This window comes from Bos javanicus, chromosome 16 (genome assembly GCF_032452875.1).
Source record: "Bos javanicus breed banteng chromosome 16, ARS-OSU_banteng_1.0, whole genome shotgun sequence".
In the NCBI taxonomy this organism is placed as follows: Eukaryota; Metazoa; Chordata; class Mammalia; order Artiodactyla; family Bovidae; genus Bos; species Bos javanicus.
This window is the reverse complement of record NC_083883.1, coordinates 64,432,821-64,554,716: the sequence shown is the minus strand read 5'-3', so window position 1 is coordinate 64,554,716 and position 121,896 is coordinate 64,432,821. Positions and strand designations below refer to the sequence as shown.

The 121,896-nt window shown below is 44.5% G+C and overlaps 1 protein-coding gene across 4 annotated transcripts; it reads left to right on the top strand.

The window, feature by feature from the left end:
• The first annotated feature begins 23,013 nt into the window (after positions 1–23,013).
• On the top strand, positions 23,014–119,892 carry RGS8 (regulator of G protein signaling 8). Of its 4 annotated transcripts, XM_061383410.1 has the most exons (11): positions 23,014–23,172; positions 24,337–24,484; positions 43,120–43,236; positions 85,737–85,852; positions 87,008–87,080; positions 88,440–88,587; positions 88,991–89,119; positions 91,549–91,650; positions 92,888–92,952; positions 113,279–113,445; positions 114,893–119,892. In XM_061383410.1, exons 7-11 carry the CDS (start codon positions 89,094–89,096, stop codon positions 115,073–115,075), a joined length of 543 nt encoding a protein of 180 aa, XP_061239394.1. In that variant the 5' UTR covers positions 23,014–23,172; positions 24,337–24,484; positions 43,120–43,236; positions 85,737–85,852; positions 87,008–87,080; positions 88,440–88,587; positions 88,991–89,093; the 3' UTR covers positions 115,076–119,892. The 4 variants fall into 4 exon arrangements, with proteins under 4 accessions (XP_061239394.1, XP_061239396.1, XP_061239397.1 ...); XM_061383412.1 differs by lacking the exons at positions 23,014–23,172; positions 24,337–24,484 and adding an exon at positions 42,340–42,455; XM_061383413.1 differs by lacking the exons at positions 23,014–23,172; positions 24,337–24,484; positions 43,120–43,236 and adding an exon at positions 72,473–72,722.
• Positions 119,893–121,896: the final 2,004 nt, after the last annotated feature.

The following is a 121,896-nucleotide window of genomic DNA, read 5'->3' as shown; positions in this document are numbered from 1 at the left end:
TATGCAGGTCAGGAAGCCACAGTTAGAACTGGACATGGAACAACAGACTGGTTCCAAATAGGAAAAGGAGTACATCAAGGCTGTATATTGTCACCCTGCTTATTTAATTTCTATGCAGAGTACATCATGAGAAACACTGGACTGGAAGAAGCACAAGCTGGAATCAAGATTGCTGGGAGAAATATCAATAACCTCAGATATGCAGATGACACCACCCTTATGGAAGAAAGTGAAGAGGAACTAAAACGCCTTTTGATGAAAGTGAAAGTGGAGAGTGAAAAAGTTGGCTTAAAACTCAACATTCAGAAAACGAAGATCATGGCATCTGGTCCCATCGCTTCGTGGGAAATAGATGGAGAAACAGTGGAAACAGTGTCAGACTTTATTTTTTTGGGCTCCAAAATCACTGCAGATGGTGACTGCAGCCATGAAATTAAAAGACGCTTACTCCTTGGAAGGAAAGTTATGACCAACCTAGATAGCATATTCAAAAGCAGAGACATTATTTTGCCAACAAAGGTCTGTCTAGTCAAGGCTATGGTTTTTCCTGTGGTCATGTATGGATGTGAGAGTTGGACTGTGAAGAAGGCTGAGCACCGAAGAATTGATGCTTTTGAACTGTGGTGTTGGAGAAGACTCTTGAGAGTCCCTTGGACTGCAAGGAGATCCAACCAGTCCATCCTAAAGGAGATCAGTGCTTGGGTGTTCATTGGAAGGACTGATGCTGAAGCTGAAACTCCAGTACTTTGGCCACCTCATACGAAGAGTTGACTTCATTGGAAAAGACTCTTATGCTGGGAGGGATTGGGGGCAGGAGGAGAAGGGGACGACAGAGGATGAGATGGCTGGATGGCATCACTGACTCAATGGACGTGAGTCTGAGTGAACTCCGGGAGTTTGTGATGGACAGGGAGGCCTGGCGTGCTGCGATTCATGGGGTCGCAAAGAGTCGGACACGACTGAGTGACTGAACTGAACTCAATAAAGTAAGAATGTTATTATCCAGAAGATAAAACAGAGGGCTTAGGACACTTGCTCCACATACATAGTTTCCTGAGCTGGCAGACCTCCCAGAGAGTCTTGGTCCACAACCTTCCAAGCCATGTCACCTCCTCCTGTCCCAAGTTATGTAATAAGCCTGGTTAGGGATGCAAACAAGAAACTGTAATCAACTCAGAATGAGACAGGGGCCAAACACTGGTTCTCAGCCTTTTGCCCACTGAAATGCATGCCAGCTAAGATGCACACATGAGATGCATCCTTTGGGGCAGCATCAGCATTCTTCATAATTCCCCCCACCCCCCACCGCCACTCTTTTACTCCACACGTTTGCTCCAGGAAAGCATATTAGAATGCATATGAGTAAGAGTGACATTATTACAATTATGACATTGAATCAGAACTCATTATGAAGGTGATAAATCCTTGAACATTTTTGTACAAGGATGTAGTGGGTATAAATCTCAGGACACAAATAAAGCTATTCAAGAGAAATGACATTTCTTTTGTTTCTGTAAATTGACCTAATTTTGACTCTGGACACCTAGCTTCTTGGATTGACAGGAAATTTAACCTCTGTCATTCTGGTCTAACTTCTCTCACTTCCCATGAGCTGTGCCAAGATTCTCAGGTCTTATGCAGTGCCAACATATTGCACTGGACAAGTCTTTATACTGGTTCCACTGAGACTACGGCTGTCTTGAGCTTACAGCATCCCTTTGGCTCTTGGGGCCCTGACACTCATGAGGAATCTGGAGCTTCAAGTGACACAGCCTCCCAGCTTCTTCCAGCCGCACATGGCATTTTTCTCCAAGGTCTTAGATCTGTCTGTCTTCCCTCAACCCAGAGCTTTTTCTTTTTTCTTGGAGGGAAATCCCCTCCTAAGTTTGCCTCTGAGGCTTTTGGTTTCATTAAATTCTGTTCTCCTCAATGGGTTTTGCTCTTTGGGAGGAAAAAAAGGAAAGCTGGAAAATAAACTATCTTTTCCATTTCTTTCTTGTTACTAATCTCTTGCAAGGCAAGTAAGTGAGGATCGGCTTGAATTAGAAAGGGAAAACAGTAATTCAAAGAATTATTGGTCCTTGGGGTGGAATTTACCTGGAAACAGATACCCTTAATTTCTTTTCCTTATCCTCCTCCTCTCCCTTTCCTCTTTCTTCTTTACAGAATGTAAATAAGTTTGTTTTCAATTAGGAAAGATACCATTGAGCAAATGAAGAGTGAAGATGAGTACATTTTGTTTGCCGAAAACATTCTGGCAAATGTTTTTCAACCTTTTTTTTTTTTTTTTTAACCATGCATACGTTTAACAATATTCAAGAGATATTTACTGAGTTCTTACTTGTGAGCTTGGATAAGGAGGTTAGATTATATATGAAATATCAGCCCATTGGAGAGTTTGAAGGTCAGTCACCTAATCTTTATTAAGCTTTAAAGATCACACTGGCTGTCCTAAAGAGGGTGTTTTTTTGAGACATGAGACTACTATAGAGTCCAGATAGGAGATGATAATGCCTGGGGGAGGTTTGGAGTCTTGGAGGTGGAAAGATGAGTGGGATTCTGGGTCTGACTGGGAGGGTCAGTGGGCAGGAGCAGCTGGGGACTGGATGATTATTGATGATGATTTCTTCCTTTGGGACTTGAGCAGTTTTTTTGTGGGTGGTGCTATCTACAGAGATGGGAAAGACTAGGGGAGGGTGATGTCCTTCATTTCCTCGATCTCTCCCCTAGAAGAGCACTTCCTAACTTCTAGGACTGATTAGAGTCTTGACTAATAAATCTAGGGGTGAATCCTCATAACTCAATGGTCTGCAGGAAGAACATTCAAAACTTCTATTTAAACTTTTCTTCTTATCTTTTTAATGTACATTTCTGTGTATGTTTTACAGTGTACATATTAGTACAATGCTTTACATATATTTGCACATACGTACACAATTTATGGGCTTCCCAGGTGGCTCAGTGGTAAAGAATCCACCTGCCAATGCAGGAAACGCAAGAAGTGTGGGTTCGATCCCTTGGTCAAGAAGATCCTCTGAGAAGGAAATGGCAACCCACTTGAGTATTCTTGCCTGGAAAATTCCATGGACAGAGGCTCCTGGTGGGCTACAATCCACAAGGTCACAAAGAGTCAGACACGACTGAGTGACTGAGCATCAAAGCATACCATTTATAAATAAAAAAGAGTGACTGAATAAAGGAAAGAATAAATTGAGAGTTATGGCAAACAACTAGCTGTTCACCAAAATCTGTCCTTCTTTCCAGAAAATACAGTAGCTGGGAAGCTGCTGCCCAGCCAGAGGCAACTTTCCCAGACCCCTTGTAAGTGATGGATCTCAGTTCTCCCCAGTGGGAGGTAAGTAGAAGGGATATGCATCAGTTATGGGCCAAGGCTTCTGACATGTCTCCTTTGTACTCTTTCCCCACTGCTGGCTTAGATGCAGAAAATGGCCAGGTCCTGGGGATGTTGGAGGCCCAGGATGAAAGGAACCTGCATCTGTGATACAGTGCTGGGAGGGTAGGCACTCACTTACAAGGAACGTCCAGCTCAGGCTATTATTATACAACCAAGAAAGAAACTTTAGTGTATTTGAGCCCTCTTACATATTTGGGTCTCTTTGTTATTATAAGCATACAAGAAGTATGCTTAACATTTTTTTGAGCGGGGAACGCATATGCAAACTATTTGGAGGCCACTGGTTTAAGGACTGCTGCTGCTGCTGCTAAGTCGCTTCAGTCATGTCTGACTCTGTGCGACCCCATAGACAGCAGCCCACATTCCATAATTATAATGGAAATGAAGGACAGGCTCCCTTGTCCCTGGGATTCTCTAGGCAAGAACACTGGAGTGGGTTGCCATTTCCTTCTCCAATGCATGAAAGTGAAAAGTGAAAATGAAGTCGCTCAGTCGTGTCTGACTCTTAGCGACCCCATGGACTGCAGCCTACCAGTCTCCTCTGCCCATGGGATTTTCCAGGCAAGAGTACTGGAGTGGGTTGCCATTGCCTTCTCCGGTTTTAGGACTGCAACTTCTAAATTGCTTCAGTCGTGTCTGACTCTATGGGACTCCATAGACGGCAGCCCACCAGGCTCCCCCGTCCCTGGGATTCTCCAGGCAAGTACGCTGGAGTGGGTTGCCATTTCCTTCTCCAATGCATGAAAGTGAAAAGGGAAAGGGAAGTCGCAAGGTCGTGTCTGACTCTTTTCGACCCCATGGACTGCAGCCCACCAGGCTCCTCCATCCATGGGATTTTCCAGGCAAGAGTACTGGAATGGGTTGCCATTGTCTTCTCCGGTTTTAGGACTAGTTAAATGCTAATGAAATAGTCAGGGTTGTTTCATACTGTCAGATGCAGGAGATAGCAGCTCACCATTTCTAAGCCATCCCCTCACATAATCAGAAGTTCTAATTATCATGGAATGATTGTTAAGTCAGCTGAGTTTTATTTTTGAGGAACTGAAAGTAGTTTTTGAAGAACTGAAATTTTTAGGCAGACTCACAAACTCAGATTGACATTAATGACAAAAAGTGACTGGCCTTATTGGTGATTCAAGGATGGTGTTAGAAAATGTGGGACTTCCCTGGTGGTGCAGTGGATTAGAATCTGCCTGCCAAGGTAGGGGACATGGGTTTGATCCCTGGTCTGGGGAGATTCCACATGCCCCAGAGCAGCTAAGCCCACATCCACAACTACTGAGCCCCTGCCCTAGAGTCTGGGAGCTACAACTACTGAAGCCCACGTGCCTAGAGCCTGTGCTTCACAAGAGAAGCCACTGCAGTGAGAAGCCCATATACCACAACAAACAGTAGCCCCTCCACCCCGCCACTTTGACTCAACCGGAGAAAGCCTGAGCGCAGCAACAAAAACCCAGTGCAACCAAAAATTTAAAAAAATAGAAAATGTGGAAATAATGAACATTATAGGAAGAAACCAGTGAAATTCAGCAAGATGGGACACTTGTTTGGCACGGATTTTGCTAACCTTTGCAAACACTTTCACGTCCTCAGATTTTAGCTGAAATTGTCTTCTTTCAAGGCCCGTGGACTTGTAAGCCCCGAGTGTTTTCCACTTACCTTTGCAAATGGAAGAAGAGTTCTCTGCATCCCCACAGAATAATATACTGTTGTTACTGGGATTTAGTTGTAGCTTGCCTCCTCCCTGGGTTTTAGAGGGTGAGACTCAGAACGCCTTCCTTAGAGCATTTGGCATTGAGGAGGAATAGAATGATGCATCCAGGCAATATTCCTGGAAGCTGAGAGCCACAGATCATTGTTAAAGTTAGTGTGCAGATATACTGCCTGAGAATGTCACACCAGCAGCTTTTAAATCCTGCAACATGATGGATGTCTTAGTGTTATTCCTACTGCTCTCCAGAATTTATCAGCACAGAAGAAAAATGGGGAAAGGTTAAAACTCCCAGAGATTCGAAATTCTTTTTCCAACAGTGAGGAGTGAAGGCTTGAGTGTCAGTTATGAGTGAATCACCGGGCAGTGGGGAGGAGTGTCAAAACCAGCAGTGGGAACACCTGGACAAGTGATGGGCGGGTGAGGCGGTCAGAGGGCTCACATGGCAGATCATTGTTATTCTAACCTGCGAACCTTAACCAGTTGCCATTGAGGAAAAATGCATTGTTAATAATAGGGACACAAAATGCCACGGCCCTGTCACTGTGGAGGAATAAATGGTTCCAGGATTAAAAAGTGAGTTGCAGAAGTTTTGCTGCCGTGGAATTGGTCAAGGGCTGTGCACTTGGGAATCCAGGGGCAGCCAAAGTTGGGTTTGAGTCCGCCACCTTGCGTTTGGATGCCAGCTTCCTTCCTTTCCCCTTCCATCTCTCCTTTCTCCTAGTAAGGGAGCTAAGAATAAAAATGCTGGAACCTGCTGTTTTATTTTTCACTCGAGAAACTGATTAATAATGAGGGCTGCTGGGTTTAATCAATGGGTGTCTATTTCAGCTTAGAAAACACTATTTTGGGGAATGGAAAAAATACTAGCAATCACTCACCTTAAGGAGAGCTGCATTATATTGCAAATAGTAAAAGAAATAGACTTTGACCTTGGAGAAGCCTGGGCTGGGATACTTGTTTCCTCCAGCTGGTTAAGATATTTAATAGCTGAGTGATCTTGAGTGGTCCCTTCATTTCTCCTGAGCCTGAGTCCCTTCACTAGGAGATGGTGATAATATTACTCACCTCTTAAATGTGTTCTGAAATTTGAGCAAGAGGCTGATATGTTGGGTAAATGTTAACTCTGTTATCTACCTATCTCTTCTCCTTTCATCTTTTCAGAAGTAAGATAGAGGCGGCATTTGTTTACGGGTACTTGGGTTTTGAGCCCCTGCTCCTGGTTAAATTTCCTGCAGCATGTAGTCCATCAGGCTCCTCTGTCCATGGGATTCTCAAGGCAAGAATACTGGAGTGGGTTGCCGTGCCGTCCTCCAGGGGATCTTCCCGACGTAGATTTCCAACTCTTGTCTCTTATGTCTCCTGCATTCTCAGGTGGATTCCTTACCATGAGCTACCTGAGCAGCCCTGTTATTGTCCTACATAGTGCCTGACATGTAACAGCTACTTTTAATACCTTGCCAAATTTGTTCTATGTATCTTTCTATGTGTGTATATATATATATATATATATATATACATATATATGTATATATATTCTTTCTATGTATCTTTCTCTGTATATCTTTATATCTTTCTCTGTATATATATTTCTTATATATATTATTTATATATCATATATTTTTATATTGGGCTTCCCTGGTGGCTCAGCGGTTAAGAATCTGCCTGCAATGCAGGAGCCACAGGAGACCTGGGTTTGATCCCTGGGTCGGGAAGATCCCCTGGAGGAGGGCATGTCAACCCACTCCAGTATTATTGCCTGGAGAATCCCATGGACAGGCAATCCATAGGGTCGCAAAGAGTCAGACACGACTGAAATGACTTAGCACGCACATTATATATATTTTTTCCAAACCTCTTGACAGCAGGTTTCGGACACCATGCCCCTTTGTCCTTAAATACTCCAGCATATATTTTCTAAGACGAATATTCACCCCAGGATATTTGACAATGAATACTGTTATCTAATTACATATCTCATATTTTGCAAGTTGCTTTCATTTTTTTTTTAATAGTGATGCTTTTTTTTTTTTGGTCCAGAATTCAATACAGAGTTGTAAAGCTGGAATAGTTTTCTGGCCCTTTTTTAAATTTTCATGACATTGACATTTTTGAAGAATTTAGGCCAGTTATTTTTTAGAGGTCTTTCAAATTGGGTTTTGTCTGATGTTCCCTCATGACTAGAGTCAGATTATGCAATATTGGCAGGAATATTAAATAAATGGTTAATGTGTCATGAGCTAAATAGAAGACACAATCTGACATAGATTCTCTAAGTGTGAATTGTCAATCACTGGACAGTTTGAAGAATACTGGGCAAGGGTCAGTCCAGTGTGAAATCTAAAACCCAGTGTGGAAGCCAAAACCCAGTGTGAAATCAAGTTCTGCTATTAATCAGGTAATATTGAATTACAATAATAAAAATGATGATGGTGATAATAACTTTACTTGGCAATATACAAATTACCTTTACATTCATTGTCTCATTAATCCTTCAACAATCTCATGAGGTAAAAATGATTCAGAATTATGGATGAGGAAACTGAGGCTTGGGAAGATCAAGTTCCTTGCCCAAGGTCAGACAGGTAGAGAAGGGCAGAGGCAGAGGTCAAACCCAAAGTAAACTGACCCTAAATCATATACTGCTAAACCCACATGCTGGAGCAGAAGCCACATTGCTTGTTGAAAATTCATCTCTAAAAGAAGAGTGAGTTAAACAGAATGCGTAAGATAGTGCTTTCCAGCCTTGTGGCTTTCAAGAGCAATGAAAATGGTTTTAAAAATTGGGGAACAGACACAGGGCTTATAATACTTTATTCTTCCAAGTAAGAATATTAAAATATAAACCCAAATGTTATGTAATATCAGTACTGTTTGATAAAAAGGACATTTTAATATAAAAACATAGAAAAGCCATAATTTCAGAACAAAGAACATTCTTTGAAACGGGATATATTCGTTTTGTAACATAGTCAGTACCTCGTCATTAATTTCCCCAGTTCACTGGGACCTTGTGAAAGCTCTGCCCAGAACAGACCCCACGTGGGTCTGGCCTCTGGGGAGCACTATGCGATGCTCTCTTCTTGCTGTTTCGTCCAGTGGCTTTATTCTCCGTGGGCAGGGGCGGGAACAGGGCGCAGTGAGCTGGAGTAAGCCTGAAGCAGGGCGGAGACGCGGCATTCGGGAGAGTGGACGTTGTCAGCCCTCGAGATTTCCAGATTGCCTTCCTCCTTCCTCCATAGTTCCTTGCTCACTACTCCCTGCTGTATTTATTTCTCTTGTCCCCACCCCTGACCTCTGGATTCTCATTGTAGGGTATAAGCTCTAGAGCACACCGACTCAGTAGCTGTGGCACATGGGCTTAGTTGCCCCATGGCATGTGGGATCTCAGTTCCCTGACCAGGGTTTGAACCCGTGTCCCCTGCACTAGCGGGTAGATTCTTAACCACTGGACTGCCAGGGAAGTCCTCCTCCCCGCCCCATCTTTTTTTAAAAAAAACAAACAAACCAAAAAAAAAACCTCTTCCCAGTTATTTTCTTTTGCACCTCTGCTCCTTATCCCTCACTTTCAAGGAATAAGGTGACTGAATACAGCATCACCATTTGGGTAGTGTAGGCACAGAATGTCGCCTGTCTCGTGTCTGAGGGGTCAGGACAGACGGTCTTGAAGGAGGCTTCTGTCAGTTAAGCTTGTCCTGGCACAAAGCGCTTTGTTTCATATTTTATTTTTCATTTTATTATGTGTCTTTTATTAATATATTAAATAATCAAATCTTGAAATGGATTTAATAGCTCTTGTATGTCAAAGTAACTGTAAACAACATTTTATAATGTTGTATCAACTGTGATGTGACAGTAAAATAGCTTTGTCGGGGTTTCCCTGCAGTGGCTAAGACACCGTGCACCCAGAGCAAGCGGCCCACATTCGATCCCTGGGCGGGGAAGTAGATCCCACATGCTGAAACTAAGAGTTTGCATGCCACATGTGCCTCAACTAAGAACTGGTACAGCCAAAAAAATTTTTTTAAAGTAGCTTTGTCACAGGTGACAAAGTAGCAGCTACTACTACTACTATGAAAGTGTGATACCTACGATCATAATCAAAGGAAAAGCTAAATTTCACGTAAAGGTGAGTGAAAATCTAGATATCATTCTTTTCCATTCCGAGTTCATAGACTTCCTGAATTCTGTGCATGGATCCCTTGCTGGTTTGTGGACCTCGGATTAAAAGCCCTGGTTTAAGGTCTCTTCTCCCTGCCCACTTCCTCATCTTCCATTCATCTCTCAAGTTTATGATTCCTCAGATGTCTGTTAAGTGCTGACTGTGTACAGGGCAAGCAATGTTTTGTAATCTAGCTTTGACTCCCTTGGCCCAGAGTCCTTATTCTCACCAAAGTCACAAATCTCCCCTCAAATTCAAAGGACATTTTCCCATCTGCATTATCACGCCTTCTCTGTGTGCCCCCAGGGAACCAAGCCATTTTCTCCTTGGTACTTTCTCCTTCCTGGGCTTCTGCAGTATGCTTCTCTAGGGCTGTAACACAGTGGTTTACCCTCACACAGGGAGCTTTCCTTTTTTATAGAATTGTACCATTACTATTATTATTTTGGCTGCACTGGGTCTTTGTTACAGCCCTTGAGCTCTTTGTTGTGGTGCGTGGGCTTCTGTAGTTGCCGCACGCATGGCTTGGTTGCCCCTGGCACGTGGAATCTTAGTTTCCTGACCAGGGATCGAATCTGCATCCCCTGCATGGGAACATGAGTTCTTAACCACTGAACCGCCAGGGGAGTCCCTTAGGGAGATTCTTCAAAACGTCAGTCTGGGGCTCTGTTCTCTGGATATTCTGAGAAGGATGTGGGAGGGTCCAGACTACACAAATAATTCCATCGTTTTGTACCAATGGTTGAGAATCACTTCCAAGTGATTGAGGAGTGCTTAATGTATGTTTCACACCCACAGTCATGTCAATAATCATCATAAACACAGCTATCATTTTAGACAGGCATTTTTCTTTCTCCCACCAAGTCTCAAAGCACAGGTCTCAATTGTTTCTCGGCTTCATTTCCCTCCTTCAAAGTGAAAACAGAACTCCACCTCCTTCCACAAAGTGAGTTATGGATAAATGAGGCATTGTCTGCAAAATCTTTCTGGAATCAAACGTATTCTGTAAAAATAAAAATCATACTTTATTTTGGAAGCAGACTGGGAGAAGACAGAGATAGATGATAAATTCCAGGGGTGGCTTGTCTTTCCAAGCCAATTCACTGACAGTGGTAAATAATCACAATCATAAATATCATTATTGTATTAATAATAATAAACAATGCTAGTCTATGTGTGAGAATGTGGGACAGGCAGGAAGTGAACTTTTGCAGGTGTGAGGTTTGTGACTAGCAGACCTAGTGCAAGGTCATAGAATTTTAAAGACATACTGACTCACAGAGTTGGAAGGAACCTTTTGATCCTTCATCTCCATTCTTTATCTTGTGCTTTCGAGCTTGAATCCTTGTGAAAACAGCCAGTTGGGGGCATGTTATCATTTTCATGAGTCCCAGGTATATTTGCTTTTGTTGGCCTTTTGCTTCATAAAAAATATTTAAAATTGCATTTTGTGACTCCACTGAAATAAAGCCGACTATAGACCAGGCTGGATTCATTATCATATATTTATTATTATTACCTACATTTTTCTTGTGATTTTAAAAGAAATCACAATGAAAACATTTTTCAGGTTCCCAAAACAGTCATAGGCTTTAGGCACTTGCTTCCTGTACTTTAAAGAAGTCAGCCATGCTTCTGAAGAGGAGACTTTTTATCTTATGGAGCAGCCTATATATTCCATTTAAGGACAGTTTAACTTGATAGAAAGTTCTTTCTTATTTTGAACTAGAAGTTTGCTTTTTTTTTCCTTTAAAGACTTTTATTCTAGTTCTTTTCCCTAGAAATAGTCTATTCTTTCTTCCTCTTGTCCTAGGTACCAGAGCCTGGCTATTTGAAGTGTGGACCATAAACCAGGAGCACTGACATCACTTGGAGGCTGATTAGACATGCAGAATCTCAGGTTTCACCCTGTATAACTGAATCAGAATCTGCACTTTAAAAGCTCCTCAGATATTCACATTAAAATTGGAGAAATGCTAAACTGGCAAGAAAAATAATAACATGCATTTATTGAGTGCTGCTCTATGCCGGACTCTGTTTTAAGTGCTTTATGTGGATTGCTTAATCAATCCTTTCAATAACCTTATTTATTTTTCCCATTTTACATGTGGGAAGATTGAGGCACAGAGATGAGAGTGACTTGCTCTAGGTTTATCCATGAGGAAGTGGTATGCAGAAATTCAAATGGCACCTCCATGCTTTTTTTCCCAAAATTGAAATATAGTTGGTGTACAGTAATATTATATATGTTACAGGTGTGCAATATAGTGATGTGAAATTTTAATTATACTTAATTTATAGTTATTATAAAATATTGGCTATATTCCCTATGTTGTACAATATATCCTTGTAGCTTATTTATACCTAATTAGTTTGTACCTCTTATATGCTCTTTATCTCCGTGTTAGTTTGCCCATCCTTCTGTGCTTCTTTCAAGAATTTGTTGCTTCCTACCTCATGCCCAGATTGCCGGGCAGGAGCAATTTGTGTATACCACTTAACCCCACCTGCTTGCTACAGCTAATTGGAGCAGAGAACAATCCCTGATTCATTGCCAGCCAATCTATAGCTAGACTATAATTTATTATTTGGGTGGTCTGCTAAAAACCAGTAATTGATGAGCTGGGCTTTGTTAAAATTAAAAACATCTGCTCTGTGAAGACAGTGTCACAAGAATGAGAAAACAAGCCACAGACTGGAGGAAATACTTGCAAAAGACACATCTGGTAAAGGGTTGGCTTTTTTTTTTTTTAATGTAATGGATTTATTGAAACTTAAAACCCCATATGTTTACACTTAGGTGATTAAAAAATAGTGTCAATTTTCTCAGAAATATTCTTCTTTTGAACCAAGTAGGTAAGCTCATGTGTTTAAAAGGAAAAAGGCAGCATTTTTCATTACATTTCTTCCTGTTGGTAAAGGATTGTTTTCCAAAATACACAGAACTTTAAAACTCAAGGATAAGAGAACAAACAACTCAATTAAAAAATAGGCCAAATACATTAACAGATACATCATCAAAGAAGCTACACAAAGGGCAAGCCTACAAAAATATGCTTACAGCATATATCATCAGAGAAACATAAATTAAATACACCTGTTAGAATTGCCAAAATCTGGAAAACTGACACCACCAAACGCTGGTGAAGATGTGGTGCAACCGGAACTCTAATTCATTGCTGGTGGGAATGCAGTCCATGGAGTCGCAAGAGTTGGACATGACTTAGCGACTGAAGAAGAACAACAACAATGCCGAATGATTCAGCCACTTTGGGAAATAACCTATGGTTTCTTACAAAAGGAAGTGTACTCTTACCATATGATTCAGAAATCTTGCACCTTGGTGTAATCCAAAGGAGTTGAAAAACTTATGTTCATATAACAGTATGCACTTGGATGTTTATAGGAACTTTATTCATAATTGCCAAACCTTGGAGGCAACTGAGATGTCCTTCAGTAAGTGAATGAATAAATAACTATGTACTTCCAGACAATGGAGTATTACTCAGTGCTAAAAAGAAATGAGCTATCAGGCCATGAGGCTTCCCCAGCAGCTAAGCCATAAAGAATCTGCCTGCGGTACAGGAGATGAGGGTTCAGTCCCTGGATCAGGAAGATTCCCTGGAAAAGGAAATGGCAACCCACTCCAGTATTCTTGCCTGGAAAATCCCATGGACAAAGGAGTCAGGTGGAATACAATCCATGGGGTTGCAAAAGAGCTGGACATGACGACTAAACGACCACAATCAGGCCACGGAGACACAGAGGAAAGTTAAAAACATATTATTTAGTAAAAAAATAAATTCAACTGAAAGAGTTACATGCTTGGAATTATATAGTATGATTCCAGCTCTATGACATTTTGGAAAAGGCAAAACTAAGAATACCGTGAAAAGATCAGTGGTTGTCAGGGGTTGGAGGTTGGAGGGGAGAGATGAATAGGCAGAACACAGAGGATTTTTAGGGCAGGGAAAATACTCTGTGTGATGCTATAATGATGGATCCTTGTAATTATGGCATTTTTCAGAACCCATAGAATGCATGAAACCAAGAGTGAACTCTGATGGAAACTACAGACTTTGGGTGATTATGATGTGTCAATGTAGGCTCATCAATTGTAACAAATGTACGGCTCTGGTGAGGAATATTGATGATGAAAGAGGTTATGCCTGTGTAAGGGCAGGGGGCATATGGGGAGTCTCTGTACTTCCCTTTTAATTTTGCTGTGAACTTAAAACTGCTCTAAAAAATAGTCTTTTTTTTTTTTTTTTAAGTCAGACCACTGAGATTCTCACTCAGTGGTATTTAAATGAAGCCACTTGGAAAGAATTTGTTAGTTGTTAGAGGAAGAAGCAGATGGGGGCCAGATGAGTCATGTGAAAAGTGACTTTTCTATAAAAAGGCACTTGAGCTTCTGCTCCTGTAGTGTCTGGATCACTTGAAGTTCAAATCTACTCTCCCACCATTTTTCTAGGAGGCCCAAGCCTGTTATGGCGTCATCTCTTGAATTCCCAGGAGGCTTCTTAGGTCTGTACTAATCTCTTTTTACCTAAACTAGTTTGAATGAGTTACTGTTGTTCATTATCATAAAAGGGCTTCTCTGGTGGTTCAGTGGTAAAGAATCCACCTGCAATGCAGGAGACATGGGTTTGATCCCTGAGTCAGGAAGATCCCCTGGAGAAGGAAATGGCAATCCACTCCAGTATTCTTGCTGGGAAATCCCATGGACAGAGGAGCCTGGCAGGCAACAGTCCATGGGGTTGCAAAGAGTCAAACACAACTTAGTGACTAAACAACAGCAACAGTGACAACATTGTCATAAAAAACAGGTACAGTGATATGTATTCACATATCTGAAAATACCCGTGCATCTCCTGAGAGATCCCTCCATAAGAAAAAGACCCCCAGTTGAATCAGTTAATCTTTATGCCTGATGTCCACTCCCTCTCTTGGTCCTTCCTCTCTGGACCATACAGTTGAGGCCTTCAAAAATGGACTAATATGAAGACTGGAGTCGGAAGCTCCTTTTATGGAGAAATTTGAAGGGAAAAGAGTAAGTCAGCTAGCCTCAAAAGGTCTTCCTTAGCCCCTAGCAAGACTCTTCCCTGGAGTCTTAAAATTGGTTCTGTTTACAAGAGGGTCTTTAAAGGGGCTACAATTCAACTTGTTGAGAGCCAGGCTTTGTGCCAATGAGTAGGAGTAAGTCCTTTGAAGAAAAGGGGTGAGAATCAAGGGTGGAGAGAAAGTATAAGTCCAGAGAGAAGCGTTTGCTATGCCTGCTCTGGCTTGAAGGCATTTCAGAGGAGAAATCCTGGTGGAAGACTCTCCCCCAAACCTTGGAGAAGGAAAAAGTGTGCAAACTGGCAGGCGACTAGTTCGCAGCAGTAGAGACAGACCATGGTCTGTTTCCCCTCGTGGTTGTCGTGTTCAGGTCAGTACTAACTTTAGCCCTGCAGTCCTCAAATGGGGACAGTCCACTAGTGGATTAAATCCTCCTTAAATGACTGAGAAGCTTTTAGCCAGAGATCAGAAGAAAGGAAATGAAATTATTTCATCTATTCTCTGCCTAGTGTGTGATGATTTCCGGGGAAGCCGTTCTCCAGTGTTTTGCATAATAATAAAACTTTCTATTCATATAGCATTGATCCCCCAGGAGCTTGAAGTCCTCCATAAGTATTTTATCAGCTGCTCTCACCTGGGGTACCTGGGAAGGATGAAGGAAGAGAGGACAGCATTTGGCTTGTTTTTCTTTCCATGGTCACTCTTGGCTAAGACCGCAGGCCCTCTGAAGCAGAGCATGGGGGAAGCAAACTCAAGGACTCTCTCAGTGTATAAATAGATTCACAGAATTAGCCTTTCCCTGGCTTCATGCTGGGTGGGTGTCCAATTACCCACTACTGTGTAATTAATTATCCTTATTCCATCATTTATTTGCCTCCTTTCATTGTGGTAATTATCCTTGTTCTTGGTTAGGGAAGCTGGTGCACAGAGAGGCCCCGAAGAATGACTGCGTTCTTATGCCAGGCCATTGGCCATTCCAGAGCAAGCATTATCAAATGTTCAGCTACCGACCCATCTCTCCACCTTCTTCCTGCCAGTAGTGAGCAGGCACTGTTCCAGAGCCCAGGTGAACTGCGTTTGTCATGAAACAAGTCTGAAGATGAAAGACAGGTATCACTCAAGCTGGATGGCATGACCCCAGGGTGGTGGGCTGACCTTCAGACACACTGTCCTCAGACCCACAACCAATGTGATTCTCTTCAGATCAGGCTGCCTCTCTGGGACACAAACATTAAAAAAAAAAAGATCAGAAGGGTGTTTCAAATGGTGCTGGGACATAAATAGCTATTGCAAAAGAATGTTGTCTCAGTGATATGACGACTGAATCAGCACTGCATTGAATTAGCAGCAATCTGGTCTTCAGGGTAATAGAATGATGGTAAATGAACATCATTACATTTTTACCCCGTGTATGAGTTCTTCGGAAAAAGACAAACAGCTTCCAGGTGTCTTGCAGCAAGATTTAAACAACTGAGTCACTTTGCTTGGTGGAGGAACAAGTGGCAGCATAGAATCTCCTCATGATTCAGCGGCTGCCAACTTGGATTGTCCCCAGTTCCAACTTTAGCATCTTTCTTTAGTCACTCCGCTGCATAGTTCCCTCCTGTAGGTGCACAATAGGAGGAAATTCTCATGAAGGTGACCAAGCTGCCACTGTCCCGTCTGACCAAGCGTCCCCTGAGATAGCAGCCTACCCTTGCCAGGAAAGACAGTTCCTGAGAGGAACCACCTGCAGACATTCCAAGTCAGGGCCTTGAATTATTGGCCATCTCTGAGCACATCTTACTGATGTGCTGACTCCTTTGGTCACCAAGGAGACAAGGTAATCCCTCAAGAATGTCCTCAGGTGGCTCAGCCCAAACTCTGCCAGGAGGTGGGATGGAGCGGAGGGAGTGCTATTTGGAACTCTAGTCTCTATATTAACTGGATATTAGCTTGACCTGTGACATTAGGTGGGTTGGGACTCTCTGGGTCTTAGTTTTCTTATCTACGGGGATAATGACCTGGAACTGCTGGGGAGGGATTAGAGAGATTAAACTTACTGAAAAGCCTGGAATATGTGGCCTATTGTATTAGCATAAAGACACCCAAGGCCTTTGTGTTGACTGATAAAACTGAGAGCCTATATTTATCTACTGATGGTGGATTTCAGGGGACCATCAGTCCACTGAGGAATTCCCAAACAGATGAGTTTGGTGAAAGAACAGAATACTCCAATAAAAGAAAAAGCAAAGAACAGGATACGCCAAGGAAAAATTAATTAAAAATTAATTATAGTGACTGAAATAAAAATTTTATCTAGAAAACCTGCAGAAGGAATTCAGCCTAATATATAAACAATGGTTTACCAGTGGACCTAAGCATCTTCCCATTGATTATAAAGAAAGAAATATCCTCTGTAAAGTCAGGGATCTGAAACTATTGTTGATGTTAAGAGGGTAGGGTTATCATGACAAGTGCCAGAGAAGGGTGTTGGTCTGCACAGAGCTTGAAAATAGAAAATTTGGAAAGTGTTACTATGTCTTCATTGTTGTCTAGGAAAGAGGGCAGGCCATTCTAGTTGACTGGTCCCAGTTCTTTAGACAGAGTGGAAAGGGGGTAATTCATTAAGTTCTCATAGCCCAAGAAAAAGAGCCCTTAAACATACTCCATGTACTCTGTTGTAATTCTGTCTTTAAACAACTTGCTGATCTGTAATTTGTTTGTTAGTCGCTATTAATGAGAACCTACTGTGTACTGCGTACAGCCAACTCATTGGAAAAGCCCCTGATGCTGGGAAAGATTGAGGGTAGAAGGAGAAGAGGGCGTCAGAGGATGAGCTGGCTGGACGGCATCACTGATGCAATGGACATGAACTTGGGCGAGCTTCGGGAGATGGTGAGGGACGGGAGGCCTGGTGTGCTGCAGTCCCTGGTGCCACAAAGAGTTGGACACGACTCTGTGACTAAACAGCACGGTGTGCCTGGCCTCGTCTTCATAGACACACTTCACGGCACACTTCATGCGCACTTTCATACATGGCTACTCACAGCAACCTTTTGAGGTAAGTATCGAGAACCTTATTTTTAGAGAAGAAACAGACTAAGGATTCAGTTTGGTTCAGTTCAGTTCAGTTGCTCAATCTGACTGTTTGCGACCCTATGGACTGCAGCACACCAGGCTTCTCTGTTCATCACCAACTCCTGGAGCCTGTTCAAACTCATGTCCATTGAGTTGGTGATGCCATCCAACCATCTATCTCATCCTCTGTCGTCCCCTTCTCCTCCTGCCTTCAATCTTTCCCAGCATCAGGGTCTTTTCCAGTGAGTCAGTTCTTTGCATCAGGTGGCCAAAGTATTGGAGCTTCAGCTTCAGCATCAGTCCTTCCAATGAATATTCAGGGTTGATTTCCTTTAGGATTGTCTGGTTTGATCTCCTTGCAGTCCAAGGGACTCTCAAGAGTCTTCTCCAACACCACAGTTCAAAAGTATCAATTCTTTGGCACTCAGCTTTCTTTGTGGTTCAACTCTCATATCCATACATGACTAGTGGAAAAACTAAGAATGGAAAAACTAAAGACTAAGGGTGGTTAGGTCATTTCCTCAGTTACTCATCAGAAACGGTAGAGCTGTGATTTAATGCTGCTTGGACTAACTTTCAATGCCTTCTTTCTTTTCTGTATGCTGCTGCCTCTTGGAAAGAAACTGCTTGATGCTTCTGGTTGGTTCTAATCTTGTACCAGAGTTGTCTCCCTGGCTGGAAATGGCCACAGTTGGTGGGACTCAAGTCCCTCAAACTGGTTATTTCTGGGTGAACTTGTTATTGGGTTTGAATGGAGAGGATGGAAACAGATCAGACCTTGAACTGCAGTATTCTCATTCCAGTAATGTCTAAGCAGCCCTGACAAAAATAGGCTGTCACTTCTTCCCCTTATATTTTGGCACCGATTACCCTCTGGAAGGACTTGTGAAGACACAAAACATTCTCTGTGCGGCATCCTTAAATGGGAAGCGTGCTGAAATTTACTTTTTCCTCCACAGGAAAGCTCCAAATTAAATGGATACAAGTAGCTTGATATTATGGCTTTTGTTTTCACAGCTGCTGAAATAGCTCTGGCTTTCCTGGTTTGATTCATGATAACTTCGGCTGAAATTACATGTGTCTAAAGATAGGACTTGCAGGTCAGAGCTCCTGAGTGGATATTGTTCTTTGTTTCAATGGGATCTGCTCATTTTAGCTCAAAGCAGCCCTTGACCCACACATGAATATGAAAAGCCCATAGACATCCCTCAATATGGTTCGTTTTATCTGTATGATCTCGGCAATTCATATAGATTGTGTTTGCATTTAAGAGGGTATTTTAGCAATTAATATGAAGCACATGTGACCCCCTTTTAACTGGAAAGGTTCACAGTGAAGTGCCTATATTGCATATTTGCAGTGAGGGATGGGCTTCCCAGGTGGCGCTAGTGGTAAAGAATCCACTTGTCAGTGCAGGAGACCTAAGAGACGCGTTTGATCCCTGGGTTGGGAAGATGCCCTGGAGAAGGGAATGGCAGCTCATTCCCGTTTTCTTGCCTGGAAAATTTCAGGGACAGAGGAGCCTGGCAGGGTACATTCCACGGGGCCGCAAAGAGTCAGACGTGACTAAGGGACTGAGCATGCACAGTGAGGGACAGAAATGAACTGCTTCAGTGGTGGGTGATCAGAAAGGTGGTGGTGGTGGGAGGTGGCAGCAGAGAGAAACCAAGTTGTGAGATGGCCTGGATTTTCTTTCTTTCTTTTTTTTTAAGCTCAGGGAAGAATTCTGAAGGAGGCAATCTGTCTTCAGATATTCAGGGGACTCACTTGCCCTGGCCAGGAAGAAGTAGGCTTCCCCTCTTCTTGGACTCCAAGAACTTGCACTAAATCTTTAAGTTAGGATACGTGGAGAGTTTACTCTAAGGAACAACTCTAGGGCATTAATGTTGTTTGGAATGCTGGAGGGAGATACCTGCAGTAGAGGCGTGCCCCCTGTCACTGGGATGCAGTCAAGCCAGGGAAGCTATGGTTTGGATTCCAGCACTGGGTGAGAAGTTATACCCAATCACCATAAAATTCTCCAGGTACGAATACTGGAGTGGATTGCTATTTCCTTCTCCAGAAGAGTACTGGAGTGGGTTGCTATTTCCTATTCCAGGGGATCTTGCCGACCCAGGGATCGAACACACGACTCCTGTGTCTCTTGCACTGGCAAGCAGATTCTTTACCACCAAGCTACCTGGAAATCCCGGTTCATAGTTTGAGATACTAACATCAGTTACTCTTACTGGAATCAAATATGAGAAATCATTTGACAGTGTATGTTGGAAAAGAGTATTTATGCACTAAAACCTCACTAATTTGAAATAATTGAATGGGAAAGCCAGTTTGGTTGGTGAAGTTGATTATGAAATGCTTGTAAATAATAAAAGGCCATTTTACGGCTTTCAAGTCCATGGTTGTGGGGAATTATGTGTGCTGAAGTTGCTTGATCAAGGTCCTGCTTTAATGAATAGGGAATGATTTGTAATCAACATATCAGAGTACCAGACTCGCTGGCCTCTGCTTAGATTAGAATTAAATCGTTTGTAATTCAGAGTGTATGAAAACAGTTGGTCTCTTAAGTAAATAAAGAGGCCCCTCAGACTTTCATTTCAAGTATTTACTTGCTGTCAGCCTTTCCTTTTTTTCTGTTGATAGTGCTAAGGGAGGCTTCTGTTCAACGCCTGTCAAAATGTCACAATTAAAAAACAAACAAAAGTGCACTATGAATAAATGAGACTTTTTGCTATATTTTTGCCAGAAGGATTCTTGGTTTCTTAGGTTGAATAATAGGTTGCTCAAAACTCAGGGAAGGAAACTATCTGGGGAGCTACAGATATCTAGAAGGAGTGGCCAAAATTGGATTCAACATTTTTTCCCATTCATTGATTAAACTTTAATGTTCAAAAGATCATGTATAGTATGATTCTATGTACATGAAATGTCTAGAATAGGCAAATTCACAGAAATAAAGTAGATTAGTAGGGTGGGGGAGATTAGTGGGGTGGGAACTTTGGTGGGGAACAGAGAGTGACTGCTGATGGGTAAGGGATTTCTTTTTGAGGGGATGAAAATGTTCTAAAACCTGTTGTGGTGATGGTTACACAACTTTGTGAGTATACTAAAAACCATTGAGCACCAGAAGTAAATTGTGTGGTATGTGAGTTCTGTCTCAGTAATTATGGAACTGTGTTATGAGTCAAACACTGCTCTGGGCACTAGAAATAGAATATTAAGGAGACTAAGTCCCTGTCCTCATAGACCTTACATTCCAGTGGGAGAGTCAGGTAACAGGTGTGTGGGCAAACATGTAAAAACACAATTTTAGGATGAGATAGTATGCAGAAGGAAAATAAAGGATGAGGAAGCAGAGTGATGTGTGTGCACGCAAAAGTGAATGTGTGTGTGCCCACATCTGTGTGCATGTGTTATCGTGTACATATGTGTATGCATGTGTATATGTGTGCATTGTATATATGTGTGTGTGTATGTGTGTGTGTGCACACATCTCTGTTTTATTTTTTAAAATGATCATGGTAGTGAAACCAAGCAGGATCCTGTGGGACTTTCCAGGGACAGACTCCAGTTTACCCGTCTCTTTTTTTTATGATTTTATTTTTATTTATTTATTTTTGGCTGTGCTGGGTCTTCTCTGATGTGCAGGCTCTTCTCTAGTTGTGGTGCGCGGACGTCTCACTGCAGTGGCTTCTCTTGCTGGGCGCACAGGCTCTAGGGCACGCAGGCTTCAGCAGCTGCAGCAGGTGGGCTCCGTAGTTGTGGCTCACAGGCTCTGGAGCACATATTTAGTAGCTGTGGCTCATGGGCTTAGTTGCTCTGTGGCATGTGGGATCTTCCTGGACCAGGGCTTGAACACGTGTCTTCTGCATTGGCAGGTGGCTTCTTTACCAATGAGCCACCAGGGAAGCCCTTTATTATGATTACTTTTTTAATTGTTACTTTTTGGCCATGCTGTGAGACAAATGTGATCCTAGTTCCCTGACCAGGGATTGAACCCATGCCCCTTGCATTGAAAGCACAGAGTCTTAACCACTGGGTCGCTAGGGATGTCCCACATGTTCTCTATGTTTTAGATAGGATGAGTAGGAAGGATCTCTGTAGGTCCTTCCAGAATGAGCCATCCAGATGACTGGAGTAAGGACATCTCAGACAGTGCAGACCCTAAGGCAGGGATAGTTCTGGCCTGTGCAAAGAAGAAGAGAAACTGGGAGCATATAAGAAATAAAGTTGGAGAGGATGGCAGGGGTCAAGTCATGCAGGGTAATAGCCATGATAGTAATATCTGTGAATTATTTTAAGAGCTCAATCTTCGCGTTGATAATCAGTACTAACTTTGCATGCCTTTTTTGCAGTCCGTAAGTCCTTCTCACCGCCATTATCTAGTCTGATGCTCACAACAACAGGAGAAGTTGCAATTAGTCATCTCAGTCTAGAGATATGCAAAATGTTGGAAACTGTTCACAATTCTCCCTGCTCCTTGGGCCTGTGACCCCACTTCAGCACATGATGCGTGGCTGGGATTTCCTACTTCCTCAGTCCTTACATCAGCACTTGCTGTGCAACATGTAAGCCCTGTGAATGTTTATGGAATGGACTTCTTTGAGGTCACAAAGCGTGTGGACAAGCAACCCGCGACTTGGTCATCTCATTCCACACCCCATTCTGTTTGTGCTGACTCACACGGCCCATGTTGCTTTGCCCATCAAATCGCAGAAGATGAGGATGACAGAGTCCTCAGGGGTCACTGTCCCTGTAGGTTGACATTTATATGCTCTGCGACTTGTGGGAGTTTACGTAGTTCCCAGAACTCTGCTGAGAGGGTTGATCAGCCTCTCCTATAATTACACAATCCCACTTTAATGGAGGAGTAAGTTTTGATTAGCATATTCTATTAGATGACTGTAGCATAATTAATTTTTATCCACTGACTCTTACAGTTTCTGCTTTTCACCTCTGTCTTAGCATTCAGGCAAGCTCCCTCTTAGCAAATCCTACAGTCTCCAGCTTTCATTTACCTAACGAGGTGATTCAGAACATGAGTTCAAACACTGAAGCAAATTTAAATCCTGGCCTTGCTCTTAATGGATGTATGACGTTTGACAGTTAGTCATTCTGACCCCTAGTTTTTCCATTGGTAAAATGGAGATAATGATATTATTGATCTCATAGGACTGTTTCGAAAGTTTTAAGTGTTCAGAGCAGCGGCTGGAACAGAGTAAGCTTTCAGTAAATGTTAGCTATTGTTAGCTACTATGCTTATCCACCCCCCAACCCCCACCCCCACCCAAGACCACTCACTGTAGAATTATGGTTAAGGAGGCAAGATGTGAGATAATTGCTTGTCAGTGCTTCTCAGTACACAGAATTTCGGATGTTATCTTGGAAAGATAATTAGATGGTCAAAATACATCCTTGGATTGAAGCACAGCAGGTGCCCAGATGGAAACTAGGTTGATTAACTCCTGAGCATTCCACGCTGGGGTTAAGGGAGGGAGTGATTAGTGAGTCTACCCAAGTACACTCTTCCATGTGAGTCTCTATGGCTCTTAGGAAACTCTCCAATTGGAGGCTATTTTTACCAGGTGATGATAGAAATTGGGAGTTGGGGATTCAGGAGAACAGCACAGGCGGGGATAAAAAACCATTGATAAAAAGAGCCATTTGCCTCCCTTCTTGTTCCCTCTTTGAGATTCTGGATGAAGCTGCTCTTTCTGGTGTCTGCTGCTTTTCTGTTTCCTGTTCGCAGATTGTCACTGCTGCCAGGTAACTGCAAAGCCTTCTGGGGAGCGGCCTGCGCTTGGCTGCCCGCTGGCTGGGTGACTGGGAGGGAGGTGCAAGGAGGCAGAGGTCAAGGGTGACAGGAATGGAAGCGTCAGTGTCTGTATATATAAACCAGGGCTGCTGAGATAGCCTCTATGCTTATGGAAGAAGGGGAGGCCTGGAAACATGGAGATAACAAGGAAACACTCTCAGCACCTCCTTTTCCCATGCATATTAATCTCTGACACAAATAAAAAGCTAGTAAATATAAAATATTTTGGAAAAGGAATAAACAATATGACTTACTTTTTTCTTTTTCCTTTAAAAAGAAAACAAATGCCCCTGAACTCCAGAAAACGTGTGTGTATGGACATGACTGTTGGTGCCGTAACCACCTCCACCCAAACCACCTCAGTCTTCCTTCTCAGTACTCAAGGTCAGCTGCCGCAGTAGTTCTCACTGTCAGTGTTGAAAGTGAAAAGTGAAAATGTTAGTTGCTCAGTCATCTCCGACTCTTTGCTACCTCATGGACTGTAGCCCGCCAGGCTCCTCTGTCTGTGGGAATTCTCCAGGCAAGAATACTGCAGTGGGTAGCCATTCCCTTCTCCAGGGGCTCTTCCCAACCCAGGGATTGAACCCGGGTCTCCTGCCTTGCAGGCAGAGTCTTTACCACCTGAGCCTGCAAGGGAAGCCCCAGTGACTCTTACTGTCAGCATTAGGGGGAAGATAAATTGTTTTCCCAGGCTGTGCAGAGGCCCTTGGAAAGCCATCTCTCGGGTGCTTTTTCTCTCACATATTAAGTGCCGATTCTCCTCCTAAATGAATAACAACTTACACTAGAAAAAGAGCATAAAGTGAAGCTGAGTAGCAGCTGACTGTCCCCAGCGAATTTCACCGTTCATCGGTAAGCTGAGCATACGTGTGAGGGAATAATCCATTTTCACATGGGCAGTGGCTGTGAATGTCAGCTAAAAGAGACCCGGGAGATGATCCAGATGATTCCTTATTTCAGGGATGAGGAGAGAGCAGAGGTTAAGTGCTGATCAAGTTCAGGGATGAGACTCTAGATCAAACCTTTTGCAAAAGAGAGAGGATGTCACCATAACTCTCTGGCTTCCACATCTTTCAGAGTCCCCTATCATTAACCTTCAACCTTTTTCCCCACAGACTGCTTCTGAAATGATCTCCCCCGCCTTCCAAGGGATGTTACCACCTCTTCATTCTGTCCCTGCTGCCTGAATCGACCTGCCATCCATCGCTGAGCAGTTTCCCAGACTCATACTTGGTTTCAAGGTCCTTTGTTAGTTTTCTCCTGGTAAGTGATTGCATCATCTCTCTCTGTCAAGAAATGGTTCACTGACTCCAGCTGAAACAATTTGGTCTTGATTTCTTTATCGATTCCTTCCTCTCCTGAGTCCATATTTTATATTAACTGTTTTTAATGTTTCAAACAGGATCAACTGTCAAAAAGGTGCCCAGAGTACAGCTGGTTTGGCCTATGGAGATGAGAGAATCCATTATAGGAAATATTAGATTTTTTTTTTTTTTAACGGACCACCAAGTCATTGGCCTTGGAGAAACAATATTTTCATTTAAAATATCTGAGATGCTAAAATATGCTTAATTCTATTTTGTTTTAAAATACATGGTTTCTCGCATGCATGCATGCTTAGTCACTCCATCATGTCCGACTCTTTGCAACCCCATGGACTGTAGCCCACCAGGCTTCTCTGTCCATGAGATTTCCCAGGAGTTGGTTGTCATTTCCTCTTCCAGGGGATCTTCCCAACCCAGGGATTGAACTTGTGTCTCCTGCATTGGTAGGCAGATTCGTTACCACTGAGCCACCTGGGAAGACCACATATGTTTTCTTAAGGCATGGAAAAATAGCACATAGACTACTATTTATTGAGCACTTAGTATATGCCAGATCCTGAAGAGGTTGCTTTACATATGTCATGAAGTATTATCAACAATACTATTGGGAGAGTATCATTAACTCCATCTAACACAAGTGGAAACAAAGTTGCAGAGACTTTGTTTAAAGTCCTGCAGAAAGTGGGCTTTTCCTCACTGCAGCCTGTGGGCTTAGGTGGCCTCCATCAGCAAAACAGTTTTGGTTCCATTCTCACGTGATAGATGTGAATACAGTGTAATGAACTGACGTTCTACAAGCCTGGACCAAGCAACTGTCAGTTACCTGGTGCTGTGTAGCAGCACCCCCAGACTTGGTTACAGGAGCCTGTATTATCTCATAGCTTCTGTGACTCAGGAATCTGGGCACAGTTTAGTTGGGTTCTCTGGCTCGAGTCTCTGCAGACTGTTTTCAGGGCTTCATCTGGACTGTAGTCATCTCCAGGCTGGGCTGGGTTAGGATCTGCTTCTGAGCTCACTCAAGTGGTCATTTGGCAGGACTGAGTTCCTCACTGACTGCTGAACTGGCTTCAGTGCTTCTCTAGTTGTTGGCTAGGAATCACCTGTAGTGGGTGGAATCGTGGCTCCCAAAGACATCAGGTCTTAATCTCTGAAATATGTGTATGTTATCTTAAAATTAAAAAAAAAAAAATTGGGCTCCCTGGTGGCTCAGGTGGTAAAGAATCCGTCAGCAATGTGAGAGACCTGGGTTCGATCCCTGGGTCGGGAAGATCCCCTGGAGAAGGGAATGGCAACCCACTGCAGTATTCTTCCCTGAAGAATCCTATGGACAGAGGAGCCTGGCAAGCCACAGTCCATGGGGTGCCAAGAGTCAGACACGACTGAGTACCTAACACTTTGACTTTGACCTTAAAATTTAAAAAAAAATTGTGGTAAAGTACATAATATAAAATTTACCATATGATAAGTTTTTGTGAATGAGATTAAGACTTAAAAAAATTTATTTATTTATTTTTGACTGCCCTGGGTCTTGGTAGCTGAGTGAGGACTTTCTCTAATTGTGGCACATGGGGGCTACTCTCCGTTGCGGTGTGTGGGTCTGTCATTATTGCAGAGCTCAGGCTCTAGGTGCAGGGGCTCAGTAGTTGTGGCACATGGCTTAGCTGCCCTGTGGCATGTGGGATCTTCTCAGCCCAGGGACCAAACCCACGTCCCTTGCATTGGCAGGTGGATTCTTTACCTCTGTACCACCAGAGAAATCCCAGATTAAGATTTTTGAGATGAGGAGATTTTCCTGGAGATTTGAGATGAGGAGATTTTAAGGTGGTCCCTTAAAGCCATCAGCAGTATCCTTACGAAAGAGAGGCACAGGGTGACTCGACACAGGAAAGGAGGGGGCAGTGTGACCATAGAGCTGTTGATAGGAGTGATGCAGCCACAAGTCAAGGATGCTGGTAGCCACCAGGGCTGGAAGTGCCAAGGAAAGGATTCTCCCCTAGAGCCCCCAGAGGAAGCCACAGCTTTGCTGACACCTTGATTACAGTCAGTGAAACTCGTTTCAGTCTTCCAATCTCCAGAATGGAGTGAATACATTTCTGTTGTTTTAAGCCACCAAGTTTGTGCTCATCTGTTACAGCAGCCATAGGAACTGATATAACCCCTCAGTCTCTTGCCACATGGACCTCTCTGCAGGGCATCTCACAAAATGGTAGTTTGTTTCATCAGAATGAGCAAGCAGGAAGAGCCAGAGAGAGAGCATGAGCAAGATGGAAGTCACTTTTGTGGAACCTCATTTCAGAGGTGGCCCCCCTGGTGGCTCCGTTGATAAAGAACATGCCTGCCAATGCAGGAGACACAGGTTCAATTCCTAGGTCGGGAAGCCTCCCTAGAGAAGCAAATGACGACCAGTTCAACTGTTCTTGTCTGGAAAATTCCATGGACAGAGAAACCTGATGGGCTACAGTCCATGGGGTTGCAAGAGGCAGACACGACTGAGCACACAGGTGCCATTATCATCATCTCAGAGGCACATCCCATCACTTTTGCCCTATTTTATAAATTAGAAGGAAGTCACTGGATTCTGACCCCACTGCAGGGGAGGGGATTACACAAGGACATGGATACCAGGGGGCAGACCTCACTGGGCATCATCTTAGAAGCTTCCCACACAGCAACCATCATATTTGATGTGAGATAAGGGGAAACCAGAAAGCATCTCGAATTGCAGACAGGCCCCTGCTGAGGTTTTTCTATCTCTGGCCCTGGAGGGCCTTTGTTGGGAATGACTTTTTTTCCTATAGGATCCATTCTGATTCATTCACTTTGCTGGAAAAGTTCAAGCACATACTCTCTTCCCATCCTTTTTACGTCAACCTGAAATTTCACATCTTTCATGTAGACTGTCATGATCAAGTGGAAGCTTTATATAAATTCCTAATACCCTAAATAAGCACATGACTTTTATCTTCTCTGAGAGAGGGGAAAACAGGAGACACCCGCAGAGAGATTCCATCCAGGGCTGATGTATATGATTTATTTATAACTATTGAAGCGATGTTGTTGCTGGGTTTATACTGAAGTGAATAGATGGTTGCATTAAGCTCTGGTCATCTGGAAAGGGACATTCCACAAAACAGCGGAACTGATGGAGCTGCTTTCAGATCTCTCCCTCCCCCACCCCAGCCCCTGTGCATCGGCTCTATATTAGGTCCCACTGCTGCCCCAGGGCACTGTTGTCTGTGACTTAGCTTCACATCTCTTACTGGGTTGCAGTGCAGCATCCCAGGATTTCTTGGGTGCTTTGCAGACTGACTACATCCAAACTACCTGAGGAATTTGATTAAAATGCATATATCCACACCCAACCCAGTTCTGCTAAATCTGTGAAATCTGCTGTGGGACCTAGAAACCTATATTTTAAATAAGCTTCCCAGGTGATTCTTAGGCACAGTAAAGATGAGAATGCTAACATAAACCAGATTCCCTCCTCAAGCGGCTTTCCTAGCTATTTATGAATGCTACCTCTGCTTTATGATATTCATATTTTTTTTCAGTCACCTTTTAAAGTATTTGGAAATTCTTAACCCATTTATTTCCTAGTAAGTGGTCTTTTACCACTGGTGGTAGGCGTGATGATTTGGAGTGTTACATATGTAACACTGTAAAGTGTAATGGTGGTGTTTGTATCTTTAGAGTATTTTTTTTTTTATGGCAAATTGTATAGGTTTTACTTTTTGGTAACGATATAGATGATGATTACAGCCATGAAATTAAAAGACGCTTAGTCCTTGGAAGGAAAGTTATGACCAACCTAGATAGCATATTCAAAAGCAGAGACATTACTTTGCCAACAAATATCCGTCTAGTCAAGGCTATGGTTTTTCCAGTGGTCATGTATGGATGTGAGAGTTGAACTGTGAAGAAAGCTGAGTGCCGAAGAATTAATGCTTTTGAACTGTGGTGTTGGGGAAGACTATTGAGTTCCTTGGACTGCAAGGAGATCCAACCAGTCCATTCTAAAGGAGATTAGTCCTGGGTGTTCATTGGAGGGACTGATGCTAAAGCTGAAACTCCAGTACTTTGGCCACCTCATGCGAAGAGTTGACTCATTGGAAAAGACCCTGATGCTGGGAGGGACTGGGGGCAGGAGGAGAAGGGGACGACAGAGGATGAGATGGCTGGATGGCATCACTGACTCGATGGACATGAGTTTGAGTAAACTCCTGGAGTTGGTGATGGACAGGGAGGCCTGGTGTGCTGTGATTCATGGGGTTGCAAAGAGTCGGACATGACTGAGCTACTGAACTGAACTGAACTGAATGATAGAGTTTCTTTTCTTTGTAAGTTTGTTTCAGTGGAAAAGAAGGAGTTGGTTTAAAGAAAACATTAAATAAGTAATAGAACAGGTGCTATACAGATCTGGTGGGCTTCCGTGGTAGCTCAGCTGGTAAAGAATCTGCCTGCTATGTAGGAGACCCCAGTTCAATTCCTGGGTTGAGAAGATCCCCTGGAGAAGGGATAGGCTACCCACTCCAGTGTTCTTGGGCTTCCCTGGTGGCTCAGTCAGTAAAGAACTGGCTTGCAATGCAGGAGACCTGGGTTCAATCCCTGGGTTGGGAAGATCCCCTGGAGGAGGGCGTGACAGCCCACTCTAGTATTCTTGCCTAGAGAATCCCCATGGACAGAGGAGCCTGGCAGGCGACAGTCCATGGGGTTATAAAGAGTTGGACACGACTGAGCGACTAAACACAGCACAGCACATACAGATTTGGCAGAAATAATGACCAACATAATCAATCAAATGCCTGAAATCTGGGAAATCCTCTCTTTACCCAGAGGAAGGCTCTCTGTGGATTTCAGGTATCACTGTGGGAATTGGAGGGGGCATTTGGGGGCAGAAAGGACATTTGTAGGTCACTGCCCATTCTTTTGTGTGGGGCAGGCCATGGTGATCTGTATCAGTCATCAAGGTGATCAGAATAAATAGCTGAGACACACTTTCAGATGTGTCTCTTGTGAATAAAAAGAGCAGAGCGATAAATAATTGCAAACTAGTGCAATAAAGCTGTATAGAGCCATAAACGTCTTTAATATCAGGACTGGCTCTTGGCAAAATGCAGTGGAGATGAAGCCCCTCCCCCAGGTCCTTTGTCATTGTCAAAGCACCCGCCTCTCCTCCTTTCTTTCCTTTCCCCTTCCTTCTCTCCCTCCCTGTCCCCATCAAATTTGTGCTCGTTTCATTGTTTTTGGAGCTGCGTGTGACCCATGTTATTCCAAAGCATCGGTCTTCAAATCCTGTTGGATTGAAGCATTCTACCACAAAAATTAACTAATGGATACCTTTTCTTAATTTGGAAACAAACAAAAAACCCTTTCTTTTTAAACAATAAAGCAGAGACTTTACTTACAGATAAATATAATATGTCTATTGACATAGATACTTATAATATCTATGTCATATGATATATGTTAAAACAGTTTGATGTTTTTGAAAGCTTGATTTGTTGTACAATATATTCAATAAGTGTTTTTTCCCTATCTATTTGAACTTCCCTACCCATTTGAGATCTTAGGACTCTGTTGGCCTTATGGTAGCCACTAATCACATGGGGCTATTGAGTCCTTAATTCAATAGTTAAGGGCTAGTCTGAACTAAGACATGTTGTCAGCGTAAAATACATACTGAATTTCAACAACTTGGTGTAACAAAAGAGAATGTAAAATGTACGATTAATAATTTTAAAATATTGAGTATGTGTTAAAATTATAACATTTTGGCTATATTATATTAAAATGTATCATGCAAATTAATTTCACCTCTTTCTTTTTACCTTTTTTAATGTGGCCACTGAAAGTGAAAAAAAAATGAAAGTTGCTCAGTCATGTCCTACTCTTTGAGACCCCATGGACTATACAGTCCATGGAATTCTCCAGGCCAGAATACTGGAGTGGGTAGCCTTTCCCTTCTGCAGGGGATCTTCCCAACCCAGGGATCGAACCCAGGTCTCCTGCATTGCAGGTGGATTCTTTACCAACTGAGCTATCAGGGAAGCCCAATGTGGCCACTAGAAAATTTAAAATTGTGTACGTGGCTCATATTAGCATGTTAGTGAAGTGAGTGAAGTCGCTCCGTCGTGTCTGACTCTGCAACCCCATGGACTGTAGCCACACTTCTCTGTCCATGGGATTTTCCAGGCAAGAGTACTGGAGTGGGTTGCCATTTCCTTCCCCAGAGGATCTTTCCAACCCAGGGATCGAACCTGGGTCTCCCACATTGTAGGCAGATGCTTTACCATCTGAGCCACCAGGGAAATCCCTATTAGTGATTCACACATTTCCATGAACAGCATTGCCTTAGAAAATACTAAGTTCAACTTGCAATAAGCCCCGATCATTTATTGACTTGACACTGAGTGATCATAGGCTCTGAGCCTCACAACATCCTCTGAGTGCTGACAATACAAAGTTAAGTCTTTGTTTCCTAACTTGGGTATTTAGGTCAATTCCCTTATCTCCTTAGTTAATATTAGTAGATTCTATTACCGAGAGATCATCTTGGTCAAGCCTAATTCTTACAAAACCACACCTTATAATGAGACAACATTAAAATGCTCGAGAAATTATTTGGATCAACTACAAAGTCAGAGAAGAATGTAGGAATACCGGGTTATTGAAAACATGTTTGTGACAAGACCAAGATTCCTTCAATTATTTTCTCTGTGGCTTATAGACGAGCAAATTATGATCTTTTTAACTGGCAATAACACCTTCCTCTCAGGTGTGATGTCTGGACATCATAAAGCTTTTTCTGCCGCATGTATCATAAACCAGGCATTAAAAACAATAACCATAACTATTATGATTGAATTCTTCAGCTTCCTGTCAAATCAATACCCATCTATGAATGTAGAGAATCAGTTTATATATGTGGTGGTGGTATTATTTAGTTGATCAGTCATGTTTGATTCTTGTGACCCCATGGACTGAAATCCACCAGGCTCCTCTGTCCATGGGATTTCCCAGGCAAGAATACTGGAGTGGGTTGCTATTTCCTTCTCCAGGGAATTTTTCTGATTCAGGGATTGAACCCACATCCCCTGCATTGGCAGGTGGATTCTTTACCACTGAGCTACCTGGGAAGCCCAATTATATTGTGACTGATCTGCTTTTTGTTTACCCAAATCTGAAGCCAAAATAAATAATTTGGTATTCAGGCTGTCTTTTGTTCTAGCCATGCCATTAAATAGAATACTATTGGCTTCATGCATCTCTGTTAGTCTGTCAGTGTTGTGACTGCATATACTCCTAATTTTATTGGACAGTGTAGATCTGCCTTCATTACTTTCCTCCTTACCTTGACCCATGGCTGACCCTTGACATCATCCTTAGCAATATCTCCTTTGCTTCCTTAGTCTTCGAGCTGTCTCCAGCCTCCTGGTGCTTCAGTGTGGCCTCAGCTTAGAGAAATGGGTAAGACTCGCTCCAGTGCATTGTCCCAGTCCTGTCCTGATCCAGGCTTGCACCTGGACCCAAATCCCAGTCGTAGCCTAACCCCTATCTGCTGGTTGTATTTGTCTTATCCCACCAAAATTCCTTACACGTTTCATACCTGATGTCCTGTGTCAGCTAGCAAGTTTAAACAGTCAGCAAAACCAATGAAAAAAATAGCAGATGGATATTAAAAGGCAACAGCATAATTCTACAATCTTCACTGAATTCCCCCAGGTAATTCATTTCCTGGAATATTGAGCATGGTATATCATTTCTTACCCAACGCGCTTGGGACTGTCTGAAACACAAGACAAATAATCTTGCCACAAAACTGTGTTGAGATTTAATTAACAGAAAACACTATAAAACACCTGTTATCAGACACTGTGAGGAGTCACTGCCTATAACCACAGCATTTGTATATCTGATCATATTCTGTTGTTAAATCCATTTACCTCACTTACACCTTTGATGTTTAAATCCTTTTTCAGAGCAGACTATTAGAACCACGAGATGCACTTGCTTCTGAGTTTGGGTTTCCTATATGTCCCATATATTGGGTATTTTAAGTTCCTAGTTTGACCTTTCAACTTGGTTATATTAGGGCGTTGATGGCTTAACTTGGTAATTTCTGGGAATCCATAGTAACAACTGGCTGTCTAGCCAGGACTCCACCTGAGGTATGTGCTACAGGAAATCATCTTTGGAGTTGCCAGGGTGAGGAAACTGGTTCTTTTTGCTATAGCTGCCATCCCACTTTTATCGTCAAAGGCTCTTTTGTTTGTCAGGGATGTCTACTCAAGCAGCCTTTCTTTTTTTCTGTTACAGCACATCCATATTTGTCAATCACACTGTAGCATAATGTCTTCAACTTTGAAGAAATTGGGCTATACGATAACCTAGGAAATCCTGATAAATCTTATTCCATAAATCTTACTTGCTAGCTCTAACTAACCTCTATGAAACTATCTAACCCCTATGAAATCCCCATCCCCCAGGTTTCTTCAAAGATGGACTAACACTTTTCACACACCCCTGTTAATATCCTGGGAGTACAGTTGAGGAAAAATGCAGGTCAGTCACAAATGTCAGTTCTTTCTTTATTAGTCTTCTGGAGTTATCCTTGTTCATTCCCACTGCTAGTAATCTAGTCACATCCCTTCTCTGCTCATAAATGAGCCACTGCAATTATTTTCCAACTCGTCTTTCCGATTCACTGTCTCCCTTATGCAATTCATCCTCTGTGCTTTTCGTGCTTAGTAGTTCAATCATGTCCAACTCTTTATGACCGTTTGGACTGTAGTCTGCCAGCTCCTCTGTCCATGGGCTTCTCCAGGCAAGAATATTGCAGTGGGTTGCCATTTCCCTCCTCCACGGGATCTTCCCAACCCAGGGATTGAACTGAGTGTCTTGCATTGCAGGCAGATTCTTTATCCACTGAGCCATCAGGCATCCTCTGTACCGCAGCCTATTATTGAGCAATCTGCTTGAGTTGAAAGTGAGGCTCAGAGAGATTAGGTACCAATAACACGGTCCCATAGGCACCAAGTGGCAGAGATAAGACGTCTATTATACTGGTGTTTTCAAACTGGTCTGTAGAACCCTGGAAGTCTAAAGACATTCTCAAGTAGCTTTCAGTAAATTTGTGTTTGCATTTAAGCCACAATCTGTTAACCATGAGCATATGCTAGACCACCTGAGTGACCATCTGACGACTGAGGACTGGCATGCAGTTTCACTACCTGTGTTTGTGCTCATTGAGAACTTTACTCATTTACTACTTGCTGAGAACAAGTAGTAAACTTTAATTGGGATGGATTTTGGGGAAAAAAGGGCAGATTGAGGATTTTTTTCAGCAGTAATTTCAAGAATCTCGATCTGTACAAAGACTTTCCCATCTTTTCTAGCTCTAAGGTCATGGATCAGCTGTTCCGCTGATAGGTTTACCCTCTCTCTTTGGGGTGGGATGGGCACAGATGCGTGACACAAGGCTTGGGGAATAAGCAGAAGGAAATGACTTTATGGTATCAGGTCAACAAGAAATCAGGATGGAATCCAACTGCCAGTCAGTCAACCCACAAGCAACAAATTAGAGAAATTAAAAATACTAGCATGGAGTCAAATCTCTTAGATGAAGGATTACTGGGTTAGCACCTGTCTAAGATCTCCCGAGGCTACAAATATCTCTGAGTGGGTGTGAAGGAACTGCCAGCTTGCCAAAGGATTAGTGCCTGTGATTGGAAATGAAAGGACAATTAAAGATCCTTGAGAATTTTTCAAAGCAAGTCATGGGTGAGGACGGGAAGAGAGAATGCGGGACAGAGATTCTGCAGAAGACCTGCCCTGGTGGATTTTCCTGCAGCAGAGAGAAGTGAAGGTTTCTCTAACTCCTCTGTCTTTCAGTGCAATGCAGTAGTTTTCAAATGTGGGTCAGGGGATGGGTCACATCAGACTTGCTATAGTGCTGGTTAAAAATACAATTTTCTGGGACTGAATCAAAGTCTCAGAATTTCACAGAATGGGACTGGTTAGTTGTAGCATTCCAGAAAGTTTTAAAGCATGTTAAAACCCTGCTTAAGAAGGATAACCCGTTAACGGTCTACCCATTAGCCTGATTGATTTTCTTATGGACAGCAAGAGTGACGTGGGTTCTATCATGAGTCAGGGTTGAAGATAGTGGAGGACTGCTCACGTTAAGAAAAAGACGCTAAAAGAAAGGGTGGGGAACTATTTCAATCTCTTGGGCTTGCCCATTTTTTCCCTACTTCTAAGGCCTTTGCAGATGGTCCTCCCTATCTTTTCCAAACCTGACCCTTATATCCTGTTGGCTTTGCTTTCAAGCTCAGGAAACCTTTTTCTCCTTCAGCCCTTTTTGGGTGTGTTTGGATTTTGCCTAAACACGGTCTGCCACACCTGCCCTATGTTATTTTTAGGGTCTCCTTTGCCTACGTGCCCTGAGGAAGTGAGATACTCCGTAAATTCTTTCTTCTGATGAATATTTGATTGGCAGCCTTAAAATTTTTCTTTGTGTTTAAATTATAAACTCACTGCAAGCACAAGGCACCTTTCACCATCTTTTAAACTCCATGTCAATATGTGTTCTTGTAGAGCTATAATTGCCTATTATTTCATAGCTTTCCAAATTAATATTCATTAAACAAAAGCTGAAAATAGTGTTAAATCTATGTAAAATTTTTGATGTGCAAAATTTGCTTATCAGTATGTTAATGTTATTTTATCAGAGTTTGATTTCTGTGGTAAGGAAGGACATTATATTTCTTAAGAATGCTGCTTTTTGAAGCCATTCATATTATAGACTAATGCACATTTTCACAGAATAATGAATTATTATGTGACTGAGGGAGTTAACGAAATGTAAATGAGAAACAATTTCACCGTACTGTCTTTGGAGACACAATGTGATTTTTAAATAAAAATGGAAGCTTCCCACTTTTGCCGGTAATCAGAATTAACATAACGAGTGAAAGGGAGAGACCGGACAGAGGTGGAAGCAGAGCTGCCTTCTGATGTGGAAGAAATCTCTGTCAGGACCTCACCCACCCAGACCACTTTCCTTCCTCTCAAGGTATTCTGGGGTGAAGAGAGATGAAGTCATGACAAGCCAACATCTTTATCATCTGTGCAGACATAAACGCCCGAGGGAAAGAAAGTCTCCGATACAATTAGCCATTCCATGTAAAATTTTTTATCCTGGTAATACCTGAACCTTGACCTGAAAAAATCATGCAGCAAGCCTTGTAAAAGAGGCCACAGTGGCTTGTCTCATCCCATTCCCACTTGCCAGAGACAACCATCTTTCAGGGACTCTGTTTTTAGTGTTTTTGATAGTTACCTTTCTGTTTCTACATAATATACTGGCCCCGCTAATTTGTGATTGGTTATTTTAGGACACATCTATTGAGTACCCCCTATTAAGAAGGAATATTATACTGTTCTCTTCCTCTTCTAATTTTAATGCAATTATTGTTAGTTCTTTTGTTGGTTTGCTTTGTTGAATCTTCATAAAGATAATCCTTACATCTTTCCTTGTTCAGACAACTTTAGACACTATTTCCTGATACCCTGCCATATTAGATGAGGATTTTGGCACATCTATCCTTCTGCTTTTTCTTCCTCTTCTTTAGCTTTGTTAAGTTTCAGTGTTTGGATTTCACTGATACTCTTTGTATTGACCAGTGTTAACCCTTACATGAAACTTCTTTTACCTGTGCTTGCTAGGGTGAGTCTCTATTCTTCAGGATCTAAAGAGTTCAGATGGAAATGCTTTGGATTGTATTAATATTACGTATATAGTTAAATATATTGTCTTATGTACTTTGAAGTTATCCAGAGCATTTCCCCATATCTTTATATTATAAATTATCATCCTTCATGACTGAAGACTATTCTAATATATTAGAAATGCACTGAAGCCTTGACTTTGGTATTTAGCCAAACATGCTATTCACCTTTGGTTCAGGTTTATTCTCCGAAGCCCTGATATGTGTATGTCTGTATCAGTATCATTTCTGATGTCTGTGAGCTTGAGTGTGAGTAGTGATTGTGTAATCACTTATTTACCATCATAAAATATCAGCATAACAGTATCTGTAAAATGAACACATCATAGTATTCAGATTTGCTATTAATGTTGAAATACCAAGATATTGAAACATTCAAATAAAGGTAATTTTTAGTTTAGATGTAACTTGGAGTAAAAAATGTTTTTATGCATTTTACTCACTTAAATCTCTCAGTCAAACGAAGTGTAAACATATATTTTTGCAAGAGTAAAACTCTGGAAAAACTAACATGACTGTGAGAACTATAATTTTATATATAAAAACACTCCTAAGGAATTTCAAATAGCGAAAGAATGTCAGTGTTATAATAATGGGATATATTAGCTGAATTCCTTTAGAGAAAACTATATGCCTTCAGAAGCTACAAGTACTTATAACATTAAATAAATTAAAATACAAAGTGGAGAAATATAGAATATATGTCAGAATTCCCATTTTTATAGAATTATTTGGTATTCTAAGATTAGTACTATTCAACAAAATAGCCTGTAAGAACTGTATTTAGCTTTTTAGTATATATTTTTATTGGAGGATAATTGCTTTACAATGCTGTTCTGGCCTCCACTGTTTAGCACTGAGTTTTTAGTTGTTTAATTCCATTTAGGTCATGAGTTTCTCAAGTAAAGGTTCTATTTGGAAATTGCTCACATTTTATGAGGATGAATAAAAAGCAGAATGTCAATTTTATTGCCTTGAAATGTCAGGAAGAGAAAAACTTCAAATCATAAAAAACAGAATTCATCATAAATGATCTTCAATCCAATACTTATAATCTACTGTTCTACATACTCTCTCTATATTAACTCACTTAATATTCTCACTGATCCTGTGAAGTATGGGTATTATTAGCCCATTCTACAGATGAAGAAACTAAAGCTCTGAGAGATTAACTCATTTATCCAGGGTCACACAGCTAGGAAGTGGTAAAGCAGAACTCAGGCACTCTGACTTGAATTCATTCTCTTAACCAAAGTGTCATTTCTTAAATGAGAGATACCTGAAAATTGCTTAGATGGGGTTTCTGGCACATAGTAAGCATCCCATAAAAGTTAACTCTTACCATCAGTTGCCGGGATGGGATGGGAAATACTGGAGCAAGAGAGAGGGAAGAGCCAATGGGATAGTCGTCTTTTACTGTCTCAACCTCTAGAAGAAGGTACCTGGTCCCAGGGATCCAAGAAGCCAGCTTCAGCCAGGAGGGTCCAAGATAACGAACTCCTGTATTAGAAGACTCAGGCCTGGCTGTAGGGCCCCTGGAGTTCAAGGACCTGCTGCAATGCACAGACTGTTGTGGCTGGGCTCCTTCCCCAGATTTCTTCTCACTTTGTAAGGGTGACCATGCAGATGGCTGCAAGAGTTTCTTTAACATTGAGTGCATTACTTTCTGGCTTTGCTGGGAAGGATTGCAGCTGAATGGAAATTTCAGTGGAGGAGCACCTTAGCATTGGCCTTGGGGGTTGTCATAGACTTTGCTCTACCCCTAGGTGAAGATAGGGTTACTTCTGGTGAATACTGGTAAGCATTCTGCAGAGAAAGCTTTAAAATACAAAGCTATTTTCTTTAAAACAAAGGTTTAGAAACCTAAGGGTTTTTCTAGGATTGGCATTGAATGTACAGGCACAAATGAAATTCTTTCCTAAGGGCAATCCGTGCCAGCTTACTGCAATTAACAAAGAAGTACAAACTGCAAGCTACAGAGAAGCCACTGAGTAGGAGTCCCAGGCCCAGATGTTAAAGATTCAGAGAAAAGTCAAGCAGTGCTAATAGCAGTTGTGGAAGCTGAGACAGCTATTTCACTTGTGCCTGCTGCTGCCGCTAAGTCACTTCAGTCGTGTCCGACTCTGTGTGACCCTAGAGACAGCATCCCACCAGGCTCCTCTGTCCACAGGATTCTTTAGGCAAGAATGCTGGATTGGGTTGCCATTTCCTTCTCCTTACTTGTTCCTAAGTGTTCACAATTTATTAACTAGTTTCTCTGTTGTGCAACCTTTAAAAGGTGTGCAAATCTTAGTTATTCATGAATTGTTAACATTAACGTTCTATTAGTTTAGTGGGGTTGTGCGTTGTTTATTTTTCAAGCTCAGTTAATGTGTCTTTCTTTTGGCTGGGCCTAAGGAAAGCCTGGCTGATTGAGTCACATGATCTCAACCTTGGGCATCACTGTGTAGCCGAGGCTACCAGAGTTGTAGACAGACAGACTAGTTGAAAATACACTACTTCTAGAATCCCAAGAATACCAGCCATACAAGCTCAACCCTACAACATGGTGCTGTGTATCAGCAAGTTCATTTTTTTGTCCTTCTCCTGACTCCTAGGGTTCAGGGGCTCCCACAGCTACCCTGGCCCTTCTTACTGCTCCTCCTCATTTGAGGGGCTCTTGGATCCCAGACCCAGCATTTATCTGCATTCATATCACCATGTCCCCGCTTGTGTGTTCTTTCTCGGGACTCTGCCGGATGACTAGCTTATTTTGCTAGTTTTGAAGATGTGGGAAGATTTAGATGTTCTTCTTGGTCTAAGAAGTGTACAAAGAAGTGTTAAGACACATCTAGTCTGAGTCCAGAGAAGTTAGCAACAGCCCTGTAGGGGAGTGTAGTGAGCATCTGTTATGTTTTGGGTCTGTTTTAGTCATTAACTTCGGGACATATTTCTATAATACTTTTATTATTTTTTAAGATTTTTTTTTGAGGTGGACCATTTCAAAAGTCTTTATTGAATTTGTTATACTATCGCTTCTATTTTGTTTTGGGTTTGGGGCTGCAAGGCATATGGGATCTTAGCATCTTTACCAGGGATTGAACCTGTGCCCCCTGCACTGAAGGGTGAAGCCCCACCACTGGGCCACCGAGGAAGTCCTCTCTAATACTTAAAAAATTTAGACTTGTCAGTAGTTCTGAATATACAATGCAAAATTAATCTGAAATTGCATTATATGAAGGAATAATTTACATACATTTTAAAATTGCTCTCATGATATATTGGGTGGCATTACTATTGTGGCTGGCAGCCTCCAACATGGCCCCCAAGGATCCCAGCCTCCTGGTTTCCAGGAGACTTTGTGTCATCGCCTCTCATGATGAGGGACAGTCTGCGGGACCAGAAGAATCCAGCATAGTAGTGGTATGTCGCTTTTGACATTGGTAATAAAAGCTCACAGTTTTTGCCTTGGGCACTCTCTTACTCCTTTGCTCATATTCTCTCTTTCTGTCTCTGTCCCTCTTGCTCTCAGTGTCTCTTGAATCACTACTTTGGGGGAAGTCAGCTTCCTTGTCAGGAAGAAACTCAGGCAGCCAATGGAACCAAGCCCATGCAGTGAGAAACTGAGGCCTGAGGACCGACAACTGGACTGTGAATTTGCAGGAACCTGAGTCAGAACCATCCGCACTCCTGGATTCCTGAACCTCATGAAACCATGATGTGAAATCATACATATTGATTAAGTTTTGGAGCATGTAATTGGTTAAATTGTTCGCCCGAAATCATGCCCACTCAGAACCTCAGAATGTGACCTTATTTGAAAATAGACCCTTTGCAAATGTTGTTAGTTAAGATGAGGTCATACCAGGGTAGGATGAGTCATTAAGCCAGTGACTGGTGTCTTTATAAGCAGAGGAGAGGATATACAGAGATGCAAGCAAGAAGGCCGTGTGATGATGGAGGCAGTGTAGTCATTCTGTTGGATACTGAGTTTCTGAGCGGGGTTGGCAGGGGAGTGAGAATGATGCTGAAAAGTCAGGGTTAGTGCACCTCTGCAGAGAAGGCAATGGCACCCCACTCCAGTACTCTTGCCTGGAAAATCCCATGGACGGAGGAGCCTGGTGGGCTGCAGTCCATGGCGTCGAGAAGAGTCAGACATGACTGAGTGACTTCACTTTCACTTTTCACTTTCATGCATTGGAGAAGGAAATGGCAACCCACTCCAGTATTCTTGCCTGGAGAATCCCAGGGACAGAGGAGCCTAGTGGGCTGCCGTCTATGGGGTCGCACAGAGTCAGACACGACTGAAGCGACTTAGCAGCAGCAGTGTACCTCTGAGAGCCCCGAATGACCAGGTGAAGAACTTTGAATTTATTTAGTAGCTAGTGGGGTATCAGTGGATGATTTTTGAGCAGAGAAATGAGACATTATCCTTTCCATGGATAGTTTCATTTTAAGAGAAAACCTAAAGCTTTAAAAAGATTTATACTCTTACATAATAGGAATTTAAGGTCATAGAGCAGGTTAGTGAAGATATTTGTGAAAGAGCTTTCAACAGTCTCAAATCACACCATGTAGGTCCACTGCTTTCTTACGACTAGTCATTTTCCTGTATTAATCTGAGGTTAAATTCAGTCACTTTTCAAAAACCCATTTGCAACTTTTGGGATGCTAAAATAGAAATTATAAAGGCTCAAAGGGAGAAAAAGGAAAGAAAAAAAAAGTGAAAAAAGACTTTTTTCCTCTTCAAATCTCCTTTATCTTTTGGAAAAAATTTAAAATGCTGAATAAAATATTAAAGATAAATTTTTTATAACAATGATAAAACTATCAGATGATTTAAAAGAGAAACATCTGAGGAAGCAGAAATTGTATGAATAGCACAGAAACTAAGACCAATTATGCCTACTCTGATTGGAGCCTAGGGTAAGTGGAATAAATTAGATTGGAAAGAATGGGGGGTGGTATGGCCAAATTAGACAGCGAGATTAGAGGAAAAAGACAATTTTGTGAGCAATCCAGTTAGAGCATGTAGCATATTTTATATCCTTTGCTATTAACAGCAGTAGCTGTAAATTATAGAAACATATTGCATTAATATTGATTTCTCTGCTTTACATTTTTTCCTCTTTCCCCAATCTGTACAAATGAAAAAGAGCCTTTTCCTTTGGGTTTGAGAATTTCCAGAAGCTTTATATTTCTGGCTTCAAGGTATCCTATTTCTCCTACATCCACCTCAATTTTCTTCTTTTTGGTATCACTTATAAAAGTACATTTCCTTTTAATAAATGAATTATTAGAAAGGATCTAATTTTTAATTCTCTTGTCAGAGGAAATTTTCTCCGGTTTTGATTTCTGTGATAGAGGAAAAATGACCATAAGTGCTAATACTCTCTTTGCAGAAAGAAGGCTGCTCAGTGCTGTTCAGCTCCTGTCCTTGGGTGGAGAGGGCAGGAAAGGAAGCAAACAGAGAGAACAAAGGGCTGGGAATAATAATGAGACACTGGGACTGGTGGGAAATGAGGAGCTGCTGAGACACGGGAGACCTGGGTTGGGGGCCCATGTGGGGACATTGTAGTCACTGCTGGAGGCAGTTGGAGTGGGAAAGAATGATTTTTAAAAGTAATTTTAAGACAGTTTTGATTTGGGATAAGAGCTGTCAAACCTACCTCTGAATCTCTTGCACTTTCCCGTAACAACCTCTTGTTTTCATCTGATGCTCTTACAGTCAGATTTGTGAATGTGCCTGTGTCTTTCTAATTTGTCAATGGATTGGTCTCATTTCTCACCTGGATTCAGGTGAGAGGAGACTTCCTTAAGATGGCCTAGTTTTATTTGGGTCACTTTATTTTGATAAGTACACATACTATGGCAATTAAAACTGTAGAAAGACTTTCTGTAAAAGAGAGTTGTGATATTAGGTATCGAACCGTGTTTTTATTCTTTAGTTCCTCTCCTATTGTTCTAGGGTTCTGGATTCTGTGTTATTTAACATGTACTCATGAGCTCATCCTCTCAGCTGTCTCCACTGATTTTCTCCTTTCTGAGCAGTTTAGGTGATGTCTCCAGCCACTGAGGTATTATGGCCACCATCATGCCAAGGATGTCTGCTCAAGGCTCTCTTGCTGATATCCAACCAAGGTGTGGCTGACTTGGAAAATGTTGCTAATATTAAGTGAAGGCTTTGTCCCTATTCCCTTATGAAGATGTCTGTGATGTCTCTGAAGGGACCATGGTGCTGCCTGTCCTTGGTATCTCCAGCCTTTCCCATTCCAGATGCAGTTGCTGGTTGTCCACTGCACCAGCTGTTGAATCTGTTCTGCTCCCTTTAGGTTTTTACCCCAGTCCCCGCTCTCTAGGACTCAGATATGAGACCATGATTGTAGGAGAACCTGAGAACCCTGAGAAACAGAACCCTGGCCAGCCTCAAAAATGCTCCTTCAATACTGCTCTGTCCTGGGGTCAACTCTGCCTAAGCTTAGGACATATTCTGTCCCCCGTGGTGCTTTAGCCCCTCATGTGAAGCTTGTCACAGCTCTGGTCATGCTTAGACTTGTCTAAATCTCAGTATGCAGTTTAGTCCCTTATCCCAGCTTCATGGATGACAGTTTTCACAGTTTCTCTTCTCTCATTTGATGAAATGTTAATGAATATACTGTTAGGATAATAGGTTTCTGTCTCATCACTGATAAGATTTCCAGTTTTGAGACAGAGATGGTTTGTCTCTGTTATTTAAATTTCCACTTCTGTATTTGTTTATTTGTTCATTCAACATATATTTAATTAGCAATTACTATCCATCTAGGAATTGAGGAGCTACCAGCGATCAAGACAGACAACATTCCTCCCTTCCTGGAACTTTATTTCTCATGCGGGAAGCAGACAATAAAGAAGTCAAGCAGCAATGTAATTTGAGATCCTGGTAAGTTCTCAGAGGAAAATACAACAGGAAAGGAACTCAAGAGTAACAGTGGGAGGGACTTTCCTGGTGGCCCAGTGGTTGAGAATCTGCCTTGCAATGCAGGGGATGTGGGTTTGATCCCTGATCCGGGAACTAAGATCCCACATGTCACCGTGTGAGAACTGCTGAGCCTGAGCGCTCCTGGATGGAGCACATGTGTTGAAACTAAGAACTAACACAGCCAAATAAATAACTAAATAAAATCAGAAAAAGAGTAACAGTGGGTTGGGGGGCACTGTTTGAGATTGGGTGGTCCATCAGGGCAGATCTCTCTCTCAGAGCTGCTGAAACATGAGACTTTTAGTCCTTTTAATGGCTAAACATCCTTAATCTGGGGTATTGTCAGCGAAATGAGCTGGAGAGCTGATTTTGTCTGTGTGTTGAGGTCAGAGTTATCATTTTATTTTACCAATTTCAGTTCAAGTCATTGGCAGATAAAAGGAAGGAGATGCCTGTTCTAGGAGGAAAGATGAGCCCAATTCTTTTCCATAGGGAAGTTATTGATGTTTCCAGTAGCCTCTTCTACATCCACCTATTCTCTCCCCAAACAGCCTCAACTTTCTCCTTCAGTTGAGGCTGAATTTGAGCACAATTTTCACTTTCTTATAACAGGACATCATGTGGCCTTCATCTAACTATGTAGACACAACTAAATATATTTCTTCAAATAAAAAAATGCACTGGGCCTTTTCTCAGTGCTTGTATCATCTCCCTAATTCTGTGCAGATGAGTGTCCTGGCCAGAAAGCCAGTTATCGTAAAGTCACCCAGAGTGACTGAATAACAACAATAATGAACGTTGAGGCAGTCCGAGCATGGGTTGCAGAAGAATTTCCAGTCACAGGGCATTTCAGAAAGGAGGGAGTTTATCAAGAACAAAGAGCAGAGATAAAGTGGGCCCTGCAAGCGCAATGGGCGGACAACTCTTGAGAGTTGAGCATTTTTGTGAGTTAATAGCCAATTTTTATAGCCTCAAGACAAAGAAAATTCCTGGTGAAAGGTTGGCGTTAGGGGATTGGTCGAGGTGCTCTAGGGTGTTTACTGAGTGGGCATCTTTACTTAATCGGGAGTCAGGAAGCTTGTTTATCCAGGGCCTTTTGGCAACGGTTAGAAAGGGGCAGGATATAAAACCAACACACAGAAATCCCTCGCATTCCTATACACTAATAATGAGAAAATAGAAAGAGAAATTAAGGAAACAATTCCATTCACCATTGCAATGAAAAGAATAAAATACTTAGGAATATATCTACCTAAAGAAACTAAAGACCTATATATAGAAAACTATAAAACACTGGTGAAAGAAATCAAAGAGGACACTAATAGATGGAGAAATATACCATATTCATGGATTGGAAGAATCAATATAGTGAAAATGAGTATACTACCCAAAGCAATCTATAGATTCAATGCAATCCCTATCAAGCTACCAATGGTATTCTTCACAGAGCTAGAACAAATAATTTCACAATTTGTATGGAAATACAAAAAACCTCGAATAGCCAAAGCTATCTTGAGAAAGAAGAATGGAACTGGAGGAATCAACCTGCCTGACTTCAGGCTCTACTACAAAGCCACAGTCATCAAGACAGTATGGTACTGGCACAAAGACAGAAATATAGATCAATGGAACAAAATAGAAAGCCCAGAGATAAATCCATGCACATATGGACACCTTATCTTTGACAAAGGAGGCAAGAATATACAATGGATTAAAGACAATCTTTTTAACAAGTGGTGCTGGGAAAATTGGTCAACCACTTGTAAAAGAATGAAACTAGAACACTTTCTAATGCCATACACAAAAATAAACTCAAAATGGATTAAAGATCTAAATGTAAGACCAGAAACTATAAAACTCCTAGAGGAGAACATAGGCAAAACACTCTCCGACATACATCACAGCAGGATCCTCTATGACCCACCTCCCAGAATATTGGAAATAAAAGCAAAAATAAACAAATGGGACCTAATTAAACTTAAAAGCTTCTGCACAACAAAGGAAACTATAAGCAACGTGAAAAGACAGCCTTCAGAATGGGAGAAAATAATAGCAAATGAAGCAACTGACAAACAACTAATCTCAAAAATAACAAGCAACTCCTACAGCTCAATTCCAGAAAAATAAATGACCCAATCAAAAAATGGGCCAAAGAACTAAATAGACATTTCTCCAAAGAAGACATACAGATGGCTAACAAACACATGAAAAGATGCTCAACATCACTCATTATCAGAGAAATGCAATTCAAAACCACTATGATATACCATTTCATGCCAGTCAGAATGGCTGCGATCCAGAAGTCTACAAGCAATAAATGCTGGAGAGGGTGTGGAGAAAAGGGAACCCTCTTACACTGTTGGTGGGAATGCAAACTAGTACAGCCACTATGGAGAACAGTGTGGAGATTCCTTAAAAAACTGGAAATAGAACTGCCTTATGATTCAGCAATCCCACTGCTGGGCATACACACCAAGGAAACCAGAATTGAAAGAGACACATGTACCCCAATGTTCATCGCAGCACTGTTTATAATAGCCAGGACATGGAAGCAACCTAGATGTCCATCAGCACATGAATGGATAAGAAAGCTGTTGTACATATACACAATGGAGTATTACTCAGCCATTAAAAAGAATACATTTGAATCAGTTCTAATGAGGTGGTTGAAACTGGAGCCTATTATACAGAGTGAAGTAAGCCAGAAAGAAAAACACCAAATACAGTATACTAACGCATATACATGGAATTTAGAAAGATGGTAACAATAACCCTGTATACGAGACAGCAAAAGAGACACTGACGTATGGAACAGTCTTTTGGACTCTGTGGGAGAGGGAGAGGGTGGGATGATTTGGGAGAATGGCATTGAAATATGTATAATATCATATATGAAATGAGTTGCCAGTCCAAGTTCGATGCACGATACTTGGGGCTGGTGCACTGGGACGACCCAGAGGGATGGTATGGGGAGGGAGGAGGGAGGAGGGTTCAGGATGGGGAACACATGTATACCTGTGGCAGATTCATTTTGATATATGGCAAAACCAATACAATATTGTAAAGTTAAATAAAAAAAAAAAAAAAAGAAAGGGGCTCAGCCAGCTTCGGAGGTGACCTTGGTTCTGGGCTCCTCTTCTGCAGTCTTGGTGCAAGGCCTCGCGCCTGTGGCTTTGGAGCAGGACTCAACAATGAATACATTCTGGCTATTATTATTCTATTTCACTGTGGTAGACCCTAATATTGCCAGCCCATAGCCACTCCTGTCTTCCATGCAAAGAAAATCATGAATCTGTATGGCTCTCAGTCAACCAAGGGACTTGGCAAGTTGTCCCTCTCCCCACCCCTGGAAGATAGTTCATGTCTGTTCTCTGCCACAGGCTTTCAAATGTGGTCCCACACTGAGCAGCATCAGCATCATTTGGGAACTTACTATAAATGCAGAATTTCAGGCCCCACCACAGATCTATTGAATCAAAAGCTTAGGGTAGAGCCCAGCAGTCTGTTTTAACAAATCCTCTGAATGACTCCCATCTGGGCTAAAGCTTGAAAACCATTGATCTAAAGCAACTGTGTTAATCTTACTCCTCTTTCCTATAACTAGGTTGAGCATGGACATTTGACTTAATCTTGATCTCTAGGGCTAGAAATGAGATGGGGAGGGGAAGAGTACTAAAGTTTGCTTTACCAGTGTAAAAAGGTGCATGGGATTAACTGTCTTCCTTTTTATTTTTATTTTTTGACTGTTCCCTGTAGCATCTTAGTTCCCTGTGTGTGCGTGTTCAGTCGCTTCAGTCGTGTCCAACTCTGTGTGACCCTATGGACTACAGCCTGCCAGGCTCCTCTGTCCATGGGATTCTCCAGGCAAGAATACTGGAGTGGGTTGTCATACCCTTCTCCAGGGGATCTTTCCGACCCAGGGATCAAACCTGCATCTCTTAGCGTCTACCTGCATTGGCAAGCGGGTTCTTTACCACTATCACCACCTGAGAAGCCCCTGACCAGGGATCAAACCCATACCCTCTGCACTGGAAGCAGAGGCTTAACCACTGGACTTTCAGGGAAGTCACAATAACGGCCTTCTTCGAAGGAAGCTGCTGGTTGTGTGTGAGACACCTCGTCCTATTCCTGCCACTTTGAGACTGTGAGGAAGAGGTTTTCTAAGAGAGGCAGAGCAGAAGGATAGAAAGCACTGGGATCTATGTTGGTGCTGCTCAAGTGCTGCATTAGCCAACCTCCAGACATCCTTTTATGTGCTGTACTAAAATTATTGATATTTAAGTCATTTTCAGTTGGGTTTTTTCATTTATAGCTGAAAGAAAACTCACTGATATTCCCACATAACGGTTGTCTCTTATGTAAACCAATGCTCTTTAAATGTAGAAAGATTATGGTGCACTGAAAATGTGAGCTTTAATCACAGAAATTATTATTTTAGTTGTCTCTAAACCTATTTATATTTGTTTAGTTTTGTTGGTGGTGGAGTGGCAAAGCATATGCTGTTTTTTTTTCCCCCTTGCTTCTGAATGGTCCAAGAAGATGCCAAACACCTGGATGAAAAAACACTCAATTTCTCATATGCGTGAAATGATCTGGATGTTTGGCTTCTGAAAATGAAACATCTGGAGCAAGAAGCAGTGTTTTCACTTTTCAGCAATATTTTGGTATTATGTGGAAACTGTTACTAAGCAAAACCGGGAATAAAGAATTTACACAAGAAGTGGGACCACCCAAGAGCAACCCTGGCAAGCTATCCTGCCTATACAGCAGTTCATTCATTCATTTAAAATCATTCAAAAGAACTCAACATATGACACGGGCAGAGCATTGTGTGATACAGATGTAGTGAGGTCATGTGTTAAGAATGAAGTCGGGGACTTAAACACAGTCTTTTTATTCCAGGAACATTCAGTTAAGTGGTGAGCAACTGGTATCATAAAATACGTAAGCAGTGACATGGCAGAGATCGGTAAGACGTTCGTGGGGGTATGGAGAAGGGAACTGCCATTCATCCGTTTATTAAACATATCCATTGCGTGTTTGATGACACTAGATGCCGTTTCAGTTTTGCGGTGCAGTGATAAGCATGACAAGATATGTCCCCAACGTTCATGAAGTTATCGGTCTAATGGGAAAGATGTGACTGTATAAACACACAAGTAAACACACAATTATAAATTCAGATAAAGTGATGAAAGAGAAAGACTGCGTTAGAGAGAGAGTAAATGGGGTGATGTAAGTTATATACTTGGGGGGAGGGTCAGGAAAGGACTGTCTGAGGATATGACATTTAAACTGAGACCTGAAGGGTGAGTGGGAGAGAGCATGATTAAGTTTGGGAAGATGAGGGGGAGAAAAGGTTAGAAAAATCATCTTACAGGAAGTGGCACTAAAGCTGAGTCTCAGAAGTTCAAATTGGTGTGGTAGAAAATGTCTGTACTTGTTCATATAAAGAAGATTGTAAGGAATATACCCAAAATACTAACAAGATGTTGTCTGTGCATGATGGGATTATATACACTTTTAGTTTTCTTATTCTAGTTTCCTGTATTAACTATATTTTCCATGTGCTTTTTTTTCTAAAACAATAAGACATTACTTTAAAAAAGTAAGGACAACACTGTGAAGCAACTATACCACAATAAAAATGTTTTAAAAAGGTAAGAAAAGAGGGATAAATGGTTGTTTTCATACAGGCAATGGTGGGTGGAGATTGGGGCATATGTATCTGGTCGTGAGAAGTCGTATGGCCAGGCAACAGTCCGGAATATTTAAATGAGTGCTAGTCGCCAATAGCTTCTTACAACTATGACGTGGCAGCGAGGGTGGGAAGTGATATGGCACAGAGCACTAGGCAAGAGGTCAGATCAGGGAGGACTGTGTCATCAGGGAGCGTTTCAAGTCCATCCCTAGTCTCTGGGGGGAGTAAGGTGATCAGATCTGTGTTTTAGTGACCCCCTCCCTCCCCTGGTGACAGTGAGGAGATATGTGGGACATCGGCAGCCATCAAGGTGAGCAATGCCTGGCAGGGCGGGGAGGTGTTTTAAAGCCCCACATTCAATGGAACGACCTGAGGTTTATTCTTAGCTCTTCTCCATGGTTTGTTTTTTTTAATTTTAATGTTATTTATTTATTTTTTTCACACCAAAACCATTTTATATTGGGGTACAGTCGATTAACAATGTGATAGTTTCAGGTGAACAGTGAAGGGACTCAACTGTACAAAAACCTATTGTACAGCACATGGAACTCTGCTCAATGTTATGTGCCAGGCTGGCTGGGAGAGGGGTTTGGGGGACAACAGGTGTATGTATATCTCCATGGTTTGTTGATAAATCTGACAATTCTCATCCGTACAGATCAATGTGGCTGAGTTAACTGATGAAAACATTAACTTCAGATGATGAATTTGACCAGTCTGATGCCAAATAACTGGGTGGGAGCAAGTGTCTATTTCAGCTGTGTGTTTCCCTGAGGCACGGACCCAGTCTCCCTTTACCACGGTCTTCACCAGGGTTCCCATGTGGATCTCGCTGGGGCAGGAATACCTGTCCTTTCCCTACCTTAGTGAGAGATCAGCAAGAGGTAACGTCTGTAGAATGATTGATTTCCTCAGACACAAAACCCCCTGAAATATCAACTGTCATTGTTATTTGCTCTGATATCAGCTTTTTGTGCAGGTTTTAATTTTATCTGTTCGTTTCAACCAAATTTGAAGTCTCCATGACTACAATAGAAGAACAGAAGGAAAAGAATGCTTTTCTGTTGGAACATCCTAAATGGTATTGTTTCTTGTAAAATGTGAATATTTTAAAGGATGCCCACATTTTTAAAAGGTGTAAATGCTGTTCATATGGTGCTCCAAGCCAGGGACATTTTTATGTTCTAGCTGTGGGTGATACCTGAACACATTGAAAAGATGTATCAATAAGGATTCTAGAAACAGACAAAAAGATAGCAGGATTTTATAGTAGAATTCAGATGCAACAAGGTACATTTATTTATCTAGCTTCTAGGACAGGGTCTGGCTCTCTGAGACCTGAGTAATGTGATCAACTGTGGCCAGGAATTGCTGTCCAAGCGGTTTACATCCTGAATGCCTGAGTAAAAATTTCAGAAAAATTTGTCATGTTTTCATGGACTCTTCATGGGTGTATGGTTAAGTTTCCCATCATGATTATGACATGATGATGTCCTTGAAAAACGTTTTCAAGAGGCAATGAATGTATTTGAGGCTTTGCAATTAGATTTGAGTTCCAGCTCTTTCATTGACTATTTGTGTGACCTTGGACAAGTCCCTTAACATGCCAGACTCGTCTGTTTAGTGGGAGTAACAAAGCCCACCTTGAGGATTATTATAGGAGATAAGAATATAATATTTATAAAGTGCCTGGCATTGAATAAGCATTTAATTATTATCCTTACTGCTCTTAAACAGCAGAGAGTTGTGCTTTCAGCTACTCAAGAATTTTGATTTCTAAACCTAACACGGTTGAAAATCTCTGGGATGGGGGGAAGCAAAGGAGGAGAATAGGCATTGGCATGGTGAAAAGCCCACGTTAGGATTCTGATGCTCAGAGAGCTGAGATCCCAGGTCCTGGCAGCATCTGGGGATTTTGGGAATTTAGCCAACATACTCAATGGATGTGAGTCTGAGTGAACTCCGGGAGTTGCTGATGGACAGGGAGGCCTAGCGTGCTGCGATTCATGGGGTTGCAAAGAGTCGGACACGACTGAGCGACTGAACTGAACTGACTGACTGACGGGGCCAGTATACCCCTGACTGTTGAGGCAGAAGCCAAGTGCTTGGCACAGAGATTAGGGTGAAGCCAGGCTGCAGCATCACTTAGCTGGATGGTCCCAGAGCTCGAGGTGGGGTCAGTGCTGGCTGACCCTGGTCCCTGAGTAGCTGTCTTGATATTTTCACTGGTGTGTGTCCCCGGCCACTGCTCAGCCCTCCTTTCCTCCCTCCTGGGTCTTGTCCTAGTCGGGTGTTCTGCTTCCAGTCAGGTACCCAGCCTGTGTCCTATTTCATTTCTCAGCGTAAGGAGAGCAAACGACTGCAGATGTAAGGTATTTGCTAAAAAGGTGGGACCTGTGTTATTTTGAAAAAGACTCTCAGAAACTGGAAGAATGACATTTTGGTGGCAGAACGATAGGCAACAGGTTGATGTTTGGGTCGGGGGCTCTGTGGCGTTTGTGATTGGGATAAACCAGCAGGCACTAGCTACACATTCTGCTCAGAAGGCCTGCTGCTGCTGCTGCTGCTAAGTCGCTTCAGTCGTGTCCGACTCTGTGCGACCCCATAGACGGCAGCCCACCAGGCTCCCCGTCCCTGGGATTCTCCAGGCAAGAACACTGGAGTGGGTTGCCATTTCCTTCTCCAATGCATGAAAGTGAAAAGTCAAAGTGAAAGTGAAGTCGCTCAGTCATGTCTGACTCTTTGCGACCCCACGCACTGCAGCCCAGCAGGCTCCTCCATCCATGGGATTTTCCAGGCAAGAGTACTGGAGTGGGGTGCCATTGCCTTCTCCGTGAAGGCCAGTGCTCACCAAATGTAGTGTTTTTAATCACGTTCCTCTTACCTGGAGGAGGTGAATGATCAGGGGCGTGGCTCTGTGCAGGGGGCATTGGTTCATCACCTGTTCCTTTCCAGGCTGATGCAGTGATGTTACTTGCAGAGCAAGGTGCTTGTGTGATGCGCTACTGCCTCATCTGTCTGCTCAACTCAGGAGTCCCATACACGGGGGTGGCTGCCAGTGTCTTTGTACTTCACGCTTTGGGACCCACAGCTGTGGTTGTTCTAATGATGCCTCTGGCTTTTTTTTTTTTTTTTTTTATGTTTATCTTGGCTGTGCTGGGTCTTAGCTGCGGCATGCTGGATCTAGTTCCCTGACCAGGGATCAAACCCAGTCCCTCTGTGCTGGGATCTCAGAGTCTTAGGGCCTGGACCACCAGGGAAGTCCTGCCTTTGGCTTTTTGATGCCTGATGCTCTGTACTGACGTGAAGTGATGGGTCTGGAGAGGAGAGGCAGAGAGTACTCTATAAACGTGGAAAAACGCTATAATGGGAGGTTTATTTTCAGAGACTTTGTGGATTTCCGGACAATGTGGGAATAATGTTACCACTGCCTACATTTTTGGAACCATTTTCTGGTTTTCGAGCCCTGTGTTAAGCACTTTTCATGATGTACTGGGCACCTGTTGTTCTTGCTGGACCTGCATTCCTCCTGGTCTCTGGTTACAGCTTTTGATTTTCCTCTTGGGACCTACCCAGCTCCTGGAACAGGTACTCAAGGGGGCTCCTCTTCACTCCATTGGTGAAGCAGGGATTCCCTCCACAGGATTATGGGGGTGGCTGGACACAGGATGCCTGACACCACACAGGAGAGACTGATAGTTTATTAGTGACGTGGACTCACAGGCTGGGAGAGGAAGACAGCACAGGCCACACAGAGTCACACAGGGGCTGCACACAGGAAGAGACTGATCCAGCAGGGGCTGTGGGAGAAACACTTTATAGTATCAAGAGGATGAGGTACCCGCTGATTCCCATGTGAGGACGTGATCGGGTTGTTTGAATAATTCCATGAGCTGGCAGGGAACTGAAATCAGCAACTCAGGGATAGGCAGGAATTGCACTTGGTTTGTTTGATAAGGAGGGTCAGTCATTTGGATCAGTTCAGTTCAGTTCAGTCGCTCAGTTGTGTCCGACTCTTTGCGACCCCGTGGACTGAAGCACACCAGGCTTCTCTGTCCATCACCAACTCCCAGAGCTTGCTCAAACTCATGACCATCAAGTCAGTGATGCCATCCAACCATTTCATACTCTGTCATCCTCTTCTCCTCCTGCCTTCAATCTTTCCCAGCATCAGGGTCTTTTCCAATGAGTCAGTTCTTCGTATCAGGTGGCCAAAAGATTGGAGCTTCAGCTTCAGCGTCAGTCCTTCCAATGAATATTCAGGACTAATTTCCTTTAGGATGGACTGGTTGGATCTCCTTGTAGTCCAAGGGACTCTCAAGAGTCTTCTCCAACACCACAGTTCAAAAGAATCAATTCTTCAGTGCTCAGCTTTCTTTATAGTCCAACTCTCACATCCATACATGATTATCGGAAAAACCATAGCTTTGACTAGACAGACCTTTGTTGGCAAAGTAATGTCTCTGCTTTTTAATATGCTTGTCTAGGTTGGTCATAGCTTTCCTTCCAAGAAGCAAGCATCTTTTAATTTCATGGCTGCAGTCACCATCTGCAGTGATTTTGGAGTCCAAGAAAATAAAATCTGTCACTGTTTCCATTGTTTCTCCATCTATTTGCCATGGAGTGATGGGACCAGAATTTGCCATGGAGTGATGGGACCAGAGGCCATGGTCTTAGTTTTCTGAATGTTGAGTTTTAAGCCAGCTTTTTCATTCTCCTCTTTCACTTTCATCAAGAGGCTCTTTAGTTCCTCTTCACTTTCTGCCATAAGGGTGGTGTCATCTGCATATCTGAGGTTATTGATATTTCTCCCAGCAATCTTGATCCCAGCTTGTGCGTCATTCAGCCCGGCATTTCATATGATGTACTCTGCATATAAGTTAAATAAGCAGGGTGACAATATACAGCCTTGATGTACTCCTTTCCTGATTTGGAATCAGTCTGTTTTTCTATGTCCAGTTCTAACTGTTGCTTCCTGACCTGCATACAGATTTCTCAGGTGGCAGGTCAGGTGGTCTGGTATTCCTATCTCTTGAAGAATTCTCCACAGTTTGTTGTGATCCACACAGTCAAAGGCTTTGGCATAGTCAATAAAGCAGAAGTAAATGGTTTTTTTTGAACTCTCTCGCTTTCTAAATGATCCAACAGATGTTGGCAATTTGATCTCTGCTTCCTCTGCCTTTTCTAAAACCAGTTTGAACATCTGGAAGTTCAGGATTCACATACCATTGAAGCCTCTCTTGGAGAATTTTGAGCATTGCTTTGCTAGCATGTGAGATGAGTGCAATTGTGTGGTAGTTTGAGTATTCTTTGGCATTACGCTTCTTTAGGATTAGAACAAAAACTGGCCTTTTCCAGTCCTGTGGCCACTGCTGCTTTTTCCAAATTTGCTGGCATGTTGATTGCGGCACTTGCACAGAATCATCTTTTAGGATTTGAAATAGCTCAACTGGAATTCCATCGCCTCCACTAGCTTTGTTCGTAGTGATGCTTCCTAAGGCCCACTTGACTTCACATTCCAGGATGTCTGGCTCTAGGTGAGTGATCACACCATTGTGATTATCTGGGTCATGAAGATCTTTTTTGTATAGTTCTTCTGTGTATTCTTGCCACCTCTTCTTAATATCTTCTGCTTCTGTTAGGTCCATACCATTTCTGTCCTTTATTGTGCCCATCTTTGCCTGAAAAATCATTTGGCTAGGGGGCCCGATTTGCAGGAGCAGAAAGGGAGGAGAATTGTGGTTAGATCAGTCAAAGCCCTCCAATTTTCCCCAGATGTCAAGGCACATATAATATTGGGTCATAATTTTAATTTCTTTTCTTTTTTTTTTGCTGCACTGCATGGCATATGGGATCTTAGTTTCCTGACCAGGGATCAAGTCTGTGACCCCTGCATTAGAAGAATGGAGTCTTAACCACTGGATTGCCAGGGGAAATCCCTGGGTCTTAATTTTAGGCTTTATACCACACATGTAATTTCTGTGTCCTCCACCATTAACAAAGACAGGTGTGTGATCTGTCCTGGACCTATCAAGCTCTTTCTCTTGCAAATACAAAACCTGAGTTGAGTGAAACAAGGTGGGAACAGGGAATGGAGCTGATGAATCCCAACAGGGCTGCCCTAAGGACAGTGTTCGTTTCTGTAACCTGGAATCTTGGTGTTTCCCAGCCTTTTCTAGGACCTCAAGTGAAGCCGCTGTCGTGTCCAACTCTTTGCGACCCCATGGACTGTAGCCCACCAGGCTCCTCTGTCCATGGGATTCTCCAGGCAAGAACACTGGAGTGGGTTGCCATTTCCTGGACCTCAGTATCCAGTTTTTTCCCTTCACTCTGTGTGCAATCTTGTTGGACAAGCTGTCCAGAGTTGGAGTCTGTTGCTGTAGGTGTTTCATGCTGATTGGACACCATGACCACTAAGGGACACATAATTTTTGTTATCTCTATTTTAAAGAGGAGAAAACTGAGGCAAAGAAATGTGGAAGTTGCTTGAGCTCACAGAGCAATTAAGGGGCAGGGGTGAGATTTGAAAAAATAAGAATTAACTTGACAATACTTTGCAACTCAGTATCTTTTTCTTAAAGTCAGGGAATAGGTAGCTTGTCCCAAGTAGACAGGGGAAGGCCAGTGAGTATTATCCAGGGCCAAAGCCTGGTCATCCCATGGTATGTCATACAGTCTTTGGCCCTTTGGAGTAACTTGCCGTTCACCAGGAGCGAAGGAAATGCAGTCCTTGGATCCTAAAGGCGATCAGATGTGAGGTGCCACCTAGATGTGGAGACTGTAATTAGAGAGAGGAAAGGTCTTTGTCTTCAACTGGCTCAGATGGGTTTGAGCCAGGTGTACATTCTGACCCCAGTGGCAAGGGTGTGCATGTGTGTGTGTGTGTGTGTGTGTGTGTGCAGGTGCACTTGTACATATTCATAGTTCAGATTCTTGAATCTTTTCCTTCACTAAGCACTCGAGCCTGGTCTTTGGTGAGCAAAGAGAGAACAGCTGAGGAGGGCAAAATTGGTTCAAGTGGCAATGATGAGATCCTAGGTTTTTCCACTAAAACATAAGATCCATAAAATTAGGAAAGTGAGAGTAGACAATATCCTATAAGGAATAAAAAAAAAAACCCCCAACTTATACATAAAAGCACATGTGCAGAAGTAGGAAGAAAATCAGGAAAAAGAAGAGCCTCTCAAACCAAAGAAAGAAAGATGAGAAGGAGGGCGGTTAGGTCACTCTTCCTTTCTGGGTCACAGGATGCTGGCCGGCCGAGTGTTCCGCACAGGGGAGTCCTCTTTCCACTGTGCTCTGTTTGCAGAGAGCTGCTTTTAGGGGAGCTGTGCGTCAGCCAGCAGATGCTGGAAGCACCGTGTCCCCTTGGATGTTCAGAGGTCGTCACTTCAGGACATGCAGCTCTGGGCTGTGGGCTGAGAACCGCTGGTGGCCATGAGCCTTGTTCTCTGCCTGAGCCCCAGTTGACTCCCCAGAGTTGGCAGTCTGTGGTTCTTTCTTTTCTTTTTAATATTTATTTGGCTGTGCCAGGTCTTAGTTACAGCAGGTGGGATCTTTGATCTTTGATGTGGCAGGTGGGGTCTAGTTCCCTGACCAAGGATCGAACCTGGGCCCCCAGCACTGGGAACATGGAGTTTGAGCCACTGGACCACCAGGGAAGTCCCCAGTCTGTGATTCTTCAGCGTCTGAGTGCCCTGATGCAGAAGAACACAACGGGTCTCTGTCTGGAGCCAGTCTGGTGGTAGGAGAGATGGAGTTGTGCTAACACATGTGGAGCTAAAATTACCCTGCCCTTATTTCTGCAGCTGAAAGACACATACTGTGAAAGTCATGGGCATTATGCTGTCAGTCCATGGATGGCTTCAAGGCCCTTGTCTGAACCCTGATTTCATCCCAGGGTGGGGGAGCCCAGGCACGCCTCCGTGGAGACGGCAGCTCTTTGGCTCAGGGCTGACAGCTGACACGTCAGTCTCTCCTGCATGCCTCTCCTTGTAGGACACTGTGGGGCCCAGGCCAGGGTTTCCTTTCCACCACCTCCTGGGAGGTGGTGTGGGCAGAAACTCTGCAGTCAGGTTGCATTGTTTAGGGAAGAGGCTGGAGTGAAAACACACAAACGACAGAAATAAAGTGCTCAGTAAATTTAATGTGCTTGAATCAACCCCCAGTGACCCCCCACCCCTCGCCCCGGTCCATGGAAAAATTGTCTTCCATGAAACCCATCCCTGGTGCCAGAAGGACTGGGGATCCATGCTCCAAGCCATGTGGGGTTGTCATGTTCTTTTCTTGTTCTTACCAATACTTAGTTTTAGAATGGGATCTGAAACAAATTCTCACTGAGATGTAAATGACAGACAGTCTAAAGTGTTACCTCTGCAGGGGAATTTGGCTTTGGAAATAAAATACTCCCACATTAATTTTAAGAGTAGAGAAGGCATTTCTGGGGATATCAGGTTTTCCTACCTAGGTGGTTAATTACCTGCTCGATCTTGGTGTTCAAATCTCCACCTGCTCAGCTTAGCAGGTGGCATTGGTTAGCACCAGTTATAAAGAGGAATCAGAGTCTTTATAAGATGTACTTTTGAAAAGTTTCTCAGGGACCCTGGGGCACTGAATCTCCTGTCCTCTCTCCCTCCCTCGCTCCCAAAACTCTTCAGTTATAGGAGAAGCTATAAAGCAGGTGTCTGCTTTTCCCTTGCTAAGTGATGCTTTACAAGAGGCATTTCTGGGAAACTCACGCAGGAACTAGAAGGGTTTGCCAGTCCTCCTAGATACGACCTTTTTTAGAAGAGACTTCACTCTCTATATCTCTGGTCCTTTTATTTATATTGTCACTTGCTTGTTTACGATGCAAACATTGACTCTTACCTTAGTATTTATTCCATGAATACTAGGGGATAATTTCTAAGGCTTTGGCTTCAAGTCTATCCACATAAATGCAGAATGTCCTAAAGTAGACTTTTTTTTTTTTAATTGTGATACAAAGTACGAATATACCTAATATATATGTCGTTTCACATAACAACCCTTACTTCCACTACGTGTAAAAGATGTTGTTTGACCTCTGAACCGAGCTCAGTGGTTTCCTAGGTCACCTGCAGTGAGGAGGCACCTGGCTGGCACGTGTACAAGTGAGCCTCTGTGCTAGGTGCCTCGGACCTTGCTGCTGATCATGTCCGGGTAAGCCTGGGAAGAGGTGCCTTCTGAGAGTCCCTCGCTCATCCCTAACAGGGGGCTGCCGTCTCTCCCACAACAGACCACGGACAGCCAGGGTGCTTTCCCAGGAGTGGGGGCAGCGAGGATGGGTCTGGGATTCCCACCCAGCAAGTGACATGCACACACAATCACGTTACCAGTTCCTCTGGCCATCATGGAAACAGCAGCAAGCGGGTAGAAAGGAATATGTTTTCCTAGGAGAATCTGGGTGGAGGGCTAGTGTTATGGAGTCACAGTTTTGTCCCGCTTTGCGCGTGCGTCCACCATGGCTCCTGCCCCTCACTGCTTTCCCCACGTCGGCACACTTTTCTTCCCTGGATGACTGAGTTGGGGAAGGCTCCTGCCCACTGAAGGTTTCTCAGGTATCTCGGCGGTAAAGAACCTGCTGGCCAATGTGGGAGATGCAGGTTTGATCCCTGGGTCAGGAAGATGCCCTGGAGAAGGAAATGGCAACTCATTCCAGTATTTTTGCCTGGAAATTCCCCTAGACAGAGGGGCCTGTTGGGCTACAGTCCATAGGGTCGCTAAGACTCAGACATGACTTAGTGAATGAGCACGCATGCCTGTCCTTTGAGGGACAGTGTCACAGATTTCAGGCCTAGGAATGTGAACCAGAAGCAAGGCTGTGACTGTGATGGGCCTGCCAGGAAGCACCAGAACTGAGGACATGTGACACATCGAATGTTTGCTTCCTCAGTGATTAACTCATCAGTAAATTCAGACACGCCGTCTCAAGGGGAAACCTCTTCAACCCATTATTGTGAGCGCCCGTGTACCCTGGGAAGTGATTCCTCTGCTGTCTTCTACAGGCTGAAAAATGTGTGTTTTATGCAATCAGAGAAACAAAGAAAATTATAGTATAGTTCCTGGAGGAATCCCTATTTATCTGAGTCTCATTAGATCAAAAGCCATTTAGGGTCTGCTGATAATTTGGGTTAAAATCAGTGCTATTTAGGCTCATATTTAAAGCTGCGGTGAAATCTCAATTGTATGAACACCAAATGTGCATATACCCTTCCTGAGAAGATGGCAAGCTTCTTTAAGGCAGACCGTGTTTCTCACACTTTCTTTCTAACTCCTGCAAAACCAAGAGCTGTGTGCCACCGTTTGTTGCTGCTCAATAAATATTTGTTAAATGAATGATGCAGTTTGTGGCTTAACTCCTACAAATTTTAATCTCAAGCCTGCTTTTCTCAACACTTGGCCCACTCTCTGAACCCCGCCCTGACTTCCCAGTCAATGTGTGCTGAGGAAATGCAAACAAAACGTAATTAGGAAGGTAAATCTACTGCAAAGTGCACACACACAAACAAATGTAGGCCAAAGGCAAATTTAAATGGTTTTTCCAAATTGCCTGCGTTTATTATCCCTGACCCTGCGCTGGCCCAATTTTTACAGATAATCAGGTTAGAGCTGATATTGGTTCTGTATTTCCACTTCAGGACAGAGTGGGAAGGTGGAGGATGCTGTGATCATGGATCAGGAGAAAATAAAGTTAGAAAAACCCTGGAGTTGTGTGGAGTCAAAAGACACAAAAATGAAAGGGATAGCATTTTTCTTAGCTGAAGTCTATGCCAATTTATGTTTCGTCTTCCCCTCCACAAGCCCTAATTCTGTTTTCTGTCTTGTCGGGTTCTCTCAGGGTTGGGGCGTGGGGAGTGGTTGGCAGGTAGGGTTTGTGAGACCAGAGCAGTTTGTTATGACACTAGACTAGTGTCATCTCCTCTGGGGACGATAAAACTTCGCCAGCCTCCAGGGAGCAGTTCTGGTTTATGCCTTTGCTACCACCCAAGCATCTCTCACAGAAATTTGGGTTGTAGGACAAAGTGCCCCTCCCCCTTCAGAGGATGCTCTGCAGAGGTTGAAGCCTGGAGGGCAAGGTCAGGGCTCTGACTGGGAATTGGAGACTCAGTCTGGACCATTCAGAACCCCTCTATCTTGTCCAGCCTTGCAGAGGGCATGGCACTTGACAGGTACTGACAATGAATGAATGAACAGGTGAGTGCATGGATGAACTTGCTGGAAACAAGTGCTCCTGCCCTTTGTCCTGGACCTGCACATTCCGATGACCCGGTGCACTCCCATTTAGCACAGGTAACTTACTGGCCATGGACTTGCGCTTAGTGGACTGTGCTCTAATGTTAGCTGGCTGTCTATTTGGTGTAAATCAAGGGACAAAAGTTTTTAATCTCCTTCAAAGTATTGGGTCATCTCCCATTGATCCATTCCTTTAACCTGGTCTGAAATTCCTATCATGATTATCAAAGGGGTTAGGTAACAAAGCTGAAGAGTTGAATTTCTTTAGGAAGTCACTAGAAAACTGTAACATTTATTTATATAGGAAGACACAGATAATGTAAATATTTTACTTAGGATTGGACTTTTAACTCTCTCCCAGGTTAGCTGGTTGGTCCCTTTGCTAACAAGTACATGAAATATAAGGCAAAAGCTTTAAAAGCGGAAAAACCAGCAGTGATCAGGAAGGATGTAAGGACAGAGACAGCTCAAGGGTTTCAGCTCAAAGGTTGACTGGACTCTGAAGGGGAGACCTCTGCCTTTGCCTCTTTAGAAAGAGGGTCCTGCTTTCTGATTTTACCCAGACTTTACCCCCTCCTCAGCTGGAAGTCAAGATCCTTTGTAAGTAACATTCAATTTTCCAGGCTGCTAGACAGGAGGAATGCTTCTAAGAGTATTCTTGAGGTCAACCCTGTAATCTTAGCTCCTCTGAGGAGCAGTCACTCCCTCCCATGTAAGCGTTGCAGGAACCTCTTTTATGGTACACCCAGAGGGGCAAAAAGTTGCAGTTGTCGCAAGGGAAGATTGGAAGATGGCCCGAGAGAAGTGATAACTCAAATCTGCCTTTTCTTCTGACACCTGGGTGAAGTTTTCTAAATGCAGCTGTTATAATATTATAACATAACAGCTCAAAGACAACATAATTCTGCTCAAAGACACCCAATGTTTGTTTTTGTCAATCAGCTCGAACTCCCACTCTTCTACTCTATGCCTCTAATGTCAAACTTATTTGTCATCTTATTTGGGTTAGAGCAACAGATAGGGGGAAGAAGAGGCCTGAAAGTCATGTGGGATATATTTAATAGATTTTCAGGAAAATTGAGTACATGTACATGACAAATTTCTGATATTCACAATATTTATTAATTTGTTTATTAGAATGGGGAGGATTGGAAAGAATATTTGACTGGGACAGGGAAAACTTGAATATGAATCCCAGCTCTGCTGTATTACTCACAATAAATTCTTAGATAATTTCGTTTTCTTCTGATGTCTCAATTTCCTCAAAGTTATTTGCTTAACTTACTGGATTGTTGTGGTGATCAAAGAAGATGAGTGGAAAAGAGCCCTTTCAAGTGATAAAATTTCAATTCAAAGTACTTTCAAACACAAAATTACATCAGTTAACAAAAATTAGAGATTTCATTAATTTTTAGGTGAAGTGCTATTTCAGTTTTTTCGTACTTGATAAAATGAGAAATCGAATAAAAAGTATTCAGTCTTCCTGAGACACTTCTGGATCCAGGAATGCTGCTGTTTTATGGAGGCTGGTGGCTCAGATGGTAAAGAATCTGCCTCCAATGAAGAAGACATGGGTTTGACCCCTGGGTCGGGAAGATCCCCTGGAAAAAGGAATGGCTGCCCACTCCAGTATGCTTGCTTGGAGAATCCCATGGACAGAGGAGCCTGGTGGGCTACAGTTCATGTGGTTCTAAGGAGCTGGACATGACTGAGTGACCAAACGTACATACACACACGGAACTTAGAGGGTGAGAGAGGCATCTTGCATCTTCTGTAGGCAGACGTCACCTGAAGAGGGACCTCGGGTCTTGGCTAGAATATTGCCCGGGACTGGCACCTCTTTCTCTCAAAGGGGAAGCCGAAGAGTGATGCTCTTGGTTACATTTTAGGGCAGAAATGCTAAGGGGTCAGAGATTAGTGTGCTTATTAAAATACACAGGGACAAAGTGACGCGATGATTTGTAGAGTGTGTGTGGGGAGGGTGTTTTTGAGGGTCGGGTTGGGGTGAGCGGTTACACCTGCTTCCTTCCATTTTCCAGGGCAAATGACTTCAGCTGCTGCCCAGCAACAGCCGGTTCATCAAAGCCTTTGAGAACAGCTTTGAAAAATGTGTCAGCCAATAGGCGGGCAGGACCAGCCTGGCAGCTGAGGGACCCCCTCGCTGGAGCGGAGACTTGGGTAGGAGCAGATGGAGGCCTTCCTCCTCTTGGCTGGCTCTCAGGGCATGCAGGCACTCAGGGCTCAGAAGCTCAGACCAGGGCACATCCTTCCCCTTGGCCCACAGCTCCAGGAGGAGTTTCTCCTAAGCCCCTCTGCGGTTTCCTCGGTGGGTGTGAGGCGCCGGATCTTATCCAGGGCAGGCACCCTGCAAAGGTTTGCTCTCCCATTACATTTGCCTCGAGTCCTCTCACGTGTCATTAATCAAGCTGCTGAACCGAGCCGACTCTGCTGGAGCACGGCATTCATTATAGTCCTCAAGGGATTCATTTCTCTAGATTCCAGACCTCTTGGCTCTCGGAATAGAGATATCTGTGCTGCCAGGAAGGCCCCAAGTCTGCAGGCCACTCCGGGGACTTTCCCTGCGTCCCCATCCCCAGGTTCTGTGAATCCCCTTTCGATTCTCAGGGTCCTCGAAGCGAGGAATCTGGCTTTGGGAAGTGGCAGTGCAGGGAGAAGGGCCTCCCACAGGGATCTGTATGGGAGTTTCTGTGGACACAGCCGCATGGCAGGGATCTAGCCTTGTTTTGTAAAAGGTTTTTCGCTTTCCCTCTGGCAAGTGCTGGGACGACTCTGTCCTTTTCTTTTTCAGAACCGGTGCAACTTTGAACACTGGAAAAAGAGTCTGCTCAGTTAGCAGATTCACCCTCACCTAATAATACTGCTGATTCTTTACATCTACAAAAAGGAGATATCTTGGGGAAAGGTATATATGGCTTTAATTTTAGGGGGAAAATAATTACACATCAGGGAGGACTTAGGTTTCTTCTAGGACTTTATGGAAATATTTTTTGGCTTTCCAGAGAGAAGGGATCATTTGCTCTTCCAGGAAAATTCAAGGAGATTGTAATAATAATAATCACTTTATTAAGCATTTATGTCTGGCAGGCATTACTGCAAGTGTAACCACTTGTGAGAGCTGTTTTATAGATATAAAAACTGAGGCACAGGGACTTCTCTGGCTGTCCAGTGGCTAGGACTCCGTTCTCTCGATACAGGGGGCCCAGGTTCGATTCCTGGTCAGGGAACTAGATGCTGCATGCCACGACTAAGTCTTCTCATGCTGCAACAATGCTGCATGCTGCAAGACCCAGCACAGCCAAATAAATATTTAAAAACAAAAACAACTTAGGCACAGTAGGGTTAAGTCACCTGCCTAAACTCACACAGCTTTTAATTGGTGGAGCTGGGATGCAAACCAAAGCAGTCTGGCTCCAGAGTCTGCCCTCTTAACTCCTATAACAAACACAGTTAAACAAACAAACAGAAAACAAAGAAACAAACCATGTAATGAGCAGATGATGCAGCTCCTTATTCAAAGGCTATCCACCCATTTGTAGATTTTCATGGGTTTGGCTTCTTCTCCGTGATTTTATATTTTTCTCCTCTCTGTTGTCCAGCAGCCCCTGTTCCAGAGGGTGGCAGGGCAAAGGAGAGACAGGGAACTCAAATCCATCACTTTCAGTGATCATTAGTCATTCTAGCAAATGTCAAGTGAGAAAAACAATTGGTTAATTTGTGTCATCCTTTTCAGTAGTACCTCTAATTCCCTTAATTAGAGACAATAGCACGCTGAACTTTTTGGAAACCCTACCAGTTCTCAGGCCTTACTTTTCTATGATTTCATTTGGATCATTTTCATAAACAAGGTGGTGACCCACAGCAACGCTTTCTCAGTTACAAGGCTTCATCCATCAATTGAAAAAGGAATCATGTTTCAATATATCTATTTTTTGAGGGGCATTGGTGGGAGTGGGGGGTTACCAGTCTTAGCACATTAGACATACTTGCTGATTGTAAGACATCTTAGCTACAGACATGTTAAAATGTGAGCAAGAATGGGTTTTAGAATTGAGAAAATAGAGTATTTTATTTTTATTGTTCAACAAGGAATAAACCTTGTTAAGGTAGCATTTTGTAAAGGTTCTTCTTACGTGGTCTGCCCTCTCTGGGTATCAGAATTTTGATTACAGTTTTCAGCTGGAGTTCAGCCTGGTTCAGATATCTATTTTTAGCAATAGCTTAAGGGTTTTTTCTTTCTTTTTTTTTTTCATGACAAGAGGAGGATTACTTAAGAATAAGAGAACTGACTCATGGAAGGGGTCTGAGTTTCTCTCTTGTTAAGAAGGGGCTGGCTTCAGGGGTTGCCTTCCTAATGAGCTGGAAGTTAAGTGGAGAGTCTGATCTGAGGCAGAAGAGATGAAAACCTCAGAGAGGTGAGCCAGGTTTGAGATCAGGGAAAGCAAAGATTCAAATTCCAGAAATAAATTCAAATACCAAGAATGTGGTAGATTTGTCATAAAACAGCCCCATTCCTTAGCCTTTCCCTATACTCTTGCCTTTACGATGTGACTTTGCAGCCCTTCTCATCAAATGTGGTGTCTGTTTATAGTCTTGAGTCTCTTCTGGCCTTAGGACTCTTGGTTTGGCAAATAAAGTATGGCAGAGTAAGGTTGTACCAGTGCCAAGCTTGGGCTTCAGGAGGTCTTTGCACTTCTGGTCTTTTCCTTGGGACCTTACCTCTGCCAAGAAAAGCTTGGATAGCCACCTGGTTGATGAGCAACATGTGTCCTTCACCACAGCCAATAGACCTTCAAGTGCCAGGCATGCTGGTGAGACCATCCTAGACCAACCAGGCCCTGCTGACCCACCAGTTGACTTTGGATTCATGCGCCAGCCTAACCAAGATCAGCCAAGTCTGGCCCAAATCATCAGAACCAGCCAGATGACTCAGAGATCCATAATCAATAACCAATGGTGATTATTTTAAGTTGCTAAGATATTGAGTGGCTTGTTACACAGCAGTAACTAACTGATGACAAAGACCAAATACAGGATTGAAATTAGGGCATCAGACCTAAGGGTACTTAGAGTAACAGACACTAGGTTTGGAGCAACAGCTGATCAAAAACAAAAGATGGGCTCAGAGGGTCATTGTTGAGAACGGCCTTGCAATATATATGACTTAACTTCATAAACAGCAGGTAGATGCTTAAATTAGATAAGTTTTGATACAGGGACAGAGGCAGAGTAGGGAGAATGAAACCCAAGACAAGCAACCAAGATTGCTTTGTTTATAGAAGTATGCCTAACATTGGTATCCTTAGCATAATGCCTGATCCTAGCAAGTGCTAAATAAATAAAAATTGATTAAATTAATAAGTAAATCCTCTTTCTAGTAGAAATTTCACTTGTTCTTTCATTCATCCTTTCAATGGATTTTATATTAAGCACCATATATGGTCATCTCAGGCGAAGAGTTGACTCATTGGAAAAGACTCTGATGCTGGGAGGGATTGGGGGCAGGAAGAGAAGGGGAAGACAGAGGATGAGATGGCTGGATGGCATCACTGACTCAATGGAAGTGAGTCTGAGTGAACTCCGGGAGTTGGTGATGGACAGGGAGGCCTGGTGTGCTGCGATTCATGGGGTCGAGAAGAGTCGGACACGACTGAGCGACTGAACTGAACTGAATGGGTGTACATGCTCATAAGTGGGCAGATATATGGGCACGATCCTATAAGTTTTGAAATTCTATATCTACCACGTTATGTATGTAAACAATTTACTAAACATTCATCTTAAGCATGTGCTTATGTACATCAACCTGTAATGGGTTCTGATATTTACCTCCAAAAGGGCTGAGTGTGGACTGAAATGTCTCTTCTATTCAAGCTGTTGTTTTGTTGCTCAGTCATGTCTAATTATTTGTAATAATAATTACATGGGAGGAGCCCTCCAGGCTCCTCTGCCCATGGGATTTCCCAGGGAAGAATACTGGAGTGGGTTGCCATTTCCTTCTCCAGGGGATCTTCCCAACCCAGGAATTGAACCTGCATCTCCTGTACTGGCAGGTGGATTCCTTACCACCGAGCTACAGGGGAAGCCCCTCTGTTCAGGCTAGAACTCTCTTATTCTTTCTTTGACTTCTGCAAAGCCTATGGACCATATTTGGGTCCCAGGATACTCATGTCAGATATTAGTCTGGGATGTAACAAATGCTGTCTTAAATGGCTGTTCAAGAATGATTGTAGGTAGTTTTGCAGTTGCTCAAAATTCAGATAGGATTCCTGAGCTCCAAGAGCTGCACAGTGCTGAGTGAAATGAAATGTAGGAAAGTTTATTTGCCTTCAAAGTGGTCTGTAAAATGTGAATTGTGGCTAGTTATTGCATGTTTATTTTTGTGATGTTGCAAATGTATCTCACTGGGATCTACTGCAGTGATGGGAGGGGTTGGGACCTGCTCCTGGGCAGGTTTCCAGAGTGAATATGGAAAAGGACTAATCCCTTTAGCAAAGATAATGGATGCTGAAGACTTGATGCTTTTGAACTGTGGTGTTGGAGAAGACTCTTGAGAGTCCCTTGGACAGCAAGGAGATCAAGTCAATCCTAAAGGAAATCAGTCCTTGAATATTCATTGGAGGGACTGACGCTAACGCTGAAGCTCCAGTACTTTGGCCACCTGGTTTAAAGAGCCGACTCTTTGGAAAAGACCCTGATGCTGGAAAAGATAGAAGGATTGAAGGCAGGAAGAGAAGGAGATGACAGAGGATGAGACGGTTGGATGGCATCACCGACTCAATGGACATGAGTTTGAGCAAACTCTGGGAGATGGCGAAGAACAGGGAAGCCTGGTGTGCTGCAGTCCATGGGGTCTCAAAGAGTCAGACACGACTGAGTGACTGAACAACAACAACAACAACAATGAATGCTGAGGTAGCTCCTAGGTGTTCTTGTCAAACACCTTCTCTGATTATGGCCTTTTATTATTCTACTCTTTGTTTCATGTTGCAATGATGCAGCCCATCTGTAGGTTTCAAATACAACCCATTTATGCATGCATGTGTGTTCAGTTGCTCAGTTGTGTCCAACTCTTGTGACCTCATGGACTGTAGCATGCCAGGCTCCTCTGTCCATGGAATTTTTCAGGCAAGAATACTAGAACAGTTTGCCATTTCCTCATCCAGGGGATCTTCCCAACCAAGGGATTGAACCTGTGTCTCATGCATCTCCTGCATTGGCAGGCAGATTCTTTACCACTTGGAAAGCCCAATCCATCTTTGACTGTATCCAGTCAAAGGTACGGTTATCACTCACCACAAAAAATGAGAGAAAAAACTAATAATCCAGTGTGTGTATGCATGCGTGTGTACTTGTGTGTATACATGTGTATGTGTGTATATATTTCTTTATATCAGTTTCTAAGTACCTAAAAGTGGATTAAAAGTTTCCAATTGGGCTTTCATGGGAAGAATCCTTCATTCTAAGATGATGTCCTTCATACTTTTTTGGCAGTAAGATTATTTTTTAAAATAATGGTAATAGCAGATAACCACTTTTAATGTTCTTTGGAAAAATAAAGATTGATGATCCTATGGTTGCTGCCTGGGAATTTTATAAATTTACCAGGACCATGATTTACCCGTCTGGAAATCACTTAAAGGCTACACTAGGAAGTGTAAAAGATACAGAAGGATGACTCCTTGCTCTCTGTGCGAGTGTGCTAAGTCACCTCAGTCATGTCTGACTCGTTGCAACCCTATGGACTGTACCCCACCGGGTTCCTTTGAGGGATTCTCTAGGCAAGCATATTGGAGTAGGTTGCCATGCCCTCCTCCAGGGGATCTTCCCGACTCAGGGATTGAACCCACCGCTCTTTATGTCTCCTGCATTGGCAGGCGGGTTCTTTATCACTAGGGCCACGTGGGAAGCCCCTCCTTGCTCTCTAAGAGCAAGCAATCCCTGTGAGACAATTAGACATTTGGACAAAATATTGAATAGCTGGCAAGAAGTTAACTTCCAAAGCTACGCTCAGGGAATGGACTATGTCATGATAGGTGAGTAAATTAACATACTTATTATATTCAAGAAAAAAATTAACTGATCTGAGGTAAAAAAATGGTTGATGAAGGTTTCAGAAGAGACCAACACAAATCACCTTTGTCATAAAACCTGGGTTTCATTAGTGGCCAATGTCAGTTTTATTCATTAATATTAGAAATGAAGTTGGGATAGTAGATACATTAAAATTGGCTGATGTGCAAGGAAAGGAGCTGGAAATACCCAGAATGGGTTTGAAATCTGGGCTACTCCATGATGTATGAGTGAGCTTTTGCTGTGTAACGTAATATCCTAAAACTAAAGCAAAATGGCTTAAAACAAAAATCCTTTATTGGGTCATAATTACATGGGTCGGCTGGGCAATCCTTCAGGTTTGTGCAGGTTAGTCAACCTTGGTTGGGCTTGTTCATGTATCAAGTCAGCTGTGGGTTGGATGATGGCTGGATTATCTACTATGGATTATCTACTATCTACTATGACCTCACCTGACTGATAGTTGACTGGCTGTTGACTGGACCAGTAGTAGTGACTGGATCACATGTTTCTATTCATCCAGTAAGCTCTTCACATGAAGACCATAGGAATCCAAAGTAGCAAGAAAGAGCAAGCCCCAGTTTGCAAGTACGTTCGAAACCTCTATTGCATCCTATTTGTTCCATCCTCTAAGCAAAATCTTCCCAACTCATTTGCCTAGTGTATACTTCGATGTGCCCAAACATTTCTTCCCTCAGCGTTTGGCAGTGTGGCAGGGCCGTGGACCCCACTGTCTCCAGTGTTCCATATAAATTTATTTTTTACAACCAAAGTAAATATATTTATATCAAATAACCTAGAGAAATTAATCAGTGTAATACAATCATAGAAGAAATCCCTCGCAGGTTGGAGATGCTATTGGAACTTTGCAGAAAGGACACCCAAGAGAAAAGGGTTATATTTTGAATGCAAATGTGATTCATTGTTCTCATAAATTGCTATTCAATCATGCAAAATCTGAGATTCAGAAGGAAAAAAAATCTTGAGAAGGTTATGAACTCTTTTATCGATCTTTTTGCTAAATAGATCCATATTTTAAAAAATTTCATTGCAATGTAATTGACATGTAACACCAGCTTCAGATGCACAGCATAGTGATTCGATATTCGTATGAATTGTGAGTTGATGAGCACAGCTGCTGCTGCTGCTGCTAAGTCGCTGCAGTCGTGTCTGACTCTGTGCGACTCCATAGACGGCAGCCCACCAGGCTCCCCCATCCCTGGGATTCTCCAGGCAAGAACACTGGAGTGGGTTGCCATTTCCTTCTCCAAGGCATGAAAGTGAAAAGTGAAAGTGAAGTCTCTCAGTTGTGTTCAACTCTTCGAAACCCCATGGACTGCAGCCCACCAGGCTCCTCCATCCATGGGATTTTCCAGGCAAGAGTACTGAAGTGGGGTGCCATTGCCTTCTCTGGATTAGCACAGTAAGTCTAGTTTAAATCTATCACCACACATAGTCATAACATTTTTTTTCTTGTGAGTAGAATTTTTAAGGCTTATTCTCTTAGCAAGTTTCAAATATACAACACAGCATCATTAACTATTGTCACCATCAGTCAGTTCAGTTCGGTTGCTCAGTCGTGTCTGACTCTTTGTGACCCCATGGACTGTATGCAGAAGACAGGCTTCATTGTCCATCACTAGCTCCCAGAGCTTACTCAACCTCATGTCCATCGAGTCGGTGGACTCGGTGCATTTGATATACAAACAAATATCGAATCAGTATGTTGTAGGCTTGAAACTAGTGTTACATGTCAATTATATTGCAATGAAATTTTTAAAAATATGAATCTACTGTCACCATGGTGTATGGTATACATTCTATCCCCTGGCTTGTTTATATTATATCTAGAAGTTTGTACATTTTGACTCCCTTCACCCATTTCACTCAACCCCCCATCTGGTAATCACCAATCTATTCTCTGTATCTATGAGTTTGAAAGTGAAGTCACTCAGTCGTGTCCAACTTTTAGCGACCCCATGGACTGCAGCCTACCAGGCTCCTCCATCCATGGGATTTTCCAGGCAAGAGTACTGGAGTGGGGTGCCATTGCCTTCTCCGCTCCATATAAGATTACATGGTATTTATTCTTCTCCATCTGACTTGTTTCACTTAGCCTAATGCCTGTTGTTGCACTGCTGCTGATCTCTGATTTATCCATCCTCTTTCACCTAGTTGATGTTGTTTTTAAGTTGCTCAGTCGTGTCCACCTCTTTGCCACCCCGTGGACTATAGCCCACCAAGCTCCTCTATCCATGGGACTCTCCAGGCAGAAATAGTTCAGTCAGTTGCCATTTCCTTCTCCAGGGGATCCTTCTGACCAAGGGATGGAAACTGCATCTCCTGCCTTGGCAGCAGATTCTTTTTTCCTCCAGTCCTTCTCTACTCAGCATCTCCTCAAACCTGGATCTGATAATGCAAATGATTTGACCAACATTGCTTTGTTTAAACTTTTTTCTTTCTTTTTTTTTTTTTTACTATCGGTTTGCAATGCACACATTAATTTACATCCTCCTCTGCGGCCTCCTATCACACTCTACTTTCTACTCCAGCCTCCCTTGAAAGAGTGCTCACTGTTCCCCAACCCACTGGGGGCACCTCTAGACCCTTTGCCTTTGCCCAGGCTGTTCCACAGTCTTGGATTCTCCTCTCACTAAACTCCATGGGTCAAAATCCACCGGTCACCTTCAACATGCAGGTCAGATGAGGCTTCCTGGGAGAGGACCTGGTGGACTTGGTCTCTCCCTGCTCCAGCGTTTCTGTGTCACCCTTTGAAGTCCTTAGCCCCCTTATCTATGAGTTAGCATCACTTACTTAAAGCTCTCTTTCCTCTGGATCACCTGAGACATGACAAGGATGTCTCAGTCATGTTTGCAACCCCCATGACGCACAATCGGCGCCAAGGATTGTTGGCTGAATTGACCTGATTTTGTGAATTGGGGCAATGTCTGATGCTGCAGTGAACTGGTTGGTGATCATGACCGATCACAGTGGCACTGTCCTAACGAGAGCAGCTGTCCCCTGGGGGTCATCTGGGGCGGCGCTGGTCAGGGTGTGTGGAAGCCGGCCTGAAGGAAAGGAACTGGCTTGTAGCGGGAGGACGGGTTCCTGGAAACCCGTCGCAGTTCTTGGCCCCTATATCCCCCTCCCTGCCCTCCGGAGAAGGTCCTCATCTGAGATCTCTTTCCCTTCATTAGCTGTGCTCGTCGAGTCTCCCCAGCTGCACTTCCTCTGGTCTTTTCTGGCTTTGCTGTTTGTTTATTTGTTTCCCTGTCAGCCTCTTTCTCTGGCTGTGCTTGTAAATAGAGCCGATGACTGTCAGCTCCAGGGCCTGTGTGGTGAACCTGCTGCCCACGTGGGGGCGGCAGGTCTCGTAGACTCTAGAATCCGATGCCAACAGTTATTTATCCCTGATGCTCAGAAGCTGCTCCAGGCACTGGCCCAAGCTGTCCAAAAGGTTTTTCTCCTGATCATCCAAATGGAACTTTACAGACAGAAGCATCACATGACATGTTCTCTCTGTCCCCTCCCAGCCCTCTCTCTTGCTCCTTGTTCTTGCCACCACATCCCCATCACAGGTTGGGCAGCTGACCGAGGGGCACCCAGGCTGGCCTGTGGTGTGGAGTGGCAAATAACACGAAACGTTTCATGCATTACACTCTTCCCTGGCTGATTTTTAATCCTCATTGAGAAAGTTAGAACTGGGCTTCCTCTACTTTGCCCAGCCATTCCAAATTCCTAAAGCCAGAGCATCCTTGCTTGTTGGCTATGGCAGGAGAGACCTCTTTGAGGCTGAGCCTTTGTCTTTTGCGCCCATCCCGGTCTGTTTTTGAGCCGAGGCAGGTTCTCCTCTCTCTCCTGAGGCCAGCTACCCTGTTTCACCCGCTTCCCCGCTGTGCAACCCTGGGGGACCCCCTATGCCCCCACGTCCAACCTCAGACCCCTGTGGGCTCTGCTTCTCCCTGCCTTCTGCAGCGCATTGGCCCCTCGGAGGCAGCTGCCAGTGAGCTCGCTGTCAGCAGGAGAGCCTCATAGGCAGTGCCATCCTGCTTGAGTCTGCGGTCCTCCCCCGACTCTGCGTGGCAGCGCGCATCATCTGTCAGAGTGCCCCCTCCCCTCCCTCCGCTTCCCCACCCCCTTCCCCGGGCGCTCGCTGCCTTCCCAGTTCATGAGATGCAAAGCCCCGCAGGCGGGTGAGGAGCCAGCGGGAGCTGCATGTTACAGCCGCCCTGCTAGGGGCACCCCCACCCCACCCCCCGAGGTGAGGTGAGCCGCCCCTCGGCAGCCCTCTCCCATGTACCAGGAAGCGGCTGACTCGGTCACTCAGGGCTTCACCGAGCCATGCCCAGCTGGGACCAGCACCAGACAAACCTTCCCAGCTGCACTGCCCTCCACCAGACAGGTAAGAGAGAGCCGCTCTTCCAGCCGGGCGAGAGGGCCCCCGAACTGGCCCTCCCAGCCGGCCATCCTGAGCCATGAGTCTTGCTGGGAAGTGCAGGACACCCCAGGGCAGAAAAGGCGCTGTCTGCCTGTCATAACCCTACCCTCCCATTCTCTAACAGAGCTCCTTAGACAGACTGGGTTAAGCCGGTCACTCTTGCCAGGAGCAAGGGTGCAGGGACATGCCCATTCTTCCCGGACAGTGGGTGCTAAGCTGCCAATATCCTGTTTTTGTTCTTTCTCCTCCTCTGAAACCTCCTTTCTTGTCCAAGGGGACGCAATATCTCCCTGCAGATCCCTTCGGGGGCTCTGTGATTATGGTTGATTGCTGCCTAGACCGTGACACTTTCTGTTCGTTTCATTCATGTCTTCTTTCCTGTTGTGTTCAGCGGATCGCCGGCACAGCAGTCTGGCTGCCCACAGCATCTGTTCTGTTTCCAGACAGCGTGCAGGTCCCCTGTGCTGCTGGTGACTAACGCTGGTGACACATTCCGATGCAGGAGAACTCACAATCACAGTGGGTTCAAGGGAGATCAAAATACATCGGAGGTCACTGATCTTTTTGGGTTTTTTTTCAGCTTTATTGAGATGTAGTGACAGATAACATTGTAATATGTTTAAAGTGCCCAATGGGATGATTTGATACATGTATGCATTCTGAAAGGACTCCTACTGTCGAGTTAATTAACACATCCACTGGCAGGTCACCAACTTCTAGTTTCAAATATTTTCCCACATTTTTATTATTGCATATAATATTGGAAGAATATCATCAAGTTTTGTTCACATTCTGTATTGTTTTCTTAGACATAGTCTTAAAATGAGACTTGCTGGGATGGTGTGTGTTTTTTTTTTAAACTGATACAAGTGACATATAACATCATTTTGGTTTCAGGTTACAGTGTAATGATTTGATATATGTATGTATTATGAAAAGATCACCGCAATAAGTCCAGTTAACTTCCATCACCACACGTAGCTGCAATTGTCTTTTTTAGGAGAGGGCAGGTCACCAATTTCTAAGCAGTGAGTTGAGGACATAGTAAACACCTATAGGAGGGGATGCGTCCTTGGCATCAGCTTCTCAGAGCTGTCTAGAGGGGTGTGGAGGAGAGCGGCTTTTCTCTGTGCTAGAGTCATTCCATCTCAGTCTATTGTTTCACTCCATATTTAAAACCTGGCTGAAGGTCCTCATAGGTGTTTATCTTGGGATGCTTTCAAACTAATGAAATAGGAAGGAAAGCCTACTCCTCCTGCAACTTGGGTTATTTTTGGATTATTTGTTCCTACAGTTTTGGAAAATTCCAGGTTTTTTTGGGAAGATGCAGGAGGTGCTGGAAAGTGGGGGAGTGAGATAACGGTTATCACGAGAGCATCTAAGTGCTTGGGGGAAAGTTCAAAGCTCTAACTGGCAATGTGTTGTTATGCTGATGATGGCTTTTACTTTTAGTTTGGGAATGGTATCCCTGTGAGCACTCAATCAGTCTGGCAAACTGTTTTTATTAACCATTTGTTCTTTGCTCAGTCCTTAGAATAGGTGTCCTAGTAGAAGATTGATGGGAGAGGGGTGAATGGGGATTGGAGAGTGTTGGGTGGCCCCTAGTCCACAGTGGCCTGGCCGAGGTAAGCTGCTCCTGGAGACCCTGTTATTTTGGCATTAAAATTTTTTCTCACACAGTGCTTTATGCACAAAGGAATCTTAAAACTTTCTCATATTCTTTGTCCAGTTGAATTAGACTTTTGCTTGAAGCCAAGGTCTTTCTCCTATGGGTCAGTGAGCTTCAACCACAAGAGTCATTTCACAAATGCCAGGGACTCCCAAGGGATTGAGTAAGAGGTAGATGGTTGGCTGCACAAAATCCATCATATTATCATTTTAAAAATCCTCCAAATGTGGGTCTCAGGGATGGGTCAGCAGCAGCAGTACTGAATGTGATGCAATGTTGGAGAGAGTGGAAAAAGCCCTGGTGGTCCTGGGTTTGAGTCTCCCTAGGGTCATTAATCGAATTACCCTGTGTCCTTCACTCAGGGATCCTGTACAGCTTTGCTTTTATCATCTGTAAAATGGGTACAATATCAAGGGCCCAACTTACCTCCAAAAGTTTTTATGAGGATCAACTAAAAAATGATGATAGCTGCCAGTTATCAAGATGTGCTGGGCAACTTTACTAGGTATCTTCCTCACAAGATGCTGTTTAATCCTTCCAACTTCCCTAAAACTTAGTCTCCAGGAGCTTAAAAAACTTGATCAGTTAAAGAAGTGAAAGCAATTTTTAGGTTTTGGCGGTGCCATACAAACACAAGTTTTGTTGTGTATCACGACTTCATGGCTTAGGATATTTATCCTGCTAATCCTTTCCCAGGCTCTCCTATCCCATGTGTTTGCTCATTTCATTTCTGTCCAAATACTTATAGCTCCTGAGCCACTAGAAATGCTCCTTGCTTTTCCTCTGTCTTGAAAATTAGAATACTTTTCACTGTTCAAGAAGCATCAACATTCTCATCAGAACCTTTATCAGGCCTCTCTGTTTGGAATTTCCAAAAAACTTTTGAATCCTTCAATAAAAGGTCCTAAAAAGAAGAGGGTCTCAGAAAAGCTGAATGGCTTAAGGTAGATTCCTACCAGGGCCTTGTCTCTCAAGGAAAAGTGTCAGAATTTGCTCAGCGTCTTTGTGCATCAGAGTGCACCCACGCAGCCCTGGTCCCTCCTCCCGCCCGCAGTGCAGACATTCATGTGTGCCCGGCACAGGCCTGAAAGCAAAGCATTTCATTTTCCAGGGGGGTCTGTGAAGGTAGGAATAGATCCCAGCAGGAGAGCTGCCCCCAGTCTCCACACCACCATTTCCTGCCACTGTTGGTGTGGCCAGCCCCATGCCCTGGTCTGATGGCTGTGGAGCTTCTTTTTTGCATAAATCTGGCTAGCTGGCTGGACTGGACCCGTCAGGGAGGACGTAAAAGCCATTGGCTGAAGTCATTAAAAATGGAGGATTAGAAACACCTGATTTTACATTCAGAGGCGGGGGAGAGTGCTGAAGCTGCTTTCTGCCCACAGCTGTAGACCCTGATGGCAAATGGTAAAGCTTTTGTTACTGTCTATGAAGGGGAAGAGATTGATAACCAGCACCCTGGCACTGCGACATAGGAGGAGAGCCACACTCCTATTGTGACAGGGCCTCGTGCACTCACATCTCAGCCCCAGGGCCTTGAAAACTAGGTCCCACTGCTTCTCCATCTCCTGCCCTGCTGCCCCATCCTCTGTAGCCTCCCCTCTACCCCTGTGTGGTGTCGGACCTCTGTCTTCTATGACTCTGATGCTCTCAGTGTGACTTCGTGTTTTGATAAGGCTGAAGAATTTACAATCCATGTTTGCTTTAATATTACTGAATTCTTACAGTAGCTCAGGAAGTTGGCATTGCTTTAGTATTCTGATTTCACAGAGGAGACAGCAAGGTCTTAAGCCAAGATAACTCAGCCACGAAGAGGATAAGTTGGAGTTTGAACCCTTTTTACTGGACCTGATAGCTCATACCATTTCTGTAATTCCTTGCTGCCTCTTCCAGTCATCATCCTTGCTCCAAAGAGCCTCACTCACTCACCTGTTGTCTGGTTCAGTTAAGTTCAACAAACATTTATTGAGCATCTTCTTGGTGCCAGGCACTGGGCTAGGTGTTGGAGATGTAGAGAGGAAAAAGCTTTTACCTGTGTCGTCTGTATAGGTCATGAAATGGACCCATGCCTCCTGGTACATTGCTTGGTGCATAGGAGATACCTAAGGGTTAGTTGAATAAATGAATGAAAGAATGGATACAGTTTCCTGTCCTTGGTGAATTTAAGAGACTGGGTAGGAGACGAGAGTTGTAGGCACTTAATCATGCCGAGTGCTGAGGTAGAGAAGTATGTCCAGGAGCACAGAGTAGGACACTTGCAAAACCTGGCTGTGCAGAGGAGCCTGCTTGGAGGAAGTGGTCCTGAGTGCAGCCAGAAGGGTGAGGAGGCAGAACAAATTACAGAAACAAGGCCTAGAGACTTGGAACCATGATGTGTGCTCAAGACTGTGAGCACTTTGGAGTTACTAGAGCATGAAGCATCAGCCACTGGGCTGGTGGACAACTCTCAGGTAGGTGGGACCCAGCTCCTGAGGACTTTATGTGTCAGAATATTTAAGCTTGAACTTTATTCCGAGGCTTGGGCTTACAGGTTGTGAGGTGAAGGGACCATAATCATGTTTTACATAGGTGATTATGGCTGCAGACTGGAGTTGAATTTAAGGAGGTAGGTTGGATCACAGAGCCCGAGAACAAGAACCAGGAACTATGAGCCAGGAGGTGAACCAGAGCAATGGTAGTAAGGAAAGAGAGGAGGCAGGTGTAAAAACTGAAGGAGATTTAATCAGTATGGTTTGGTAACTGCTTGACTATAGGAGATGAAAGAAAAGGTGTCATCTCTAATTGCTTCCCTATTTTTGGCTCGAGTTACTCAGTGGATGTTGGTGCCAGAAGCTGAAACCAAAGATGGCAGAGAAAGCCAAGATTTGTAGGTATATGGGGGAAGGGTGGGCGAAAATGGGTCAGGAGAAGAAGTGGGTATGATGTACTCAATTTTTAGATAGATCTGGATATGTTGTGCCTGGGGAATATCTGAGAGGTATATTCAGCAACCATGGGCTATAAGAATGTTTACAATTGGGAAAAGGGCCAGAATTAGAGGAAAATATTTGGAAATGGTCAGTATATCTGTGTAGTTAGGAGTGCGGACAAGGATAAGATTGCCCAAGAAGCATTTAAGGAGAGGAGAACAGGAAGCCAAGGTTAGAAAGCAGGAGAATATCAATATTTATGCTTTGAGAAGAGGAGGAGCTAGCAAAGAAGACCAAGGGAAAGGGCAGTTAGGACAGTGTCAGGTAGAGGAGACTAAGGGAGTAGGAATGCTAGAAGTGACGGGTCACCGTGGTGGATGCAGTGAAGAGGTCCTTAAAGACAAGTGTCATTGGATGTCACAGGATGGGGGGGTCCCTGTTTCAGGGCAGTGGTGGGGATGGAAGCCAATTGTGAAGAACTGAGGATGGGATAGGAAGTGGGGAAATGGGAGATGCTGTCAGACAGCTTTGCTGACAAAGGGAGGAATACCCAAGGGGGATTTTTTTTTAATGAAAGAGTACTTTTATTTGTAAGTGTAATGGGGGAGAGAAAGAATAAAGATAGAAAGTTGATCAAGCAGGGAGGGTTAAGTGGGGAAGCAGGGCCTCGAGGAAGAATTTGCCCTGATAGACACACCTGCGAGGGGTGGATGTGCATAGACTTGCAGATGAGGAGACAGGAGAAGAGGTTGAGGTTATTTCGTACCTGAGGGCTTGATGATCATGATGAACCAGGAGATGAGGCTGTGGACATGTGAAGGATCACGTTCTAGAAGCCCTCTCTTCTCTGTGGACTTCCCAGGTGGCTCAGTAGTAAAGAATCTGCCTGCAATGTAGGAGATGTGGGTTCAAACCTTGGGTCAGGAAGATCTGCTGGACGAGGAAATGGCAACTCCCTTCAGTATTTTTGCCTGAAAAATTCCATGGACAGAGGAGCCTGGAGGGTTACAGGCCATGGGGCTACAAAGAGTCGGACATGACTGAGCGATGGAGAATGAGCACGCACACTCTTCCTTTCTCTCTGGCTTCCTGCCCTTTGACTGCCTTCTCAGGAGCCAGCTGGCCACTGGGAAGCTAACTTGTAAAAAGTGAGTTCACTGTGTAAGGCTCAGGTCACAATAGGGGCAGGGAAGGGTTGGGGATGTAAGCAAACAGGTCATCCTTTGCATCCTCGTCCAAGGGTGACTTGTGGCCCTGGATTCTGGATGTTTGGGCAGCTCAGAAATGGGAGGAAAGGAAGTAAGTAGCTGGATGCTGTTCTAATAGCTCTGTGCTGAGTCCTGACTATGGCTCTAAGAAATGTGACTTTGGGCAAAGTCTTTAAAGTTTAGGTTCTGTAGGTGATATCTGAGAGTCATACCCACTCTAAACCTCTATGAATTTTAGCACCTGCTCCCTAGGAGTCAAATAGTTTTTTGGTTTTTTTTTTTTTTTAAGTTGATTTATCCTTGGGGAGGAAAGCTTACAAAGGAAAATAAACAGGAAATCAATTTCTATTCAAATTGCATCTTTCATATTTTGATTTCCTTGCACTAACAGTTTACACATATGCTCTTTTTACTAAAGCATATCTTGTCACACTAAAAAAAAAAAATTAGGCATACTATCAAAAATAGACAAGTCAAGAAGACAGGACAACTCAGCTTTGATCCCCTTGCACTCACCACCCTGGGTGATTTTTAAGCAATTTCCAGATAGCATATCATTTCAATGTTAAATATTTCCAGGTGTATTTCTAAAGAGTGAGATTGCTTAAGGAAAAAAAAAAAACCCTCAGTATTGATATCACATTAACAATAATATCTAATCAGTGCTCCCCCTTCCCCCAATTGTCTCATAATATTTTTTTATGTCTTTAAATTCAAATCAGGGTTCAAGTTAAATTTCACACACTGTATTTGGTTGATGTGCTTCTTAAGGTTTTGTTTTGTTTTTTAACACTGATGGCCACTGTCTGAGAGTCCTGTAATTCCATAACAACTCCTGATTTCATGTCATTTCTCCCAGTGTAGGTCTGCCATTTAATTTTAGGAGCTCTAGGGAACCACTGCAGTTTAGACAACAAAGCCTCCGAAGATTCATTTTAAAATTCCTTCTAGACACGCTTAGAGGGAGAAGTATAAAAATAATGAATAAAGAAAAGAGGATAGAAAGAAGGAAAGGCTGGAGGGAGTCATAAGGAGACACACGAAGGCTCAAGGGGGACAAAAGATAAGGGCTTTTGTAGCCGGGACTTGAGTAACGCCCATCCACCAAGAAGCTTGAAAATCCTTGCAAATGTTTCATACTTTTTTTTTTTTTTTTTGCTGTTACCTGGCTTAGCAAGTGGCAAACATGAATCTTTAAACAATAACATTCTATCTATTTAGCGTGTTTTCCCAGACAGCTTAGCAAATAGCTGAGTGGGTCTCGTTGAAGTCATCCCCTATGTAAAGTGGGGAAGGGTAGGAGTTCTAATTCCCATTTTACAGATGATGAAACAATTGATACAGCTAATAATGGTGGCTCACAGTCACTTGCCGTTCATCAAACATTATGCTGAACTTGATGATGTTATCTAATTGGATCCTTTTAACAAGCTGATGACATTGGTATAAGGATCGTTATAATCTTTGTAGCAAACTGATGACATGATGAAAATAACACTCAGAGAGGGAGAATAACTTGCCCGCAGTTACAGATCTGGGGAAGGCAAGGAGCAGAGATGGAAATTCAGGGCTGTCAAACCCACTGTTCTTTTTTTCCAGGTCAGTCTACTCTCTACTAAGTCATCAATCTTGTTCTGCATAGACTTGCTCATTGGCAAAATTCCATTTAGAGAGTAGCACAGAGCATCACCAAATATAATAACAGGGTACAGTGTGCTGGAATTTGCAAAGCATTTTCCTTCCCACAGACTGTCTCATTTCTTTCTTATAACCACCTTGAAAAATAGGGCAGGTGTGTTAATTTGTGTTTTACAGATGAGGAAATTGAAATTCAAAGCTCTTGGTTATGTTAGTTGGTAATCATGCAGCTAGTGAGGGCAGTGAGTGTCACGGAGCTAGTTTGCAGCAGAGTGAGGATCAGAGGCTCTTTCTTCTGATTCCAGAGCCCGTGTTTCTCGGGTCCTCTTTGCAAACCTCCTGGGCCCACACCTTTAGCTGCTGACTTTTTTCCATGCCCCCTCTGATGTTCCTTGTGCAAAGTCGAGTAGGCTTATTACAAATTAAATATCAGGAAGCTCGAACTGATGAACAGGAAGGAAATGAGGCTGCTAATGCTCAGAGGAATGGAATCGAGATGCATTTTTTTTTTTAGCAGAATTTTGGGCCAACTGGCCTCTTTCTGTCCTTCCCTTCCCTGTGTCCTTCCAGTCTCCATGGAAACCCCAAATCAATGTGGCATATGTTGATTCATGTTTCTACTGTTACTAGGAAGCTACAAACTGGAAATTGCTTTTAAAAGATTTGTGGAAGAGCTTTAGCATGGTGACCAGAATTCAAATCTAATATCCAAATGACTGTTTTATTAAAAGCTTTTAATGTGGTCCTATCCTAGGTGGTATGTTGATGAAATCAGCACACAGGGGGCATTTGGCAATAAACCTCCGCTTCCACTATCGTGGCTTTTAAAAATATTATATTGCAGTCTTTAATTCCCTTTATCTTCAATGTAATTACATTTCTGTGGCCCGTGTGACAACGCCAGGTGTCCTTTTGCTCTTGATTAATTCCACTCTGCCCCGACCAGACAGTTGGGAACAATAGTTTGCAGATGCCGTACGTACCTGGACGGCTGCCCCTGGGCGTCATTAACGTTGGTCTGACTTCCATCTTGACCTGGAGACTGCAGAAGTCTGGTGTGTTTCTGCCATAAGGAATCCTCGGTGATTTTTCACATTTTCTCATGAACTGAAAATCAAATGCAGCTGACATTTATTAAACACCTGCTCCATACCAGGCAATGAAAATTGATGGCAGGGGGAACGAGTCAGAGACTCTGTCTTTGTGGCACACACAGTCATTTGGGAGGATCCGAAAACATAAATCACAAGGATAAACTACAGGCTGTGATGCGGGCTGTCAGAGAATCACAGCACAGCGGCGATGTCAGAATGGGGGGATTCCTCCCAACTGAGGGAGCTCTGGAAACGCTTTGGAAAGGCGAAGTTTTAGCTTGGAGATATTGGGTTTCAGGAAGGAACTGGGGGTTAAGAGACAGACCCAGAGTGGAGACATTCAAAGAGACTAGCTGAGGAATCAGGTGTGTGCTTGCATGCATGTGTGCACACATGCACATGCCTGAGTGTACAACGGGATGTGAGACTGGATAGGTAAGTGAGACCAGATTATTGGAATATCAGGCAGAATAGGGAGTTACAGTGGAGCCCGTTACACAGATGATCTGCTTTGTTGTTGGTTGTTGCTGTTCAATCGCTCAGTCGTGTCCCAGTCTTTTGCAACCCTGTGGACTCTAGCCCACCAGGCTCCCCTGTCCATGGGATTTTCCAGGCAAGAATACCAGAGTGGGTTGCCATTTCCTCCTCCAGGGGATCTTCCCGACCCAGGGATCAAACCCGTGTCTCCTGCACTGCAGGTGGATTCTTACCACTGAACCACCAGGGAAGATTTGCTTTATGGATCTATTCAGTAGGTTACTCTTGTGGTAGTGGAGTGTGCCAGAAGGTTTGTGGGGAATGGGGGTGATGAAATAGGGGCAGGAAGATCAGTTATTTAGGGGAGGTGAAAGGGCATGCATTGTGCTGGGTGCTGATAACCTCTGACATGGCAGCATCAATGGATGCGAGATGAGGAAATTCAGAAATAAATCAGAAGTACAATGACAAGGTTTAGAAATCAATTCAGCAAGAGGAATGGAGGGAAAGAAACCCCAGATACCTGCATTTATTACCTTGAGGGTCTGGAACACAGTGATGTCATGAATGCACACAGGAGCCCAGCAAGAATGGAGGACTTGGAGGGGAAGGTGGTTGTTTTGGAGACAGTTGAGAGTCTGCAGGGTCTGAGAGGGGTGGGGCTGTTTAGAAGACCTCTTGAAGTGCAGCATGGAGCTCAAGAGAGCTAGGACCAAAGTCCTGATTCTGGAGAGAAGCCGTGACCGGTGCTTGGGAGGATGGAGTTCCACAGAGGAGCAAGTGCAGAGAGGGATGATCATCGAGGTGCCCGGCAGCCAGAAGTGCCGAGAAGCCAGAGCAGGGCTTGCGGTGATTGCTTTCCCAGGAAAAACCATGAGTCGCAACCTGAGATGCTGTCCTATGCCTAGTTTTCAGCCAGCAGCTCAGGAGCTGTAAACAGAGAAGAATCCAGAGTTCTATGTCCCTGGACCAGAGTCCAAGTAGCAAGGACCTTTCTCATTAGCCCTCCAACCTGCTTGCCTTTTCCTATCTCTCTCCTTTGGAAAGAAAACCATGCCAGGATACATATCCCCTCAGTTCAACTTAATTTCCTGCCCCTAAATTCTTTATACACCTGCCTCTATAGGAAGGAAGATAAGAGTCCTCCCTTAAAAAATTATTTATTTGACTGCACTGGGTTTTGGTTGGGGCACGCGGGATCTTGGGGGCTTTTCAGGTGGTGCTAATGGTAAAAAATCCATCTGCCAATGCAGGAGACTCCAGAAATGTGGGTTGGTTCCCTGGGTCGGGAAGATCCCCTGGAGGAGGACATGGCAACCCACTCCATATTCTTACCTGGAAAATTCCATGGACAGAGGAATCTGGCGGGCTACAGTCCATGGGGTCGCCAGGAGTTGGACACGACTGAGTCCGCATACCCGAACCACTTGGGATCTTGAACCTGGACCTGCTACACTGGGCCACCAGGGAAATCCCTAGAGTCCTCCCTTGGGAGGGACCTGTCTGGTCTGTGCTGCTCAAACTGGGGTGCTGTGAGCTTACTCCTTGGTGTTTAAGAGAGTTTTCTTTTTACTCATGTTAGAGTCATGTCTACACACCCTCATCCCTCTGCTCTTTATATTCCTGTTCTTTCTTTTAAAACTTTATTAATTATGGTATTTCTCCTTAAATGTTTGGGTTGGCTTATTGACTTGCTGCAACTATATTAATTCTCTAAAAGCTAGTTGAAGATTCTGATGTCTGGTTAATATGGGTCAGCTTCCACTTGAGAGTTGGGCTCCCGTACAACACTCCCCTGCCTCCTCAGTGCCTTTAAATCCTGGATGCTGGACTGGGCAGTGTAAGACTTGGAGGAAGCCTCCAGCCCCCTGTGTTAGCACTAGTAAAGGGGTCCCACGCTGACCCTGCCTTTGTATTCAGGCAAAAGGTGGAATAGGCTAGAGGCACTGAGTTTGGTATCAGATACCCAGCTCTGTTGCTTATAAATGGCTTTTCTCTGTTTTCCCATCTGTAAAACAGATGGTAAAGACGTTGATCTTGTAAGTTTGTGTTAGTCACTCAGTCGTGTCCAACTCTTTGCAACCCCATGGGCTATGGCCCACCAGGATCCTCTGTCCATGGAATTCTCCAGGTAAGAATACTGGAGTGGGTTGCCATTCCCTTCTCCAGGGGATCTTCTGGACCCAGGGATGGAACCCAGGACTCCTGCATTAGGCAGATTCTTTACCGTCTGAGCCACCAGAGAAGCCTGTAAGTTTTTGGTGAGAGTTAAATAAGATAACAAAGTGCAATGTTTAGCACAGTGTCTGGCACATACTAGTCAGTTCAGTCACTCTTTCATGTCCGACTCTTTGTGACCCCATGGACTGCAGCACGCCAGGCTTCCCTGTCCATCACTAACTCCCGGAGCTTGCTCAGACTCGTGTCCATTGAGTCGCTGATGGCATCCAACAATCTCACCCTCTGTCGTCCCCTTCTCCTCCTGTCTTCAATCTTTCCCAGCATCAGGATCTTTTCCAGTGAATCAGTTCTTCTCATCAGGTGGCCAAAGTATTGGAGCTTCAGCTTTAGCATCAGTCCTTCCAATGAATATTCAGAACTGATTTCCTTTAGGATTGACTGTTTTGATCCCCTTGCAGTATGAAAGGAGTATGAACAGTATGAAAATGGCACATACCAAGTGCTCATTAAACATTAGCCCTGGATGAGGAATCTAGGGGTGGATCCAGCTTATAGTATAAACTTACCTTGGATTGCTGCTGCTGCTGCTAAGTCGCTTCAGTCGTGTCCAACTCTGTGCGACCCCATAGACGGCAGCGCACCAGGCTCCCCCGTCCTTGGGATTCTCCAGGCAAGAACACTGGAGTGGGTTGCCATTTCCTTCTCCAATGCATGAAAGTGAAAAGTGAAAGTGAAGTCACTTGAGTTGTGTCCAACTCTTAGCGACCCCATGGACTGCAGCCTACCAGGCTCCTCGTCCATGGGATTTTCCAGGCAAGAGTACTGGAGTGGGGTGCCATTGCCTTCTCTGTACCTTGGATTAGGGAAGCGCTTATCGCTGGGCTTTTATTCACTGGTTTATCTGTGTGCCTGTTTCTAATGGTACAGTTCACCAGGAAAATGCCCAGAAGTGAACGATTCTCTTTATGCTTTAATTCGAAACCCCAGTTTGCCTTGGGGTTCAGGACAGGAATTCGGAGGGATAGAAAACGCTCGTTTGCATCTCCTTTTATAACACGAAGTTCCCTTTACCTAACAGAGGGGCACTGTGGACATTTTCAGAGAGAGACTATGAGTCACTGTGGAGGCAGCATCAGAATTTTTATTTCATCCTATCATCAGTGTGGTTGCGGCAGAGTCATTGCACTGCGAGGGTCCAGGCTATGCACCAATAGATCTGCCAGGAAAGACTGCGTTCTGGCGTGACGTAGTAGAAAAAGCTCTGCTCTAAAAGTCATAAGGAAGCAAGTTCTGGTCCTTGAAGTGCCGCTGATGCGTGGTGTCACTTTGAAAAAGGCAGGTCACCTTTTCTACCCTCAGTTCTCTGATCTGTGTCACAGGGATGATAATACTGTCTCTTGACTGTGGCAAGGGGTTGTTGAGTGACAACACATGACAATGCTTTCTAACATTGGGAATGGGTCAACAAAGAGAGTCTGGTATCTTTAGAATAAAAGCATCACTTTCCATAGCGATATCTGCTGATATCTCCAGCCAGTGCTGCTTTCTGGGTTTCAGGAATGATTTGCAGCAAAGTCTAGGTGCATTGGGAGCTAGTTCCTGGGTGGGAGCAGGAGGCGGTGCCTTAGAGACCTGGAGTGGAATGAGGAGAAAGAAGGTAAGTAAGCTTTATCCCAGGGCAGCGGTTTGTAAACTTTAGCATGCATTGAAATCACCCGCAAGGCCGGCCCCATCCCCAGAGTCTCCAATTCTGTAGGTCTGGGGGTGGGGCCTAAGACTTTACATTTCGAACACATTCCCAGGTGATGCTGACACTGCTGGTCCAGGGACCGCGCTCGGAGAATTACTGTACTAGGGCAAGCAGGAAGAGAGAATCCTCCTTGTGGAACTGAACCGGGCAGTGTGAAGATCCATGTGGGTAAGGCGATTTGAAAGAAAAAAAAAAAAGACGGTAGAAGATAGAAAAATAGAGATAGTGTGCGGATTGGGCAGAACAAAGGGAAAAGTCTCATTCCGTGACAAATGCAAGTCGGGAGAAGTTGCTAGGTGATGGATGAGCGACAGGGGTGAATTTCCAGTGTAGGGAAACCCAGGTGAGAGGCAAGAGCATCGATTTGGAAATGTACAAGTCTGGGGAGGTGGAGATTTCTCATCAAGAAGTGAGGAGTGGTGTGGTTGGTTCTGGGGGCTGGGATGGGTTGGGGGGGACCAACGCCCCTGTGGGGTAAGAGGGGCAGCTGAGCTGTGGCAGAGGGGGATAATTTCAGCTCTGTGTGGTGTGGCTTGGCAGTGTGGCACAATAGAAATTGGGAGAAAGGGGGTGGAATTTAGATGTGTGACCTGCCCCATAGCTTTCTTGCTCTCTGCATTTATCACATCACATCACACCCAGCAAGACAGCCCCCCTCCTCCTGGTTCATTAGGAGATTTGATTCGGCTTGGCTCCTGCTGTCAGCAGCTGTCTGGGGGCAAAATCTTTATGCTCTCTGCTCCCTAAGCAGCAACCAGCCTTCAGCCAGCAGCAGAGCTCATTAGAAGACGCCCCCCGCCCCCCACCCAAACCCTTGATTTTCAGCTCACTGGTGGCGGGAAAGAGTTAATACCTCCAGCTTTGCTGCCCCCCTGGGCAGCCTCTGGGTGCTGAGGGAGGCAGCTCTGGGCTGTGGGAACTTCTCCCTGAGCTGCTGAGCTGCAGCCAGAGGAGCAGTGAAGCAGGTTAGTGAGGCTGAAGACGGAGATGCAGGAGGAGTGCCAGGCGAGCTCCGCTCAGGGGCACCTCCTGCATCCTGCCAATGAGGATGGGCGTGCAGCCTGTACCCGGGAGCTGAGCCGCCGCCCGCTGGGTGTAGGCTGCTTCAGTATTTACCGAATGTGACAAGCGGAGAGAAGAGCTTTCAGCGGGGCCGCTTGCTGCCCGGCTCAAGTGGTGGGAGGTGTGTTGTGCATGCAGGCATGTGGATATGTGTGTGTGTGTGTGTGTGTGCGTGCGCAAGTGTGCCTCCGTGTTCATGCACACATGCCCTTCACCCGCCAAGGATTTGACTGCTAAGAGAAAGATCTACTCTTTCCCCAGAGCTCCTTACCCGCAGCCTCTCTGACCATCCCGTTGGCAAAGACGCGCAGGCCATGAGGACTGGTCAAAGACAGTGAGTATCGCTTGGGTTACTCTCTTTCCTCTCTGGGGTGCCCGTGTGGGCTGATTGCATTATCCATATTTAATTAACCTGCCTCTCCATGCATATTGATTGCCTTCTTCCCGCTGAGGCTGTTAGTTCCTCTTCCCTCTTTATAAATCTTTGCTCTTCGCTTTTAACCTTTTTTTTTTTCTTTCCCCTTGAGTATCCTCACTTTCTAATGTGTCTCAGCCTGTCTGCCCCAGAGTCACCTGTAACTCGATGCCCACTTATTAGGGCACATGGACTATGGTACCATCATACCTTTGACCTTCCTGGGCTCTGGGTAACCCCAAACTCTTCTACAAATCGAGGGCCAAGTAGGGTAAGAGCCCCTAGGTGCTGGGATGAATGAGAAACGTGGGGTCAGGGTATCCTGCAAACTCTTACATACTTGACTAAGCTGATATAAGGGGCAGTGGAGGGGTTTAAAGGGCAATAGTGGCCAGTGTTGGATGCGGAAGAGAGAGAGGCAGACATCTGAGCAGCCCTGGGATGCCGGCATGGATGGTGGTGGGACCGAAGAGCCACAGGGCAGGGACAAAGGCCAGGTGATACCGCCCAGATGACCTTGCCTGCTGTGAGTGTGGGTGGTAGTACCTGATTCTGCTCGGCCCCAAGCTAATAAAGGCTCCTGGCCTGGGGGTCCCCCTCCTCTGGGGCTCTAACCCACAAGTCCATGAAAATGAGGCTAAGATACCGCAAGTAATGATTCCTGGTGACGCTTTTGGCTGTGAAGGACTTTGATTTCCTGACTTCTGCGCATGCAGGTATACGCACTGTTAGGGCAAAGATTGAGGAAATGTCCCTGCCAGGAACACAGCCCTAGCTCAGTCCCCTGCACACAAAGTCTAATTCTTTTCCCCCCCAGTTTTAAGAAAGCAGTCTTTTAATTTGATTAATTATAGTAGTATGAGAGAAGGTTTTTTGTTTTTTTTTTTTTAAAGTATTGGTGAAATGTTCCCGGTGATATCAAAATAATTTAAACTGCGTAGATCTTGCTGGGGCCGTATCTATCTAAATTAGGTTTCTTTGAAAATAGATTCTATGTTTGGTGTCAGGGTTCCCAGGGGAACCCTTAATGGATAGGCTGCTCTCCTCACGTGTTTCTTCCTATCAGTTTCGTCTGTGGGAACAAAGGGTTTGACGCCCTGAGAGTGGGACCCCACAGGAGAGAGAGGGGATCAAGTCAATCAGGCCTCTACCTGGAGACCCACGTTTCCCTGATGCGCTTCCTGCTTCAGGTCAGGCACAGGCCAGTCCCCGAACTGTGGAAGGTCAGGCAGTCTCCATCTAGGATGGGGAGAGTGACTTGCATATTCAATTCTTCAGCCTGTGCCTGTGATCCCTGCAAAGGAGCAAACCTGAGTGGTGACAGCGCCTGACGAGCCTCCCTTGGAGTTCTTCCAACCTTCCTCCCGCTCACGCCCTCCCCGGGCTCCGGCACTCCCACCTCCGGGACAGGTCCCCTTGGAGGGAGGTGAGAAACAGCCAATTAAAGGATTCTGGAGCAAGCGCTGACCCCTCCTCCCCCACCCAGGGCTGGCTGGTCACTTGGGCCCCACTCAAGTAAGACATAGGGAACAGTCATTTTGGGCTTGCGATGCTGTGCCTTCCTCCCCAGGGAGGGGCTCGCGTCCCACTTTACGTTGATGGTCAGTAGCCGGGGAAGCAGGGACTCCTGACCAACAGGCAACAATGTGAATCCACCCAACACCTGATCCTCGTGCACCCTGGTTGGTCACCCTTGGTCAGGACCAGCAGACGTTTGTGGGGGACAGGGGTGTGTGGGGAGGTATTTCCTTGGCAGATGGTCACTTGCTAGGACTTGCAGTACAGTCAGAGAGGGGGGCCCTCTCTTACAGCAGATTCTTTGATTTTAGGTGAGAGGACGTGAAAGGGTAAATCCCTGAGCCCTGCAGTCTTATCTCCCGCCCTGTCATCCCTGCACATCAGCCAGAGGGTTAACCATAAGTGGGCGCCCGTATGGCCGCTTTACTGATGCCACGCAGGTAACTGATGCTAACATGTTTTCTCATCTTTCTTTCCTCTTTTTCCACCTTCCCACCTACCCTGCTGTCTGAGCCAGCCCCAAACCTTCTAATCCTGTGGGTGGATCACTGGCCTCCATCCCCCAGGCCTCCTGTGTGGACTGTGCTGTGTTTGCCTGGATGCTTCTTGCAGAGTTGGGGCCTTGCAAGCAGAACCTGCCTTAGCACCAAGCCCTGCCCTATGGGATGGGACTCAGAGGGTGGGACTGTGCGTGAGCTTGTATTGAACCTTTTAGGGGTCTCTCTGTGTTACTAGGATAGAGAAGAAAGATGAGGGCAAGTCCTTTGTTTTTAAAGTAGCCTTAACCTTTGACTCTTGCTTTTGCTCCTGTTATTTCAGACCTAATGAAAAGGTTAAGTCTCAGTTAGACAAGATAGAAAGTCAGAACTATTTTGCCCCAAAGGATATTTTATGGAAGATTTTTGCAAACTATTTGGAAGACTCACTGTTGTCTTGGTAACAAGCAGCACCCTTTACACTGGCCCCTGCTAAACCTTGTTAGATGGCTTGCATGGATTTGCCACTTATTGAAGTCCTCTTAATTGCTCTTTTGGGGGCATCGACCTGACTATTCACTGACTGATGTTTCTGAGGCACCGAGGAATGAGCCAACTCACTCTGAGTTGGTTCTGGCCTGTGGTGCAGCCTGGGCAGGACCTGCACTTGAATTCATGGAATGTGATGATTCAAGGGCCCTTAATCAGTTGCTCCAATAGCCTGGTGCTGGGACACCCTGTGATTTGTAAGAGCAAGTGGACATGACATGCTCACTGTTGAGGGAGAGAGAATGGCTGTAGCCAGTGTTTTGAAATGCAAGGAAATCGATGACTGCACAGTGAGCCTGGCTGAGATGAGAGCTGGGGGCACAGGATATGCAGGAGAGGAGATATTTCTGGGGCCTTGGATGTTCTGGCCTTAAAAGGCTCCTCGGAGATAGGCTGTGCATGTGTTGTCCACCCCCGCCGAAGGTAATACCATCCCCGTAGACGTTTGCTGGATGAGATTTCTGTGAACAATGACCGGGGTCAGAGATGAAAACCCATTTGAAGTAAAAGAGCTTGAATTGGATCTCACATCTCTGCCCAGGTCCAGGATTTGTGAAAATGAGGAAGGGAAACCAGGATGGAAGAAGTTCCTTTTAACAAGGAGAATAATGTCTTCTTGGACTATTTCCAGGCCAAATTGTCACCAGCGTGTACATGGCGGTCCCCTTTTATCAGCTACTTTTAAGTCCTGCTCATCCCAAACTCCTCCCTCTTACCTTTGCCCTCCATCCAAGGAGTGATCATGGTTAGAGGTCAGGGGTCAATGAACTTAATCTATCAGGAACCAGGGAGTAAATATTGTCAACTTCATGGGCCATACAGTCCATCCTCAACCACCCAACTGTGCCCTTATGTTCGAAAACAGCTTCAGACCATATATAAACAAGCAGGGTGTTTCCAATAAATAAGATTCCAATAAAATTTTATTTACACAAACAGGTATCTCTCAGGGCTGTAATTTTCCAATCTCACTGAAAGGTCAAAGGGGGCTAATATTGAGAGTCTGAAAGAGATATTAGCTTCATTTCTCTTGGATGCTGTCACAACAAGTAACTGCAAAGTGTCTGGTCCTTAAGAAAACAAAAAATATGAGAAATTTAAGCACGCATGTTAAAATTTTAAATGTGTTGATTGAGATTAGCCAAAATACAAATAAGTGTATGAGAGCTTAGTTAAGTGAAATTGCTAACAGAGGGTACCCTGGTTCTTAGCTGCTGATTGTACCCACTGCTTCTGCTTCCCACCTGCAGGCATCAGTCCTCTGGTCTGTCACCATTCATGTCTATCCTCAGCTTTGTGGGATGAATGGGAAGGACCTGAGGTAGAATTGACCTGCCCTGAAGGTCCCTACTTTGTGCTCTGAGATCCTGTGACAGGCATCACTGTGTCACTCGAGCATCTCTCTCTCTCCGTGTGGCTATCACTGGGGCTCTGCAGTCAGGAGTTATCGCTGCTGCTGCTACTTTGCCCTCCTAGAGGGAGAGCAAAATGTGGATTGTTACTTCGCCATCACTGTATTTCCTTTCCCCACAGAGAATCCTAATTTAGAAATTCTTCCAAGCTAATGACCTTCATTGACTTACCATCAACTTGCATGTCAGCTTTAAAAAGCGTTAAGCCTCTAGGGCTAGGGGACCTATTACTATTCCGGTCGTCAAGATAGGGAGTGAATACTGCCCTTGATCCTCTTGGTGTTTCTCCTCTCGCTCATGAAATCTTCAGGGGCCACCTGGGGAAGGATGGGAGCGGGGCGGGGCTGGCCTCTGCCACAGCAGCTCCCCTTTGGGGGCTGACAGTTATTTTCATGACAGTTCCCCATCTTTCTGCCCTTGTGTTTGTTGCAGGAACAAAGGGATGAGGACTCGACTGGGATGCCTGTCTCACAAGTCTGACTCTTGTAGCGATTTCACAGCCATTCTTCCCGACAAACCCAACCGTGCTCTAAAGTGAGTTATACGGCCACACTGCATCCCCGGAATGTCGGCCATGGGATGCTCACGCTGGGACTATACAACCCCTTCTTCTCTGGTAGATGGCTGAAGAGATGAGCCGAGTGACAATAACTTCCAGTCTCTTGGTGGCTTCTTTTCTATCTTTGAACGCAAGTGAAAGAATGTTATCTTCCTTTTCAAAGCATATGGCTTCAGAATAGGGATCCTCCTTTTTCTCCTAAGAAAGCCATATTAAGCACCACTCTTATAAAGCTGCAGTGAAGAATACTTCTTTGTTCTACTTAATTGTCAACCTGAGCTTCTCAGTTTGGAAACACTCAAATCTACTCTTAAAAATCTGCTTAGGTTGAGATGATCTGGTTTCAGTGCCTATTCTCTGTGCAGGCACTGTCTTAAATGACGTCACAAACGGTACCTCATTTAACCCTCATGGGGTGCTGTGATGGGTGCCTTCAACCCCATTAAAGAGGCGAGGAAACAAAGCTGGCAGTAAGAGATGGAGTCAGGAACTCAGCCTCACTTTTGTTTCCAAGTCCAGCTTCTTTCCGTTGTGATTGTGATATGTTAATTAACTAATTTATTAAGGAGAGGTATAGTTGGCTTGGTGGCTCAGATGGTAAAGAATCCACCTGCAATGCAGGTTTTGATCCCTGGGCCGTTAAGATCCCTTGGAGAAGGAAATGGCAGCCCACTCCAGTATGCTTGCCTGAAGAATTCTATGGACAGAGGATTGTAGGGGAGGGGGTCACAAAGAGTCAGACATGACTGAGCAACTAACACTTTAACTTTCATAGTTGGCTTACAACGGCATCTGTTTTCTTATTTTTTAAATTTTGCTTTTAATTTATTTTGGCTGCCCTGTGCAGCTTATGGGATCTTAGTTTCCCTTCCAGGGATTGAACCTGGGCTCTTGGGAATGAGAACACTGAGTCCTAACTGCTGGGTTGCCAGGGAATTCCCCTACAGTGGCATCTTTAGAGGATATACTTTCTTAGTTTTGCTTTTTAGACTGAAAGCCAACTTATTAAACTTACGGAATCCCAATTCTGAGATTCTTCTATCAGCTACTTAAGAATGTGTACATTTCTAGCAACAGGATTGCAGGAGTCCAAACGTGGTCTTCACTTGCCCTCCATTGCTTTGATTTGTTCTCATGAGCAAATCTCAGTGGTGGCTGAAGGAGAGGAGGTCATTGCAGAAAGATTCAAGACAGATGTTTCTTCTTTCCTAGGAGACTATCCACAGAAGAAGCTACAAGGTGGGCAGATTCCTTTGATGTGCTTCTCTCCCATAAGTGTAAGTAAAATTCAGGCTTTATCATGTCTCAGCAAATCATTCATTTTGTAAAAGATGAACCCACCATGATCCAGGTACTGTGCCTGGTGTTCCAGACAGCTCCAGCCTGCACCCTCAGAGAGCCTGAGTATAGACAAGAAAACATAATTTAAATGCTCTGGGAAGAGGGCCCTTATTTTCTGTTTTCTGAGCTGAAAATTTGGTCCCAAGAAGCCTTCATGTCTCAGCAACTTTAGCAAGAAAGAATTTGATTTAGAGAGTTGGAGTGATGGGTTCTTTGGGAATGAAAGTCTAGATTCCATGCAGATCTTGCTTTATAAAATTAAATGACCTCCCCCCAAGTCACTGGAGAGCCTGGGGTTACTCATCAGTCAAAAGAATATTTTGTGCATTTTGTTATTGACTTGGGTTGGCAGAGTTTTGAGTTTTCTTATCCCTCCTTATTTGGGGGGTTTACTATCCCAGCTGTATTATACCCTCAACTTGCCATAAGTTTTATTAGTACACACTTCTGGTATCTTTCCTCTTCTGTTGCCCCCTTGCCTCATCTCATATGCCTTCTGCTTGCCACAAAGACAGAAAGAGTTGTGCATTTTCATAGGAAGGGCATTTTGATGGGAGCCGGACTTTTCAGCTCTTGCTTTTTTTCTCATCGTAAGCAAGTCCAAGTTCACTGGGCTTCACGACCTAGTGGCATGAAAAACATGGAAGTAGGAAAGCAGAGGTAAAGAAGATGGAAGGGTCTTTTGAGGAGAAAGGAAGGTTTTACACAGGCATTCAGTGCTCCCTGTAAATTTGTCTTGTTGGTATTAGGAATCCTGATTGATCTGGGAGCAGGAGGGAAGCTTTTGGCATGGAGTGTGGAACATGATTTTGCACTGCGAAGTGAAGGGCATTGGCTGGTATATCCTTGTTTTCTGGATTCTGACCCAGCTCGGCTACCAGATAGTTGATGGCCTTGATGGGGTTGCTCCGTCTTTAGAAAATGTCTTTAAAAGTGACTTCGCTTTCATCTAGAGGAGCAGTTCCTTCTAACCATATCCTTGGTCCTAATACTAATTAACAACTGCTTTTGAATAGTTCTTAAAGTGAAATGCAAAATTTAAGAATAAGCACATATTGTAACGAGTAATTTTGTGAGACAAATAGTCATTTTAGTGTTCTATGGATTACAGTTAGGAAGGAAAATAAAGCAGAGGAGATACAGCAAGTATAACATATGGCTGTAACACCAAACAGCAAACTTCTGTGGTGAATTTGCCAAAGCAATGGCGTATGCGCGATAATACTTAGGATTTGACAGCAATGGTCGTTTTTTTATGCGGCAATTCTGACTTATTTTCTGGAGTGACATTAGGCGGCTAAACAAGTGTCACTATCAATTTACTCCTTCTTTTCTGGCTGGATTTGACTCAAGGTCATCTTGAAGTTTGGTTTCTATTTCAGCCTCATGACTGACTCAGTTTAAGTCCCTGAGGCTGTTTCCTCATTCTTAAATCGGGATGGAAATACCTGTGTGCCACCTGTCACCCAGGTGTGAGAATCTTCACGAGAGGTCACCTTTAGATGATTTTGGGGTTCTCTATGCAAAGGTGTTTTGTGAGAATATGGTGGAATTTTTTTAAGAATGGAATTTTAAAAGAATTTTTCTCAAATGAGAAATAAATGTGCCTTGAGAATAAGACTGCAAATTTTGCTGCCGATGATTAATGAGAAGCCTTTACAGACAAAGTTTATGGTACTAAAGCTAGTGGATGGATGCTTAGGGTATATTTGGATTTCTTTAATGGTAAGACCCAGAGATTGAGAGGTTTAATTTTATTTGTTTGATTCAATGACTTTTAGAGCTAAAGACACTTGGTTCTGCTTCTGTCACAGGTACTTTGGGTTTCCAGGAATGAAATAACAATTTTCTGAGAGGGAGATTCCACTAAAGGGTTACAAGCTGACACCAGATTGCCTCTTTGTAAAAAAAAAAAAAAAAGGTACAGAAATAGGCTTTTTGAACTTTGAAGTTCTGTGATCTTTCTTGGAATCTGATGTTCATTTTTATTTATTTATTTTTTACTACGGAAATAAAAAGCCGATGGAGTGAATGTCTTTGAGAAGCAAGGGACTTTCATTTAGGGGCTTCTGGCAGAATTTCAAGGTTTTAACACTTGAAAACTTACTCCCCGTGAATCTGTGGAGGGTCAGAGACCAGCCTACCTCCAAGAGCGTTGGCAACTTTCTAAAAGTCTAATTAATTTGGGTTAGTATTATGACTCAATTAGGCCTGATTAAGCTTTTCCAAAGGGATTACATGTGTGCTGGTCTCTTAGGAGGGACAGCAGTTGATCAGAGGTGCACAGGAATTTAAACAACAAAATGTCCTAAAAAGAAAAGAGAATGATTGAATGACTGGGCTCCAGGAACACTTGTGTTGGTCTAGAACACACTGGCTGGTAATTCTCCAGGCAGCTGTCCTCCCTGCATATTCTATTTCAGAAAACTCAGATAATTGTTCTTGTTCCCATTCTCAGTCGACAGAGCATCTCTGCCATCTTGCCCTGCCTGGATGTTTTCATTCTCTCCAAAAGGTGAACCGAGTCCTCATTATGGACAAAATCTATGCTAAGTTGCTGATGGGCAGGGGGCTGCAAGATGAACCAGACTGTCCTTCCCTGGTGGAGAATGCAGCCTTCTGAGAAAACAGACATGCCTACAGACAATAAAGATACAGGCAGTGTGCTAAGACTCGGGGGGGTGGGGGGTGTTCAAGATTTCACATAGGATCTTGGCATCCAGTGTTTCTCTTAAATGCTACCTAATCTGTGTTAGAGGTCCTTACGAATCCAGAGCAGAAGGGCTGCTTTTGGTTTAGAACAGCGGTCCCCAACCTTTTTGGCACCAGGGACTAGTTTCATGGAAGACAATTTTTCCATAGACTGGAGTGAAGGGATGGGTGGAGGGGTTGTTTTGGGGATGATCCAAGTACAGTACATTTACTGCATTTTATTTCTATTGTTATTACATCAGCTCCACCTCAGATCATCAGGCATTAGATCCCAGAGGTTGGGCACCCCTGGTTTAGAGATTTGTTCCATTTAATGGGGAGCATGTTTCTGCTTGGAGAAGGCAATGGCACCCCACTCCAGTACTTCTGCCTGGAAAATCCCATGGATGGAGGAGCCTGGTGGGCTGCAGTCCATGGGGTCGCTAAGAGTCGGACACGACTGAGCGACTTCACTTTCACTTTTCACTTTCATGCATTGGAGAAGGAAATGGCAACCCACTGCAGTGTTCTTGCCTGGAGAATCCCAGGGACGGGGGATCCTGGTGGGCTGCCATCTATGGGGTCGCACAGAGTCGGACATGACCGAAGCGACTTAGCAGCAGCAGCAGCAGCAGCAGCAGCAGTGTGTTTCTGCTCACACTAACTGGTAGTCAGACCTCTCAATTTTGACCCAGCTCTACTGCTAAATAGCTGGATGGCCTTGATGGAATCCTTCATTCTCTTGGAAAATCTGTTTCCTCATCTCTACAGTGAAGGCTCTGGACTCAAGAGGGCTGGATTGAGCTCTGCCCTGTTGTTCTAGGAGGCTGTCTACAGCAACCACCAGGATTGGCAATCACTCATCACCTACGGCAGGTGGTTTGAGTCAGCACTGCCTGCAGGGTTATATAAAAGTGCTTTAGAGGTGAAATGGCTTGAGCAAGCAGATAAGAGGCGAGGCCACCTGTGTTATGAAGCCTTCTCTCCTTGGCAGGATCCCACTGGACAGGGATGCACCTCATGGGTTGAAATCTCAGGCAAAAAAGAACTCTACTAAATCTTAAACAGTAGAATAAAAAAAGCCAGGACACAAATACTTGAAGCAGTTTTATTTCCAATTACATTTGCTTACAAATGTAGTACAGAGCTGAAGAAGAACCCGTGGCGGTCTAGGAGATAACTATTTGCTAAGTGCTCTTTTTTTTTTAACCAACAAATGAAAAATGAAATTGAAATTGCTGATGGCTTCATTAGATAGAGAGGGATTTCTAATGTGCGTTAATTTGGCATCTTTTTCCTGTTCAACCAGTGACAATTAGACTTGGTGCCTGTGAGTGTGCACGTAGTCTGTCCCTGGGGGGGTGTGTGCATGCGCCCACCTCTGCAGTTCAGACCTGGGATGAAGCCTCCCGGCTTGTGGGAAATCTTCTCTGACAGGTTGCTAGAGAGTACAGAATTGTGTGTCTTCTGCTTTTATTCCTCATGAGGTTCAGACATATGCTTGTTATTTGTCCAGCTTTTAGTAGGACATTCAGTCCTTAACTCTGAATTGATTCTCTCTCCTTCCCTCTGTCCCTCCCTCCTTTTTTTTTTTTTTGACATAAAAGTTGAAATTCATTCCAGTTTTAAGGTGAAGGTGGAGACCGTGTTCCTTTCCCCTCCTCTCACTTCTTGCAGCCTGATCCCCAACCTGGATGACAGAGCTCCCCATCCTGGGTCTCCGTTTGGTCCTTGTCTGTGTTTCATTGATTGCAGAGCATGAAGGGTCCAGACTGACCTGTCCCCACCAGGCCCAGGGAAAGCTGGGTTCATGGAACAGTATAATTGAAAGCTCTTTTACATTTGCAGAGTTAGTCTTCATCTCTGAGCAAAGGAGATCAGTAAAGAAGCTTTTAGTTTAATGAAAAAATTAGCCCCTTTGGGATAATGATTGAGATACAGAAAAATAATGATGTGACCTGGTCACATGGCACCCGAGCAGAAAACCCCAAACAAGCAGACAGTAAAATTATCAGCTCATGAAATTCCACACTCGTTCGTCCAAGTGGCCTTTAGCTCTAGAATGTACAGTTTAATAATCAGATTTCCATTTGTCACACAGGCCTCCCCTCATTCCTCTCCAAGCCCTAAGGTTCTAGAATAGTATTACTCAAAGTTGGATCCATGGAAGGCTGCATCAGCAGCGGATGATTCAATGGGAGCTTGTGAGAAAGGCAAATTCATGGGGCTTGGCTCATACCTCCTGAATCAGAATCTCTGCAAGTGCGGGCCCGTAATCTGTTTTTTCTCTATACGGGTGTGTGCTCAGTCATGTCCAACTCTTTGCAACTTGGTGGGATTATAGCCCACCAGGATCCCCTGTCCATGGAATTCTCCAGGAAAGAATGCTGGAGTGGGTTTCCATTTCCTTCTTCAGGGGATCTTCCCGACCCAGAGATGGAACCCACATCTCTTGCATCTCCTGCACTGGCAGGCGGATTCTTTACCACTGCTCTCAAATACAAGTAGGGAAAACTATGAACCTGGAACATCTTGGTGGGGCAGGTGGTTAGTGCTTTCCAAGAGAGACACTAAAGACTGGACTTCAGTTCTCCAAGATTCTCAGGCAACACATCCATTTAATGGGGCAGCGTCTATGTGTTGCAGAGTCCTCATATATAGCAGACATGGTAGAGGGTCTTCACAGTAAATAAATACGGCAGGCGTACTTTCTGGATAAAGTGAGGATAAAGGTTAGAAAGAGATACTCTAACTAGAGGTGGATGGAAAAGAAACTTCTCTTCCTCTTTACTACCCTCTCTGTTATCATTGTTAAGTCATTAAGCTGTGTCCAACTCTTTTCCGACCCCATGGGCTGTAGCCCGCCAAACTCCTCTGTACACGGGATTTCCTAGGCAAGAATACTGGAGTGAGTCGCCCTTTCCTTCTGCAGGGGATCTTCCCAACCCAGGGATCGAACCCATGTCTCCTGCATTGGCAGGTGTTTTCCTTACTGCTGAGCCACCAGGGAAGCCTGCCACCCTCTCTACATTGCTATAATTTTTACTTTCACCCACCCGGGGGGTATGGGTACATTCAGCCTTTATAGAAGAACTGCCAGGAATACATAAGGCAGCTATTAAAAGCTCACTGGAAAAGGTTTGAATGAAAGCAATTGGACACTCATTCTGTTGCTTACCAGCTGTGACCTTTGGTAAATTATGTAACCTCTATAAACCTCGCTTTCTTCATCTATGAAAGGGGAATGCTTAGACTTACCTTGTAGAGTTATGAAAGTGAAAGTGAAGTCGCTCAGCCGTGTCTGACTCTTTGCGACCCCATGGACTGTAGCCTACCAGGCTCCTCCCTCCATTGGATGGCGAGAATTAAATGTGATTGTGAAATGCTATGCATGATGACTGGTGCATAGTGAGGCTCCATGAAGGATAACTATTATTATTTTTGTTATAACCCAACATTAAATTCACTGAGAACAAATGCCTTTTATGACTCCTATATGCTAGAGATGGTGTAAGCTCCTTGATCCCATAGGCAGTTTGAGGTTGAACTCGGTGGGTGGGATGTGGGTCATGTTAGTTTCACCAGTGGGCTTATTTAGATTTCATAATACCTCCCTCCACTTGCCACATGAGGTTTTGACATCCTTTCCTCATAGCGTCCCAATTTCCTCTCAATGTATGTGAGAGAATCTACCTGGATATGTAGTCTTTTCTTTTTTTAAATTTAAATAACATTTATTAACAAAAGTATTGATTTTATTTTTAATTTTATTGGAGTATAATTGATTTACAATATTGTGTTAGTTTCTGGCATACAGTAAAGTGAGTCAGTAATACATATGCATATATCTATCCTTTTTTTAGATTCTTTTCCCGTATAGACTGTTGCAGAGTATTGAGTAGATTTCCCTGTGCCACACAGTGGGTCCTTATTAATTATCTCTTTTATGTATAGTAGCATGTATATCAATCTCAGTCTCGCAATTTATCCCTCCCCTCCTTAGCCCCTGGTAACCATCTGTTTGTTTCCTACTTCTGTGACTCTATTTCTGTTTTGTTCATAAATTCATTTGTATCCTTTTTAAAGATTTCATATATAATTGATATTATGTGATTTGTCTTTGACTTACTTCACTCAGTATGACAATCTTTAGGTCCATCCATGTTCCTGCAAATGGCATTATTTTGTTCTATTTTATGGTTGAGTAGTATTTATTGTATATATGTACCACATCTTCTTCAGCGGGAGGTAGTTTTTAAAAGCCCAGCAGGTAAATCTGCTATGTTCCCTCTTTGAGAGTCCTTGCAGAATTGTTATATCAAACCAGCCAGACAAGCATTCCCAAACACTTAATTTTTGAAATCTTTTAAGCTGTGGGCTGTGTACATGGGATTTGACAATATTTCTCTTGTCTTTACAGTTATTTGTGGATGCTAAACTTTCACTCTATTTGGGGCACATCTCCTTTTTCACATATTTAATAAAAAATATTCCTTGCTAATTTCTTATAATAGTTGCAGATACAGGTTCTATCATGTTCTGTTACTTGACCAAGTTTCTGCTTGACAAAATAAGAAGGAACACTGGACTAGAAGTGTTAAGACCCAGGCTCTCCTTTCTCTTCAGACCACATCCTAGGAATGAGGAACTGTGCAACCCAGGGCCTCACCGGTTCCTAGTGTTCAGTGTAGGGCTGGATCGTAGTATCTCCCACGTCCTTCCTGACTCAAAGATTCTAGCAACTAAGTCCTGCTACTTCATAATCTAACATCTTCCTGTATATACACTAACAAAGTAGAGATCATTGAAGAAAATTACGTTAATCACAAGACTGAAGTACAATTAGCATAGTAATTGCTTGCCAATAAATGTCAAGAACCGGAAATAGTTTGTTCTCTAAATAATCTTCCTACCTAAATCTTCTTAGCCAAAGTTATTTGCTTTAAAACCTTCATTCTGTAGATAACATAAAAGGAAGGCTTTGATCCTGGTGCTATTCTCATCACAAATTTCAAATTAGTAAGCTTGGCTCTGAATCACAGAGGTTTTGATTTGCCGTTAATGTATGTAGCCTAGATTTTATAAATGTATATTCCTCTCTTCTCCTGTCTGACCTTGGACCCATGCGCCAGCTTATTTTTCCCAATTGGTCAGGGATGCAAGAGGACTCTGGTCTTTGAGACTACTACACTTTAGCAAACAGAAAGCTAAAAAAAAAAAATAAATAAATCATTCTTGTGATCTTGTATTTTTCCAAGCCTGGGGACTGAGTTAGGCTGCAGCCCACCCCCACTGCCGGCTAAATCAGGACTCCTGGACCTTGAACTGTTACCTAAGCCCCCCTCCCCGCCGCACCAGCTGCACTGATCATTCATAGTGACCCAGTTTCTTTTCTTATGTAAGCACCCTGCATCAAAGAACTAGAGGGAGGGTGCCGGCAGCAGGCAGCGTGTGCGGCCACGGGTGTGTTCTTGGAGATGCTGTGCATGCTCGGGAGGACGTCAAAATTCTGTCCCATGTTCCAGGAATTCTGGTCACCAGCTTTTCCGTTCCTGCGACTCGATAGACACTACTTTCAGACATGTCTGATGTCTTTAGAGCCTTGACTTCTTAGAGGGTTGTACAGAGAAAACCCAGTATGAAATGAAAAAGCAAAAAGGCGGATCCTCCTGTTTCTCTCTCATTTTCCTCAACTGTTTCTCACCCATCATCTTTAAGTTACCAGGGTCGTTTTTCAGTGTTAGGCATTTTTTTTTAATTGGAGGATAATCACTTTACAATGTTGTGTTGGTTTTTGCCGTGCAACAATGTGAATCAGCCATGAGTATACATCAGGCATGTTATGTTCTGTCTAATGAGTCCTTAAGGCAGCAAAGTACGGGAATAATGGTCACAAACATGTATGGAGCAATCACTGTTTTGGTGTCAGACTCTGCATGCTCTTTACATGCATTAAGAGTTTCACGGGGAAGGTACTATTAGCATCTGCATTTCACGGAGGAGAGAACTGAGCCTCAGAGAGGTCTAGTGTCTTGCTCAAGGTCACACTTAACTAGTGTGTGTCGAGCCAGAACACAGTCCCAGGCAGAATAGTTCAGGACTCAGAAGTCACTCTTTCTGGCTGCCTGGAATCTGTGGGTGTGGTGAAGGGGGGACTCTATTTCTCTGGGTACTGGGGAGGGAACTGGGTCTAGGATGCCCCAGGGAGGGGTGGGTAAGGAGGGGTGGATGTATATGGCTGGGCGGGGGTGGGGGGAGGGCAGAGGAAGCACAGCTAATAAAGCAGGTCACTCTCAGAAGCCAGTGGAGGCTATGAGCCTTTCAGAGATGAAGCAGCATCTTGCATTTTAACCAACTGCAGTTTATGGACAAGTGGAAGGGAAGGAGAGGGTCCTGGTAGAAAGAAGGGGAAAGATGGAAGGAGGATCGAAAAGGGATGGAAGACAGAAGAGAAGGGGAAAAGGCAGGGAAAGATGTTGAGGAATCAGGCAGAGGACCAGACAAAAGACTTGCTGGGAGGAGGTGGGAGGTGATAGAAGGGGGAGGAAAAGATGCAGATGAAAAGAAGAAACACTGCTGTAGTCCCATAAGCTTCCTCAGCTAGGTCACAGGATCAGGAAAGGTGGGCCAGGTCGGGACCAGTGGTCTGTACACAGCAGGGAAGGGGAGGGGCTCCTGCAGTCATGGGGGTGGGAGGCTTCCACCTGCATCTCAGGGTCCTTTTTGCAGGATGAAACTTCTCTTTGCACAGTGACCCTCCTCCCTGCCTTGCTCAGAGGCGGCCCTGGGAATGTAAAAGGAGGGGGCGATAGGCTGCGCTGAGAGGGGAGGGGAAGGAAAGGAGGAGGGCTGCGATCCCCAGGGTGGGGGCAGGCGTCTTTCAAAGACACTTTTCGGGTCATCTTTGCTACAGTGCTGCTGTTTGGGTCCAGACCCTCCCAGGCCTTTCTCCCTTCCTTCCCCATCTCTCACTGAGCTCTTCCCTTGGAATGCGAGGCAATTTTAAGTACCATATTTTGCTTCGGTTCCCCTCCCACATCCTCTGAAGCCTCTGAAATGCAAGCAAACACATCTCGGATCAAGGTCACCTGGAAGGATGCACTCTACAAGGTCACTCAGCTGTGCTGTGTGATGGTGTCCTGGGGCCGGGGTGCGGGAGTGTGTCTGTCTGCTCTGTGAGGTACCCCTGCATCCTGGGAGGGACACTCAGGGCGGATATCAGAGCTGTGGAAAAGAAACAAGCCTGATTCTAGGTTATGGCTGGTGCCTGGTAGCCTCTGTGGACCACACAGAGATGGTGGTGGCCGATGTTGTCTTGCTGGAGAATCCCTGGCTCTGTGGGCCAAATGTTGCCTTTGCCCTGGTGGAGCGTACTTTCATCATACCGTCCAATGTGGGGTTATTGTTCATCCTGCCTTTGGAGGAAGTGATAACGTGGGACCCACCAATGGTCACGAGCGGACAACAGGCAGAGTGGGCTCCGAAGTCATGTAGATGTGTGTGTAAATCCACCTTCCACCCCTCACAGGCCAAATGACCACAGTCATTTCACTTGAACTCTCCAAGATGAGAAGACCTGGGCTTCGAGATGTTAAGGTGTTTTTCCAAGGTCTCACAGGATTCGAACCCAGGCTGTCTGACCCCACAGCCTCTGGCTTAATAACGGGCTTGGTGTAGAGGTTATGTGAGTTGATAACTGGACTGCACACCATAGAACTTGCCCTGGGGTAAGTTCTGGATGTGTGATGGTGAGGAGGAGGAGGATGGAAAGCCATCGACTGAGAGCTGTGTGTGATGCAGGCTGGTGATTGTGATGGAAGCCCAGGGTGGAGCACTAACCCTACCTGGGAGAGTTCATGAGATCGACCACCCTCACTTACAGACCAGGGTGCTGAGGCTAGGTCAGGTTGAATGTGCTAATTACCAGTGGCCTGCCTGTGACCTGAACTGGTACTCTAGCTGAGACTGCAGTGCTCCCACCCTAGGTGGGATGGGCGGACTCACCGGGCTGCCTGACAATCTGAGTATGAGCCCACCATGCATTTTACTCCAAATCCCCCTCCCCACACAGTCTGAGCTGCTGTAACTCCATTGGATTCTCCTGCCAAAGCGCATCCCTCTCTCCATGTTGTTCTCATCTCTCATACCCTTCCGCCTCCCTTGGTGACTTTTTTCATCTTCTCTCCACCTCATCTGTTGTCTTCATTACTGGAAATGTCGTCACCAGCATGTTCTCCAGACCGCCTTGGCTTGCACTGCAGTGGCTCTCCTCTCTAGTCGTCACTGGCGCAGGCAGGCATCCCTTGAGACCATCATGCAGAGCTGGGGACTGGACCACCAGCCGCAGAAGAATGCTGGCTCTGCAGTTTGGCCTCCTCGCCACTTGCTAACCATGAGACCTTCAGCAAGTTATTTAACTTCTCTAAGCTTCATCTTCCTCTGCTGTGAAATGAAGAAACTCTCAGGACCTATGCTGTTGATTTGCTAGAAGCAGCAAATGCCATGAGGCGCACAAAGCATTTGGTGCTGTGTCTGGCCCAAAATGCGTGCCCAGTACAAATTGGCAGGGAAAAAGAAATGCAAAAAGGCAAAATGGTTGTCTGAGGAGGCCTTACAAATAGCTGTGAAAAGAAGAGAAGTGAAAAGCAAAGGAGAAAAGGAAAAATATACCCATTTGAATGCAGAGTTCCAAAGAAAAGCAAGGAGAGATAAGAAAGCCTTCCTCAGTGCATAGAAATAGAGGAAAATGACAGAATGGGAAAGACTAGAGATCTCTTCAAGAAAATTAGAGATACCAAGGGAACATTTCATGCAAAGATGGGCACAATAAAGGACAGAAATGGTATGGACCTAACAGAAGCAGAAGATAGTAAGAGGTGGCAAGAATACACAGAAGAACTATACAAAAAAGATCTTCACAACCCAGATAATCACGATGGTGTGATCACTCACCTAGAGCCAGAACATCCTGGAAGGCAAAGTCAAGTGGGCCTTAGGAAACATCACTATGAACAAAGCTAGTGGAGATGATGGAATTCCAGTTGAGCTATTCCAAATCCTAAAAGATGATGCTATAAAAGTGCTGCACTCAATATGTCAGCAAATTTGGAAAAAGCAGCAGTGGCCACAGGACTGGAAAAGGTCAGTTTTCATTCCAGTCCCAAAGAAAGGCAATGCCAAAGAATGCTCAAACTATGGTACAGTTGCCCTCATCTCACACACTAGCAAAGTAATGCTCAAAATTCTCCAAGCCAGGCTTCAACAATACATGAACTGTGAACTTCCAGATGTTCAAGCTGGTTTTAGAAAAGGCAGAGGAACCAGAGATCAAATTGCCAACATCTGTTGGATCATCGAAAAAGCAAGAGAGTTTCAGAAAAACATCTGTTTCTGCTTTATTGACTATGCCAAAGCCTTTGACTGTGTGGACCACAACAAACTGTGGAAAACTCTTAAAGAGATGGGAATACCAGACCACCTGACCTGCCTCTTGAGAAATCTGTATGCAGGTCAGGAAGCAACAGTTAGAACTGGACATGGAACAACAGACTGGTTCCAAATAGGGAAAGGAGTATGTCAAGGCTGTATATTGTCACCCTGCTTATTTAACTTCTATGCAGAGTACATCATGAGGAACGCTGGGCTGGAGGAAGCACGAGCTGGAATCAAGATTGCCAGGAGAAATATCAGTAACCTCAGATATGCAGATGACACCACCCTTATGGCAGAAAGCGAAGAACTAAAGAGCCTCTTAATGAAAAGGAAAGAGGAGAGTGAAAAAGTTAGCTTAAAACTCAATATTCAGAAAATCATGATCATGATCATTCAGAAAAATTTGGATCATGGCATCTGGTCCCATCACTTCATGGGAAATAGATGGGGAAACAGTGGAAACAGTGACAGACTTTATTTTGGGGGCTCCAAAATCACTGCAGATGGTGACTGCAGCCATGAAATTAAAAGATGCTTGCTCCTTGGAAGAAAAGCTATGACAAACCTAGACAGCATATTAAAAAGCAGAGACATTACTTTGCCAACAAAGATCCGTCTAGTCAAAGCTATGGTTTTTCCAGTAGTCATGTATAGATGTGAGAGTTGGATTATAAAGAAGGCTGAGCACCAAAGAATTGATGCTTTTGAACTGTGGTGTTGGAGAAGACTCTTGAGAGTCCCTTGGACTGCAAGGAGATCCAATCAGTCCATCTTAAAGGAAATCAGTCCCGAATATTCATTGGAAGGACTGATGCTGAAGCTGAAGCTCCAATACTTTGGCCACCTGATGGGAAGAACTGACTCATTGGAAAAGACCTTGATGCTGGGAAAGATTGAAGGCAAAAGGTGAAGGAGATGACAGAGTATGAGATGGTTGGATGGCATCACCGACTTGATGGACATGAGTCTGGGTAAACTCTGGGTGTTGGTGATGACAGGGAGGCCTGGTGTGCTGTAGTCCACAGGGTTGCAAAGAGTCAGACATGGCAGAGTGACTGAACTGAACTGAATTCACTGAGGTGTTATTTTAAAAATTCCTCCTCTAACTTCAAAAAAGTTTTTTTTTCTTTTTAACCTTCTGCTTAGCCTCTTCCTTTTTAAGTGTCCCAACTCCTCATTCCTTTCTGCTCTCCAGGTTCCAGCCTGGAGCTGATGCTCCTGTCCTTGAATGATGGGCACACCCCAAAACTAAAAGGTCTTAATCTTTTCCTGGTGCATCATAACCTTTTCCAGGAACTGAGATCTATGTCTTCACAGTGGTTTGCCTATTTCCTACCAGATTCCTACTCTTTTTTCCAAAGTAGCTGTTCTAAACTCTTTCTACTCTCATCGGTATTCCCACTTCAGCACACACTGCACTTGTAATTATTCAATTGATTATTTTGTTATTTGTTTACTTATTTATTTTTGGCTACCCTGGGTCTTGGTTGCTCTGAGCGGGGGCTACTCTTCATTGCAGTGCCCTGGCTTCTCATTGCAATGGCTTTTCTTGTTGGAGAACTTGGCCTCTAGAGTGTGGGCTTCAGTGGTTGCAGCGCACAGGCGTAGTTGCTCCAAGGCATGTGGAATTTTCCAGGACCAGGAATCGAACTCATGTTCCCTGCATTGGCGGGCAGACTCTCAACCACTGGACCACCAGGGAAGGCCCTGAATTAATTATTTTAAATGATTGCTTAGTCTCTGTTACACTAGACTAACTTGGAGTTCTGTGAGGTTGTGACCTTATCTGATTTGATTCTACCGTATCTCCAAAATCTAGTGCGTGGAGGAAGACCACCTGCAGGGCTTTCACCCCCAAATTAAGAAGAATATCAAGGCTGTTCAAATTGATGCATCTCAAATATGTCCCTCCCTGAACTGTTTGTCTTCTTCGACCCCTGCCCCTCTTTCTCTACTTTTGACTCTTAGGAAGTCAAGTTCTTCTACTTCTTGATCTTTCTCCTTCTCTAGAATTTGCCTTTACCAGATACTATGCTTTTCCCCTTTAACTGTTCTCTTCCCTTGCTCTTCTTTTCCTTCTGCCTGCAAACACATCGGGAAAGATCCTGCTTTGGAGCCATATGGACGGTAGGGAAACTTGGCTGTTCTTACCAACTGTGTGACTGGGAAGTTTATCTGACTTCCGTACGTTTTAATGTGGAAAATGGAGTGGGTCATTTGTGCTATCTATGGGTCAGCACTGCTGTGAAAGTACAATGAGCTGCTGTGTGTGAAATCTCTAGCCCAAAGCATGGTGTGGAGTAAATACATAAAACTCTCTGCCGCAGACCCTAGATAAATAAGTAAGAAACTTATCTTCAGTTCGTACCACTTTTCCAGCTAACATCAGATAGGACCTCCTTCTGTATCCTGCGCCCAAACTACAGACTTCCCTGCATCCACACACAGTTTTTCTTCTTTATCTCTATCCTAACATGGCCTTTCTCCTGCCTTCCTGGAGACAACATTTTATCAATTAAACACTTTCTTTTAAAAAAATTATTTATTTAGATTGCATCAGATCTTAGTTGCAGTGCATGGGATCTTCATTGCGATATGCAGGCGTCTCCTTAGTTGCGGCATGTGGAATCTTAGTTCCCTGACCAGGGGTTGAACCCATGTCTCCTGCACTGGAAGATAGATTCTTAAATACTGGGCCACCAGGGAAGTCCCCTCAATTAAACTCTTTCTTTTCGTTAGCTTCAATTCCTCCTGCTCAACAAGTATTTTCTGGCCAGATCAACATTTAATCATACCCAAGGCTATCTTGGAGAAGGAAATGGCAGCCCACTCCAGTATTCTTGCCTGGGAAATCCCATGGACAGAGGAGCCTGGAGGGCTCCAGTCTACGGGGGTCTCAAGAGTCAAACATGACTTAGCTACTAAACCACCACCGAGGCTATCTTACCAAAACCCCAACAGACAGACAGACAGACAGACACACACACCCCAGAGCTCTTTCCTGACTTCCGGTTTCTCTCCAGCTATGCCCTCTGATCTCTCTGCTCCCTTTCTTGGAAGAGGCATCTAAATTCATTGTTTCAACTTCCTCCCCTCTCACTCACCCCTGTACTTAACCACAGTATGACTAGGGCTCTCATCACACCACAGTCACCCTTCCTGCCAATGGTTGCTGAATCTTGCTGCTGAGTCTAACAACCACTGCTTCTCAGACCGTATCTAGCTTGATCTCTGGGCAGCACTGGACATGGTGGCTGCCTTCCCTCTGAAATGTTGACTCCCCAGGCCTTTGAAGGGCTGTGTCATCCTTCTGTTACCAAGTGCAAGTTTGCTCTGCACATCACGACAGGAAAATGAACCCGAGAGTCGGGGGTTGAGGCAAGGAAGAGACGTTAGCTGGAGAGCTGGCTGACAGAGAAGATGGCAGTCTAGCACTTCAAAATGACCATCTTATAATTGGGGGGGATTGATCTGGAAGCCAGGCTCTTTTACAGAGCAGAGATGGGGGAGGTGAGGAAGCAGAGCAAAAAGTCCATTAATCTTGCAAACATCTCCCAGAAATGCAAGCCTCAGGCAGGGGATGTGTTAATTTCTTCCTTCCTGCCATCCACAGGTGGAGGAGGTTCTGAACAAATGCATTTTAAACAATCAGGCAGAAGGGCAGGATTCTCCGAGGCAGACCATTCTGTAGGGTTATAATAATAAAAGCAACAAAAAGCAAGTCAAAGAAACAGTTCCAATGTGGGGTCAGAACTGGCTTCTTTGCAGCACTTCTCTCTCTGGCTCTTTCACAGGCCTCTTGATGTGTGTGTATCTTCTATGCTATGCTATGCTATGCTAAGTCGCTTCAGTCGTGTCCGACTCTGTGTGACCCCATAGACGGCAGCCCACCAGGCTCCCCCGTCCCTGGGATTCTCCAGGCAAAAATACTGGAGTGGGTTGCCATTTCCTTCTCCAGTGCATGAAAAGAGAAAAGTGAAACTGAAGTCGCTCAGTCGTGTCCGACTCTTCTCAACCCCATGGACTGCAACCTACCAGGCTCCTCCGTCCATGGGATTTTCCAGGCAAGAGTACTGGAGTGGGGTGCCATTGCCTTCTCCAGTGTATCTTCTAAGTAGGTTCAATAATTTTATCATTATTAGTAGTAAACATTAGTCTTAACTATTTCTGGTTACTCTAACGACGTTTCTTAACTGTAGGCCTCTGCTTGTGTGACTCGCCTTTCCTGCCAGTCTCTTCTCCCTCTTCCCCTCCTGCTTTCACTTAACTTCCTTCTAAGCTTCACATCTCAGCCTAGAAGCTTCTTCCTCCTGCAAGACTTCCCTCTTCTCCTCAGCTCTGGCACAGGCACCCTTCCTGGGTACTTTCACAACAACCTACGCTTTCCCTATCATATCACTTATCATCTATACCATAATTACCATAATTATGTTATCTTGGCTCAAATTGCTCTTTTACTGCAAGTTTTGTGAGTGCTTAACTGTGCTTATGTTTTCTGCCCAGGCTCCTAGCAGAATGCCTGGGTCGAATAACGGGTGCAAGAATAAATGAATGAATGGGTAGAGATGGCGTTACTGCTGTATTAGATTGGAAGTTCACCTATCTTATATTTTTTAACGCTGCGTGTTATTACTTGTGTGAACTCAGTCTAGCCACTTTCTCTAAGCATCCATTTCCTCATCAATAAAGTGGAGAGAAGTAAAGCAATGATCCTGAGAATACTTTGCAAGTATTATCTCCTTTAATCCACACAAAGACCCAGCAAAGCTGAGCTCTGATGCAAGGAGATAAGGTCTGTACCTTGGGTAGTATGAGGCCAGAAAGTTTCCCTGGGAGGGCGATTCTCACTGATACCATTGAGGAAGGCGGAGAGGTAATTTTCTTTATCTCTGCTCGCTCACAAGCACCTGTTCTTGCTTGATGAGAAGCAAAACAAAATCTAACAGGAGCCACAAACTTTTCAATTCGAAGAATTTATCCTCTTCTGGTTTAAAAACAATAGGCTCTTGAGAGAGTAGCGTGGACATATATACACTGCTGCTGCTAAGTCACTTCAGTCGTGTCCCCATAGACGGCAGCCCACCAGGCTCCCCCGTCCCTGGGATTCTCCAGTCAAGAACACTGGAGTGGGTTGCCGTTTCCTTCTACCAGATGTAAAATAGCCAGAAGGAACGGGCTGTCTAGCACTGGGAACTTGGTGCTCTGTGAGGGCCTAGAAGGGGGGGGGGGTGGGAAGGAGGTTCGGGAGGGAGGGGACTTAGTTATACATATAGCTGATTCTCTTCAGTGTATAGTAGCAACTAACACAACATTGTAAAACAATTAGACTCCAATTAAAAAGAAGAGAAAAAACCCAGGCCCTTCCTAGTCACTCTTCTGAGTCTCTTCACCTTTGCTCCTTTAGATCATTGCAGTGTTTTAGGGTCCCCCCAACTTTTTCCTTCCATACCCTGACCACAGTGGGAAGGCACAAGGACAGGGCCTCTGGCCTGCGTCCTCCCCACGCCATGGACAGGGTCCCTGGCTCTGGTCACATGTGGACTGATCTCTGCTCCGAGGTCGCTTTGCTGGAGCAGACCCCCACCGCCCACCCCTCGCCTCTCACAGGCACTGAGTGCCCTCAGAGGCTCCCACGGCAGCAGGTGGGTATGGAAACCTGTTGAACGCCTCTTTGAGACCTTTGAGGAGACAAGACATGGCAAAGAGAGCACCCACAAGGGATATCATGGACAGGAATTTTATGATTCGTTCTCTAACGTATCCCAAGACTTTGAATAGTACTTTGTACATAAGCAGTTTTTTTAAAAAGTTGTTGAGTCGAATGAATGATTTTTAGACTCTCTTTCTGCCTAATCATTGCCAGGCCACTGTTTCACACGTACATTGATCCTCAGTTTATCTCGCATTTCTATTCCCTCCTCTCAGGGTTTTGAACCCAAGGCAGGTATAAGGGTGCGTGGAGCCCTGAGCGGCCTCTTATATGGATCTAAACTGTGAGTTACTTTCCTCCTGCCTGGCACAGCAACAGTTTTATTTCCATCCTGCCTGATGCAAAACAACCTTATATCATGTTCTACTTTCTCCAGTCTCCTTGTCTTACTGTTAAGGTGACCGTGTGTCCTGGTTTTTGGCTATGGTGGTCATGGTGTATGCCCGTTCTTCCTGTGTAATTAACAGAAGTGGTCCCCTTCACTCTCAGAAATGTCCTGGCTAGGGTGATAAACGTCATGGCCAACCCTACCTTTGTTTAACACTTTAAGCTCAGGCCCCCAAACTTAGATTTCTTTGTGATTTAAGGTTTAGGTTTGAGAGTTTCATCGAAACCCTTTTCTCTCCCAAGTTCCTGGCTCTTAAAATGAAAAGTTTGGGTTTTTATAACTACGGTTCTAATGCGGGCAATAAGATGTCTATTTTGAAATAGACGTTTTAATTAGAAATAAAAATGTTTCAGGAAATTAAAACAAACATTTAAAATGTCACCCACGTGGGTGGTGCCGCCGGTCCATGGAATGAAGCTGGGCAGTGGCCAGTCCTGGTATGTGTTCGTGGACCTAGGCTGCTCAGGGGAGTCCACAGGTACCAGTGGGGGAAGCGGGTGTGAAATGAACTGGGAGATTTCAAGTGGTATGTGTGTATATATACACTACTATGTATAAAATTGGACTTCTCTGGTGGCTCAGGGATAAAGAATCTGCCTGCCAGTGCAGGAGAGTAGGAGATGTGGGTTTGATCCCTGAGTTAGAAAGATCCCCTGGAGAAGGCAGGGGCAACCCACTCCAGTAATCTTGAATCTGGGAAATCACATGGACAGAGGATCCTAGTGGCTACAGTCTGTGGGGTCATAGAGTTTGACACAAGTTAGTGACTAAACAACAACATGTATAAGATAGATGACTAATGAGAACAGACTGTAGACCACTGAAACTTGTACTCAGTGCTCTGTGGTGACCTAAATGGGAAGAAAATCCAAGGAAGAGGGGATATATGGATATGTGCGGCTGATTCATTTTGCTGAACAGCAGAAACGAACACAGCATTGTAAAGCCAACTATAATAAAGAAATTATAATACTATATACTATATATAATACTATATAATAAAAAATCCAATTGAAAAAACAACTAAAAACTGAAAAAAAAGAGTGAATAAAAACTTGTTGACATATTGTCCTTCTAGTAAATTTTAGAAAAGAAATGACACATTCTAGCCAGAATCATTTTTTACAAAATGCAGTCTCTCCTTTGTTTTCAGTTGAATCTGCCCTTTCTCTGGGGACAGTTGGTAGAAAGTGATAGGTCTTATTTGATTTAAGGAGTGTGTGTTAAGGGTTAGGATACTTTATAAAAACTCTTTTAAGATGAAAACATCAGCCGAATGCATAGGCTAATGTTTCTTTTTCCAAATCTGTGTGATAACCCTACCCATCTTATTCTGATCAGAAGCTCCATTTGGCAATATGCGTGACATTAATTAAGAAAAATGAAAGGATATGTTAATCATTAAATCATTTGGTAGAAAAGTTATAATTGATCTTAATTAAAACATATCATTTGATAGGCAAGCTTTTTAAAAATAAAGGATCCATGTAATTAATCATTAAGGTATGGGACCTCAAAAGTTTGTAAAAAGAGGCTGAGCATCCCTTCCATATAATAGGATGGTTTTACTGACTTCATGGCAGTGGGGTGTTTACTTTCAGACATTTTTCTGATATTAGTAGAGGATTTGCCCTGAGACGTTCACACACCCTGACCCACCCAATGTGTCTTGTGACAGATTGTTTTTTTTCAGGTTGGTTGACTTGGATTGGGTGAGAACGAATTCCATATATTACTTTGGCCTCATTAGAAACACAGGCTCACCAGTAGACCCAGGGGATAGCTAACTCTGTGTTACGGGACAGGCAGTGACCACTGAGGGCTGATCCTCTAATGAGGAGCACGGCCCACCTCTGAGGTGCCTGTGTGTTTAAGAGAAGAGAATCTTCAAGAGGCTGTGGAGGAGGATCAATGGGGGCTGGACAGTGGCCTAGCTAGGGCCACTCTTGCATTCTGACCACCTTTCTTTCTTTCTTCTGCAGTTCTTGAACTGAAGCCTCTCCCTATTTCTCTTCCTTTCCACACCCCTCCACATCCACAGATGGAGTGGCTGCCTTCCGCGCCTTCCTGAAGACGGAGTTCAGTGAAGAGAACCTGGAGTTCTGGTTGGCCTGTGAGGAGTTCAAGAAGACCAGGTCAACCGCCAAACTGGTCTCCAAGGCCCATAGAATCTTTGAGGAGTTTGTGGATGTGCAGGCTCCGCGGGAGGTGCGTTGGCGGTGGGGTCTTGTCAGACCTCCATCCATAGCCCTCTCTCTTTGAAGGGGTTTGAGCCAGGTTTGACGGGGACTTTCTTCTGAACTGAGCCTCACTGCTCTGATGGCTCTTGATGAAAAAAGGGATCACTTTTAAGGTGCGGAGCCCAGGGATTCTATAAAAAGGAGCTCTATTAGGAGTATTTTAGCTGTCTGTCAGTTCAATATGTGCCAGCAGGAACTGTGTTTCTATAGGGATTCTGCAAGATAGATGCCAATAAATCCATGTTAGTTTTCCTAAAGGAAGGCAGCATGGCTTGATGGAACGAGCATGTACTTTGGAATCTTGTTGCAACATTAGCTCCACCACTTACTTGCTGTGTGATCTTGGTCAACTTACCATGTTTCTCTGAATCACATTTTCCCCAGTGTAAAAGGGTATAATATCACCTCCCTTTCAAGACTACTGTGAGTATTAGGGGTCCAACACCTAGCCAATATTTGCCATTGCTTATTAATGAGTGATTACATTCACTTATATTATTTTATGGTATTTCATTTATTATAATTACTTATAATGGTAATATGAATTTCTATGTACTGCTATTCTGAGTTATAAAACAGGGTTTTACCTGGGAGGGTTTTATAGAAGAAAAATATTTGCTCTCTATGAATTTAGATGCGTTATGTATGTAGAACTCTTCAATTATGCTTTGACTTGGGACTCAGGAGGTCTTTGGCCAATGGCCAGGATACAGCAGGCTTCTTATAAATGTTGGTTGGATGAGAGATGTACATTCTTAACATAGTCTTTCTCCCCAGGGCGTTTGTTTCCTTAGTAGCTGAGAAAGGACAAACGGTCAAGTTTACTTTAGGGAACCCACATTAATGCTAGTCTCTGGTTTAACTCTTGGCCTGACATTGGGAAGACCTCTGGATTGAGGGTTGAGTAATTTGGGCTTTTTTACCTTGACTGTTACTAACTTTCCATAGTACATTAGACCAGCTTTTTTTCTTTTTTTAAGATTACGCACTAAATTTTAATAGCAACAGGGAATAAAAATGGGGGAGTGAGTGGGAAAGGAGAGTGTTCAGTCACTCAGTTGTGTGTGACTCTTTGTGACCCCATGGACTGTAGTTATCCCACCAGGCTCCTCTGCCAGTGGAATTTTCCAGGCAAGAATACTGGAGTGGGCTGCCATGTCCTACTCCATAGACCAGCTTTTTGATAACTCATTTCTTCAGTATCTTTATAAATTGGAATGAAGCATATCTGGTCTTTAGACCTTACAGGACTCTTCCTGGGATCCAAAGGGATGACTTTCATGAAAGCAGTTTGAAAAGTATGAATAAGCTTAATGTATTTAAGATGCTGTCATGAATAATTATTAAGTAGGACCAACTGCCAGGTGCCTTGGCCCTTGAGGGCCTGTGATGATGTTCTCTGCTTGTGTCTCCAGGTAAACATAGACTTCCAGACCCGAGAAGCCACGAGGAAGAACATGCAAGAGCCATCCCTGACTTGTTTTGACCAAGCCCAGGGCAAAGTACACAGTCTCATGGAGAAAGACTCTTACCCCCGGTTCCTGAGGTCCAAAATGTACTTAGATTTGCTGTCCCAAAGCCAGAGGCGGCTCAGTTAGAACTCAGATGGGGACTCTTGGAGATCACTGGCTTCCCCTTCCCCTTGCTGCCAAGACCATATTCTAATGTGACATGTCATAGGTGTTCAAAAGCAGTGGCGATTAGGTTGGAAGGCCAGGAGTGAGGAACGGATGAAGAGCCATCCCAAAGTCTGATCAGCCACCGGAGCTCGGACTCTGTCCTGCCCCCTTTACCCGTGTTTGTGTCTTGGTTAGTGGTAGTACTTTGTCACCCTTCTCTGGGTTGGCAACTTGCTCTTCATAAGGCCTTGGGTCATCTCCACCAAGAAGGGAGATTTGCTGTGCTGGGCTAATCTGTAAATAATGCAAAGGCAATTTCCACCACTTCCACACGCTCCTCATTTAGGATTCCTGACTCTTTGAACTTGTCCTAGACCCCTGTGAAGAAGGGCTGGAAGACTCAGGATCACATTTGTGATTTGCTGTCATAATGTAATGGCCAGTCCTGGGTGCTGAGACCTCAGTGTTATCTGGGGTTTTCCGCACTGTCACTGACAGGTGGCCTCTGAGGAAAGGGACAAACTCCATGAAGTTGGCTATTTCTTCCATTTCCATAGGACCAGTATGAAAGGCCGTGATCACTGCCCATCCCAACCTAGGAAATTCACAAGACTCCTATACACTTGCAAATCCAGGAAGGATCTTGGGAGACGTCCTTCATCACTTCTGATATAGAGCTGCTATTGAGAAATAGACAGCTTGCCAAGTCTTCCTCAGTTCTACCAAGAAGTTTTCCAGAAGTTGAATGAGCAGGGAATGTAGCACCAGTAGACTTTTGGGCAGCGGGGCACCATATAACCTCTCTGTTGCTTAATGTACACTCTGTCCTCACCTCCCTGTGGCATCACACATCACTGACCCCGTAGAATGATGGACGGCTTGGTAAAGGGAGGTGAATTCCCCTAGCATGGACAGCTCTCGTGTGCCTAATACTTTCCCTGTCTCTCCCTCTTCCCCCCTCCATGCAGGTCATGTAATTCTGATGGGGGAGAATGGGAACTTAGGCTGTCACTCTCTTTCCAGCTTGCTTCCTGGGAGTATGCTTTCTTAGAAAGGTCCCGCTCATGAGGGCCATCTTGGCTGATCAGCCGCTTCCTTCTTGATGTTTTGGGATTGAAAATGGAAGCGAAAGTGAAGCTGAGAAGATGACTGTGAACATCTGGTTTATGGAGAACCTTCCTTCAAGGTGACTTCATGGTACCCTGGCGCTGCTCTTGGAAGTACATCAGGAAACTCTTCCTTGGATGGTGAGTGAGATGCAGGAAACCTTTTTCTGGCTGCCCAGGAAGAAGCTGACTTTGGCCCAAGACTGTGGTGCCAGGGAGATGGAGCCTCAGCAGAGAGACCAGAAAGTGGAAGAGGAGCCTGGGAGGTGCTGGTCTCCTGGTAGACTGAATCAGAGAGAACGGGCTGGAGGTCACTCGGGGTGATTGACAGCCGATGGATTTGGATTCAGTGCAGAGTTCCAAAGCTTTCAGCTGGACTAAATGAAGCCACACAGGTGTGGGTTCTGCAGCACAGGTGACTGAGGCCTTGGTGGAAGCTGTCTCGTCCTGGGGGAAGGATGGGCCTCTTTAAATGTGAAGGTATTCCACGTTTGCATTCTCGTCCAGCAGCTTCATGAATCTCTTCCTTCCTCGGCTACAGCTACAACAGGCCAAGAAGGCTCTTGAGTCCCACTGGCTGTTAGGGTCCGCTGCCCTGCTGTGTATCTATGAGCATTTGTGAATGAGAGTTGATGTGTCTGTATAAACCATCAAGGAGAGAGAGAACACAGGACTCCTGAAGAGACCTGTGGAATTTCATGTTCAAGAACTTTGCAGCCTTATGTGGGTGTTCCTAGTTAGATCGGGTAGTATTCCCCCGTCCTCATTGGTGAAAAACCATCCTTAGCTTACGCTGCCAGAATTAATTTAATGATCAAATTCTCAAACAGGGTATTTCCAACGTTGTTTACATACAAAACGTGCATCTGCTGCCAACTCTACTGTCGAACATGAAGGGCATGTAAATTGGAACAGCACTGAGTTACAGAAACATGAAACGTTCTAAGAGGGGCCTTTTTACCACTTCCACTGTCCCCAGGAGAAAAGTCTGAACAAGACTGTTGTACCGGGGAGCCTAGGGTTCTTCCCAAACTATTGGTGGAAGGAAGGCAGCAGATGGTGGTGTCATGGAGCCTGGTGACTTCCTCCCACGATGGGGAGGTGTGAAGGACCCAGCTTGGGTATCCCGAAATTTGCCACTAAGTGAAGGGTGGGTGGGTTTGTGTTTGTATGTAGAGGAACGTGATAGCTATGTTTATGGTACTCCCATGGAGAGAGAGAGAGTGTGTGTGTGTGTGTGTGTGTGTGTGAGAGAGAGAGAGAGAGAGAGAGAGACACAATTAAGAGCACTAGACTAGTACACCACAGAGATGATCTTCCCATGGGTGGAGCTTTCCTCACACCCTTTATGTTCTGCTTCCCACAAGTGGCACAGGGCTCTCTGCTCTGATGCTTCTTTCAGGCACTTTGGTCATGCCAACCCAGATTCTGGTCTGTGACGAAACAAAGAGAAATGTTTACAACATCTAGAGCAATATCCGAGCATACCTCATCCCTGACCTTCCCCATCACCCTGTCCCGCCCGCTCCCCTGCCCTCTTCACAAGCCCTCCTCTGCCTCCTTAGGGGGGCATCCCCAGGGGCCGCTTCTCCCATTTGCCGTTTTCCTTGGCGCCTTGTGCCGGGCTTGTGCTGTGGCCTGCCTTCCGGGCGCAAGCCGTGCAGTGGGCCGGGCAGAGCTGTGACGTTTAGGGCTGCTCTCCTCCCTGAGTGGCCTTTCAGCCCCACATGAGTCGTAACCGATTTGGGGGCTGGTGTGAGATTTCCTGTCGCCCTCGCTAAACCAAATACAACATCATCAATGACAACCCTTCAGAGCTCTGGGCACCTCTGGGGTGAGGAAGGATCCCTGAGCAGCATCTATTATGAAACCTGAGGATGTGCAGGGGTTACCCAGAAAGCCTGTTACAATTGCTAATTCCCAGCTTCCACACCCAGAGATGCTGATCTGATAGATCTGGGGTGGAACTCAAAAATCTGCATTTTTAATAAGTTCCCAGGTACGTAGTGGCTTGTGAACCATACTTTGAAAAAAGATGGTCTAAGACAGTGGTCTAAGACAGAAGCTCTCCCCCTTGGCTGTTCAGTGGAACCACCCGGGAAGTTGAAAAAACTCAAATGTCCAGATCCCACCCCAGACAGCTTGGGGTTGGAACTCAAACATCAGTAGTTTTTAAAGCTCCAAAGGTGAATTCAATGTGCAGATGAGGTTGGGAAGCTGGACCCGAGGAATGGGGAGGGAGGGGTGGTGGTCTCCAGCTGGTCTCACAGGGCTAGAGCACACCCAGCCACAAACAAGCACAATAACCAGGAACCTGCCAGCCCTGAATCTGACTCCTAGGGTGGCTGTCTCTGTGCCCTCTCTGACTTGCTCTTTTGAGATAAAAATATTTCTGTCCCAGCTGCATGCATGGGGTATGCCAATGGTGGGGGCTGAAGGGGTCCTTGGGGTTTTCTATGGCTCCCGGCTCTTGTTCACAGGGCTTCCTCCAAGCTTGCCTCATGGGCTGCTTCTCTGTTTTTTGTTTGTGTTCATGCACTCATGTGCTTGCTCATTTCATGTTAGGCTGTGCCTCTGTGCCCAAGGCCATGAAACATGGGAGCTGGTCTTAGGTAGTGGGTGAGGAGTGCATAGCAGTAATAATAGTGGTAGCATGACAGCTTCAGATTTCTCAGTGGAGGGTGTCACACCCTCAGAACTGCAAGCTCTTTGAGGCTTTCTCTGCCAAGGCCGCCGTGGGGTTTGGGTTGTTGCTCTGCACCCTCACCATTCCCTTGTTGGTCTCAAGCCGGGTGGGCAGCTGGGAAGCTCCTAGTTGATTTTACTCTCTGGTGCTCTCTGCAGAACTTGCTGCTCTGGATTAACCAAAGCTGTGAATGGCTCTCTGCCCAACCTGCAGGCCCAGCCGCTGGGTGCAGGCCCTGGGCACGTGTCCCCGGCACGGCCGGGTGTCCAGGTGTGAGGGCAAGGCGTGAACTCACTGTGGTTGAGCAGCGGGGCTGCGGGTGGGATGAAGACAAGCCGCTCCTGTGGCATCTGCTTCTCCATAAACCGGAAAGGAGAGGTGGTGAGTGGTGAGTTCAGAGGCAGGATGTCTCCCATCATCGAGAGCACCCAGACCTCTCCTGACCCCTGTCTGTGCCCACTTCCCAGCCAGGCAGAGGAATTAGTGATTTTCCATCTGAGGCTCTCTTGCAATCTGCCAAGCATTAGCCCTCTTTAAATCTGCATCCTCCGTTTTGAAAGCAAAAGAGGTGGCGAAGTCACCCCCTGGCACGGGGAGCCTGTGCCACTTGGCATGAGACTGAGAAGGAAGAAGCCAAGCGCGGAGATGTCTTCCTGTCCCTGCGACCTCGCCGAATCATGCGATGCCGTGGTCCAAGTCGGCAGGATGAGGCCACTGGCCGTCCCAGCTGTGGGGGCCGGGTCCTGTCGATACACTGGTCCCCTTCCTGCTTCTTCCTCCCTTCTGCCCCTTGGCTCCCTCCCCTCTTCCAAAGACAGAACCGGTGGCTGTGCTTGTGTGCCCTCCAGGCGAGGCAGCATTAGCTGCCGAGTCACGGGGCGCAGGCACATCTGTAGCAGCTCATCCTCATTGAATTGTTTCATTACTGTGCAAAGTGGAATAATGTCATTCACCTCTACTATAAACAAGGCTGTGAGAACATAATAAACCAAACCTGAACACGCTGCCCTTCACTCTCTGCCCACATTTCTGGCCGGCTGACTCTTTTGTGAGGCAACGCTCCCCGTAACACATGGACGCCCCAGGAGGGGGCACGCGGCCTCTCCCTGGCAGAGGCTGGCACCATGCCAGCCATGAGGAAAAGCAGTGGTGTGGGTGAAAACGGGATGGGAAGGACTTGGGATGAGTGGGGGTGGGTGGAGAGCGACTTCAGGCTGCAAGAGTGGCTTTGAAACTGTAAAGTGCTGTGCAAACACGAGGTGGTATTTTTATTAGTGCCACCTACTGCTTGAGAACGCAGGGAGAGAAAAGAGTGAGGCATGGCTTGTATATTTGTTCAGCTGGAGCTATCTGAGAATGGAGTGGGTTGATCTTTCTTATGCCTGTATCTCACTTTATACAATCGCTGTGCCCCTGAAAGGCCTGGGTGAGTCATCGAATCTTCCAGAGTTTCTGGTGATGGGTCCCATGGAGGGGACCCACAGGAGAATGAGCTGGAGAACCTGCTCGCAAAAGCTCATTTTTCAGGGGTGGTGATGAGACAGAGATACACGAAATGTTAATCGTCCAAAATAATTAAAATGCACCAGAGGTGGTCTGTCTTTAAAGGAAAGCTGATGTTTCTTCACAGGTGATTGCTTTGGGTTAAATAAAGAAGCCTTCTGCCTGGAAACAGTCCGCCCGCACCCCCCATCCCAGTTCTGTGGACTGGCCACAAGAGCTGACAGCCCGGCTGCTGTAGATGGGAACGCTGCCCCTAGGGAGCGGGTGGGATTGACTCCTCTCTTGCCACTTTGCCCTGCTGGCAGCTTTCTTCCTCCTGCCTTGCCAGCTTTCCTACCCCAGTTGCCGGCTGGGTTTTCCAACCCTCCTACCCCCAGGTGGGAGAAGAGCAGGGTAGGAGGCGAGGTGAAGGAGCATGGGGCTTATACCTGGCACACATGCGTCCTGGGACAAGCCCCTGTCTCTTGGAACCTGGAAGACTCGGTGGGTCCTTCCTGGGCTCATGGGGGACCCTGTCTCTGGGGGATTCCTCCCCGCTGCAGCTCTCCCAACTAGGGTAGTGGCTTGCGCCTTCCTGGGAGGTACCCCGGCGTCTCTCTGCTGCAGTCCATTTGTCCCTCCAGGACCTCCTCTTGGACAGCCCCTAGGATGACCCCACGGCAGTCTCTTTCTTGCAGAGAGCCACACCTGGCTCATTGGAAGCACCGGGCCCTTATGTGGCCCTAGAATTACAAAGCAGCAGTTGCTCTGCCTATGCTCTGCAGCCAAAGCCTCCAGCCCGCCCCTGCTCACGTTTTCTATTTTCCATGCGGGAGTCAGGACCCCAAACATTAGGAGCCACGTCTCAGGCTCTCCAAGGGAACCACTGTTCTTGGGGGCCAGGCGAGAGAGACGGGCATTCAGCCCCATGTGCGTGGGGTAGTACTTAGAGTACACCCACAGCTCTCTCCAAAAACCTTCACAGATTCTCTCTAGCCCTGACCATTTTCCCTTGGAGACAGGTTTTGAGTGCCTGCCACTGGTTCGCGACTGCCTCCCTGCAGTGTTTGCTTGATCTGCAACCCTTTGGATCTCAGATCTATCTCCTAGATCTTGAAAGAAGTCTCTTACAGATGGGAAATACTTAACTCTATGCCGGGCATCTCATTAACACACAGTAAGTGTGGGGCGGAAAAAACAAAGCCCTTCTGGTCCAGTTGTCTACATCAACAAGGTGACAGCCACAGTCAGAGGGAGACGGAGCAGAGGTCCTTGAGATAACACCCTGCCACAGATATATTTCTTGGTTGGGGTCTGTCCTGGTCCCCTGCCCAGAGGCTGTGGGACACAGCCCCCCTGAAGGCTGGCGGGGAAGGGTGGAGATCCATCACAGACGCTGCCTCCCCATCTATGACTCATTCTACAACAGAGAGGGAATGAATCATGGGGACCACCATGACCCCGCGGCTGCAGGGGGTGAAACAAAGTCACAAGCCTGGCAGAGCTTTCTTTGATCAGGGTGTCAT

Coding starts and splice junctions, on each gene's coding strand:
- RGS8 (XM_061383410.1), top strand. CDS start 89,094: ATGGCCGCTTTACTGATGCCACGCAG. Junction 89,120..91,548: donor GCTTTACTGATGCCACGCAG/GTAACTGATGCT, acceptor TGTTTGTTGCAG/GAACAAAGGGATGAGGACTC. Junction 113,446..114,892: donor ATGTGCAGGCTCCGCGGGAG/GTGCGTTGGCGG, acceptor TTGTGTCTCCAG/GTAAACATAGACTTCCAGAC.